Source organism: Tursiops truncatus, chromosome 14 (assembly GCF_011762595.2).
Source record: "Tursiops truncatus isolate mTurTru1 chromosome 14, mTurTru1.mat.Y, whole genome shotgun sequence".
NCBI lineage: Eukaryota > Metazoa > Chordata > Mammalia > Artiodactyla > Delphinidae > Tursiops > Tursiops truncatus.
In genome coordinates, this window is record NC_047047.1 from 44,421,201 (window position 1) to 44,543,096 (window position 121,896).

The window sequence follows — 121,896 nt, forward strand, 5'->3', positions numbered from 1 at the left end:
AACACAAAATGCTGGCAAGGATGTGGAGCAACAGAAACCTCTTTCATTGCTGTTGGGAATGCAAGATGATCTCTCCATTTTGGAAGACTATTTGGTAGTTTCTTACAAAACTAAGCATACTCTTATTATATGATCCAGCAGTCATACTTGGTATTAGTATTTACCCAAAGGAGTTGAAAGCTTTATGTTCACACAAAAACCTGTACACAGATGTTTAGAGCAACTTTATTCATAATTACCAAAACTTGAAAGCAAGCAGGATATCCTTCAGTAGGTGAATGTATAAACAAACTATGGTCCGGTCAATGGAATATTATTCAGCACTAAAACTAAATGTTATTAAGCCATGAAAAGACATATAGGTATCTTAAATGCATAAAACTAAGTGAAAGAAGCACATCTAAAAAGGGTACATATTGTATGATTCCAACTATGACATTCTGGAAGAGGCAAAACTACAGAGACAACTAAAAGATCAATGGTTGCTGGGAGTTAGGGAGAAGAAAGGAAAGAATAGGCAGAGCACGGAGGATTTTTAGAGACGTGAAACAATTCTGTATGATACTATAATGGTGGATAAACCTATACAATGTACAACACTCAAAAGTGAACCCTAAGGTAAACTACGGACTTTGGGTGGGAATGAAGTGTCAGCATGAGTTCATGCATTATAACGAATGTATCACTCTGGTGTAGGATGTTGACAGTGGGGCAAGTTGTGCGTGTGTGGGGTTAGGGGGTATATGGTAACTCTCTGTACTTTCCACTCAATTTTTCTGTAAACTTAAAACTACTCCAAAAATAAAATCTATTAAAAGCACCTATGCTAGGAAGAAGGTTTCCTTGCCTAACAGAGGGTATTTTTTAAAATTCTTAGGCTTCATTCCAAATCTACTGAACCATTTCTGCAGGAATAGGACATAGGAATCAGTATTTTTAATAACTATACCCAGTTATTAAATAATTATAAGCACCCAGGTGATTATTTTGGTCAGACAAGTTTGGGAAACATTGGTTTAAACTATTCTATAGTTGGAAGCAGTCACAGCAACTGATGGCCAAGGACTTAACTTTTCGGCTCACAAGGAGTATTAGTAAACCGAGTTCACTCTCAATGTGGCAATGAAGGGGCAAGAACTTGGAGTTCAAAGGCAAGATTATCCTTCCATGTTCCAATATGCTTTGGCCAATGATATGTGAATGGAAGACTGAGTCAGAAAGATGTGTGCTACTTCTGGGCAGGAATTTTAAGAGCCAGGGAACAACGATTTGTCACATTTCCTTGTCCCTGTTCTGGAGATCATGGAAAAACTTGTGGCGATTGTGTCATCCTAGTCCCTTAAGTGAATACAATGTGAACAGAACTCCCTGCCAATTCATGATGGACACATAGTATGAGTGAAAAATAAACTGTTGTCTCAAGCCACTAAAATTTTGAGCTTCTTTGTCATTGCAGCATAATCCAGCCTATCATGACTAATACAGTCTTCAAGCTATACAAATTCCTAAGCTTCACAAGAAGACAACAATATCAATCTCAAATATTACTCTCTGAAAGAAGAGTTAATATGGATAGCAAATTATCCCCCTAGAAATGGAAAATTCCAAGTGTCAAATTTAACATCTCCAAATTCAGTTTATGTTCACAGGACATGGATTCCAGAAACTTATATCAGATCAACCATCTTGGTAAAGCTAAAAGTCAGAATTTCTCTTCCTCTCATCCTTGACCCCTCTGACCTGGTATTTGACAACACTGAGGCTTTGGGAATACAAATTTGCCTGGAATAACTACACCAGAGACTGAGGAATAGCTCTTTTTAAATTTGATGGGTGTTGGGCCTGTGCTGTAATAATTTTGTGTCTCACTGACTTTTTTGACTCTCTGGAAACTCAGTGTAAGACAATGTTAAACTAATACAATTTCTGTACAAGCTACAACTGCTTACAAAAAATTCCAAACCTGTTTAAGCCTTAAGTACTCTTCTAATTAAGACTGAGTAAAATATGAAGTGAAAAGAATGAATTCTGGACATTAATTTCTTTGAAGTTTAAATCTCAAAGGCAAGAGAATTTGACTTCTGGCATTAATTTCTTCGGGCTTTAATGTGTAAGGAATTTTCATCTTCAGACTTTAATTTTTCCTGGACATTTGATAATGGGAGAGAATTTATGATCAAATTTGGAGGGTTGCTGTGATGACTGCATTTTATTATTGAAGTATCTTAATGGTACCATGTATCTCATTGCAAGCCCTCTTATATGTAAGACTGGATAATATTACTGAATATAATTGGTATGGAAATAGATGAAGGGATGAATTTTCAGATTTGGAGTTTCTATAATTAATACTATTTGTGGTAGTTATAAAATGTGGCCTGTTTTAAGTCCTGTCCTAGCAGCTTCTCTCTCATGCAGGTCTTGGTCCTGGAAGGAAGCTCAGTTTGGTTTTGAGTGTGTATAGCCTAGACCATTCTCGTACCATCCCATAGGGCCTAGACCATTCTAGCACCATCTGATCTTCTCATGGTTCCCTTTGTCACCTGAGAAATGGAGTCCACAAAGCTTCTCATCAATTTTGACTTCTACCCTCAAATGAACTCTCTAAGCTTTATACACCAAGTGGGACTCCTTCTTTCAGGGCATCTTTTGGTAATTTGATGTTTTGTTTCGTTTTGGCTCCTTCTGCTTCCTCCCTCATGTAAATCTTGTTGCTATCATGACGTGTATATGCGGGAGCTTATAGCTTTTTGCTACATAAACTTGTTATTGATGTTTGTGGGGTTTAAGTTTTGCTACCCAACTTGGCCTGTTTTTGTAGGAAGATATGGGGATATTAAAAAGCTATGCCATTTCCAACTTCCCAGAATTCCATTTGCTTTTTTCTTGATCCCTTCATGTAGCAAAGATAATTATATGCCCACCAAATCTCTTTTCATATTTCTTCTACATTCCCGCCCGCCCCCCCGCCCCGCCGGCCCCCAGCATTACGTGTGACCATGCGACTAGTTCCGGCTAGTGAAACATGAGTAGAAGTAACAGGTGTCACTTCGCAGTAGTGGTAGCGAGATTCCTCTGTATCACTCTCTTGCCTTTCTCTTCTCCTCTGGTCATGGGCATGCAGCCCAAAGATTGAAGCAACCTGGATCAGTGGGTCTCGGCATAGAGGACAGCAACCTACAGTAGAGTTTGCATTAGCAAGCAATAAACTTTTATGTTTTGAGTAACTATTCTTTTGGGACTACTGCCACAGCATAAACCCAGACTACCAAGACACTTCCCCACCTACTTGCTCTAATATTTATTCCCTTTTCACCTCTTCCTCTGTAGATATGCTCAAGTATCTCCTATCCCTTTCAAAAACACCTTCCCCTGATCCTCCTGTCCCTCAAATTATCATAGATCTCCCTTCTCATTCGCTGATATATTTCTGTAAGGAAAAGCTATGTATGCTACCTCCACTTGCTCACCACTCACTCACTCCTTAATTCCAGGGAATCTGGCTTTTGCCTTCTTCACTCTTTAGAAACTTTTTTTTAAGATTACCAATGATCTACTTGCCAAATCACACTCAATCCTGTTTGACCTCTCTCCTACCATGGCCCCAAACCCTAGTCAAGTGGTTTTAAATCTTTTCATGACCCCTTTGAAAATCAAATCAGATAAAAGCTGTGGATCCTACTCCCAGAAAAGTTACATACACATGTATACAAATTTTTATAAATTTCAGAGTTTTTGATCAGCAAGCTCCCCCAAAGCCCTTCCACAATAGCCTAAAGATCTCTGTATCTTGGGTAAAGAATTCTGCCCCGGTTTATACCTAAGAAAGAGGGTCCTCCATTCCCACAAAACAGTCACACAGAGTATTCTTTCACTTGCCAGTGTATTTTTCTATATCACTCTAAAGTTCTGTCTCACCTCTATTGTTCGCATTTCTGTAGTGGCTTCTTACCATTTATCTATATTCCCTCATTCGTCTCTCTCTTCATTCAATCACGAACTACTTGCAGAGTAGAAAACAACATTATGCTCCTCTTATCCCAAAGGAAATGACAATATAGGTGGAAAGAGACATACTAACATTAAAACATAAGTAATAAAATAAGGAAGAATATGAATAAGTGGGAGACATATTGAACTGTTTCCAAGGAAGGGTCAGACACTGCTTTCTGTTGGACAGGAGGTGTAAACTGGGCCTTGAAAGATGAGCTGGGTTTTGATAGGCAGATAGAAGGGAGAATGGTGTGTCAAATGTAATAGAAAGTATTATGTGAGCAACAAGAAATATGTAAATATAAGTGAAATTCTGGGGAGATCACAAGTAGGCTCCACATGGAATGACTAGAGAGGACACAAAGTTAGATAAAAACAGAATGGTAGGTTGGGGCCAATCCTGTGTTAGCCTTGAGTACCAGGCTAAAGAGTCTGGGCTTAGTTTTGTTAAAAATAGAGAGACACTGAATATTTTTGAGCAAAAGACTGATAGGATAAAAATGGTCTCTTAGGAAGATTAATCTGCTAAGAGTGCTTAATTGAGAGATGAGGGACTGGCCAAAAGGAGGAGAGTTGGAGACTGTGCAACAACCCATGATCTGAGCTTTTGAACTACAGAACTGAACTGTCTGAGGAGAGCAACATTAGCAAAAGGGGTGCAGCTGGTGTAGCAGGCATGAAGATGCATTGCTTGGATCTCTCTTCAGCTGGAAGAAAGCAGTTAGCTAATAGCTTTCAGCTGCAGCACCTTTGGGACCTACCACAGCAACATTCAAGCTGAGGTCATAATCTTCTCAGTGCAGCAACCCACCAATGACTGAGCACAGCAGTGTTACTAGACCTCGCCATTTCTACCAAGTGCAGAACTTCTCTAACAGGCGATCTTTGCTCTGGAGCTCCCCATTGGGTTGACTGAGACTTTGCTAGATCTGCATCAAAGTCTGTTGCTCTCCCTGTCCAACGCTGTTTCCTCCCCACTTTTCTTTCAAAAGTGTCAGATCAGCATCCAGCTCTGATGGCTTTCCCTACTCAATTCTCCTTCCCCCTTTATCTCTCAAAGTGTTACACCCCACTCCCCAATTAATATAAAAATACTTTGGAAATAAATGCAGAGTTACACATTATAAAATTCATACAAGTAAAAATTATAGCCCTGAATTAATTGTGTCTAGGAAAGGCAGATTCTGAGTTTAATTATTTTATGAGCTATAAAAATGAGAAACATGATAATAATGATTTATGTATTGAGAAAAATACCAAGGTCACTGCAGGCTTAAATGAGTTTTTTACATACTGAAATCTTTTTTCTGATTTAACCTGAGATTAAATGAGTGACTAAAGTAGCTATTTGGACATTTCTTTATTTAGAGAAGCCAATTTATTTTAAAGAGAAAATTTTCATCTCACAGCTGTAAGTAACAATAGGATAAATGGGAGGAGCAGAGTAGTTCTCTGAGACAAGTGCAGCAGCTGGGGTTCAGCAAATATGAGAGTCAGTATATGCACTATAACATGTCCTTAAAAGGACATATTATAGCAAAGATTCTTGAAACTTCTTTTTTTTAATTTTTATCGGAGTATAGTTGATTTACAACGTTGTGTTAGTTTCTGCTCTACAGCAAAGTAAATCAGTTATACATATACATATATCCACTCTCTTTTAGATTCTATTCCCATATAGGTCATTACAGAGTACAGAGTAGAGTTCCCTGTGCTATGCAGTAGATTCTTATTAGTTATCTATTTTATATATAGTAGTGTGTATATGTCAATCCTCTTGAAGCTTCTTATGAATATACTTTATGTCTTGTGTTCATGACACACTTCTGTGAAAGTGAAAAGACACTCCTGTAATGGCAGTGTTGAAAAATACATATATATATATATATATATATATATATATATAAATAACTTCCACATAATTCACCAACTTGATATTCAGAATGTAATGGAAACTCTACATGACAGACCATCTAACACTATCAGCTAAACATAACCATTCTTCCTGTTTTGTTTGATAGGGGAAGTCATAGAGCATTATGTTAGAGGTATACTTTGTGTGAGCCTGGGGGAGATTAGTTAGTTATTGAGTTTTAGTTGTTCACTGGTAATTTAGGAATGAAACTTACACTAAAGTAGTTTTAGCCTAATAAATAAGAACTATTTGGTTGAAGGCCTGATCATTTCATTCTTATTTTTAACTGCCACCTAATACAATAGTTTCCTTTTGAAGTAGATCTTGGTAGAGATTGAAACATTTCAGTGATATAAATTCAATTTATTGCTTTTCATTAATAAAACATTTAAAATATAATTCTAGAGTCCTCCTTAACCCCTAGCATGACCTCTCTCCTGCCAGATTTCCAACTTCTACATTCTTTCCCAAATTGTTTCCTCCTTCCTCTACAAATCCCCAACTTTCTACTTTAACCTCACACCTTTCATATCTTTTCCACAAGCCTGTACTTTCAAATGAGGACATTGCCTCATACTTCTCTGAGAAAATAGAAGCCATCAGAAGCTGCTCATCTTCTGATTCTCAATCTATTATTCTACCTGCACCTGTATAAAATTTTCTCCTGCTTCCCTCCCGTTTCACTGAAGGATGTCCTCCCATCATTTCACTCCTGCTCTGGACCTAATCTCTCTCCATATCATCATCTCTCCCTTTCTAATGAATTATTTTGATCCCAAACAAACATGTACGAGTACCTTTTTTTTTGCGGACTTGGTCCTCTCATTGTTGTGGCCTCTCCCGTTGCTGAGCACAGGCTCCAGACGCGCAGGCTCAGCGGCCATGGCTCATGGGCCTAACAGCTCCGTGGCATGTGGGATTTTCACGGATCGGGGCACGAACACGCATTCCCTGCATCGGCAGGCGGACTCTCAACCACTGCGCCACCAGGGAAGCCCAACTTGTGTCTTCTTTAAGCTAGCTTTCTTTCTTTTGCTTCCCCTCACGGAAAACTTTTTGAAATATCTCGTCTCTACATGCTGTTTCCGCTCCTTCACCAAAGTCACTCTTGAATCCTCCCCCCTCCAGCTTCCCTGTCCTAGCATGCCTCCGAAATTGTGTGTGTCAAGGTCAAAAATGACCTCTATATTGCCAGCGCCACTGGCCACTTTGGTCCTTATCTTACTGGAGTCTTTAGCAGCATCTCTCCCTAGAAACATTCTCCTCTCTTAGCTTCTATGATGCCGTTCTGTACAGAAAAAAGTTAACATAGCAGCTCTGAGACTGCTAGCTTTTGAACAGGCTTGCAAGGTTGGCCCTTTGCTAGCAATTGGGAGCTTCATTTTGAGGAGTGTTCCCATTGTTCTCTAAGTGAAAAATGATGGCTCACTGTGCCTACACTGTATAAACAACGTGGTTTATGCTGAACACCTGCTTTCTTTCTGGGAATCTGGAGTAGAGGGTGCCTATATGACCAGACCCCAATAAAAATCTTGGATACTGACTCTCTAATGGGCTTTCCTGGGCAGAAATATCACACATGGGTTTTTCCTTTTCTCAGGCTCAACTGGTTTCTCTTGCTTTTTCCCACTTGGAGCCACAAGGTTTTACTCTCTTTTCTATCTATACTATTTTCTAGGTGATCTTATTTGGTCTCTTAACATTAAATATAATATCATGTATATGCTAACTACTTCCAAATTTATATCTCCAGCCTAGTTCCTGCCACTAACTCTAGAAACTGATATCCAAAAGCCTGCTTGAATCTTCATATAGGATCTTGGAGGCAAACTTAAATGGCCAGCATGGAACTCATGATTGATTTTTCTCAAACCTGGTCCTATCCTCTGTTTTTCCCATCTTAATGAATGACCCTACCACACATGCTATTACCAAAGGCAGAAATTTTGGAGTCATCTGTGACTCTTTCCTTTCTCTCACACCACATTCTATCACCAAATCTCATTAGTTCTACCTCCAAAATATTGATATTTCTCAAATCTGACCATTTCTCATTTTCTCTCCCTGATACAAGCCATCATCATCTCTCACTGGACTGCTGAAATAGGCTCCTAATTCATCTCCTTATTCCCATTCTTATCTGTGAATAATCTGACTCTATTCAGAGTCAGAGACATCCTTGGAAAGTTTAAATCAAATGATGTTATTTTCCTGATTAAAAACTTGTCTATTGATTTCTACTGCACTTAGAGTAAATCTAAATTCTTGGCCCACTTATTAGATTAGAAGAAAGAGTAGGTACTCTTGCATTGTGAAAAAGCTTGGCTTGATCAAGGAACTGAGAGAAGGACAGAGAACCTGGAGCAGAATGAGGGGGGAAGAGGGGATCAAGATATGAGATAAAATATTAAGAGAGGAAGGGGTCTTTTCTTTCAGGGCCTTGTTTTTGAGTATTTGTTACACAAATCTGTGCTGGTATATGGAAGCAAAAGTCATATAACACTAAAATGTTCTCTAATGAACTTGATCATTTATAAAATGAGCCCCTACTTAAATATTTTCCCATACAAAACACTAGTGCTTATTTTCCCCACTCTGTCTCATTCAGTGGCCCTTCAGTTGACATCCTCATTGGTTTGAACTTTGAGATTATGGTAAACATCCAAAAATATCTACCAAACAAATCCAAATCATATGAATCAAAAAGAATTTAACCACAGATTTTGCAACAGGTACAAGATTTCATGAAGTTTATGAAAGTGATATTAGAGAATTCTTCAAACCACATACAATGCTGTTGGCAACTGAGGCTCTGTAATCATACTAGTTAACAGTAGAAGCAGAGAAAATAGAAAAGGAATGTGTTTCCAGAAGGAATCATTTGAATATCAAACAGTTAAGGGAGGTCATTAGGAAAATTGATGAGGTTGTTGATAATTTTTGCAAAAATGACTCTCTGCCTATGAAGAGAATGAAGGATAAAAAGGGCCACAGACTGGAAGAAAAGATTTGCAAATCACATATATGGTACAGGATTTATCCGCAGAATATATAGAGAACTCTCAAAACTCAATAATGAGAAAACAAGGCCCCCAAAAGGGGACAAAATATTTTAATAGATGCTTCACCAAAAAAGATATATGGATGCTAAATTAGCACTCAGAAAGATGCTCATCATTATTAGTCATTAGGAAAATGCAAACTGGAAGCACAATGAGACATTATTACATACCTACTAGAAAGGCTAAAGTTAAAAAGACTGATCATACACTGTTGGCAAAAATGTAAAATGGCATAACTACATTGGAAAAAAGCTTGCAGTTTCTTAAAAAGTTATACATATACCTTCCATATGATCTAGCCATTCAACTCCCAGGTATTTACCCCAAAGGAAAGGAAATATATGTCCATACAAAGACTTGTATATTAACATTCACAGCAGCTTTATTTGTAATAGCCAGAAACTGGAAATAACTTAAATGTCCATCATCAGATGAATGGATAAGAACATTGCAGTATATTCAAACAATGAAACACTAATCAGCAGGTGTTTGAGAGAAAAATAAAATCACACCAAACTTGATGAAGATTGTGTGGTCATTTGACCATCAGCATCATCTGGGAATTTGTTAGAGTGCAAATTCTCAGGCCCCACTTTACACCTACTGAATCAGAAATTCTGGGGGTGGGAGACCACTGCCTTAGTCTCATTTGCTAAAAGTATCAGTGAGGGTTCTTTATTGTCAGTGACCATCTCTGGCTAACTTAAATTGAAGGTAAATTTATTGGAAAGTATCAAGTAACTCACAGACTTGATGAGAAATGATAAGAAACATTATCAGACAAGAGGTTAGAATCAAGGGAGTCAGGGTAGCGAAACAGTCTGATTAAGATGCTGCTGCCACCACCAATGTATGCCGTATCTTCTATTTGACACAGTAGTCACTGTAGGAAACCACTGCTCCTGATAACACAGCCACGAATGCCAGACTGCCTATGCCATAGCTACCACAGATCCAATATCATCCATCATCCCCTCATCTTGGCACTACTTGCTCAAGATTCAAAGTACCTAGTGACCAAAACTGGATCACAAGATTGTCAGGGAAGTGATTGGAGGGTGACTCCTTAGGCTTCTGAAGTTAGAGGTAGGAGCTTACTTCTTACCCAGACCTACACAATGGGGGATTTCCCAAATCTAGCAACTGGGTTCAGATGCTGAGCAGTCAAAGACAATTACAAATGCCCACTACTTGAAGTGCTCTGAATAAAGTAAATTCGGTGTATTTTTAGCAGGACCATATGCTAGCAGAATTAGTCAAACGTATTCTTTGTATTACTAATTATGGACTTAAGAACTGTCCATATTTCCCTGGTGGCACAGTGGTTAAGAATCCACCTGCCAATACAGGTGACACGGGTTCGAGCCCTGGTCTGGGAAGATCCCACGTGCTGCGGAGCAACTAAGCCCGCGAGGCACAACTACTGAGTCTGCATGCCACAACTACTGAGCCTGTGCTCTAGAGCCCATGAGTGACAACTACTGAGCCCAAGTGCCACAACTACTGAAGCCCGCATGCCTAGAGCCCGTGCTCCACAAGAAGAGAAGCCACTGCAATGAGAAGTCTGTGCACCGCAACGAAGAGTAGCCCCCGCTCGCTGCAACTAGAGAAAGCCCGTGCGCAGCAACAAAGACCCAACGCAGACAAAAATAAATTTAAAAAAAAAAAAAGAACTGTCCATAAAATTTTCTCTTTTTTCTTGAGAGATATGTCTTTTCATACAAGTATTGGCTCACAGTGGATCACAAGAGTGGATGGTGCCAGTATGTGCCTTTCCACAGCATGTTTGAGTAAAGACTATGAAATGAAATGACTGGGTTCTTGGTGGCCTTCAAGTGGTGTTATTTAAAACTGAATTAATTGGACATTCATAGGCAAAAATATTAACTTTGACCTAAATGTCACACCTCACACAAAAGTTAATTCAAAATGGATCATGGACTTAAATGCAAAACATAAAACTATAAAACTTTTAGAAAAAATATCTTTGACTCTACAACTAGGCAGAGTTCTTAGATTTGACACCAGAAGTTTGACCCATGACAGGAAAAATTGACAAATTGGACCTCATCAAAATTAAAAACTTTTACTCTGCAAAAGACCCTATTAAGAGGATGAAAAGACAAGCTACAAACAAGGAGAAAATATTTGCCAGCCACATATCTTACGAAGGAGTAGCAACTGGAATTCATAAAGAATGCTCAAAACTCAACAGTAAAAAACCAAGCAATCCAATTAGAAAGCAGGCAAAAAACATGAGCAGAGATTTCACTAAAGAAGGCATGCAGGTAGCTCATAAGCACATGAGCACATGAAAACATGATTAACAACATTAGCCATAAGGAAAATGCAAACTAAATCCACAATGAGATATCATTCACACTAATCAGAATGGTTAAAATAAACAGTAACACCACCAAATGTTGGAAAGGATGCAGAGAAACTGGTTTACTCATATATTGCTGGTGAGAATGTAATATGGTACAGCCATTCTGGAAAACAGTTGGGTAGTTTTTTAGTTTTAAAACTAAACATGCAACACAGCATGACCTAGCAATTGCACTCCTGGGCATTTATCCCAGAGAAATTTAAACTTATGTTCACACAAAAACATGTAGATGAAAGTTCATAGCAGCTTTATTTGGAATAAGCAAAAACAACCCAGATGTCCTTCAACGGTGAATGGCTAAACAAACTATTGTACATCTATACCATGGAATGCTATTCAGCAATAAAAGGGAACAAACTATTGGTACACGCAACAACTTGGATGAATCTTTATGGAATTATGGTGAGAGAAAAAAGCCAATCCCACAAAGTTACATCCTGTATGACTCCATTTATATAACCGTCTTGAAATGATAAAATTATATAAAGAACAGATTAGTAATTTTCCAGGTATTAGGGACATGGGAGGGGTCAGGAAAGTGAATGTGACCATAAAGGGCAACAGGAGGGACCCTTGTGGTGATGGAAATGTTCTTATCTTGCTTGACTGTATCAATGTAAATGTCCTGATTGTGATATTGGACTACAAATAATACCAATTTTGGGTAACTGGGTAAAGAGTATAAGGGATCTCTCTGTATTATTTCTACAACTACATGTGAATCTACAATTATCTCAAAATAAAAAGATTAATTTACAGGAATTCCAGGGCAGACCAGTGGTTAGGACTCAGCGTTCTCACTGCCAGGGGCCAGGGTTCCATCCTTGGTCGGGGAACTAAGATCCTGCAAGCCGCACTGTGCACCAAAAAAAAAAAAAAAAAAAAGATTAATTTACAAAACAAAGCAACAACTGAAAAAATGAACTAGGTTCTGAGTCCAGAAAGGCAGCCCACTCTCTATGGGTAGGTACGAGCTAACACTACTACCATCAATACCACCATACATAGATACATGACTATTTGTTACCTATTCTCTGTCTTGCCTCTTCTCTTGCCATTATCCACACTTTCTGTGCTCCTACCTCATTGTACTGAATGCTCCCTGGCCTAACTGGGCCCACTGAAAACTCCACAGCTTTCCACATACTGATGTTTCTGCCTGGGGTATACCTATCCAGTTGACTTCAAGACCCTAATAGCACCCCTTCAGCTCCCCCAAGTATTTGGTTACTGCCTGCAGCACTGTATTTGTATATCTGAAATAGCTTTTAGGATAAACTCCAGAATTCTTAACCCAGCTTACAAGGCACTACATGATCTAACTCTGCTTGCCTTCTCAGCCACATCTGCCACTCTTACTTTCTCTCCCTGAGCACACTGGTCTTTTCTGAGCTTCACAAGCCAAGTTCTTCCCCCACCTCAAGCCTCCATTCATACTGTTTTCCTAGCCAGATCATTTCAATTATCCTTCTCCCCAACTCTTCGTTCATCTAATACTACTTCCTCAAAGTAATCTTTCTAGGCCTCCCAGTCTAGGCTAGGTCCCTCTGTTTTATACAATCAGAGCATCCTTTATTCTACTAAAGCATCTAAGAAAAGTATAATTAAATACCTACAGAATGAGTTGTTTAATGTCTGACTGCCCCATTAGATAGTGAGCTCGATAATGTCATGGACCACACAGAAATAGATCTAGGGAAATATTTTATGTTAAATTTTAAGTTGTTTGTATTTGTAGCATATAAATCCCTTGGTCTCCTGGAACCTATTTCCATTTTATTGACACAAACAACACACACACACACACACACACACACACACACACACACACACAAAGCCTTGTGTGAATGGTTTATTTTATGGAAATGGTGGAAAGTAAGGAAAAAAGCCAGGTTCCATGTTTGGGTTAAAGTGGTACTGGAACAGGGACAACAGAAGCCTTGTAAACAGAACTAGTTTAGCAGAAGGAAAGTTTAGAGCTGGAAGTGACCATAAAAACATAAGCCCCCATCCTCCAAAATTGACAGAACTACTGGATGAGGCATTGGACTTCTCACAGTCTATGGAAAGAAGTTTAAATTACTTTTTTCTAGAGATCTTAAGATGTAGAAAGACCACAGACGACATTTGGTTACAATTTTATCTGTTTACTTGTCTGTCACCCTACTAGACAGTGAACCCCTTAAGGACAAGTACTGCGTCATCCATCTTATGATCTCACACTTGGCACTCAGGAGGCACTCAATAAATATTTGTTGAATTAATGAATATATAATTCACTATGGAGAATTAGGGATCTGATATATTATCCCTCTTATGAGTGTGTAAATTTCAAAAGTGATTCTCCTTAGTACAAAGTAAAAGACTGAAAAGGGTAGCATTTCAAGTACCTGATAACATGTGAGTGTCTTGCTGGTATTCATATTATTCATGCAGACAATTCCATTCTCTGCCTATGAACAAGGCCTGTTCTATTTATACATATAAAAACTGAGGGTAGGTGGAAACAGTGTACATCCCCTTTGTTCATCAGTTATTATCTCTCCAATGACTCTATTGTTAATTTCTTCAACTACTGCTAAAAAATACATCTCTTTACTATATTTGATTATGAGGGAAGCTGTGACCTCCTACATTATTCACAGCTTGTCAAAAAGAGTGAGCTTCAGTTGTGTTGAAAAATCCCTTCTGCTTTTAAATATCAAATAGGTGTTTTACAAATAATAAAAAGTAAATTATTTTTTAATCATCATCAATCATTTTTACAGCTTGATGAATAGACATCATCAATGGCCACTTATGTGATATGAGGATTCTAAAAAAGCTCTTAATTACCCATAATCACTCCCTTTTGCTCCCATGATGTCTAATATTTTAGAGTTAGAAGTTTATTCCTTAAAGGTCTCCAGTTCCAGTAGCATGGCAGACTGAGTTAATGCAGAAACCCTTTTACATAGGAATGCTACATTAAACATGAAAGCAAGAGATAACCATAGATGAGCTCACACACAGAAAAGGAATATCTCCTAGAAACAAAGAGGAAAGGAAAGCCAGAGTGATAAGCGTGTTAGTTAATTCTGCATCAGCTTTGTGGTAGTGTTATTTGATCTGGAAACAGCAAGTAAATTGGGCTTTAATATCTACTCCAGGATAGAAGTTGAAACCCTGGACCTAAGGGAGTTGGAAGTATTGATAAAATATTGCATAAAAACACAACTCTCCATAGGTTGAATTCCCAGGCCTGTAACTTGCATAGGATAGAAATCCAAGTTTACACTAGCTGAAAAATGAACATAAATATTGGTTAGTACTATACCTATGATCTTTCTGTGGATCTGGTGCAAGCAAACAAAGACATTGCTCTGGGTCACATGGGATGCCCACAGGGAAAAAAAAGCCATGTGAACATGATCTCACAATATAAAAAGTTATAAAACACAATGATCCATCATGAACAAAAGTCAACAAACACACAGCACATTATTTGAAATAATAGAACATGATCGTCTAAAATAATTAAATAAGCATGTCTAAAATGATTAAAGAAGTCATTGGGACCGTAAAGAAAAAAACTCAATGAAAAATAGAATAGGGATATTTGAAAAAAACTTAGTAGAACTTCCAAACTTAAAAACATAATCATTGGAATTAGAAGCTCAATGGACAAGTTAAACAGCAGATCAATACAAATGAACTAAGAATTCTAAGAATTAGAAATAGATATGGTGAAGTTATCTGGAATGAGGTAGAGAGACAAACACTTGCAAAATATCAAGAAATATCTAGACTAGAATGAGAAAGTACAACATATGTCTAATGGGAATTCTACAAGGAGAGAAGAGGAATAAAAAAAATTGTGAAAATAGTTGAAAATTTTGCATGACTGATGAATGATATGAATCTTCGATTTAAGAAACACAAATCCACTGCAAGATAAATAAAAACAAGCCTACACCTGGCTGCATTGTACTGAAATGGCAAAATGCCCAAGAAAGGGAAAAAGTGTAAAATAATCACAGAAAAATTCATTCCATTAGCTGTGATTTCCTTCTTATTAAAAATTGAGCTCTAAATATACTCCAGTTTAATTGGTGAAGTGGATACTACGGCTGGATGAGAAGGGTTTTTGGCTGAAAATTCAAAACTTAAAAATCATACAGGGGGCTTCCCTGGTGGCGCAGTGGTTAAGAATCTGCCTGCCAGTGCAGGGGACATGGGTTCGAGCGCTGGTCCGGGAAGGTCCCACATGCCGCGGAGCAACTAAGCCCGTGCACCACAACTACTGAGCCTGCGCTCTAGAGCCTGCGAGCCACAACTACTGAAACCTGTATGCCTAAAGCCCATGCTCCGCAACAAGAGAAGCCACCGCAATGAGAAGCCCATATACCGCAACGAAGAATAGGCCCCTGCCCCGCTCACGGCAACTAGAGAAAGCCCGCGCACAGCAACGAAGACCGAACGCGAACAAAAATAAATAAACAAATTTATTTTTTAAAAAATCATATAGGAACTAGGGGAAAAAATCCTCATTTCTCAGATCCAATATTCTTGTGATTTCAATAACTGCAGCACAACAGGAATTTAGATATTTGATTATATTAGAGTCATTCTAATATAATTCAAATACTTCCAAATATTATGCTCTGACAACAGAGATTCATCTACTTGTCAATATACCTCCCTGCTCCCCCACCCCATCCTGCCCCCATCCCAAATACATCATATACAGAAAAAACTAAGGCAGAGGAAGGCACGAAACTAACAACCTGTCATTTTTGTTCACTGCTAGTAAGTGGTTTATCAAGTAGTGGGCCAATAAGTATATCAATGACATAAATATTTGATTGATAATTATCTCTGCCAATGCCTCCAGCTTGAGGAGAAACCTCTCTCTTCAGAACATTTTCCATGAAGGGCTACTGCACTTTCTGGGGCTTCCAAGAAAAGTGATTATAGGCTGTTTCCTAGAGGAGTCTGATAAGAAGTCAATGTCTCCCTCAGGGTCTGACCGAAAGCATACTGGGTTGTTATTCTTTGGCAGAGTATCCTGAGCACTAAGAGATTAAAAAAATGCTTGGGAGTTGGTCTGAGAAAATTAACCCCAGACTTTGGGTACTGTCTCTAATGATAAGTAGCCTAGGTCTTCCAGAGAAATTTAAGGTCTCCCACCTTTCTCCCCTGAAGAGGTATGAATAGTGTTTGCTATTAAACTTCATATAGAATAACAGAAAGAGACTTCATCCCTTTTGCTCCAACAATTCTTTCGATTTTTCCAGTTCGGACATCCATTCACAGGGAAACTGAGATCACCTGGAACTGCTTTGAAATCTTAAATCTAAACATTCCTGTTGTTCCATATCCTTTGCTTAGGCTAATCCTTTCATGTTGTTCTTGTACCTCATCAGGATCTGAGTCCCCTGACCTCTCTACTCTCTATCAGCCCTCTTCTCTCTTCTTAGACTTCAACCAATTTAGATGTTAACCATTCTCTTTCAAATACTCTCAACTCCACGATCTCTACTTGTTCAATGAGATAATGTAGATAAAGCACAGGCCGAGAGAAGTGCTCAAGAAATGGCAGCTAAAACCACTACCATCACTACCACTAACATACATAACATTCTCTTGCTTATTTGTCAGTCTATCATATCAGCCTGTACATCATACAGTCCTGGGCTGGTAAACATTACTGGAGAAAGTCACTAAGTTGTACAGACAGATGGTGGTAAATTCATGCTTCTGGCCTTAACTGCCAACCAATTCTGTTTCTCTAATCAGTTTTCTGAATTTTGAGACTATTCTAAACCTTCTCCAATCTCCTCAAATCTCCTATCCACCATGTCCTCGCACCATTCTCATTTTCTTGCTTCACAGGAAAAGAAGAAACCAGGAGAAAGAACTTCAACTTCCAGGCACTTAATCTGCAAACCTTTGTGCTTTTTTTTTTTTTTTTTTGCGGTATGCGGGCCTCTCACTGTTGCGGCCTCTCCCGCTGCGGAGCACAGGCTCCGGACGCGCAGGCTGAGTGGCCATGGCTCATGGGCCCAGCCACTCCGCGTAATGTGGAACCTTCCCGGACAGGGTCACGAACCCGTGTCCCCTGCATCGGCAGGCGGACTCTCAACCACTGCGCCACCAGGGAAGCCCAAACCTTTGTGCTTTTGCATCTCTTCTCCCCTGCTTTCCTCCTCTGACAACGGAAGGAGAGTACGGTTTACTGCTAAGGGCCAATGACTCCATATTCTCTCCTACTCTGTCATCTTCATCCACGTATCTTCAACCTGTCTCTCCACTGGTGCCTTCTCATCAATATTTAAACATATCCCAGCTTCACACAACTACTGAAGCCCGTGCGCCTAGAGCCCGTGCTCCACAACAAGAGAAGCCACCACAATGAGAAGCCCGTGCACCACATGAAGAGGAGCCCCCACTCACCGCAACTACAGAAAGCCCGTGCGCAGCAAAGACCCAAAACAGCCATAAATAAATAAATAAATAAATAACATATCCCACCTTCAAAAATTCCTCTTTTCATTTCAGCTAACATTTTTCTCTTGTTCTTCCCACTCAAACTATCAAAAAATGTTGTCCACCTTCGCTGTCTCTATTTATTTCCCACTCATCCTTTGTCACTGTACTCTGGTTTCCATCCCTACACTCCACTGAAACTGTTCTTATCTGCTTTATCAATAACTCCAATAAACCATTCTTAGGTCTTATCTCATTTGACCGCTCAGTCACCTTTGGTATAGTTAATCAATTCCTCCATCTGAAAACTCTTTTTTAAAAGGCCCACTTTTCTAGAACGCCTACCTCTCAGACTGCTTCTTGTGAGTATTCTTTGTGGTCTCTCTCTTTCTTTATCCATCCCTAAATATGGAGTTCTTTTAGAGTTTGGTTCAGGGCCCTATTCTTTTCATACAGTTAAACTAATTAAACAAGGAGGCCATTAGACTAAGGTGGCTCTAATGCTTTGGTGGCCTACTTAAGCAAACCAAAGTCTAAGTGTGTAAATGCCTCAAGATTATGAAATCTAAACACTAAGGACAACCAATCACAAACAGCTAACTAGGCTTTAAGCTGTAGCCAATTAAATAATTTCCTTTCTTTGCTTCTGCACCTTCTTTAAGTCTTTCCCTGCCTCCTATTGGTGCTCCTAACCACTTCTGGTTTGGTGCTGCCCAATTCCAATCAATTTTTGCTCAGACTCTTAAAATTTTTGCTCAAACTCTTAAAATTTTTAATATGCCTCCATTTATCTTTTAATGATACTCTATATCTCATTCCCTCCAATCCATCTATATGCTAATCCGTATCCATTTTTAGATGGCCCTCCTGATCCATACAAGAAAATATTTTCCCATCCCTTAGGCATTCTGCCTCCATAGCTGTTTCTGCTGTGTTCTCTCTCTGTTTCCCAAGCCAGAAATCTGACATCCTGACTTCTCTGTTTCACACTTCACATCCAATCAACTACCAAGCTCAGGCCATTCTTGCTGAAACAGCTCTCGAATCATTTCAACTGACATGCAGCCCACCATTATGTCACATCTCCTTAAGGGGTCTGCCAGTTTCCAATTCTGTCTGTTCTAATCCATTCTAATCCATTCTCCACACAAAGCCAGAGTGATTCTTCAGAAATGTAAATTATATCATGCCACTGCTATGCTTAATTTTTCCGCTTCCTGTTGCCTTTAAGATAAAGCTCTAAAAACTTCCTAGCATGTCCTTCTCAGTCTCAATTCTTCACTCCCCTCTCTGCAAGCAATCTTCAGTCATTATAAACTTTGAATTCCTAGAGTGCATGCTTGCAGCCTGAGCTCTCCCCCAGCTGAAATATACCTTCCCCTCTCTTGTTTTCCTAACAAAATTTGCACTCAATCCTTAAGCTCAACTTTATGCATCATTTCTAGGAAACTACCTGACACCCCTCCAGTTTGAAGTCCTCTTTAGGTGTTCCCAAAGCATCCTGTACTTATCTAGCAATTAAGAGCAGTATTGTCTTGTAATTGCTTATTCCCTAGTCAATAGCTCCATGTGGCTGTTAAGTCCAAGGAGGTCAGAAACCAGGTGCTCTTAAATTTTCCATCTCAAGGGCCTAAAAGGAGTGTCTGACAGACAGTAGTTCAATTAATATTTGTTGAATGAATTTGTTGAATCCCTTTCTTTGGAATGAGGGCGGCCAGGAGAATGCCAGAAAGACGGGGGCTTAAAGGGCACACAGTAAAAAATCTATCAGCAACAAGTGGGATGGACAGAGTACCTAGGTTTTTCCATGAACGTGGCATGGGGGACTACGTGGAGCGCCTGGTCCGAGGCCACAGCGACCACACGCTCCCGAGGGCAGACGCAGGTAGCGCGCGACCCCACGCGAGGAAGGACAATAGCTTGGAATTCGGCCTCGAGTTTCCGGTGGGACAGCCTCGAGCTCGACCCGTGGGACCTGGGTATGGGGGCTCCGACCCGGCCCACAGCAGGAAGGCGCTGCACCTACGGTCGCTGTCGCCGTCGCCGTCTCCTCCGACGTCGTCGCCCCGCCCCGCCCCGGAAGTGACTTGAGGCTCGTCCGGAACCTCCGGGCCCGGCGGCTGCAGCGTCACCAGCCGAGCTGGTGCGGGGCGGGCGGAGCGGCCGCTGCAGCCGCCAACGAACCGGGAACCGCGCGGGGCAAGCAGCGCGCCGGCCAGGGGAGGGGGCCCAGCGATAGGGCCGAGGGCGACGACGACGCGGAGGAGGCGGAGCCCGGAGAGGGGTGGGGGCCGGGGAGGGTTAGGGTGGGAGGGGGTTGGGGGGGGTGTCCTGGTCTCATGGAGCCGGCCGAAAGGGCGGGCGGCGGGGACCCCTTGGAGCCGGGCGGGCGCCCCGGTCCAGACCCGCGAGGCTTCGTCCCGCAGAAGGAGATCGTCTACAACAAGCTGCTGCCCTACGCCGAGCGGCTGGACGCCGAGTCCGACTTGCAGCTGGCCCAGATCAAAAGCAACCTGGGCCGGGCAGTGCAGCTCCAAGAGCTGTGGCCCGGGGGCCTCTTCTGGACCAGGAAACTCTCCACGTAAGTGTGCCGGGGCCTGCAGGATGGGCCGGAGGCAAAGGCTTGGGTGTGAAGGCGTCCGCGGGGGGTGGGGGGGAGGCTCTTTGTCCGCACCGAACCGCTGGACCCTCAACTCTGCCCCGGTTCGGGCGGATCGTTTCTGTGCAGTCATCCCAGGGTCGCGAGCGAAGCCTGGGAAGCACTCAAGCTTCCTCCCTGCCACTTTCTTACGGGATCTCCCTGGTTCTCACCAGCCCTCTATGTCCTTCGCAGCTGCTTGTCCCCAAGGTTTCGGGTTGTTGTCTTCCGACATTCGGGGCCCGGGGGAGCGTGAGGGCACTGGACCCGCAGGGAAAGAGAGGAGCGGTCCCCCAGGGGTCCTCCTTGGACCTTTGCCGGTGGCGGGAGGGAGCAGAGAGGATTCGTCTTTGGGCGAACAACTCGACTTTTCCTGGTGTTTACTCCAGTTTTTTCTTACCTTACGGTCCCTTGCCTCTTCCTATCCCTCAGTTCGCGTCTAGTAACTTTCTGAATGGGAAGGAGGCCGTAGGGAACTTCTAGGTTCTGCTTTTTTTTGGGGCCCTCTCAGTCTTTGTGGGTTTGATTGAAAAGTCTGTTTTAAAATCAGCCCTCAGCGCATTCTTGGGCTGTGTACTAGACGTTAATGTTGAGAATGTTGAGTCTTACAACCTCGGGAAAGTGTATGTTGCTCCTTTTATGACATTTCCTTTGGAAATGTGCCATACTAAGGAAAATAGAGATGGAAGCTGTCAAGTTGTCCTGGGCGTTATTAGTATCGGGCTGGTGTTAATTTTTGAGCTGCTCAGATGAATATAGATTACCTAAATCAATCTCAGTTGTTCTATTCTTCTTTTGTTACCTTTTTTTTTTTTTTTTTTGGTATGAACTGGCTGCAAACTACAGTGCCACTGAAATTAGGGGAAACTGAGTACAGTTGGGGGAAAGGTTAGAGACATATTTGCTAGATGGGCATCTTCACTGTGTCAGAAGAACTTTTTTAAAAGAGAATTTTGCTGTATCTTGTTTGGTTGGCTATACATAAAATCTGGTAACATTGTATGTTCATGCATGTCGGTATGGGTGGCTGAACACACAAGACATAAATCACTTATCTAATGTTTACCCAAATCTGCTGAGTGAACTGGGTGATGACTCAGGGTTTTGTAATGCAGTCGTCTTTTCTACATTTCCTCACAGGATGATTCTTATCTGCCAATTATTAGGGAGCCTCTAACAAATTTCTCATCTCCAGTTGTCGCTGGTGGTAGCACTAATTACCTTTTTAATTAAAGAGCAAAACTCAAATGCTTAATTTGCCCTTTTCAAAGAGTGACCAAATTTATGTCAAGGTTAACAGCTCCCCTCTCGATTAGAGCTTGAAGAAGTTTGTGGTGTTAGGATCCATAGGAGACTTGGGAAAAAAGAAGTGCAACAGGGAGAAGAACCACTTTTGGTTAAAACAGAAGAATGTTTTATAAATTATTAAAATTCACAGTTTTTTCAGGTGAGCCTCCTCGGTTTTTATGTTACTTGGGCACAGTAAAAATAAAGTTACTTTGTCAGTTCCAGTAATTCCTCATTTTAATCACCGAGATCAGATTTTTCAGAAAATAACCTTTTTGGGGGACACAAACAGCTCCTTTTAGATGCACAGTGTATAAATAAACCAGTGTGTGAATGCATATGTGGTTTGGATTTATTAATGGAGAATCTACACAGGCATAGTTAAGCACTGTTTTCTGACATTTTTATTGTAACTAAGCTTGGCAAATTAACACCTGGAGGTTTATTTATTATTTTTGGCTTTTAGGTATAAGTATCTGTACCTAGAAAGGACTAAAAATACAGTGGAGACAGTCCTTGGTGTTTAGGGCAATATTGCAGCTACACAGCTTTATAACCTACGAACGTCAAACCATTTATATCTAAGTAACCAGCAAGAAATGCTATCAGATAGAATTTTATTTTGGAACGGTGGTTAAATGCTGCAAGCTGATTCTTGGGATTACGCTATGAGACATTTTGAACTTGGTGGGACATGTTGTGATCTTGGGTGTATTTTTTCTCCTAAGTCATGCTAAGGTGACCTGTTTATAGTTGTGCTTGTTGTTTTTAAGCCTTGTGTGTGTTGCACAAGTTTACATCTAAATGATGCCAAAACATGTGATGATAGCTCTCAGTTACCTTAGTAGTGATAATACTTAGTGCTTTGTAGAAGAATGGAAAGTAGTAATGAAAATAAAATCTAATTTCTCCCACTAGCTCTGTGACTGTGGGCAAGTTACTTTAATCATGTGTTTCAGTATACTTGTGAGAGAAATGAGGGAGTTGGAGTAAATAATTCCTGAGAAACACTCCTGCTCTGGTATTTTATGATTTTATTTTTTATCCTGTAGAGCCTCAAATAAGCCAGTGTGTATCTTTCTCCAACGACTGTTTGATAAGTTTGTAAACTACTGGAAATAGTTGCACAGATCCAGTGCATTCCTAAAGAAGACCAGAGTGTAAATGCTGTTCAGAGACACTGGGACTGGATCCCCGACCAGAAGTATATACATCCCTAATCTGGGTGTCAAAGGACTGGGTAGAGTTCTGGTTTAGGAGATACTCAAGAAACCACCCCCCCTTTTTTTTTTAACTTTTTATCTCATTTTGATGGTTATACTTATCTTTTAATCTATCTCAAGACTTGCAGGTCTGTTTAGCAGATCTCTGTGAAGAAGGGTTATTTCTGTGTACTTTAAAAATTGGCCCTGTGATATAATACAAGCTCTCTTGTACAGAGAGCTTAAAGTATTAGTACTGCCTGTTGAAGTGAGATTTTGTGACATCATACGTCACGAAACTAGTTTTTAAGAAGCAAGGAAACAAATTAGAGAAGAGAGGCACAAACTAAATGGTCTTTGAAAAACAGCAGTTAAGACAGCTCTTGGACCCTGAGTGAAAGGCATCTGTAAGTAACTGGTATGGCCTCTGTAGAGAATGAAAGGAGTTGAAGAAAGGTAATCTTGAAGCTCGCTTTTTCTCCCTTGTCCTTCTGGGCCTTTAATGAGAGGCAGTGAGGTCTAGTCAGAAGAAGTTTATCTGTACCTGGTGTTGCCACTCTTATCATCTTGGTCTTGCTTAACCTCTCTTAGCTTTAGAGTCCTCTTTTGGAGAGTGGGAGTGTAGACTACGCATGGTTTTTCAAACCTAAAACTTAGCAGCGAATTGTTTCATAAAAGCAAAATCTTAAACACAAAATTAGATCATTTCTTTCTTTTGTGTTTTTTTTTTTAAAGCAGAATTTTGATTTTAGTGAAGTGTGTGAGTTTGGATTATTATGAAGCAAATTTAGATGCTTTGTTTCAGTGAAAATGTTATATTTTCTGCTGTGAATGAAATGATTGTATTATAATGTATAATGAAATGATTGTGTTATACTGAGGAATCATTTGCTAATGATTAATTTGCTAATTAAACTGTAGCTCCCTTGTTTAATTATTATTAAGAATATTACGTGGCCTTACTTGATAGGAATTGGATTAAACCACATAATGTATTTAATTAGATTATACAACCACTGGAAACTTGTTTAGTCAAAATATACATTATCAAATACACTAACCTCCTTTGTGGAGAGCAATATGTGACCACAGGAGCACCCAAATCCATATCATTTCTATGTTAGAGAAGAAAGAAGAAAATGCTAACCACTAAATCTCAGTGTTAATATTGTCTATTAACATGATGTACTTAATAGAGTAATATTTGAGTATTAAAATTGTGAAGTACACAATAAAGATAAGCTTTTTATTTGTAAAAGAATCTCAAAATCTTGACAAATTGCCACATTCATCAGTGAGAGCCAGTTGGAGAAAGTAGTAGAAAAGGTTTGTCTCTGTTATTTAAGTGGCCACACTCAAAACAGGACCCAAAATTTTGTAGGGAGAAAGTTGATTTTCCATAGGAAAAAACAAAATGCATGAATTGATTGATTTTGGAGAGACAAATTTTCTGATAAAGTTGTATAACAGCACAGTAAGTTATCTTTCACTCTTTTTTCTGTTTTTTTTTTTTTTTTAACTAACATACTAATTTTTAGAGTAGGTTTAGGTTCAGAGCAAAATTGAGCAAAAAGTACAAAGAGTTCTCATATACCCCCTGCCCCTACACATACACACGTTTGATTTTTCATAGCAATGTCAAACATATATTTTTTTAAATATTTGAGGCTCTTCCCATTTTCCAGGGATGTCTCTTTCTCTTTCTTTTAAAACACCTTGTCAGTTTTCTCTTTACTAGTTAACTGGCTATTTCTGCCTGAGTCTCATTTGTCATTGACTATATGTGTGATTCTGATATGAATAGTTTTCTAACTTTTTTTCTTTGCTTTAAATATTTTTTTATTATGGAAAATGTCAAACATATACAGGAGAGGAAAGAATAATATAATGAACCTGGGTGTACCCATCACCCATGTTCAACAGTTACCAACTCATGGCCAATTAGGTGTCTCCTACCACCACCCCCTTCAACCATTTTTTTTTTTGAAGCATATTCTTCATTCATAAATATTTCCAGTATATATCTTTAAGGGAAAAGGAATTAAACAAAAAGTCAATACCAATATCATTATCAAACCTAAAAGAGTAACACTTACTTTGATCAACCTCATGAAGTTGGCTTCTTTGCAGAATTTGTAATTTTACTCCTGAGTTTCCATTTCATTTGCATTGTTTTGTCTGAGGTTCACTATAAACAGACCTCATGGACAGAGATAAAAGAAATAGCTCATTAATGAATATTTTCATATTATGACATCTTTTTCTTCCCCTCTTAACTTTGGAAACATAGAATCAATCCTGGGATAACGAGGACTCCCTTGAATTATCTCTATTTTAAAAATGAAGACACTGAGGTTCATAGGTTAATACATAGCTTGATGCAAAGTAGTAGAGACAGGAGTCTTCTTTGAACAAATTATTTTGTGAGTGCCTTGTATGGGATGGGCACTGTTTGTGTCACTTGGGATATGTCAGTGAAAGAATTCCGCCCTCCAGGGAAGTTCCAGCGTGTTCTTTTTCTCTTAGTGCACATTTTTGTTCATTTAGGACAGAGCAAGCAAGACGTAACTCCATCAAGAAATTTGGGGGAAGGAAATATGAATGCTAAGCGCATTACTTAAAAAAAATTCTCAATCTGACTGGTGTGTTTTAATGCCATAGATTGAGGCACCGAGAAAGGCAGTTAGAAAACAGTAAAACAGTACCATGTGTTTTTCTTTTGAGATCTGAATGTATTACTTAAAAACAATTTCTTGATGAAGTGTTTATAAAATCAAATTGTCTTTGAAGTGTGTGTTCTTAATTGAAGTGAAACAGAGGCAAATCACTAATGTTTTTTAAGGGACCTTTATTAGTAAATAAGTACACAACTTCTAAACCAGTTGCTCTCATTGTAGAACCTGGGAGTTATCTTTATTTATCTATTAAGTGAGACTCATTTCTAGTGAATCTCCCTCCCCACCTCCCACATTTTTTAATATAAAATTCAAATATGTGTTTCCTCTAACATTTGTAGAGAATTTAGACCAACAAACATCTCATTTGTACTGTGTGAAAAGCAAGCTGAGACATTGTAATAAAAGCAACAGCAAGCAAAAAAACAACAAAAATAAAAATCCTCTGTATTCATTGATACTGGCCACTGGAATGTTAAAAGCAGCACATACTATAAATATTCCCCTTTGGAATCCTGAAGTTGCCTACTTCCATATTCGGCCCTTGCTTAGCATTTCTTCCCTTTTAGTGCACTTTCTTGATCCCTTATTCATGCTTTTGTATTCTTTGTGTACCTATCTTCTCTCTACTGTGAGCTTTCTTGGGGTCAGAGTCTTCCATATTTACTTCTCCTTCCCTGCACCCACAGCATTTAGTGCAGCAGTATATACATTCATAGGTACTCAGTAATATTAGAATTAACTTTTTTGTTCCTTGTAAACTAAAGCATTATGCAGTTTCTGATGAATTGTTACTTTTACAGTCAAAATGGAGAAAACGAATTTGGGGTGAGATCTGTTTTAATACTGGGTTCAAAAGAAAGTGTATATTTAACCAAAGAAGAGGGAAGGAGCAACTTGGTTGAGGAAGAGAATGGTGTGTTTCATAACCCAAAGAGAGAGGGTATGGGGAGTGGGGTTTAACAAAGTTAATTAGAGAAAAGAGCAGATTATTTGGGTTGCATCAGGGAGTTTGAAATTTTCATTTAAAAATAAATCTGTCATTGTTATTGTTAAATATTTAGTGTTTAAAAATGTAGAGTATCATTACTACAATTTTCTGATAGACGAACCATAAAATTTTGGTAGTGGTCATTACCTTTTTATGCTAATTTGGCTTTATTCATAGCACCCAGACCCTAAATTTTAGAGTTAAAAAATATAATAAAGGCTTTTTCCCTTTCTAAGAAAAAACTTAACACCATTGCAGCTGTGAAATGAGTTTGAGAGTAGTATTTTAGTTCAAGTAAGTTGGAGGTTGCTTAAAATATTATTAAAAATGCTTTATAATCTTTTTTTCCAACACATAGACTTTCTTAATTTATTTTTTTATACAGCAGGTTGTTATTAGTTATCCATTTTATACACAACAGTGTATACATGTCAATCCCAATCGCCCAATTCATCACACCCCCACCCCCACACCCCCGGCCACTTCCCCCCCCTTGGTGTCCATATGTTTATTCTCTACGTCTGTGTCTCTACTTCTGCCCTGCAAACCAGTACATCTGTACCATTTTTCTAGGTTCCACATATATGCGTTAATATACGCTATTTGTTTTTCCCTTTCTGACTTACTTCACTCCGTATGACAGTCTCTAGATCCATCCACATCTCTACAAATGACCCAATTTCGTTCCTTTTTATGGCTGAGTAATATTCCATTGTATATATGTACCACATCTTCTTTATCCATTCGTCTATCGATGGGCATTTAGGTTGCTTCCATGACTTGGCTATTGTAAATAGTGCTGCAAAGAACATTGGGGTGCATGTGTATTTTTTTTTTTTTTTTTTTTTTTTTTTTGCGGTACGCGGGCCTCTCACCGCTGTGGCCTCTCCCGTCGTGGAGCACAGGCTCCGGACGCGCAGGCTCAGCGGCCATGGCTCACAGGCGCAGCCGCTCCGCGGCATGTGGGATCTTCCCGGACCGGGGCACGAACCCGCGTCCCCTGCATTGGCAGGCGGACTCTCAACCACTGCGCCACCAGGGAAGCCTGCATGTGTCTTTTTGAATTATGGTTTTCTCTGGGTATATGCCCAGTAGTGGGATTGCTGGGTCATATGGTAATTCTATTTTTACTTTTTTAAGGAACCTCCATACTGTACTCCATAGTGGCTGTATCAATTTACATTCCCACCAACAGTGCAGGAGGGTTCCCTTTTCTCCACACCCTCTCCAGCATTTGTTGTTTGTAGATTTTCTGACAATGCCCATCCTAACTGGTGTGAGGTGATACCTCATTGTAGTTTTGATTTGTATTTCTGTAATAATTAGTGACGTTGACCAGCTTTTCATGTGCTTCTTGGCCATCTGTATGTCTGCTTTGGAGAAATGTCTATTTAGGTCTTGTGCCCATTTTTTAATTGGGTTGTTTGTTTTTTTAATATTGAGCTGCATGAGCTGTTTATATATTTTAGAGATTAATCCTTTTTCCATTGCTTCATTTGCAAATATTTTCTCCCATTCTAAGGGTTGTCTTTTCATCTTGTTTGTAGTTTCCTTTGCTTTGCAAAAGCTTTTAAGTTTCATTATGTCCCATTTGTTTATTATTGTTTTTATTTCCATTACTCTAGGAGGTGGGTCAAAAAAGATCTTGCTGTGATTTATGTCAAAAAGTGTTCTTCCTGTGTTTTCCTCTAAGAGTTTTATAGTGTCCAGTCTTACATTTAGGTCTCTAATCCATTTTGAGTTTATTTTTGTGTATGGGGCTAGGGAGTGTTCTAATTTCATTCTTTTACATGTAGCTGTCCAGTTTTCCCAGCACTGCTTATTGAAGAGACTTTCTTTCCTCCATTGTATATCCTTGCCTCCTTTGTCATAGATTAGTTGACCTTAGGTGCGTGGGTTTATCTCTGGGCTTTCTGTCCTGTTCCATTGATTTATATTTCTGTTTTTGTGCCACTACCATAGTGTCTTGATTACTGTAGCTTTGTAGTATAGTCTGAAGTCAGGGAGCCTGATTCCTCCAGCTCTGTTTTTCTTTCTCAAGATTGCTTTGGCTATTCAGAGTCTTTTGTGTTTCCATACGAATTGTCAAATTTTTTGTTCTAGTTCTGTGAAAAATGCCATTGGTAGTTTGATAGGGATTGCACTGAATCTGTAGATTGCTTTGGGTAGTATAGTCATTTTCACAATATTGATTCTTCCAATCTAAGAAAGTGGTATATCTTTCCATCTGTTTGTGTCCCCTTTGATTTCGTTCATCAGTGTCTTATAGTTTTCTGCATACAGGTCTTTTATCTCCCTTGGTAGGTTTCTTTCAGATTTTTCATCATTAGTGTATAGGAATGCAAGAGATTTCTGTGCATTAATTTTGTATCCTGCAACTTTACCAGATGCATTGATTAGCTCTAGTAGTTTTCTGGTGGCATCTTTAGGATTCTCTATGTATAGTATTATGTCATCTGCAAACAGTGACAGTTTTACTTCTTCTTTTCCAATTTGTATTCCTTTTATTTCTTTTTCTTCTCTGATTGCCGTGGCTAGGACTTCCAAAACTTTGTTGAATGATAGTGGCGAGAGTGGACATCCTTGTCTTGCTCCTAATCTTAGAGGAAATGCTTCCAGTTTTTCACCATTGAGAATGATGTTTGCTGTGGGTTTGTCGTATATGGCCTTTATTATGTTGAGGTAGTTTCCCTCTATGCCCACTTTCTGGAGAGTTTTTATCATAAATGGGTGTTGAATTTTGTCAAAAGCTTTTTTTGCATCTATTGAGATGATCACATGGCTTTTATTCTTCGATTTGTTAATACGGTGTATCGCATTGATTGATTTGCATATATTGAAGAATCCTTGCATCCCTGGGATAAATCCCACTTGATCATGGTGTATGATCCTTTTCATGTGTTGTTGGATTCTGTTTGCTAGTATTTCATTGAGGATTTTTGCATCTATATTCATCAGTGATATTGGTCTGTAATTTTCTTTTTTTGTAGTATCTTTGTCTGGTTTTTGGTATCAGTGTGATGGTGGCCTCATAGAATGAATTTGGGAGTGTTCCTTCCTCTGCAATTTTTGGAAGAGTTTGAGAAGGATGGGTGTTAGCTCTTCTCTAAGTGTTTGATAGAATTCACCTGTGAAGCAATCTGGTCCTGGATTTTTGTGTGTTGGAAGATTTTTAATCACAGTTTCAATTTCATTACTTGTGATTGGTCTGTTCATCTTTTCTATTTCTTCCTGGTTCAGTCTTGGAAGGTTTTACCTTTCTAAGAATTTGTCCATTTCTTCCAGGTTGTCCATTTTATTGGCATAGAGTTGCTTGTAGTAGTCTCTTAGGATGCTTTGTATTTCTGTGGTGTTTGTTGTAACTTCTCCTTTTTCATTTCTAATTTTATTTATTTATATCCCCTCCCTCTTGATGAGTCTGGCTGATGGTTTATCAATTTTTTTTATCTTCTCAAAGAACCAGCTTTTAGTTTTATTGATCTTTGCTGTTGTTTTCTTTGTTTCTATTTCAAAATATGCTTTATAATCTTCTAATGGTAGGCAGGCTAAATAGAATGTGTTAGTAATCTTTGGACTGTTAAGTGTGGGTGTTTCATTTCATTTTCTGACGATTTTTTTTTAATTTAATTTATTTTTTATACAGCAGGTCTTTATTAGTTATCCATTTTATACATATTAATGTATATATGTCAATCCCAATCTCCGAATTCAACCCAACCCCCCCCACCCCCCGGCCACTTTCTGCCCTTGGTGTCCATGCGTTTGTTCTCTACATCAGTGTCTCTTATTTCTGCCCTCCAAAGCGGTTCATCTGTACCATTTTTCTAGGTTCCACGTATATGCATTAATATACGATATTTGTTTTTCTTTCTGACTTCACACTGTATGAAAGTCTGTGGATCCATCCACGTCTCTACAAATGACCCAATTTCGTTCCCTTTTATGGCTGAGTAATATTCCATTGTATATATGTACCATATCTTCTTTATCCATTCATCTGTCAATGCTGACAATTTTCTTTTTTCCTTTTTCATTTATTTTTTTAAATTGAAGAATAGTTGATGTATGATATATGTTCAGGTGTACAAGATAATGATTCACAATTTTTAAAGGTTGTGCTCCATTTATAGTTATTATAAAATGTTGGCTGTATTCCCTGTGTTGTTCAATATGTCCTTGTAGCCTACTTTATAAATAATAGTTTGTGCCTGTTAATCTCCTCCTACCTGTATGTTGCCCTTCCCCCTTCCCTTTCCCCACTGGTAACCACTACTTTGTTCTCTATATGACAGTTTTCTTTTTTAAGCCAAGGATGAAGTAGAAGCTTTTAGAGCAAGAAATTTTATGAATGCATGTGAGTGCTTATATTTTGGACAGATTCCTGAAGAGCTTAGTTGGCATAGCTTGTGTTCTAAGGGAAGGTAGGTTACTTCCAGAGATGCTAGTTAATAAAATGTTGTCAAATTTCTGTCAACATATAACAAACAGAGGTCCCTAATTTGTGAATGGCAGGAGAAAAGTTGGTATTTAACAGTTTGGTAATGCTTTAGAAGTGTGATTTAGGGACTTTGCTGGCAATCCAGTGGTTAAGACTTCACCTCCAATGCACGGGGTACAGTTTTGCTCCTTGGAGGGGGAGCTAAGATCCTATATGCCTTGCAGCCAAAAAACCAAAATATAATAAAACAAGCAATATTGTAACAAATTCAATAAAGACTTAAAAAAAAAGTGTGATTTAAAAAAAAAAAGCACTCAAAATTTAACCGACAAATATCCAAGACCTTTTCACTTTGTGTTTTGTTTGTTTTTGTTTGTCTGGAGTGTCTCATAATATTTTATCTGTATGTTCATTTATAAGTGTTTATAGAGAATTTTCCAAGTTTTCAGTTATGACCAAAGTGTTGTGAAATCAGTTTAGTAGGTCTTGACCAGTTTGGGTGTGGTTTTGTTTGGTTTGATTTGTTGAATGAGACTAACATTATTAGAGTGAATTTGGAAGTAATAAGGGTGAACGATCATGACCTTTGTTTCAGTTATACATATGTGTTTGTGTATAGTGTATTATGTATTTATTACTGTGGGTTGTGGCCAAAAAAATTTGAAAGCTACTGATTTTACAGGTTTCTTTCAGTACTACAGATATATAATCCACATCTACTTATTGAGCTATAAAGATACAAGAGATGGAAACAAAAAGTTGCAACAGTTTAAAAATATCAGTAACCAGAGGGATTTTACAAGAGAGCATTCATAGATTGTTAAATGAGTGGTATAGATACTACCTACCATTTGTTGAGGGCTCAGAATGTGCCAGCACTATGCGAAGGGCTTTATATTCATTATTTCATTTGATTTTCACAAACATTTAACTGTAGGTACGTTTATTATCCCAATTTTACCATTGAAGAAATGAGTCTTAGTGAGGTTATGTAACAGCCTATTTCCCTGCTGAACACAGGGGCTGTTGCTCTTAACCATGTGTCCAAAATGAGGAAAGCTCCTTGGGCTGTGTTACCTGGGAAGACTACCAGTGAAGGAGAAACGGCAGCTGAGCTTTGAGATAGGATTTGGTTAGGTACGGAGGAATTTGGAGAAAGCCATTTAATGTGTGGGAACAGAGATGGAGCAAATTGAGCACAAGTGTTAAAAGTCTCTACTCAGACTTTAACTTATTGAAATAATCAGTTGTCTGTCTCCGTTTCTAGGCTGCATGCTCTAGGGCCATTTGTTACTTATTTTATGTTTCCATTGCCTGTTGCCATGTCTGGCCCTTAATTGATACTCAGTAAAGCATTTCAAGAAATGAATGCCCCTTATCCATGCCTCAGCAGAGAAGCAAGTGGGAAAAGAACAGAGGCATCATTAGGTGTTAATATTGAATGACTTTATTACTCTAGAAATTGTCCTGTCAATTTTAGTAAGTCATAAAGGATATAACTGACATAGAATATGCTGGAACTCTTGTGTTGTTCAGCCTGTGGTGGATGGGGGTAAAGAGAAGCATAGACCTCAGATCTCTGTGTTTAGTGCCTTCCATCAGAAGTAACTACACTTGGTAAAGATGATACATCTGGTTTTCAGTGTTTTGGAAACCTCTCAATGTTTTAAAGTCAATTTGTTTAATTTGGTCAAATATTTATTGTTAGTTTGGAGAGTTTTGTTTTGTTTTGTTTTGTTTTTTAAATAGAACTAGCCCTGATGAGCTGTTTGTAATTACTTACATCACTGTATTTCTCAACATTCAATCAGTTGAGAAAATGTTTCTCAGTGTTCACCTTGTTTCATCTCTGGTTAGAGCCAAAGGTTAAATAGGTACAGAGGCATGGTCCCTGCCACCATGTAGATTTCAGTCACCTAAAGAAATAGAATAATGTATTACATACATAACTATAGTATGAGATAGAATGTGAAAAATACTCAAGTTTGGTATGAGCTATAAGGGGCAGAGAGGACAAAGATAGCACTTTTGATTGGGACATCAAGAGTATTTTCCTCTCAGGCAGGCAAAAATACCATTCCAATTCCATTTTATACTCAGTGCTTCAGGATGAGATTAATTTCTGTAATGAATTTTAACATAAGTCTTATTTTCTGTTTTTTATATTCCCCACCAATATGTCAAACAATTTGAGCTAGGAATTCATTGTTCAGTATGCTTGTACACTTGTGTAAACATGTAAATACAAAGATACCTACTAAATATTATTTGTAATTTTAAAAAATAACAGGAATAACATAAATGCCTAAAAAGAGAAGATTGAGGAAATCATTATTTTTATAATGGAATATTAGATAGCTATTAAAAAGAATATGGCCAATCCATATTTATAGGCATTGAACAGCATCTTGACTTTTCTATTAAGTGAAAAAACTAAGTGGTAAATAATATCTATAGTATCGTTGAATTTATGGTTTTTTTTTCTTTTTTTTTTTAAAGAAGATGTTGGGGGTAGGAGTTAATTAATTAATTTATTTTTGCTGTGTTGAGTTTTCATTTCTGTGCGAGGGCTTTCTCTAGTTGTGCCAAGTGGGGGCCACTCTTCATCGCAGTGCATGGGCCTCTCACTATCGCGGCCTCTCTTGTTGCGGAGCACAGGCTCCAGATGCGCAGGCTCAGTAGTTGTGGCTCACGGGCCTAGTTGCTCCGCGGCATGTGGGATCCTCCCAGACCAGGGCTCGAACCTGTGTCCCCTGCATTAGCAGGCAGATTCTCAACCACTGCGCCACCAGGGAAGCCCCGCATTTATGTTTTTATAAAGTATATACATATGTACATTTGTATATAAATAAAGTCTAGAAGGATACTATGCAGGCTGTTAACAGTTGTAGACAACAGTTTCAAATTTGTATGCTTGGTGTACTGTTTGAACCATTTAAATAAGTATATATTGCTTTCCTGATAAAATAATAATAATCTCCCCCCCCAATAATATTTTCCTCTCAAGTCTCAAGGATGCAACTTATAGTTGGTTTAAAAAAAATAAAAAAGAAAATGTATAGGTTTATGGGACCATCCACAGATTTCCAGCATGGCTAGATACAGATACTGAAGGAACATTGTCTTATTATCCATCACTTAACTCATTGTTTATCCTCTGGGTTGACCATTTTTTTAAATATTTTTTTAAAGGCAAATATCTTAAGGTGTATTTAGCCTCATATGTAATTGAAGAACATAAATTGAAACAGACTGTATTAGTATTATATTTTTAATGATTTTAACAGAGTTTAAAAAGCATATATTGTGCTCTAGTCAGTCTGCTAAGGTGCAGTGGTTCTCAAACATAGTGAGACATCTGGGAAAGTTATAAAAAACAACTGGTACGTGGAAGCCCATTCTAGAACAATTAAATCAGAATGTCTTTCATGCACATTCATCAATTATCCATCACCATAGCCTTGTGAGAAAACCCAGGTTTTACAAATGCCTGGGAGGTTAAATGACTTGCCCAAGGGACTGACATAGAGCAGTTTGAATTCTCAGCAAACTTGTAGAACCATGCTGTTCCTGCTTGCTTGGCTACTGTGTTGAAATCCATAAATATTCTGTCTATCCAGAGTTGATTATAATGTTGGGAATTGCAAAACAAGTTAGCATGGAAACATAAGACATCCTCCACTTTATATAACACCTTTGTTCCCATCGTTCCAACCAGCAGCCATGTTTGTTTGTTTGTTGTTGTTTTGGCCCCACTGTGCGGCAAGTGGGATCTTAGTTCCCGGACCAGGGATCCAACCCCCACATATTGGAAGGGCGGAGTCTTAACCACTGGACCGCCAGGGAAATCCCATTGTGTTGGTCTATCCCCTTTTTTCATCCTCAGTTTGACTTTTTAGAGGGGAAATAGAACAAGCAGTGTTCTTTTGGCTGTGTCTTCTTGTCACAGAAGTTTGCTGTTCTCTCTGTGTTCCTCTACCTAGAGCTGTTTTTTGTGCCTCTTGCCGCCTCTTTCCCCAAATGCTCAGATTATCTTAACCTTGAGTTTCCTATTTAGAGTCATGATACCTCTCTATTCTTTCAAGATTCGGTTCAATAATCACTTAGGTATGATGAAACTTTGGTTAAAAAAAAAAATCACAAAACTCTGATAAAACTGCATTTATTCCCCTCCTTCAGTATATTACCTAGTTTTCTGAGTACATGTCTCCTCACATCTGATTGTGAGTTCTCAGCCTAAAGGAACTATTTGGATCATACTCTTGTGCTGTACATGTCATTTGCTCTAGAAATGCTTTTTGAATCAATAGGTAATTGAGTGAAAAGAGGAGAGGTGGGCTTATGAGAAAACCCTGCATTTAATCTGTTCACTTACTGTTTCTAGCAGTGAGAAGCTGTATTGGCATTTTTTTTTTTTAATTAAAAAAACTTTTTTTGGCTGCGTTGGGTCTTTGTTGCTGCGTGAGGGCTTTCTCTAGTTGCGGCGAGCGGGGGCTACTCTTCGTTGTGGTGCTCGGGCTTCTCATTGCGGTGGCTTCTCTTGTGGAGCACTAGGCGTGTGGGCTTCAGTAGTTGTGGCACTCAGGCTCAGTAGTTGTGGCTTGCAGGCTCTAGAGCTTAGGCTCTGTAGTTGTGATGCACAGGCTTTGTTACTCTGCGGCATGTGGGATCTTCGTGGACCAGGGCTGGAACCCGTGTCCCCTGAATTGGCAGGCGGATTCTTAACCACTGCGCCACCAGGGAAATCCCCATATGCATGCTTTTAAATGATTTGGTTTCTTTTTATTATACTTGTTTAATATTTTCTAATTTACATTTTATTATAATCAGACTACTTGGCTAGTATAATATTCACATGTTAGAATTAAGTAAGGTTTTCTTTGTGGCCTATTTTACAACCAGTTTTTATAGGTGTCCCACAAAAAATTCAAAAGAGGGCATAGTTTCTGTAAGCTCACAATTTTTATTTGTATCTTCTAAAGTCAGCTTTATTAATTACATAATTCTAATTACCTTTAGTGGAAGTCAGATTGAAGTGGTAAAGACACAGTAATTGATTTTGTTGCTGCTATACAGGACATAAAGTTTCATTTTCTTTTTCAAGACTATATAATAGTATTGTATAATTTTATCAGGAGATGCGTAATCCCTGATTTTCTCTTTTTGTGATGTTAGTAACTGTCCTACATCTGTTAGATATTGCAAAATGGTGATACCTTTTATTCTTCATGAACTTAGTGAATTTAAACATACATTGTAGTTAATTATCGTGATTCATGGTTTCATTTTTGGCTGGTGAGACCTATACAACTTGACTCCTATGCTCTTTATTTTTTATTTTTTTTGGCCACTGCACAGCTTGTGGAATCTTAGTTCCCCCACCAGGAATTGAACCCGGGTCACAGCAGTGAAAGCACCAGAGTCCTAGCCACTGCACTGCCAGGGGATCCCTTCTGTGCTCTTTTAAGTAGGAGTTTAGTAGATTTTTAAATTAAGATAATAGTAGAAATGCAGAAATATTGATTACTTGATTTTAAACATACAACAGAGGTTGATATGAAATGTTTTTACATGTTAATTTTAATTATAATAAATTATGCCTGTTTACTTTAGAAGAGTTTGAATGAACAGAGGTATATAGAAGAACATGAAGTAGTTTGACCATCAAGAGGTAACACTTTAGCGCCGTGCATCCTGGGTCGGCGTAGCCATTGTGGCTCGTGTCCTTTGCGCCTGTGTCCTTCGACTGCCTGCGGCCTTCGCGCCGCTGCCCAGGCTCCCCACGCTGGCCGCGGCCCTGCCGCTCAGCACCACCCTGTTCCCCTCGGGGGCCCGGACGAGGCCTGGGGCTCCGCAGCCGGCCTTTGTACTTGCACAGGTTCCAGGTGAAGTTACATAGCTGTGCCACCAGTATAGGGACGCACCCCCTTTGACATTAGAGGGAATCAAGGACCATGTTCTTTAGGTCTTGAAACTCTATGACAAGACTGACCCAGAAAAGCTCTTAGTAAATTCCCATTTTATAAAGGACCTCGGCTTAGACAGTTTGGACCAAGTGGAGATTATCATGACCATGGAAGACGAATTTGGGTTTGAAATTCCTGATCTAGATGTGGGGAAGTTAATGTGCTCAAAAGAAATTGTAGATTACATTGCAGATAAGGAGGAGGTATATGAATAAAATATCAGACCCTTTTTCTTCACTGAGAGAAGACTCAGAAGATGCTGGCGAGTGTCTGAAAGTGAGAATGCATTTCTGCATCATTGCTGACTGACAGAGTAACTCTGTTTAGACTTGTACTTAAATTATCTTGTGTTTTTTTGCTCTTTGAAAATAAATCTGTAAAACCAAAAACAAAGAAAAAAGGTAACACTTTATAGTGTTTATTTTTATTTATTTTTTGCGGTACGCGGGCCTCTCACTGTTGTGGCCTCTCCTGTTGCGGAGCACAGGCTCCAGACGCACAGGCTCAGCGGGCATGACTTACAGGCCCAGCCGCTCCACGGCATGTGGATCTTCCCGGACCGGGGCACGAACCCGTGTCCCCTGCATCGGCAGGCGGACTCTCAACCACTGCGCCACCAGGGAAGCCCCTATTTTTTAATTTTAATGCATGATTGTTTCTTTTTTATTTAGTTACATATTGTGAATGTTTTGTATCCTGATTTTTTATATATTACATTTCACATCCATAAAAATTCTTTGAAAACAATTTTAAATGACTACATTGTAGTCTAAAGGCATAAACCACAATTTAACAAACCATTCTCTTATATCAGACTTCTAGGGTTTTTTCAGGAAATTTTTATTAATTGCAAATGTGCACTTGAAAAGCTTTTTGGTATTTTGATTTTGATATTCTGAATTTTTATTTAAGACATATTGCTAGATGTGACATTGAAGGAAAAAATCATCCATAAATACTTTTAAGTACTTTCAATGACAATATTTAAATTCTGGTTTTTAAAATTTCAAGCTAAAGTTTCATTTTTTTGCCTTGTAAGTAGGACTACTCAAAATAAAACACTTAAGGTTAAATTTCATTGCAAATGTTGTATATGTTTTATAATAACAAATAGTCTTAATGTTGCTCTGAAATGATGTTAATTTTACTTTACTGATGGATATAGAACCTTAGAAACCCAGTGACTGCCTTGAAGAAAACTAACTGATGAATGACAGAACTTGTATTGAAAACCAATATTTTTAGCCTCTAGCCAAGATCCAATTCTTAGTTCATTTCAATAGTGCTGTATAATTTTATACTTTACTTAAATTTCCTTCGATATATAATAAACTTGTCTTCAGGATATATAGTAGAAAGAACCTTGACAGCATTGTACATTTCGTTAACTAATTGCTGTTCCTGGCATGCCACTGTCTTTCTTTACTTGCAATTAAAAGTTAAAGTATTTGGGACTTCCCTGGTGGCGTAGTGGTTAAGAATCCGCCTGCCAATGCAGGGGACACGGGTTCGAGCCCCGGGAAGATCCCACATGCTGCGGAGCAACTAAGTCTGTGCGCCACAACTACTGAGCCCACGTGCCACAACTACTGAAGCCCTCACACCTAGAGCCCGTGCTTCACAACAAGAGAAGCCCGTGCACCGCAACGAAGAGTAGCCCCCGCTCACCACAACTAGAGAAAAGCCCGCGCACAGCAATGAAGACCTGATGCAGCCAAAAATAAATAAATAAATAAAATTTTTTAAAAAAATTAAAGCATTTGATTAATACACTTGATTAATTCACTGTAGGGTTGTGAGGAGGAAGCAGTTGAAAAATGCTTTTGTATTATCTTTTACTGTTTTTTTTACCCCTACGGGAGGATGGAACATAATGACTTGTCATCTATATATTCTGGATAGTTTAAGAAAATATCCTATTCAGAAGTTCAATCCTGACTGTTACCGAGGTTTTCAAGTATTTTAATAGAAATTTTTAGTCGTAAAATGTAATGTGCAAATTAATTGGAAAAAGAGAATGGACTGTCTCTAAATATGGTGTAAAGTAGAATTCTTGAGCATAAATATATAGAAAAAACTGGAGTCGTTTTTGTAAAATGGAGACTCTCAGCCTCCATTCTCAATATTTTTTAAAATTTCCTTTTTTTTTAAAGAAACAACTTTGCTGCATTTAACACTCCCAGTATTTTCGATGGACTAGATTTAAGATGGAGCCTAGGAATGTGCATTTTAAACAGTCTAATGTCTAATAGACATTTACTAGGTAATGTCAAGCAGTTTTTCCACAGTGGTTATACCACTTTATACACACATCAGTAGCCTATGAAAGGTCTGGTTCCTCCATGTTCTCACCAAAACTGGGTATTGTTGGGCTTTTTAATTTTAGCCAGTCTGGTGGTATGAAGTGGTACCCTATTGTGGTTAGTTTTTTCTTTTTTTTTCCTTTTAAATTTTTAAATTTAATTCAATTTTTTTTATATACAGCAGGTTCTTATTACTCATCAATTTTATACACATCAGTATATACAAGTCAATCCTAATCGCCCAATTCATCACACCACCATCCCCACCCCCGCATGGCTTTCCCCCCTTGGTGTCCGTACATTTGTTCTCTGCATCTGTGTCTCAACTTCTGCCCTGCATACTGGTTCATCTGTACCATTGTTCTAGTTTCCACATACATGCCTTAATATATGATATTTGTTTTTTTCTTTCTGACTTACTTAACTCTGTATGACAGTCTCTAGATCCATCCACGTCTCAACAAATGACCCCATTTCGTTCCTTTTTATGGCTGAGTAATATTCCATTGTATATATGTACCACATCTTCTTTATCCATTTGTCTGTCAGTGGGCATTTAGGTTGCTTCCATGACCTGGCTATTGAAAATAGTGCTGTAATGAACATTGGGGTGCATGTGTCTTTTTGAATTATGGTTTTCTCTGGGTATATGCCCAGTAGTGGGATTGCTGGATCATATGGTAATTCTATTTTTAGTTTTTTTTTTTAATCTTTAAAACACATACGTTTATTTTTCATTCACCTGATGTTGGCGCTGGGTCTGGGAGACTCTTCCAAGGGTTGGCTCAATGGTAAAGGCTGCTTCGACCTATTTTTAGTTTTTTAAGGAACCCCCATACTGTTCTCCATACTGACTGTATCAATTTACATTCCCACCAACAGTGCAAGAGGGTTCCCTTTTCTCCACACCCTCTCCAGCATTTGTTGTTTGTACATTTTCTGACGATGCCCATTCTAACTGGTGTGAGGTGATACCTCATTGTAGTTTCGATTTGCATTTCTCTAATAATTAGTGATGTTGAGCAGCTTTTGATGTGCTTCTTGGCCATCTGTATGTCTGCTTTGGAGAAATGTCTATTTAGGTCTTGTGCCCATTTTTGGATTGGGTTGTTTTTTTAAAATTGAGCTGCATGAGCTGTTTATATATTTTGGAGATTAATCCTTTGTCCGTTGATTCGCTTGCAAATATATTCTCTCATTCTGAGGGTTGTCTTTTCATCTTGCTCATGGTTACCTTTGCTGTGCAAAAGCTTTTAAGTTTCATTAGGTCCCATTTGTTTATTTTTGTTTTTATTTCCATTACTCTAGGAGGTGGATCAAAAAAGATCTTGCTGTGATTTATGTCAAAGAGTGTTCTTCCTATGTTTTCCTCTAAGACTTTTATAGTGTCTGGTCTTACATTTAGGTCTCTAATCCATTTTGAATTTATTTTTGTGTATGGTGTTAGGGAGTGTTCTAATTTCATTCTATTAAATGTAGCTGTCCAGTTTAACCAGCACCACTTATTGAAGAGACTGTCTTTTCTCCATTGTATATCTTTGCCTCCTTTGTCCTAGATTAGTTAACGATAGGTACATGGGTTTATCTCTGGGCTTTCTATCTTGTTCCATTGATCTATGTTACTGTTTTTGTGCCAGTACCATATTGTCTTGATTACTGTAGCTTTGTAGTATAGTCTGAAGTCAGGGAGTCTGATTCCTTCAGCTCCTTTTTTTCCCTCAAGACTGCTTTGGCTATTCGGGTTCTTTGTGTCTCCATACAAATTTTAAGATTTTTTGTTCTAGTTCTGTAAAAAATGCCATTGGTAATTTGATAGGGATTGCATTGAATCTGTAGATTGCTTTGGGTAGTATAGTCATTTTCACAATATTGATTCTTCCAATCCAAGAACATGGAATATCTCTCCATCTGTTGGTATCATCTTTAATTTTTTCATCACTTATAGTTTTCTGCATACAGGTCTTTTGTCTCCCTTGGTAGGTTTATTCCTAGGTATTTTATTCTTTTTGTTGCAATGGCAAATGGGAGTGTTTCCTTAATTTCTCTTTCACATTTTTCATCATTAGTTTATAAGAATGCAAGAGATTTCTGTGCATTAATTTTGTATCCTGCAAGTTTACCACATTCAAAGATTAGCTCTAGTAGTTTCCTGGTGGCATCTTTAGGATTCTCTATGTATAGTATCATGTCATCTGTAAACAGTGACAGTTTTACTTCTTCTTTTCCAATTTGTATTCCTTTTATTTCTTTTTCTTCTCTGATTGCCGTGGCTAGGACTTCCAAAACTATGTTGAATAATAGTGGTGAGAGTGGACATCCTTGTCCGTTCCTGATCTTAGAGGAAATGCTTTCAGTTTTTCACCATTGAGAATGATGTTTGCTGTGGGTTTGTCGTATACTACCTTTATTACATTGAGGTAGTTTCCCTCTATGCCCACTTTCTGGAGAGTTTTTTATCATAATTGGGTGTTGAATTTTGTCAAAAGCTTTTTCTCCATCTGTTGAGATGATCATATGGTTTTTATTCTTCAGTTTGTTACATGGTGTATCCCATTGATTGATTTGCGTATATTGAAGAATCCTTGCATCCCTGGGAAAAATCCCACTTGATCATGGTGTATGATCCTTTTCATGTGTTGTTGGATTCTGTTTGCTAGTATTTTATTGAGGATTTTTGCATCTATATTCATCAGTGATATTGGTCTGTAATTTTCTTTTTTTGTAGGATCTTTGTCTGGTTTTGGTATCAGGGTGATGGTGGCCTCAGAGAATGAGTTTGGGAGTGTTCCTTCCTCTGCAGTTTTTTGGAAGAGTTTGAGAAGGATGGTGTTAGCTCTTCTCTAAAAGTTTGATAGAATTCACCTGTGAAGCAATCTGGTCCTGGACTTTTGTTCATTGGAAGATTTTTAATCACAGTTTCAATTTCATTACTTGTGATTGGTCTGTTCATATTTTCTATTACTTTCTGATTCAGTCTTGGAAGGTTATACCTTTCTAAGAGTTTGTCCATTTCTTCTAGGTTGTCCATTTTATTGGCATAGAGTTGCTTGTAGTAGTCTCTTAGGATGCTTTGTATTTCTGCAGTGTCTGTTGTAACTTCTCCTTTTTCATTTCTAATTTTATGGATTTGAGTCCTCTCCCTATTTTCTTGATGAGTATGGCTAATGGTTTATCAATTTTGTTTATCTTCTCAAAGAACCAGCTTTTAGTTTTATTGATATTTGCTATTGTTTTCTTTGTTTCTATTTCATTTATTTCTGCTCTGATCTTTATGATTTCTTTCCTTCTGCTTACTTTGGGTTTTGTTTGTTCTTCTTTCTCTGGTTCCTTTAGGTGTAAGGTTAGATTGTTTATTTGAGATGTTTCTTGTTTCTTGAGGTAGGCTTGTATAGCTATAAACTTCCCTCTTAGAACTGCTTTTGCTGCATCCGATAGGTTTTGGATCATCATGTATTCATTGTCATTTTTCTCTAGGTATTTTTTGATTTCTTCAGTGATCTCTTGGTTATTTAGTAACGTATTGTTTAGCCTCCATGTGTTTGTTGCTTTTTACGTTTTTTCCCCTGTAATTGATTTCTAATCTCATAGCATTGTGGACAGAAAAGATGCTTGACATGGTTTCAGTTTTCTTAACTTTACTGAGGCTTGGTTTGTGACCCATGATGTGATCTATCCTGGAGAATGTTCCATGCGCACTTGAGAAGAAAGTGTAATCTGCTGTTTTTGGGTGGAATGTCCTATAAATATCAATTAAATCTATCTGGTCTATTGTGTCATTTAAAGCTTCTGTTTCTTTCTTTATTTTCATTTTGGATGATCTGTCCATTAGTGTAAGTGAGGTGTTAAAATCCCCCACTATTATTGTGTTACTGTCGATTTCCTCTTTTATAGCTGTTAGCAGTTGTCTTATGTATTGAGGTGCTCCTGTGTTGGGTGCATATATATTTATAATTGTTATATCTTCTTTTTGGATTGATCCCTTGATCATTATGTAGTGTCCTTCCTTGTCTGTTGTAACATTCTTTATTTTAAAGTCTACTTTATCTGATATGAGTATTGCTACTCTTTTGATTTCCATTTGCATGGAATATCTTTTTCCATCCCCTCACTTTCAGTCTGTATGTGTCCCTAGGTCTGAAGTGGGTCTCTTGTAGACAGCATATATATCGGTCTTGCTTTTGTATCCATTCAGCGAGCCTGTGTCTTTTGGTTGGAGCATTTAATCCATTCACGTTTAAGGTAATTATCGGTATGTATGTTCCTATTACCATTTTCTTAATCGTTTTGGGTTTGTTTTTGTAAGTCCTTTTCTTCTCTTGTGTTTCTCACTTAGAGAAGTTCCTTTAGCATTTGTTGTAGAGCTGGTTTGGTGGCGCTGAATTCTCTTACCTTTTGCTTCTCTGTAGCGCTCTTGATTTCTCCATCGAATCTGAATGAGGTCCTTGCCAGATAGAGTAATCTTGGTTGTAGGTTCTTCCCTTTCATCACTTTAAGTATATCAATCCACTCCCTCCTGGCTTGTAGTGTGTCTGCTGAGAAATCATCTGTTAACCTTATGGGAGTTCCCTTGTATGTTATTTGTCATTTTTCCATTGCTGCTTTCAGTAATTTTTCTTTGTCTTTAATTTTTGCCAATTTGATCACTATGTGTCTTGGCGTGTTTCTCCTTGGGTTTATCCTGTATGGGAATCTCTGCGCTTCCTGGACTTTGGTGGCTGTTTCCTTTCCCATGCTAGTAAAGTTTTTGACTATAATCTCTTCAAATATTTTCTCTGGTCCTTTCGCTCTCTCTTTTCCTTCTGGGACCCCTATAATACCAATGTTCTTGCATTTAATGTTGTCCCAGAGGTCTCTTAGGCTGTCTTCATTTCTTTTCATTCTTTATTTTTTATTCTGTTCCACAGCAGTGAATTCCACCATTCTGTCTTCCAGGTCACTTATCCGTTCTTCTGCCTCAGTTATTCTGCTATTGATTCCTTCTAGTGTAGTTTTCATTTCAGTTATTGTATTGTTCATCTCTGTTTGTTTCTTCTTTAATTCTTCTAGGTCTTTGTTAAATGTTTCTTGCATCTTCTCCATCTTTGCCTCCACTCTTTTTCCGAGGTCCTGGATCGTCTTCACTATCATTATTCTAAATTGTTTTTCTGGAAGGTTGCCTATCTCCACTTCATTTAGTTGTTTTTCTGGGGTTTTATCTTGTTCCTTCATCTGGTGCATAGCCCTCTGCCTTTTCATCTTGTCTATCTTTCTGTGAATGTGGTTTCTGTTCCACAGGCTGCAGGACTCTAGTTCTTCTTGCTACTGCTGTCTGCCCTCTGGTGGATCCGTGTGGATCTGTGTGGAGATCCACAGATCTGTGGATCTGTGTGGAGGCTATCTATGTGGCTTGTGTAAGTTTCCTGATGGGAGGGACTGGTGGTGGGTAGAGCTGACTGTTGCTCTGGTGGGCAGAGCTCAGTAAAACTTTAATCCGCTTGACTGCTGATGGGTGGGGCTGGGTTCCCTCCCTGTTGGTTGTTTGGCCTGAGGGAACCCAACACTGGAGCCTTCCTGGGCTCTTTGGTGGGGCTAATGACAGACTCTGGGAGGGCTCGTGCCAAGGAGTACTTCCCAGAACTTCTGCCACCAGTGTCCTTGTCCCCATGGTGAGCCACAGCCACCCCCTGCTTCTGCAGGTGACCCTCTAACACTATCAGGTAGGTCTGCTTCAGTCTCCCCTGGGGTCACTTTTCCTTCTCCTGGGTCCTTTTGCGCACACTACTTTGTGTGTGTCCTCCAAGAGTGGAGTCTCTGTTTCCCCCAGTCCTGTCGAAGTCCTGCAATCAAATCCCACTAGCCTTCAAAGTCTGATTCTCTAGGAATTCCTCCTCCCATTGCTGGACCCCCAGGTTGTGAAGCCTGACGTGGGGCTCAGAACCTTCACTCCAGTGGCTGGACTTCTGTGGTATAAGTGTTCTCCAGTCTGTGAGTCACCCACCCAGCAGTTATGGGACTTGATTTTACTGTGATTGTGCCCCTCCTACCATCTCATTGTGGCTGCTCCCTTGTCTTTGGATATGGGGTATCTTTTTTGGTGAGTTTTGGTGTCGATGATTGTCCAGCAGCTAGTTGTGATTCTGGTGTTCTCACAAGAGGGAGTGAGGGCACGTCCTTCTACTCCGCCATCTTGGTTCCCGTCCCCTATTGTGGTTTTAATTTGATTTTAGTGATGAACAATGATGTTGAGTATCTTTTCATATGCTTATCAGTCATGTGGATGTTGTCTTTTGAGAAGTGCCTTCCTGAGTCTTTTGCCCATTGTTTATTTGGTTGTGTTTATTATTGATTTGAAGGAGTTCTTAAGTAGTTTGGGGGAGTACTTTGTCAGATGGTGATATGTATTCCAAATATCTGACTGGGCTTTTTTATTTTCAGTGGTGTTTTATTGTGAATAGAAGTTCCTGATTTTAATGAAGACCAGTTATTAATTTTCTTCTTTTAGTACTTTTTGTGTTCTTCAGAAGAAGTCTTGGCCTTTTTTTTTTTTTTTTTTTTTTGCGGTACGCGGGCCTCTCACTGTTGTGGCCTCTCCTGTTGCGGACGCGCAGGCTCAGCGGCCATGGCTCACAGGCCTAGCTGCTCCGCAGCATGTGGGATCTTCCCGGACCGGGGCACGAACCCATGTCCCCTGCATCAGCAGGCGAACTCTCAACCACTGCGCCACCAGGGAAGCCCTTGGTCTGTGTTTTGAGAAATGCTGAGGCAGGAATCACTTTCTGCTTGGCAAGAACTATTTGCTGTTGACAGGGCAAATAGGTTTCTGAGTAATCCCCCTAAAATCTCTAGTTTTGTCAGCAGTTCTAGCTCCTCTAAGAATCCCTGGGTTTGTCTCTTCTTTTCGTAGTATTAAATTTTGGACTCTATGAATTTTATGTCCCTAATGTTTACACAATTTATACTATAGTAAAAAGGCTTGTAGGTAAATTATTTCAGTTGCTTAGAGCAGTGTTTCTTCAATTTTTCCACAGAAGTCTTTTAGCCACAAGGGAGAGTAAGTGCATAACCGCAGGGGCACTTGTACCCTGTCAAGGCCTGAGGTAGCCACTGGGAACAAGAAATGTTTCATTGGACTCTTCTGTTTTATCTTTAAAATATGTGCTGTTTCTTAGGGGATATGGTTTGTTTTCACTTGAAAGTAGCGTTTAAATGATTTTAGCTTTTACTCCTAAATTTAGAGTGCAATTGAGGGAGGCTTCAGGAGTCTGTACCATGTTCATTCAGCAGCCTGAAGTATCTCTGGCAGCCCTGGGCTTAGGGTCTCTATGTATTGTCTTCATTAGCCCATTTCCTTTATCAGGCCTAGGTGGTTAAGAAACTTTCACGGTAATTACTGACAGAGGCAAAACAATATCTCAGGTCTCATTGCTGTCTCCCCTCACCGCCCCCACCCCCGCCCCAATACTGTTTGATCGCCTAGTACTAAGGTGAAGAAATCATGAGATTATACCTTGAAAGTTCAGACAGACAAGAGCTGAATAAATATGCAGCAGCCTGAGAAAATTAAAAAAAGAGTGCTCTTATTGGACCAAGAATATTGAGGATTTTCTGGAAAAAGAAAAACAGGTATTCTAATTTTAGAAGTTAAACGCAAGTTTAATTTGATCTTAGTTGTTGGGGAAGTGCTAAAGATCATATAAGGAATGTTAATGCTGTGTCTTCTGTTGAATTATGTATTTGTCTATAAAATGGTCTTCCTCAAACTCCTCAAAGGAGTTTATGATTTTAAGTATCCAGTAATTTGTTCTAAGTAAGTTTTTGTTCCTTAAGTTTTAGTTACTTCTGAATCCTTAACTATGCCATGCTTAGTCATTCTTGCTTTTTGGGACACCTTTTCCTTAAATTGCTTATAGTTGACGCTTTTGTTTACATTGAGTCCCTAAAGTTAAAAAATTGAAAACATATAATTCTGAGATAAAATACTGTGCTTTTTTGGTAGCAACATAATTTTATTATAGTTATGAGTTAATGCCTAGAAACAAATAGTACAAGTTAGGTAACGCTGTATTGTTTCAGGATTCTCAGTAAGCGTTCATCAAAGATTCTTGTGGTTAAAACAGTAAACTTCTATGTCTGTACTCTTTTGTTCTGTTTTATAATGTTGTGATATGATGTTTTTAAGTAGTTTCAGCAAGTCATTAGGTAGATTGTTATTCTGAATGAGCACTTGCTTAATAAAGGAAAGGGTGCAGAGGGATTCTTTTCAGGTTACCGTGTCCAAAGGCCAGTTAAAACCATGCAAAAAGAAAAGAGCAGTGTTATAATTGGTCATTAAATGTTGATGTGAATTCAGTTATTATAACTGAATTATAAGTTTTTTGTCAATAAAGTACTTATTTGGTAATCTCTTAATTAAAATATAGAGTAAGTCTTTCCTGCACAGTGATGAGTGTGCAGTGTGATAAAATGTTTGACATCAAAGACTTTTGAAATTAAAGTGTAACAATACATATTTTTTTTTATTGTGGCAAACTCTTAAATTTACCCTCTTAACAATTTTTAAGTGTACAGTATGGTATTGTTAACTGTGTGTACATTGTTATACAACAGATCTCTAGAATTTTTCATCTTGTATGACTGAAACCCTATACCCATTGTACAGTAGCTCCCTGTCTGCCTTCCTAACCCCTGGCAACCACCATTCTGTTTCTATGAGTTTGATTACCTTAGATACTGCATATAAGTGGAATCATGCAGGATTTGACTTTTTTTGATTGTCTTATTTCACTTAGCATAATGTCCTCAAGGTCCATCTGTGTTTTAGCATATGACAGCTTTCTTCTTAAAGGCTGAATAATATTCCATTGTGTATATATGTGTGTGTGTGTGTGTGTGTGTGTGTATATGTATATAAAAAACATTTTCTTTATCCATTTGTCTGTTGGTGGACATTTATGTTACTTCCACACTTTGGCTATGTGAATAATGCTGCAATGAACATGAATGTATCACGATATCTATCTTTAAAGGCTGTATTGATTTTTCTCTTGCAGATATATTCGACTTTATGGGAGAAAATTTAGCAAAGAAGATCATGTTCTTTTTATCAAATTATTATATGAGCTGGTATCAATTCCAAAACTGGAAATCAGCATGATGCAGGGATTTGCACGTCTCTTAATCAACTTGTTAAAGTAAGTCAATGTCCTGTGATTTCTGCTAAGATTTTTTTTTTTTTCTTCAAGGTTTTAGGGAATGAGGAGAGCTAAGTGTTCTTTGGTAAGAAGACCAAGTCCCAAATTACCATTTTGGAAAAAGATTGCAGAAAACTTTATCATAAGTTTAAACCCCATGTGTTAATTAACCTTTTAATTAAGATTCCTTTTTCTCCATGAAGTCTTCTCTTCTCTAGCATATACTGAACTATATGTTGTCTATTTGTTTCATTTATACTAATTACCTTCCCTTATGTAGACTGTAAGATCCTTGTGAAGACAGGGATCATTTATTCTTTTGCTTATCCCAGGCACCCAGCACAATTCGGGAAACACTTAAGTACTCCATAGATAGTGTGGGAAAGTATGAAACTCATCTACAATAATGGTGGCACAAATTTTAATGCCTCTTTTTACCTGGTGCCCCTTGAGGTTTGGACAGCAGCAAAAGTCCTGGTGCACTGTTCTTCCTCCTACCATGTTTTGCCAGTGAGTGGCTGAGGATGGGGAAAAGCAAAACCCACTGTGATGACAGCAGCATTTAACAACTGTTCTCCCAGTGTAGTATGTGTAGTATACACACCCTGAGCAAGCATATACACATGTATTTACTCTTTCTTTAATTAGGAAAAAGGAACTTCTTTCAAGAGATGACTTGGAGTTACCTTGGAGACCACTTTATGACATGGTGGAAAGAATATTATATTCCAAGACAGAGCACCTGGGATTAAATTGGTTTCCTAAGTAAGTATTTCCATTTAAAGTACTTTTGGGGAGCACTTTTGGGGACTCTTAGGGGTTTGATCATAATAGAGAAATGTTGGGTTACTTGAGATAAGCAAGCAAATACACATTTTAATGTGCTCATTTTTATGTATTTTGACTCCTAAAACAATTTATTGCCCTCTTTAAGCTATATCTGAAGCTGCACTTAAGAATTTCCCACCACCATATCTCTAACAGCTAACATCACCATACTGGCCAAAGAAAACAAGAGATTTTTGTTTGAAATATAATATTTTGTCATGCACATTTGGCATTCTTCATAGTATATCCACATATGTTTTAATTCTTCAACTAAAATGAATGCTTCAAAAGGAGGAGCTTTGCGTATTCCAGGGGGCACCCACATCCCAGAGCACACACACTCCCAGTTAAAGGAGCATCAGTTTCAGTGATTGACTGTGTTATAGTACAAATTATTCAAATGCACGGTCTTTGGTTTATGTTATTTTCTAGTAATGTTTAGACATAATAAGACTATAAATCTCTGGCTGTTTATGGCTTCTTGTACACACATCCTGACTCTTCCAGATCTCTAATTTTGGTACATTTTGTATTTAATTCTGAACCTTTACAGAGTACAGTATAATCATCTGTCCTTTTTGATTAATAGTGATTTCAGGCTTGACTGCAAAGTGTCATTTTTCCCTGTTAACAAGGGTTTGTCCAGTTGTGATCTAGCTCTTAATTTTCTCAGTCTTAGCGTGTTTGGCTTAAAATACTCTTAAATTTGTGATTGAGGTTTATTTTTAGGAAATCTTTTTTTAAACTTTTAATAGCTGTTTCCTCTTATTATCTAGAGTTGTTTCTCATATACATATGCACTCATTTTCTGAAGAACACCATTTTATATGCCTGTATTATTTTCCTTTTTCTCTTTTATAAATGAAGTCTTTGAACATTTATTTCTGTGGTTTTTCTCTCAATCCTAGACATGTTTACATATCTACCCAGTTTAGTTCATTTAATCCATGATTAATCCTCAGGCCTCACTTAAGTCAGCAGTCGTAAGTGAATTTTTTTGAAAATGACTGCTGATGACAGACTTTAAAGACTTTTAGGTCATAGGTAAAGAGTGAAATGATGTAAATGGAAAGAGTAAAAAAAAAAAAAAAAACTATAGGTAATTGTGAACTTAGGCCCTAATTGTTTTTTGGACAGTAGTCACAAATACTCTCAGAAGGTATTTCAGTCAGTCACATGGTCAGAAGGTATTTATTTCTTGAAGATTTCATGTGTTAAAACAAGGAAACCCATTTCAACCATAAAAGTGGCAGAATTCATCATGAAACTAAAGGGTGCAATGTTCAAGTGTGTTTTTACTAATATTTATTATGAAAACCCCAAATTTAACATGAAAGATTACTTTTGAGTTTTATTTCTGTCGGAGGGAGCATGGAACAGACTGGATTGACTAGACCTCAAGATCTGAGCCTATTGAACTTTTTTTTTTTACAGCTGTTTATTTTATTTTATTATTATTTTTTTTGGCTGTGTTGGGTCTTTGTTGCTGTGCGCGGGCTTTCTCGAGTTGCGGTGAGCGGGGGCTACTCTTTGTTGAGGTACGCGGGCTTCTCATTGCGGTGGCTTCTCTTGTTTTGGAGCACAGGCTCTAGGTGCACAGGCTTCAGTAGTTGCAGCATGCAGGCTCAGTAGTTGTGGCTCGCGGGCTCTAGAGCGCAAGCTCAGTAGTTGTGGTGCACAGACTTAGTTGCTCCGCGGCATGTGGGATCTTCCTGGACCAGGGATTGAACCCGTGTACCCTGCATGGGCAGACGGATTCTCAACCACTGGGCCACCAGGGAAGTCCTGAGCCCATTGAACTTTTGACTAGAATCACCATTTCATATATTTCAGGGACCTTTAAATGGAGTTCAAAATCAGTTATCTTTCTAAAATTTTCCTGGCTCATTTTTTGACTGCCTTTGAAAGTCTTTGGTAAATCATGGGAGAGGGAAAGCTATTCCTTCAGTAATTTCTCCTTCTTCAGCATTTCTTTTACTTCTCTATAACCAAGTGTCACACTTCCTGCCCTGACAGGTGTAACTTTGCAAAAGCAGCCACTTTTTTTTTTAAGTACTATGTCGTTATTAATAAATATCTATGGCTTTCCTCTTCAGCGATGCCATTGTTTTCCAGGAAATTTTGTTAACGCTTATTACTGTTAGTGTCAATCATTGTTTATAGTTCCCTCCCTGCATCTTGATACTAATTACCATGTCATTTCCTGAAGCTTCACATCATCCTTGCTGTTATGGAAACCTTCCTTAAAAGTTTCACCTTGGCTGTTCTTGGTCTTTTGAAGAGACATCAAGTCTTTGATGAAATCTTTACTTGGTTTACAGTGTGACTCTTAACTCTAATAGACTTTTGTATTCTGTAGATAACTATTCCAAAATGAAATTCATAAATAGCATGACCTTTCTACACTCAAAAATAAATATAAATAATGTTTTAACCGTAAAAGAAATAATGGGAAAGTAGTTTATTATAAAGCAATATATATTTCAAACATGCATGCACTATTATACTAAAAAACGCAGTATAGGAGACTTCTCTGGTGGTCCAGTGGTTAAGAATCCACCTTTCAGTGCAGGGGACGTGGGTTTGATTCCTGGTCGGGGAGCTAAGATCCCACATGCCATGGGGCAACTAAGCCCGCACGCCATAACTACTGAACCCACGTGCCACAACTAGAGAGAAGCCTGTGCACCACAAGGAAAGATTCCGCTTGCCACAAGACCTGACGCAGCCAAAAATAAATAAATAAATATTTAAAAAACAAAACAGTATGGTATTCAGATTTTGCATCTACTTTTAATGAGTAAGTTTGGATTTAAGAGTAAAAAGATCAAAACACATTCTGTATCAGAAGTACAAGAAAATGTAAGATAAACAGCATAGCAGCATTGTTAGTGGACATTGAAATAAAAACTAGTGCTAGGATACAGAATAACAGGCCACACTTACTTAAATATGATGAGAGAGAGAGAGAAATAACTTTAATTTCAGACTACTGACTGGGAAAAAAAAGAAGTAAGATACTATTGCAGGTGAGCTGGCCTTATTTATAACATAGTCTCACAATGATTCTTTATGTAATTATGTGGGATGGTGTAGTTACTTAGTATTACAAAACATTATTTTTAAACATTATCACATGTGAAACAAATAGGCAAAGGATGAATTAGGAAAAGAAACATTAATATATGAAGCCATAGAGAATTTGTGCAGCAGACTTTTGCCAAAATAAACAATGTCAGTGTGTAATTTTCACAACATAAATTGTCTTTTGTGTCCTACCAAAATAAGGATGACATTCCAGAAAAACATGAAACATTTTAACAACAAAATTATTAATGAAATTCTCTGACATCCTCATTCTTTGTGTATCTGATAATTGCAAGTGTAGTGACACTTGGTTCTAAGACTGTTAAAGCAATCTTCAATCTTAGTTACATATTTGTATGAAAACTACACATGCACAGGGATTTAGTTTTGGCAAATCAAGTGGGGCAACTGGAATTGCCATTATGCTGTAATTTTTTTTTCTTTCAGGAATCATTAATAACCGTAGGTAAAATTTTCAGCCAAAGTACAGCCTTCCTTCAATTTACATGTTAGTTGTATTCCTAGAGATTCGATGTCTATTAAAACTGTGTGAAAAATAGTTAATGTTTAAAGCAGTTAACTTTTAGTTCAAGAATTTTTAACCTGTATAACCGTGCATTGGGACATTTGAAAGTCTTGAAGTAATAATTTTTTGTTGAGTCTGGATAGTCCATGAATTGCAGGATATCTAATATACCTGGCTTTTAATCACTAAAGGTCCAGTGAGTCCTCCCCACAATTGTGGTAGTTAAAAATGTCCCTTACATTTCCAGAATGCGCCCTGCATGTGGTTAGAGGCTTATGGATTTGCTGTCCTCTTAGCCTGCATCCATGCAAGTTAAAGTTTGCTGCCTCATTAATCAGTCTCTCCTGTTTTCTTACCATTGGTCCAGCACTTTTTGCTTTCTTTTTTTCTGTTTTTAATTCTGTAAGATCCAGGTCTTTTAGTTTCCAAACCAGTATTCTTTTTCCTGTTCCAGTGCTTCTCAGATTGTCCATTTAATACCTCCTTCCCCTTCCCCAAAGATGTTTCTTAAGAGGTGTGGTGTGAGAAATTTCTTGGAATTTTTACATTTTATCTTAAACATTCGTATCTTTATTAGGCATATTAAGTAATGCTTTCATAAGTAAAAATTTCTTCCATATGTATCTCTTGACTAAAGTTGATGCTCCAAGAAGATGAACTCTATTGGCCTAGTGGCTTGGAGCACTTACACACAGGGCTGTGTGTGTCCACTAAAAGGAGCACACATTGTGAAGTGCAGCTCTGTTGATGCATCCTGTTTTTAAAAATGATGATGTGTTGTTCCAGTTTGAAGTGATCAGAAAGAATACTGGGCATCTGGAACTACTTTTGAGGGGGCACTTTCTTACTGAGAGGCAGCACTGTAGGACAAAATTTGAAACTTAATGTCTCTTCTGTTAAAAAAAAAAAAGCAGTTTTTCAGAATTGTAATTAATTATTTATTCATTTTTTCCAATTTGCTTTAATCTTTTTACTGTTATTATCATATTTTACCTCTCCTTTTTTTTTTTTTTTTTGCGGTATGCGGGCCTCTCACTGTAGTGGCCTCCCCCGCTGTGGAGCACAGGCTTCGGACGTGCAGGCCCAGCGGCCACGGCTCACGGGCCCAGCTGCTCCACGGCATGTGGGATCTTCCCGGACCGGGGCACGAACCCGTGTCCCCTGCATCGGCAGGTGGACTCTCAACCACTGTGCCACCACGGAAGCCCTACCTCTCCTTTTGAAAGGAGTACCTGTACCATATTTCCATTCAGGTCACACTGTATATAGTTACAACAATTAACTTTGAAAGATTTTCAGATTCTTTGGTTCTTGGACTGTTTCATCACACTTGCCTTGATTTTAATATTGGAGGAATCTGATGTGTTAGAGACACTAGTTGGAGAGCCATACAACAGTACTTTCACTTTTTGTTCCTCACAGCTAGTCTCTGTCCAGTGAATTTCTAAGATGGGATCATTTAAAACATTTTAAAATTTACTTTTCTACTTAAGATACTATTGGGGCTTCCCTGGTGGCGCGGTGGTTGGGAGTCCGCCTGCCGATGCAGGGGACACGGGTTCGTGCCACGGTCCGGGAAGATCCCACATGCTGCAGAGCGCTAGGCCCGTGAACCATGGCCGCTGAGCCTGCGCATCTGGAGCCTGTGCTCTGCAACGGGAGAGGCCACAACAGTGAGAGGCCCGCGTACCGCAAAAAAAAAAAAAAAAGATACTATTTAGTACACTAGTATAGCAAGTGTTTATAGCCCAGGGATAGAAGTGTGACTTTTTACAAACATTTTATTTCAGAAAATTCCTTAAGGAGCCCTTTAATATGGCATGCTTTGGGAGTTAGTATTTTGTTTTGAGTATTTTCATCTTAAATGTATTCTGAGACATTTTGAAACAGTTTTGCCAGCTGACTGCATGTATTCATAACTATTTTTAGAATACCATTTTTATAATCAAAAGTGAAAGCTTTTTTCATTTGTTAACTGTTTGTCTTTCAAGTCTTAAACTCATGTGCCTTATGTGTTTGTCTTTATTGAAACCACTGCTTAGAATGCCATGCATTTCAACATGATTTTAAAAGCTGATTCCATTGTTTGAAGCAAGGATTATTAAACTTCCTTCTCCTTTCCCCTATTTTCTTCTCTGTCCCCTCCTCCTCCTTCTTTTTTACTTCCTCTCCTCCTTCCCTCCTCCTTTCTGTCTTTTTGCCTCAGTGGCAAAAGACCCTTTTTACTTTCATCTGTTTTTACTTTCTACTGGAGAAACAATTTGTAGGGGTTTTTTATTCAAAAGAAAAATTAAAATTGGAAAAAACCTAGGTAGTTGTGAACTCGATACTAGCAACTTAAGAGCTGCTTATTGTTTACTTTGTAAAAGAAGCATCTGAATCTTTTGGGCATGATTTTATGTCATAAAACAGTGTCCCACACACTTAATTGGAATAACATATTACAGGTTACAAATGTAGGCAGCACGGTAAAGAAAGGTATTGCTACTAACAAAATGTGGGGGAATTATGCATAGATCAGTTTTTACAAATGAACATAGATAATTCATGTTTGAATTGCTATGTGTATATATAGAGATTTATTTAGTCTTATTACTATCAGTTCAGTTTTTGTGGGTTGTTTGGTGTTTTGAAGGTTTACATATTTGCATCATGAGTAGCTTGGGCCTAGATAACTCATTTACATTTTAAAAAATATTTAAATATCTATTTTTCTTTTATATATATTCTAAGGTGGATCATACAGTATTAAACTATTTCATTTTTCATATTAATCTGCCTCTGGAGAAATTTGATATTTCCCTTTTCTGGTACTTGTTCTTGATTTCTTCTTTCTCTGTTAAATCTAAAAGGACCATTTGAATTGGTACTCTTATCCTTAAGATACAGTTAAATCCTTTGTTCCCCCATCAACACATGAAAATGACATTTCTTAACCTCTGTTGGGGTTTCTTGATATGTGTAGCCACATTTCTAAGCTTAAGTTACTACCAGCAACTCAAGAATGATCTTTAGCTACAGAATTTAACATGATAATGAAATATGAAAGTAATTTGTCTGAGAACCTGTTGAAATTTAAAATAGTTTACAGTTATTTTGTTAATAAACAATGATTATTAATATGGCATTTGCAGTGATTTTTTTAACATGGTATTTGAGGAACATTCTATTTGCTTTTTAAAAAATTCTATTTTTATTTGGAAATTAGAGAATAATTGGTTGATTTTATTAATTTTTATTAATGACTTTGATAGTGCTTCTTTCCAAAGTTGTGCTACAATGATCTTTCTCTAGAAACTGCTCTTTTTAAAGCAATTTAAAAAATACTCAGTTCACATTGATCAGGCTTGTCGTCACTTGTAGCAATTATACACACTCTTTTTACATGAGTGGTCAGAATTATTACAATTTCTTAACATTTACTTGCCGTAGAGGCATACTTTTTTCTTGAAGTAATTGTATTGAAAAACCCATGTTAATGCTACATCAGTGATGAAGATGTTATATATTTAGACTGTCCTCAGGTAAAATTATCTTGAACCTAATTTTGTGTGAAGTGGCTGTGAAAAATGACTGCTGATTTAACTAAGCAGTATTAGATTTTGTAAGATTAGATATGCGGTGGATAGTGTTTGACTAACTGATGGTGGATTTGTTTGGATTTAGGAAAAGCAGGAAAAAACTGATATATTAAGTTACAAGGAGGTTGAGGCAGAGGTATGTAGAATATACCAGGGTTATAGTTTCCCAGTTCATTTATAAAAAAGCAAATATGATTACTCTGAAGTTAAATTTTAGTTCAAGAATTGTGAAGTGAAGCTGAACGTAGTTCTGGCCGTGGGCAGTCCACACTACTCTCATCTTGAATTTGTTATTTGCTGTACATTTCTCTGGTTTAGAAGTGAATATTGTCCTGACAGTTAGGTAAGGCTAAGGAGGTAGGAATCGTAAACCTCGAGGTTTATATAAGTCCACTGTCTCAGTAACTGGAGGCTAAGCTTTTGGCTTTACTCAGGCTTCTCTGCTACATATTTGGCATTTATTAACTTAAGGCATACTTAAGTACTTAAGTATTTATTTGGCATACTTTATTAACATAAGCAATCATAAAGTACGTCATCATAAGGAAATTGCATCCCAGAGAGGAAAATTCACACAGAGTCATTTGTTGAAACTGGGACAAGAGCTCAAGAACTGGGACAAGAACTTACTTTCTGCCCTGATAAATAGGGTGGCAGTTGGGGAAGGACTTTCCTATTTTGATGCAATTTCCTAAATGTAAATTAATAGCTTCTTAGAGGCAGTAGAATAAATGTAAAAGCAAAATGAGTACAAATTTTCATTCTTAAGGAGGTTGAAAATATAATTTATTTTGGCCAGATATGAAATAATAATTGTAGGTAACATTTATTGTGCTTAATTCTGGGCTAGATAACTGCATTCTTTACATTATCTTATTTAATTTTTGTAACAGCTCTTATATAGATATGAGGCTATAATACTGCGCTACTAGTAAGTAGCAGGACAGGTATTCAAATTCAGATCTGTCTGACTCTAAGCCCAGGCTGTGAACCATTTATTACATGATATACTGTGGCTTTCTTTTCAAGCTAACATGCGTTTACTAAGAGGAAATAGGGTATGAGAAAACCCACCCAAAACTTTGTCCCTCTGTAGATCCCTTTTGATTAAAAAAAAAAAAAAAAAAAAAAGTGTTTTGAATTGTTGTCACTTTAGTTATTAGAATTCCAACAATTGGAAAAGTTTTTAGTGATTATTCACTCCCTCTAAAAATTAGTGAAATATAATCTAGTAGCATCTAGCCATAACCTTTTATTTTATTTTTAAACAGAAACATTGTTCCCTTCATCTTGAGAGATTACAAGAATCACAAAAGGTCACTATACAGATATCACAGGTTAGAGAGATTGTACCCTTTTCTGGCTAAAGAGTATAAATCCAATGGCACAGGCCTTATTAAGGAGGGGTTAAAACAGACTTTATTTAGATGAACTAAATCACATTCCCACACACCCTATTCCTCTAATGAGTGAAGTGACAGCTATCAAGTCTTACAATTAACCTTCTATTCTGAAGAGTGAAGGGAACTGGAGAAAACATGTAGCTATGCAGCCTTTTATGACTTGCTTTCTAGAATCATTTTTGACATTATAGGAAGTTTGTTGGTAGAATAGAAAAATTACCAGTGAAAATAGCAGGTTTTCTGTGTTGTACTCTCAAACCAGCTGCCACAGAAACAGTTAAAAGTAAATGTAAAGTTAACATGAACACAAACATTAGGAACTGGTAGAATTATAGATCTTCTGCTTATTTCCTTGGACCATAAGTTTACCATTTTAGAATTATCTTTTTTAAAATCTGCATTTAAGTTAATCTCTTATTTCATTTGGAACTAGATGAACCTTCAGATCTTACCTATGAATTCTAAAATTTGTTTCTAAGTTGGTTCTTTGGTCCAAACTAAAAGAAGATCCAGAGATCGATGTTCTTTGTTGTCCTGATAGAAAATGTTTATAGAGCATTGTAAATAAATAAATATATTTATAATATATGTATATATGTAAATGAACACAACCTTGTTATAAGCACTTTGGAAATGCCCAGAAGTAAAAAATCATAGTCGTGGTCTTCAGGGAGTTGTAAATGTAGTTGGAGAGAAGTTTGCTCCCCTCCCCCTCCTTTTTTTTTTTTTAACTAGGCAAACTTAGATGTTCCCTCAATTAAACTCTGTTTCTGAATTGATGAATTTTTTTTGTGAGAGAAGGTAACATCTCTCTTTGATAATCAGAGAAAATGCTCCATGATGGCTCTCTGGCCATATGGTCATCTTTTTTATTTTAGAATTATCTCATGAGTTGTAGCCCGGTTTCCTCTTCAGTTAATTTTTTTCTGAGTACTTTTGAAATTAAAGAGGATTCTTACTGGGGCTTCCCTGGTGGCGCAGTGGTTGAGAGTCGGCCTGCCGATGCAGGGGACACGGGTTCGTGCCCCAGCCCGGGAAGATCCCACATGCCGCGGAGCAGCTGGGCCCGTGAGCCATGGCCGCTGAGCCTGCGTGTCCGGAGCCTGTGCTCCCCAATGGGAGAGGCCACAACAGTGAGAGGCCCGCATACTGCAGAAAAAAAAAAAAAAAAAAAAGAGGATTCTTCCTGCTTCAAGTAATTAAATTATAGTTTTCTCTCTTGGTTATATACATTGATTACTTGTGTTGAGTTTGGTTTGTGTTATTCCTTGGAATTTCTTTGCAAATTAGTTCTTAAGCTTTCAGAGAAGTTGGATAGACTTCTGGACTTAAGAATTTCAAGCAGCTTAATGAGAAAGTGTCAGGTAGAAGCACTGCCTGAACGTTACCCCTTTCCCCCACAATTTTTTCTCTTGAGATTTGGGGACTTGTTTTATTTTTTACTTTTATACATTGTATTGTAAGTAGTCACACATTTATTTTAAAATTCCAGTTCAAAATTACCCTTTGTTTTGTTAATTTGCATTTGACCTCTTTTGACTGTGGTCTACTTAGAATTTTAAACATCCATTCTGGTGATGTGTGTTTAAACCAGTACACACTAGCCTTTTCATTAAAGTAGAAGTGTTTATTATAAGTTCATATACAAATATTTATGTTGTTTTCCTAAATTCACTTGAACCACCTACAAGTTGGAAAATAAGTTACAGCTTTTAATGTTCCTCAGCTAACTTTTTAAGTAGCTGGTCAGAAAGGTGGCAGTTGCTTATTATTTTGATGATCGTTGCTGGCAATAAAGTGCCTTGGAGGGTTATAAAACTCTCATCAGTAGGTTACAGAAAACTGGTTTCTGGTAGTTGCTGACAGAGGCACACCGGACTTTACTGTTTGTTTTTTGATGTAAAAGCACTTTAATAAAAATTTAAAATTAGTATTTGAAGCCACTGAACATACTTCTTGATATATTGATAGGTATATGGTCATTGCTGCCCACTTTGTAAAGATCGAAGATGATTTGCCCTTTTTCTAGTTTTCTTCCCTTTTTTTCACTGCATAGAATGAGCAAAATGAAGGCAAAGGGAAGAGTAGATTACAGAGTTTAGGTAGTTAATTGTTAGAGTTTTGTCTGTATGAAAGAGAAGGATTAGTCATTCCATATACACAGATAATATCTAAATGTATGAGTGTATCTTAGAGATATTTATTAAAAATGTGTTCTTAAAATACACCAACCTAATTTATCAAATGGCTTTTTCCCCCCAGTTCTGTAGAAAATGTTCTCAAAACACTCGTGAAAAGCTGCCGACCGTAAGTAGCTTCTCAATTTATAAAGCCTCTTATTGTTTCTGTGGGCTTTTCCCCATATTTAGTATGCTTTGAAGAGGAATTTAGAGGTATAACTAGTCTCTGATATTGTGATGTTAGTCACTGAGCACAACATATCATCTCCAGCTCTTCAACTGAACTTTTCAGATTTCATTTATAAATTTAGAAATTTTTAACTGGTGTGGGTGTCAGTCACCCATTATAAAGTAAGAATGCAATAATGTACGTATAACTGGCTTCATCTGAAAGATTTTCCTAGAGTATTGTTACTCAGATCAAAAATATTTTCCAAAATGAGCCTTGTAGGTCTTATATTAAAATGAATAATAATAAGATGGCGCATAAGTTTTTTTCTACTGTGGTCTGTTTCAATAGAATATTTGACTTTGAACATCCCATATTCTTATGTTTAAAGATGAATATGGATAGAATTTAGTTTAATTAAAGTCCAGTTGTGTGGACTTGAACTATTTTTTCATTCTTGTTTATCAGGCTGTTCTAAGACATACTTCTGCTATGAATGCAGTGAATTCTTTTCAATGGAAATTCGTATATTTATCATATGCTTGTAATATGAGTTAAAGTTATTTTATAGATCAGATATTTGTTGCTGACCTCCTATACTACTCAGTCTCAGGCAAATGTATTTTCAATATATAAAATGTCTTCTTTTAAGAGGCTTAAGATCTAACCTGAGTCATTCAATAAGCCACCAAGGAGCAGTGTCATTTTGTGAAACTTGATCATCACTGAGGTACTTACTGGTTTTTAGGTTCTTAGATAATTCATAGAATGCCCAAGCTTCTGTTTTGGATTACTAGGCTAACAGTTGATTCTGAAAAATTAGGAAGGGGAATCAATGTATGAGATCTTTGAAGGTAGAATATATGAAAATATTCGGCCTTTAAAAATTTTTTAAATTCTAACCTGTTGCACAACGATCTGGTACATAAATGCTTGATGAACTCAACAGAAGAATAACTAGAAATGTAATTGTATTTTTCACATAAAGGAATGAAGTGTGATTCTAATAACACAGATGTATAAAGATATAATAAGATTAATAATATGATGTATAGGCCAAACCTCCAAGTGTATTTGAAAGGGTTTACTAACTTTTTGGGCCATACCCAAATCATAAATTTTCATATGCTTTTCATTATTTTAAACCTCAGTTGCCTACCCATTTGGGTATCCATTCCATACCCAAATGGATAGTGGGTCCTCCTTATCCATTTACCTTCATTTTGTGTGTGTCTGCACACTTCAGATTTTATTTTTCTAAATCTTTTCTACCCCAGGGATGCTCCTGCCCATTTCATAGAATTTTACAATGTTAGAGCCTATAGGACTCGATCATCTAGCCCAGTCCTCTCTTGTATATAGGAAGAAATGTATAATCAGCAAAGTGAGAAAGAGAACATCAACCTAGGAACCTCTGGTCCAGTGAGGGTAAATGGTTTGTTCCTAAGGTGCCTAGAGGTTCCTGGGCTGATGTTCTCTTTCTCACTTTGCTGACTATACATTTCTTATATAGACTGGATTCTCTATGACAAGATTTTTTTTTTCTATTGCTATTGCACAGCACATAGGATGAAAAAATACAACAATCATGTTTAAGTTTGTAGGTGATTTGAATGACTTTTTATTTTATCTGAGGTTTATCAACTTTATGTTGGGTTGGCCAGAAAGTTTGTTCAGCCATCTTACAGAAAAACCCAAACAAACTCTTTGACCAACTCAATAACATTTTCCCAAGTCCACAGACAAGAAAATTTATCTTATCTAAGTGTGATAGGCTGTTTATTTTAGAGTTGTAAAAATGTGTGTTTCTTGTAGGTAATATCACACACATTGATAGTGTGTGATATTATCTCATGAGTATCTTCACCTTCTCCTCCTTTTTTGTCAGTCATATAATGATGTAGAGCATTTAGCCAATGATCAGATACATGAAAACCTTCTTTATTAGTTATTTTCCAGCAGATGCCACAGCTGAGATGCTAGAAGAATGGCGGCCATTAATGTGCCCTTTTGATGTAACGATGCAAAAGGCCATCACTTATTTTGAAATATTTCTTCCTACCTCCCTTTCTCCAGAACTTCATCATAAAGGTTTTAAGTAAGTATATATGTATATCTTGACAAATTCTAGAATATAGTAGGGAATACATACATATATATATACACATATATATGGATGTATGTATATACATTACAAACTATTAAAGCAATAATAGGTAAAAAATTTACCAACTCAGCCATTACGTTTCTTATACTTGAAGTGTGTATGTGAAGGCTAAAACAGTTAAATATAGGATTGCAAATAAAGAGAAAATAACACTTGTATGTCAAGCCAAGTAAGATGTGGGCTTTAAGATATTGGGAGAGAAAGAATAATAAGTACAAAAAGGGGTTGAAAATTTCAATAAATAGGCAGTGGTGGAAATGTTAAATTGCATAGAGTTTAGGGAAGGGAAAAGTGCTTTTCTAAACCTTGGTTTTAACCCTCATCATGTGTAGCATAGTTTTTCTTTGGTCTTTTTTTTTTTTTTTAACTTGTTCTAGTCTTTTCACTGTTTTTAAGAACTGTTTTTTTCTTGGATGACTACAGGTATATCATAAACCCAAGAATGAAAATATTTAGGTTGTACTTTTATGAAAAAAGTAAAAGGTATGAGGAAAAGACTGGAAGGATCATAGTAATTATCAGTATATTATGGGTTCATGCTTAGCCCTCCCACTCCCCTAGCATGTTTTCTGTAGCTAGATGTCAAATCTTTTATTTCAGTCAAATCAGAAATTTTGTATCTAGCTGTATGTTTGTGAAATTTTAATTTTAATTAAAAACTTGTAATTTCTTTGATATTTGTAAAGATTGGTTAATAATATTCAGATGTTTTCTTGCCCCTATAGTCGCTTCTGTTGGATTGGCCAAAAAGTTCATTCGGGTTTTTCTGTAAGATGTTACTTTTTGGCCAATCCAATGTTTCTTTAATTTGAGAGTTTCCACCACTATAATTTAATTACTCCTAACACTTTGTGGCTCATTTCTTTTATGGAGCATTTACCATAGTGCTAGTTAATGGTGTAATTACTAGTTGGCATGTTAAAAGAGAGTAAGGGAGAGTTGCAGGAACAGGTAGTAACGGGAAAGCATTAAAGCAAAAGGGTAGGGAGAGGAAGGAGAAACTTGTAAACAGTGTTAGATAGGGGTAGACAATTATTTAACAATGAAGTAGAAATTTGATGAGATTATTCTTTTTAGCATAAATAAATTGAAAGGGGAATATTCAGACAAAAGTAGTTCTTTTTCCATTAAGTTTGTAACTTTCAGTGTTTTTTTCCTAGGTTGTGTAGTTATCAGTAAGAATAATAGATTAAAAAAATACAAAGGATACCTGGCTTTGAACCACTTGCTATAAATCACTTGCTATTCCTAACAACATTTTTCTTCTTCAGACTTTGGTTTGATGAATTAATTGGCCTTTGGGTTTCAGTGCAAAATCTCCCACAGTGGGAGGGGGTGAGTATCCCATTTTTTCTTAATATACTTTTTAGTTTGGAAGTAACTATATTGGATCATTTGATAAGTAACTTCAGTTCCTTAGAATTGGCTATTAGCAGTGTTGTAGTCAGTTTTTTAGAATTTTATTTGCTGTATTCTAAGAGAACTAGGATATTCATTTTGGTTATATTCTTTATTTTCAAAATATTCTTTATTTTGGTTTTATCAATATCTGAAAGTATATACATGTACTGTGAAATGCATGAAGAGTAAAACCCTGTTGTTTATTTCCTTTTGTACCCTTACTTGCATGGCGCTGGACACCTGGTGGATGTTTTCTACATGTGTGTTTGATTAAAACTTATTTTTCTCTTTGCATTGTGGATGATGCTTTGTCATTTCCCTTTTTTAATAAGCATTTCAAGTGCAATTGATTTTTAAATGGGTGACGAGAATCAGAACTTAAATTTGGAGATTTGAAAAAACTGAGTCATAAATCAAATTCAGTTGTGCCCATAGTGATTGTTCTGAAAAGAATAAATGGATAAGGGGTGTGACTGTGACCCTTAGAAACAACAAATGTATTAACTGTCTTTTTTCTGTTTACTTTCAGCAACTAGTAAATCTCTTTGCTCGATTGGCTACAGATAATATAGGGTACATAGATTGGGATCCTTATGTACCAAAGGTAATTAAGAACATTTGAACATATACAATAGTACTGACATCATCTTTATGTCTTTAAGAAGTGTGTTTTGTATTCTTATTTCTAGCACCACATAAAATATTTTTTGACTGTTAGTAAAAACATAAGTAATTTAAAGGATAGATCGTTTATTTTCAAAAAGTAATTGGATCATATCAAGTTATCATAAATGTTTGATTATTTTGTCTTACCTATGCAGGACATGAACTATAAGTTTCAGAGTAAGTAATTTAGAAAGTACTAAAACTATTATTCAGGGTGTCATACATTCATCCCTTCCAACGAATTTTGTGTATTGTATTTGATTGTTCTTCTAGAGTGTTCCCCACTTTTAAAATCACATTGTATACTTTCCTAGAGTAAGTAAAGCTAGAAAATGTCTCTAGGTGCATTATTGCATATTTGGTATTGTTTCACCTGCTGTAGAATCATCGAGCTTCAAGAAGGCTGTTACGGGGCATCCGGGTGGTTCTGATGTGCACACTGACAGTAGAGCAGAGCTGGGGAGCAGCAGAAGGCGTATGCTCTGATTGCCTTTGCTTGTGCTGTCTTTCTCTGTTGCTGGCCAATAGAAACTAAGAAGGAAAAGTAAATTTCCCCAGTCTTTAGCCCTGCCATATCTGACATATTTAATGACAGATTTAAAAAATAAATCTAATTGTATTAAAATACAGTTATTAAATGACAGATTAAAATGCAGATTCTTAGGGGATAAAGTCAATGGTAAAATTTTGAGAGGGAGGGTAATCGGCCAGAAGATATTTGTGTTTTGTGCATCCTTGGCTTGGAATGAGAGCATGGGAAAAATAATTTTATGTGCATTTAGGGAGGCAGAAAGTAGTCAAAATATTTCACATTGAACTACAGTTATCTACATTTTGCCTTTTTATGTTTAACTAAGTCTCATTTGCCAATTTTGGAGTACATGGATATGGGTGCTTCATTGTCACATGCCTGTGACCTCAGAGTGTCATTAAAGAAAGTGTACAGATACTTATATGAAATTCCTAAGGAATAAAGCAAATTACTAAACAGTATGTCATTTTGCTTAAAAACCAATCAAATGAGAATATATATTCAATATAGTAACACTAATGTGTAACACTTAGGTTAATGAGTTATTTGATATCTGTAAATATTTATTAATTCTTCTTTTTTTCTTTTAAAAGATATTTACAAGAATTCTGAGAAGCCTGAACCTCCCAGTGGGAAGCAGTCAAGTGTTAGTCCCAAGATTTTTAACAAATGCTTATGATATAGGACATGCTGTAATATGGATCACCGCCATGATGGTTTGTAATACATTATCTTTGGTTTATATAGTTTATGTAAATTTTGTGTTAACCACATAAAAATTCTACATAATCACATAATTCTAGATTAGTGGCTTATTTGGTCACTTGATTCTTGGATATTTCTGATGGAGTAAGCTTATGTTTCTCAGACTCAGAATGTAGTCATAATGTACCATTTATAAATCTCCTTAAGTAATGGACCTTGAAAGTAAGGGTCAAAAGTTCAGAGTTTTGATTATTGTGATCATTTTGTAATATATAGAAATATGGAACCACTATGTAATACACTGGAACTAACAGTGCTATAGGTCAATTATAGTTTAATTTGGGGGGGTGGGGAAGCAGTTAGAGTTTTAAGAGATTCAGAATGTCTGTAATAGTTTTACAGACCAAGAGCCAGAGTCATGGGTAAAAGAACTTTCCCAAGTCAAATTGATAATGATAAAGGTAGATTTGAACTCAGGGTTCTGCATATGCTCAATATTAATGCATTTATTGTCAGTGTTCACATAAAACATCATATTGAACACAAAGCTTATTGACCAAGTAATCTTAGTGAAGGGAGAAGTATGAAGGATTATTTTACTGACTGTCATCTTCCAAATATATACTGTAATTTTCTGAATTGTCATTCATATTGCTTCTACAGTTATCTCCTTTTTGAATTATTCTGCATTTGATATTTGATATTGTTCTGTGTTTGCTATTTTCTCCCAGGTTATACTGCTCGGTTGGCTGTTTCTGTCAAAAAGACAGAATGGTTGTGAGAAGTTTAGCTCTTAAATTTCATTGTAAGATTAAAAGAAAAAATCTCAACCTCCTCTTTTTTTTTTTTTTTGTTATTTTATTAAACAGAGGGAAAATCCCATTTTCTTTCTGATATTCAACAACAGCAAAAACATACAGATATTTAGTATTTTACGTAAGCAATGAGTTAGAACTTGTTTTTTAGGAGCCACAGAATTAGATCGTGATTGGTATCAGCCTTATTTTAATGTTGCTGTTTCTCACACAGTTGTTCTCATTGGCAGTTTCATTTTGTGTTAAATATGAATATTTAATATAATTTAAAAATCAACAGTGCTAATTATTATGTTAGAATTTTGAAAATTTTATTGGTATTTTGCTATGGAATTACGGTCTCATTAGTTGCCCTGTACTAAATTGGGAAACGTGAATGTGGATTTTATTTCAGCAGAAAGACATGTTCCTTATGTAACTCGATATTCTGCCTTAGGTTTGTGCTGATTCTTTTTTTACTTGAAATATAATTGACATATAATACTATGTTAGTTTTGGGTATACGACACAGTGATTTGACATTTGCATGCATTATAAATCTGTGCTGTTTCTTGAAAGAAGATCATCTTGAGACAGATAGGAGGTTTCAAGGCCAAGTTGTAGTCCTTTATTCCCAGGGTGGTTCAACTTGATAAGATGATTGCCAGCCTTTTCCTCATTGCCGCCGCCCCCCTCCCCTGGCCCCCCCTCCCCCGCCACCCCCTTCCCCACCCCCATCCTGCAGCCCAGGTTCTGTGGTTGTTTGGTTGGCTGTTTTGGTAACAGATTAAGGGAAAAATTTTTTTTTCTTTTTTGAATCACAATATAGTCACATATAACAGGTCTAATCACTTGAAACATTTAGAAGTAATAATAAAATATTTGAATGCACTTATGTAACTCTCACCTCCTTATTTCCTGCTGTGAGAACTTCTTCACTTCTTGAATCTTTTAAGGAATGCTTTTTATGCTTACTGTTGCCACAGTTGGTTATTTTAAGATGGTAATCTTAGTGAGAAAAATTATTTAACTGCAAAGAGTAAAAGATATTGTTATTCTAAATTGAAAGGTACCTTTTCCATTTTCTGATTTGGTTTCAGTAAGTTGCCCTTATTTTAATTTAATTAATTAATTAATTTATTTGCCCTTATTTTTAGTAGACTGTCTTGGATTGATTTGTATGAAGTTCATCCGGGAATTGTTTTTGACTTTTATTTAGAGGTAGAATTGATTTTTGCCAGCAGGATGAATATAAGCCACGTTAAGAGATCTGTATATAGGCCTGGGCCTGTTAACCCCTTCAGTTTTACAGATAACGTGGGTACTGATATTTTTGCTCTTTTATCTGAACAGGGTGGACCAAGTAAGCTAGTGCAAAAACATTTGGCTGGTTTGTTTAACAGCATCACATCTTTTTACCATCCTTCAAATAATGGCCGCTGGCTGGTGAGTAATATTCATTTTTTTACTCTTAGGGTTTGGAATTTTTTAAGATATGGTCACATGTAACTATTGCCTATTGTTTAACCTATGATACATTTTCTGTCCTTTGTCTAAGATTTGGCTATATGTCAATGATCAAGTTTACATTAAGTTACCGTGTTCACAGAACATATAGAAATAAAGATAATACTAGTGTGGTAACTGGTATGTTACCACAAACCCATGGAATCATCTCTTCAGTTTTATCATGTTAGTGTTTTTTGTTTGTTTATTTGTTTGTTTTTAAGTTGCCTGGTTAAAATGGCTTTTCACGTAATGGAAGATTCATGTGGTGCTAGAAATTAAAACTGAAATTTGAACACATCTTTATTAATTATTATCAATGATTAATTGATAAGAGTATTTTATTCTATCTAGTTAGGCCATACAGGTCTTTGTAATAAGATTATACAAGCTGTTAAACAGCAAGGTCCTACTGTATAGCACAGGGAACTATATTCAATGTCCTGTGAAAACCACAATGTATGTGAAAAGAATGTGAAAAAGAATATGTATATGTATAACTGAGTCACTTTGCTATACAGCAGAAATTAACACACCACACTGTGTTGTAAATCAACACAGTATAGTTGTAAATCAACTATACTTCAATAAAATTTTAAAAATAAAAAGGTTGTAGTCAAAAAAAGAATGATTATACAAGCTGTTATTTTAAAAAATCTTTACTTGGGAGGGTAGAGAGGAACTATGAATATCTATAGGGGAACTAGAACCTACCTAGGACCTTCTGCTTCTGTGTCCCCAGAACAAGTTAATGAAACTACTTCAGCGGTTGCCAAACAGTGTTGTTAGAAGATTACATCGTGAAAGATACAAGAAGCCTTCTTGGTTAACTCCTGTGCCTGATAGCCATAAGCTTACTGATCAAGATGTTACAGACTTTGTACAATGCATTATTCAACCTGTCCTCTTGGCTATGTTTAGCAAAACTGGTAGTTTAGAAGCAGCCCAGGCTCTGCAGAATCTTGCACTCATGAGACCGGAGTTAGTAATACCCCCTGTACTTGAAAGGTAAGTATAGCTTTACTTGTTTCATTGAAGCCTCAGCTGTGGCTACTGTTATTCTCTATACTCTTGTGCTTGGCTTTCTTTTCTTTTCTGTGGCTTCTGTTTTGCTATCTTTGTGCTTATTCCTGTTCCTAGAGGAGACAAGACATTTTAACCTAATGATTGGTAACTTGATAAAGGTTTATTGGAGAGAAAAGAAAATTGATATGAAACGGATAAAATAAAATATTTTGAATTATTTGCACATTTTAGCTACTCAAGTTTTTGCTCATAAATAAAGCTCTGGCTGTTCTTTCACAAAATGTGAGTGTCACTAAATATTGAGAACATGGCGGTGAATGTGATTTTGCATTTCTATTTCTCAGGCTCAACGATAGACAAGAAAATTTGGTTGCCTGTATTATTTTCATATATTGTATAACCTTGTGTGTATTTCCACAGTGTTGATTTTACTGCATTCGTTGTTTTGTATGTTGAAATAGTAACAAAAGTAGTTCTCCATTTGCCTCATCACTGTCACAGCGTAGACCTGGTGTGCTTCGTAGGAGAGAGCCACTCTCAGTTGTCTTGAGTGTTCAGGAGCAGATTGCTTAAGCTGTCTGTTATTCATTCCTTTGCTCCCTGAACTTCAGCTTTATGATTCCTCTCTAAATGGCTTTGTCAAAAGTAGAAGAAGAATGTTAGATTTTGGAGCCCAGAAGGATCTAACAGTTTGAGTTTCTTAAAACTCAGATTTGCCCAAGGTCCTTACTGGCAGAATACAGATGACAGCTTATTTTCTAACTGTTGAGACAAGAAAATTGGTGACATTTACTTGGCAAAGGGTATCCTGTTAAAGATCTTCACCAAAATGGGGCTCCATTATTTATAATTTGAGTTGCTTGTACTATCTTGCCCTGTCTCTTTGCCATAACTATTTAAGTTGTACTTCACTTTCCCAGCCTTCCCTGTTTTTTTATGTATACATCTTGGGGCCTTGAAACTTCCAGCATGTACAACTTAATTAGGAAATGGAATGGGGAAGTTAGGCAGTTTCTACTCTGTCTTCAGCCTTCAGTGTTCTTTGCTACTTGACCTCCACATGGTAGCAGAAGCTATCAGTCAGTGGCAAGTCCCTTGATGCTCTTTGGAGAGGAGAGACTTGCCTCTAAGGGGGGACTTCAGTTGTTTGCATAGTCAAAATTTTGAACTCTGAGGTGTTGGTGTTTCTTTACTTTCCCTTTGTTTTGCCTTATTTTAATGTTTTCCAGCTGATGAATTATGACTGGTGAGATAAGTATTTAGTAGAACGAACAAAGCTTATAAATACAAATACAATTATCCATCACATTTTTCTTCAGTTCTCAAATTTTGGACAAATTTAATACCAGCATATTCTGTTTGTATGCTTGGCCAAGATAAATATTTAATTAACAAAAATGTCAATACAATGACATTTTTTGAGACTCATTTGTAATTTTGTCCTGTTTAGAAGTGGCATTGCTACCTTTTTTTTGACGGGTTTTTGTTTTTTGTTTTCTTTTTCTTCTTCTCTTTTTTTTTTTTTATTTGGCCGCAGTGCACGGCTTGCAGGATCTTAGTTCCCCGATCGGGGATTGAACCTGGGTCATGGCAGTGAAAGTGCCGAGTCCTAACCATTGGACTGCCAGGGAATTTCCAAGCAAAAGTCTTTTTTAAAAAATATATATTTATTTGGCCACGTGGGGTCTTTTTAGTTGCAGCACACGGTATCTTCGTTGCGGCATGCGGACTCTTAGTTGAGACATGCAGGATCTAGTTCCCTGACCAGGGATCAAAGCCGGGCCCTCTGCATTGGGAGCGCAGAGTCTTAATTGCTGGACCACCAGGGAAGTCCCCAAGCAAAAGTCTCTTAAAAGTAAAAACGTAGAAAAAAAATTTTAGGCACTTAGTTTTGCATCTCCTGAAGACAGCCTCTGCTGGAGTTTTTGGTTTGTTTCATTCATCTTTTAAAATAAGCATAGGTTTGATTTTTTTTTTTTAATCCTAGTTAGAAATCCTTCTTTTTTCCTACTTATTTATAATTAAATTTCCTTATTACTTATCTTTTCTGTATAAGAGGAATTTAAACTGACTGTATTTTGGATTTTTTTCCCCCTATAGGATAGATTCTCAAAAGTGAAATCACTGAGCCATAGAGTGAGTGTTCTTGGCTCGTGATCAAAGATTGCGTTTGTCTTATTCCCCCTGTTTTATTCACTCTAGTCTCAGGCATATTCTCTTATGTTTCTGATAGCTGATTTCCAACTTTAAAATACAGTCTTTTTAAAAGTATAAAATAGACCCTTCAGCATTTTAGTAAGATTATTTTTTCCCGTAAAAGGGAAGAGTGGAGTAGTTGTAACTTGTTATTCCTGAATTCTAATAATCACTGACTGTTAGATTAGATGCAGTCCTATTGGAATGTGGAAATGGATTAAGATGCTGAAAGAATGCAAAAATCTACCAGCTAATATTACTTTTCAGTGTGGAATTGGCATGGAGGAAGGTGGTAAGGTGGCAGGGAGTTGGGGAAACATGTACCTTTCCTTTATTTGTGTGATTCTGTTCACTTTGAGAGCAAATATTCACTCAAAATACTGTGCCAGCTACAACCTTTAATCCAAAATGCAGTTTATGAATTTAGTATGTTTAATGTGTATGTATGTTTATCTGTGATGGAAAATTTTTTAAATTCTGTTTTCAAACTATAGAACATATCCTGCACTAGAGACTTTAACAGAACCTCACCAGCTCACAGCTACATTAAGTTGTGTAATTGGAGTAGCCCGCAGTTTGGTATCAGGGGGCAAGTGGTTTCCTGAAGGTCCAACACACATGCTACCTCTGTTGATGAGAGCATTGCCTGGGGTGGATCCAAATGACTTTAGTAAATGCATGGTGAGCATGTTTATGATTCTGTTTTGTATCTAAGTTACAATTATGTAAATGGATATCTTATTACTTTTTCTTCAAATATTCTTTAGAACATAGTAAAGTGTAAAATTTGTTAATGGTAGCAGAGTTATATCTGTAGATGCTTAAGTTTAGGTCTGTGGACAGTTAGTTGATCTATGTAAGGTCTTCCTTAGTAATTTCCCATAACGTGTGCATTTATGATCATATGGTGTTTTAAAGCTCATTACGTATCTCCTGTCTTCCTTAAGCAGATACATTAAAAATGATAGCATATGATCACTTGTGCTTCCGTTTGTCTGCACTTGTCACAAGGAACATAATAAAAATTACTGGGTGTGAAATGCCAGATTCCCCTTATACACACACCTTCTGACTTACAATATCGTTCACTTTCCCTCTTCCCTGGTCTCTAGCTTCTGCATTAGCATTTTCTATTTACTCTTAGCTAATGTTATATTTTTGGTGGGAGGCACAGTAACTTCTCAATGACAAAAGATTGTAGAACTTTGTGCTTAAACCAAATAAACTTTCAGAAAAATTGTTGTGGAATTTCCCTCAGAATAATTTATTTGGTACTTTATTGTAGCTTATGGTATACATGTATTTTGGAACTAGAGTTATGTAATTAATATTAGATCTTTTGTATCTTCCCATAGATCACATTCCAATTTATAGCAACATTTTCCACCCTGGTGCCTTTAGTAGATTGTTCATCTGTACTACAAGAAAGAAATGACCTCACAGAAGTAAGGATCCTTTCTGGTTGTAAAAGGATTGGTTAGCTGAGTTCTGATTCTTACTGTATAGGCATAGTAATATTTGATAGTTTAAAAGCAACTTTGCAGAGGTGCTCATAAGTTAAAATTACTGTTTTGTGACCACTGTTTTGTGACCAGAACGATATAAATGGAGGTCATCATTGATAAAATAATCTGCAGAGCACCCACCAAAGGGGGTGGTCAAAAATAGGCTATTTTAGTAAACAAGTGACATGTAAAGGTGTATTTCAGTGTTTTGTCACTTTTTAATGTTTTGTTAAGCAAAGGTGGTGGCATTTTGTTTTTCCATCTTATGTTAGGAATAAATCTGTTAAGGGGATTGGCATTTAATGAAGAGAAGTTTTCTTCATTACTGTCTGGATTTTTCTCAGAACAATTTTCTTTATTACAAGTATTTTACTACCTGACTTTTGGCATTTAGATGTTTAAGTAGTGAGAGATAATCCTTTACACATACACCAGCAGTTTGAAAACTGTTATTGATTTTTTAAAAAATGGCTGCCTGACTTCTGTTTTGGGCCCTTACAAAATATGTTAATTACTTCTTATTTTGGTTCCTGGAAAGTAGATGAGTTATTCTAAATTGATACGGGATTATGGTGCTGTTTCTCAGTGCTCAATGTAATAATGAAGTGTTAGAAACATTTTGTAGACTACAATTGAGTTTTGTTCAGAGAAAAAAATCAAAGACTATTTTAAAATTTTCTCCACATTGACATGTTACAGGTGGAGCGAGAACTTTGTTCTGCCACAGCTGAATTTGAGGATTTCGTCTTACAGTTTATGGACAGGTGAGCAAGTACCCCAGATATCTCCTTTATCTGACATTCAAAAATAGTGATGTCCTGTCCCAGCAACTTTAGCCTCGTTTTGCATTGCAACCTGTATTTAATTATTGGGTTGGCCAAAAGGTTCGTTTGTTTATTTCCATAAGATGGCTCTAGTAATACTTAGTTGTCTTTAACTTCATTCGAAACAATTTTGTTAGATTGTATGTGACAGCTGTCATATTGGGGTGCATTTAGAAAAAGACTTATCAAAAATTGGTGAATTTTTGTGTAGCCATTTTCATATTGAAGGTGGAAGAAAAAAGCAACATTTTTGGCATATTATGCTTTATTATTTCAAGAAAGGTAAAAACGCAACTGAAATGCAAAAAAAAGATTTGTGCAGTGTATGGAGAAGGTGCTGTGACTGATCGAACATGTCAAAAGTAGTTTGCAAAGACAAAAAGACAGCCCTCAGAATGGGAGAAAATCTTTGCAAACGAAGGAACAGACAAAGGATTAATCTCCAAAATATATAAACAGCTCATAGAGCTCAATATCAAAAAAACAATTACAACCCAATCAGAAAATGGGTGGAAGACCTAAATAGACACCTTTCCAAGGAGGACATACAGATGGCCAAGGGGCACATGAAAGGAAGCTCAACATCTCCAATTATTAGAGAAATGCAAATCAAAACTATAATGAGGTATCACCTCACACCAGTCAGAATGGCCATCATCAAACAATAAATGCTGGAGAGGGTGTGGAGAAAGTGGAACCCTCTTGCACTGTTGGTGGGAATGTAAATAGTTACAGCCACTGTGGAGAACTGTATGGCGGTTCCTTAAAAAACTAAAAATAGAACTACCTTATGACCCAGCAATCCCACTACTGGGCATGTACCCTGAGAAAACTATAATTCAAAGGGACACATGTTCCCCAATGTTCATTGCAGCACTATTTGCAATAGCTAGGACATGGAAACAACCTAAATGTCCAATGACAGATGAATGGATAAAGAAGATGTGGCACATATATACAGTGGAATATTACTCAGCCATAAAAAGGAACGAAATTGGGTCATTTGTAGAGGTGTGGATGGACCTAGAGTCTAGAGTGAAGTAAGCCAGAAAGAGAAAAACAAATATTGTATGCTAACGCATATATGTGAAATCTAGAAAAATGGTACAGATGAACTTATTTGCAGGGCAGGAATAGAGACGCAGATGTAGAGAACGAACAGGTGGACACAGGGCAGGAAGGGGACGGTGGGACGAATTGGGAGATTAGGATTGACATATATACATTACCACAGGAAAATAGATAGCTAGTGGGAACATGCTGAGCTCAGCTTGGTGCTCTGTGACGACCTAGATGGGTGGGATGTGGGCTGGGGGGAGGCCCAAAAGGGAGGGGATATGAGGATATAATAGCTGATTCACTTCATTGTACAGCAGAAACTAACACAACATTGTAAAGCAATTATACTCCAATTTAAAAAAATTTTTGAAAAAAAGTGGTTTGCGAAGTTGCTGGAGATTTCTCTCTGGACAGTGCTCCATGGTTGGGTAGACCAGTTGAAGTTGATAGCAGTCAAATCAAAACATTAATTGAGAACAGTCAACGTTATACCACGCGGGGGACAGCCGACATACTCAAAATATCCAAATCAAGTGTTGAAAATCATTTGCATTAGCTCGGTTGTGTTCATCACTTTGATGTTTGGGTTCCACATAAGTTAAGCGAAAAAAACCTTCTTGACCATATTTCCACATGCAATTCTCTACTTAAATGTAATGAAAACGTTCCACTTTTATTTATTTTATTTATTTTTTTTTTCGCGGGCCTCTCACTGTTGTGGCCTCTCCCGTTGTGGAGCACAGGCTCCTGACGCGCAGGCTCAGCGGCCATGGCTCACGGGCCCAGCCGCTCCGCGGCATGTGGGATCTTCCCGGACTGGGCACGAACCCGCGTACCCTGCCTTGGCAGGCGGACTCTCAACCACTGTGCCACCAGGGAAGCCCAAAACGTTCCACTTTTAAAACAAATTGTGATGGACGATGAAAGGATACTGTACAATAATGTGGAACAAAAGAGATTGTGGGGCAAGTGAAATGAACCACCACCAACCACACCAAAGGCTGGTCTTCATCCAGAGAAGGTGATGTTGTGTATATGGTGGGATTGGAAGAGAGTCCTCTATTATGAGCTCCTTCCAGAAAACGAAATGATTAATTCCAACAAGTACTGCTCCCAATTAGACCAACTGAAAGCAGCACTCGACAAAAAGTATCCAGAAATAGTCAAAAGAAAATGCATAATCTTCCAACAGGATAACACAAGACTTCATGTTTCTTTGATGGCCAGGCAAAAACTGTTACAGGGACTTCCCTGGTGGCGCAGTGATTAAGAATCTGCCTGCCAATGCAGGGGACACGGGTTTGAGCCCTGGTCCAGGAGGATCCCACATGCCACAGAGCAGCTAAGCCCGTGCACCACAACTGCTGAGCCTGAGCTCTAGAGCCCGCGGGTCACAACTACTGAAGCCCGTGCACCTGGAGCCCGTGCTCTGCAACAAGAGAAGCCACCACGATGAGAAGCCCGCGCACCGCAACGAAGGGTAGCCCCCGCTTGCCACAACTAGAGAAAACCCGCACGCAGCAATGAAGACCCAATGCAGCCAAAAATTAAAAAAATAAACCAACAAACAAAAAAACTGTTACAGCTTGGCTGGGAAGTTCTTTTTTAAAAAAATATTTATTTATTTATTTGTCTGCACTGGGTCTTAGTTGTGGCGTGCGGGATCTTTAGTTGTGGCATGTGAACTCTTAGTTGCTGCATGCAAACTCTTAGTTGTGGCATGTGGGATCTAGTTCCCTGACCAGGGATTGAACCTGAGCTCCCTGCATTGGGAGCGCAGAGTCTTAGCCACTGGACCACCAGGGAAGTCCCTGGCTGGGAAGTCCTGATTCATCCGCTGTATTCACTAGACATAGTACCTTTGGATTTCCATTTATTTCGGTCTTTACAAAATTCTCTTCGTGGAAAAAAATTTCAATTCCCTGGAAGACTGTAAAAGGCATCTGGAACAGTTCTTTGCTCAAAAAGATAAAAAGTTTTGGGAGGATGGAATTATGAATTTGCCTGAAAAATGGCAGCAGGTAGTGGAACAAAAGGGTGAATACGTTGTTCAGTAAAGTTCTTGGTGAAAATGAAAAATGTGTCTTTTATTTTTACTTAAAAACCGAAGGCACTTTTTGGCCAACCCAGTACTGTGCAAGGCTGGTGCGTCTTCTCAAGTTACAAAAGGACAGTTGGTTTGTGATCCATGTACAAATTAAGTAGCTATCACTTGCATAGTCATGACAATGGATTTATCTAATCAGCAACAAAAAATGTTAAGCCACTTTTTAGTTGCTAAAATTTTACTTTCTTTGGGTTATTTAGATGCTTTGGACTTATAGAAAGTAGCACATTGGAGCAAACAAGAGAAGAGACAGAAACTGAGAAAATGACTCACTTGGAGAGTTTGGTCGAATTAGGTCTGTCTTCTACGTTTAGTACAATCCTCACACAATGTTCCAAAGAAATATTTATGGTAAGAGTGCATTGCTGCAAAGAATTAAATTCCAACTTGTAGTTTTATTTGATGTTTTAAAAATTGAACTTCAAGTTACTTTGTATGCATATCATGCCAGCTTATCCTTTCTTTCCATACTAAAATTTGAAAGAGATGGGGAATTCTTTTGCAGTCCAGTAATTAGTACTCCGCGCTTCCACTGCAGGAGGAACGAGTTCAATCCCTGGTGGGGAGCTAAGATCCTGCGTGCCTCATGGCGTGGCGAGGCCAAAAAAAATGATAATAAAATAAAATTTGGAAAAGATACACAGTTGATCCTCATTATTTGCAGATTCTGTATTTGCAAATTCAACATAGTGTACTTGCTAAAACTTATTTGTAACCGCAAAATTGGTACTCGCAGTGCTTTTGTGCAGACTTTTGAAAGTGGCAAAAATTTTTGAGTTGTGCGTGTTTACAGCTGAAATTGAATAAGGTGACACTCTGCCATCTTGTTTTAGCTCTTATACTGTAATGTAAACAGGTGTCCTTTTTTCATCTATTTAAGGACAGATCGTTCACATTTTTGTGCTTTTTGGTGATTTTGCATTTTAAAATGGCCCCCAAGAGTAATGCTGATGCACTCACTGTCTAGTGTTCTAAGCAAAAGATAGTTGTGATGGACCTAACATAGAAAATATTAACATGTTTTAGGTAAGCTTCGTTCAGAAATGAGTTATAGTGCTTTTGGCTATGAGTTCAAGGTTAATGAATCAACAATGTATTAAAGTGTCAACAGTGCAATTGTTGCAAAAATGCAAAAATCAACAGTGTATTAAAGACATTAAAGTGTCTTCAAAGAGAACCACACATAAACAAAATTATATATCCATATATCCATCAGTTGATGAAAATGTAACCAGAGGTTTATGGGAACTTAATCCTGTATTTCCCCTAAGAACTGTGATTCAGTATTTGCTAATTCAGTGCCCACAGTGATTTTACAGAGCATAACTACTGCAAATAACAAGAATTGACTGTATGTTTAAAATTTACAGTAAAATACTGCTTGGGAGAAAAGTTTTGAAAATTGTTTATGCCATCACATAATAGAAATTAAATCCCAAATATAAAGATCTGGCAAACTATGATGAATGAGAAATAGTTTGTCCTCATAAGGCATTCTGTGAACATTCACTTATTCAGTATTAGTCGATACCTATTATATACAATATGGTATTTATTTCATATTTTCTATTCCACTACTCTCTTTCCATTTCTGTTTCTTCTTTCGCTATCTGAGATTATCATTGTTCAGTGTTTATCCTGGTTAAAAGCTAAACTGCCTTACACCTGCATGAAATATTTACTAAGATTATGTTAGTATAAAGAAATTAACATAAATAATCTCTTATTTAACCAAAATCTTTTGAAAGGAGTTGTTTATAATTTGCAGCATTGTCAATCCATGTCTAGAGCTAATTCTTTAATTCAGAAATGAAATTAAAATTCTGTGACTTGATTGTAAAATTAAATAGAATGCTTCAAGTCTTTTAGAGGAGAGAAAAATATAGTTTGTAGTTGTCAGAATGACAAACTGTAAATATTAGATATTACCCCAAATTCCCTCTGTTATATTGGATTGGCCAGCAAGATAATTAAATTGCATTTGCTTCCAGCAGCTCTGGTTTTGTGCTTAGCATTTCTGCAGCAAATAAAATCTTGTGCCGCAAATGTTTTGTTCACATTAGGGTTTTGTGCAAAGGTTATTCATAAACCTGAATGTAGCATTATTAAGCAAATCTTTATGTATTCAGATGGTTAAATTTTTCCTACTTGGTTATTTTTAGTATAGTCTGAGTATCATTTTCTTTGGTGTTTCAAAAGATGTTTAATTTTCTTAAACGTGCTGGTTAGACATTTTCATTTGTTACATTATCTTTTAATAGGTGGCCCTTCAGAAGGTTTTTAATTTTTCAATTTCACATATATTTGAAACAAGAGTTGCAGGCCGCATGGTGGCAGACATGTGCCGTGCTGCAGTGAAGGTGAGTTGGGGTTTTCTGGACTGATGAATTAATGAATCAATAGCCATGAGTTTTATGTGGTTAATTATTTTAGACATGCTTGTCATTCTTAAAATACACATTTCTTTCAGTAGCTGCTTATAGCCCTTATTTGCCACTGAAAATAGAGCTAGTGTATACTTTGTGACTGTTCAATACTTGTGCCTTTCAAAAAAACTTATTTATACAAATATGTTTTCAGTGCTGCCCGGAGGAATCTTTGAAGCTATTTGTTCCCCACTGCTGCAGTGTTATAACTCAGCTTACAATGAGTAAGTCTTAAGGTTATTATTCTGTATTTGTAACTTTAGCAAATTTTTTTCTTGGTTTCTACAACTCTGTTGATGGAAACAGATTCTCTAAGCCATGCAGTATTTTAATTTTACAGTTTGGGGTAAAATTGCTCAAAACAAGGTATCATCCAGGGTTGACAGGTAGCTTAGAAATTTTAACTCTATTACATTAATGTTTTCATACATACAAGAAGCATTCAGCTGTTGCTATAATATCTGTTATTTTGTGAGATGTGTAGGGGCAGGCATCCTGGTTGGTGTGTTTATTTTCTTGAAAATTGAGCTTCTACCTCCTCTGGAGCAAGTCCAGCTTAACGAAGAAAGAAAGAAAAAGTCCTAAAAGAGACTTTTCTCAGCTATTAGAAATATTAAATATAAATACTTTTAAATGATGCATTTAGTTGGATATTTGTTTTTTTCTTCTGATACTATTTTGCTATTTTTAGATGATGATGTATTAAATGAAGAAGAGCTAGATAAGGAGTTACTATGGAATCTTCAACTTTTGTCTGAGGTATTGTAAATCTTTGGAATAAGAAAATATTTCTGTGAAAATGTTGACTTGCTCTGAAGATTTATCCTGTTTTGAAAAGTTAACTTTAAAACATGTAAAGTCGGGCTTCCCTGGTGGCGCAGTGGTTGAGAGTCCGCCTGCCGATGCAGGGGACACGGGTTCATGCCCCGGTCCGGGAAGATCCCACATGCCGCGGAGTGGCTGGGCCTGTGAGGCATGGCCACTGAGCCTACATGTCCGGAGCCTGTGCTCCGCAACGGGAGAGGCCACAACAGTGAGAGACCCGCGTACCGCAAAAAAAAAAAAGAAACAAAACATGTAAAGTCATAAGTTTGAAAAATGTCTTTATGGGACAACAAAAAGTCAGATAATCTCATTTTCTTATTATAAAAGGAGTATGGTAACTGTTGACTACTTCGCGGTCAATGCTCTACCTGACTTTTTACTGATTAATTCTACTGTGGGTAACTCTGACTGAAAAGTGTATCAGATTTGGCATCTTCCCCCCCCACCCCCACCTCATGCCAAATTTGGCCATCAGTCAAACTTCATTTCCTATAGGGGTTAGTTCAGAAACCAAAGAACAGAGAAATCCATTTAAATAAGTTTTGTCTCTTTAAGGAGACAGCCTCTTGAAGGATGTTACTATGACACTTCAGAGCCTAAACTCAGAAAATGTGTTTTGATCTTAAGGAAGAATTCATTGTTAGAATATAATTAAAATGATAATCCTAAAATGAATTAAAGTCATTTTAAGAAACACTATTACGGGCTTCTCTGGTGGCGCAGTAGTTGAGAGTCCACCTGCCGATGCAGGGGACACGGGTTCGTGCCCCGGTCCGGGAAGATCCCACATGCTGCGGAGTGGCTGGGCCCGTGAGCCACGGCCGCTGGGCTGCGCATCCGGAGCCTGTGCTCCGCAACGGGAGAGGCCACAACAGTGAGAGGCCCGCCTACCGAAAAAAAAAAAAAAAAAAAAAGAAACACACTGTTACTATTTTAGACTACTTTAATGGCCAAACATAGTTAACTTTAATTGTAATGGCCAAACATAGTTAACTTTAATTGTTGATTCTTGATCTTTTAACCAAAATATCTTTAACTGTTTTCTTTTTAGATTACTCGAGTGGATGGGAAGAAGTTGCTTCTTTATAGGGAGCACCTTGTAAAGATTCTCCAAAGAACCCTACATTTAACCTGTAAGCAGGGTTACACTCTGTCTTGTAACCTTTTGCATCACCTTCTTCGTTCTACTACACTTATCTACCCTACAGAATACTGCAGTGTGCCAGGCGGCTTTGACAAGCCTCCTTCTGAATACTTTCCTATCAAGGCAAGCATTTTCAATAATTTAGGATTCCAGGATATATTGGGTTATTTTTCTAAGGGATTCAAATTGCGGGTTTTTTCTTTGTTGTGTATTAAGGTGTCACTTCTTTATTTTTAACATAGATTACTAAAACTATTATTGGAATGTTTTAAAGTTGGGAAGTATGATGTAGCTCTCATCTAGCTCTAGTTTTCTTCTTTTCTGTTTGTATGTGAAATGACTTTTTAATGCCATATTTAACCTCCATAGTTCCATATAGCTTGGGGGTGGAATGCAATAGCCTTACATAAACTTACTGTTACTCTTATAGTAAACTGATATTTGAGTGGCTCTTCAGGGAGACCCTTTTCAGGGGTGATAATGAAAGACTCCTATGATGTCTTCATACCTTTATTTTGTGCACTTGCTGCCTTAGGTTTGGATTACCTATACAGTTTCTTTTAAGCCTTTTAAAATATGTTTGTATGTTGTTTTTTTCCCTAACTTCTCAACTTGCTAATTAAATGCTATTTTCTAGGACTGGGGTAAACCAGGGGACTTGTGGAATTTGGGGATCCAGTGGCATGTTCCTTCTTCTGAAGAAGTGGCTTTTGCCTTCTATCTGTTGGACTCTTTTCTTCAGCCTGAGCTTATCAAACTCCAGCATTGTGGGGATGGAGAACTTGAAATGTCTAGGTTAGTTTTCTTTTATAATCAGTTAGTGTTATATGGTTGTAGACTAAAAAATTCTTTTTGTGCCTCTCCCTCTCTCGATGGCATATCTGATGTACTCATTTTCTTTTTTTTAAAAACTAATTTATTTTTGGCTGTGTTGGGTCTTCGTTGCTGAACGTGGGCTTTCTCCAGTTGCAGTGCACGGACTTCTCACCGTGGTGGCTTCTCTTGTTGTGGAGCACGGGCTGTAGGCACACGGGCTTCTGTAGTGGCTCGCGGGCTCTGGAGTGCAGGCTCAGTAGTTGTGGTGCATGAGCTTAGTTGCTCCCCGACATGTGGGATCTTCCTGGACCAGGGCTCGAACCCATCTCCCCTGCACTGGCAGGTGGATTCTTAACCACTGCGCCACCAGGGAGGTCCCTGATGTATTCATTTTCAATGTGTGTTTTGAATATCTGCCATAAATGTGATCAGAAAACCATTTAATACATTTAAGTGTTTTTTTAATCACATTACTATAATATAAAACTATATAATATAAAAACATTTTATAGTTTAATAACAGAAATTTTGTCATAATATTTAAACATCTTAAATAGAAAAACTCAGTTTTTTTCTAGTTTTTCTAGTTTGCTTTTAGTGACAGTGTCACTTGTGCATCTTTTGGGAAGTGTGTGTAAATATGCCCCCTTTGTAAGGAAGTGCCTGTTTTTCTAGATTCGCCTTAGATTTTATTGGCTTGTTTCTTTTCAGTAATTCATACTATTGATATTAATATTACTGAGAGAAATATCTCTAAGATATTGTTTCTCCCCCAAAGAGCTTTAGCACGAAACAATTATTTGAGACCACTAGACTTTTATAGTTTGAATCTTTGAAAGTTCCTAAAATCATAGTAAGAAAATTACTATGTGTCAAATAACAGGAAATTCTGATAAACAAACCCAGTAGGAATGGGCTTGGAGGAGGAAGAAGTATGATTGACTTACGTTGGCTGTGTGGTACTCTGAACTGCTTTTTGGAGTAAATGTTTAGCTAGTCTTTTTTTTTTTTTTGGCCACGCTGCATGGCTGGTGGGATCTTAGTTCCCCAACCAGGGATTGAACCTGGGCCCTTGGCGGTGAAAGCGCTGCATCCTAACCACTGGACCGCCAGGGAAGTCCCTAGCTAGCGCATTGTAAAAGACAGACTGTAGTGGAGAATCTTCTGTAATACTGTTTTCCCTTTTTGTTAGTGGTTGTGATCTTTGGGTAAATAGGGAATTAAATTCAGAATTGCTTCACAAAGGGCAATCAGTTGTTGTTACTTGTGATTATTTAGAGCCTGTTTAAATGTAAGCAGGTCTAATATTATCAGTAAATATCTGTTTAATTACCTTGTACTATTAAGAGGGTAAACTGAAAACATTCATCATTTCTATGCCTTAATTTTGTATATTCTCACTTGATAAAGTTTTTTACTTCACCTTAAACTCTACAAGGCTTTTTCTTAAATAGGGATTTGGAGTCTTCTCAAATATGAAAATGCTTTTTATTTTTTCTAGAGATGATGTTCTACAGAGTCTGACTATAGTACACAACTGTTTAATTGGCTCAGGAAACCTCCTACCTCCCTTGAAAGGAGAGCCAGTTACTAACTTGTAAGTAAAAATAACTACTTTACATATTTTGCTGTTTTGCCATTTGGCATATATTTTAAGACTTAGTCACATAATGAGTCACTGGTTTTGTTATTGGTGTTGTTTCTGTATCACTTTAACCTTTTTGTCATTGTTAGGCCAAAAACACCTGAGGCACAGTTTAGATCTATAAATTTTAGGGCTTTATTCAGATTTTTCATATGGTACCAGGATAGAATAACTTTCAATGCTAATCAGTTTTAAAATATCAACTTAGAGATATTAAGTTCATCTGTTAGTTTACTGAGTTAATTAAGATAAATTCTTTAAAAAAAGAAAGGAAAACACCTTTTTTTTTGGTCTGCAATCAATGGTAAGGATTTTCTAGCAAAAAACCTGGGGTGTTTTTTAATAAAAATTTGTTCTATGTTATTCATTATGATTTTGAACTTTTGAGATCCACCAAGTTGCTTTTACAAATTTAAGTGCTTTTCAGAGTATTATTATTTCGAATGAATGTCTTGATTTAGTCCATTGTCAGTGTTACCATTTAAGTTGAAAACAATTGAATTTAAATGAAATCAGCTGTATATAACTTTAGCTCACTTATCAAGTACATAGATGCTAGTTTCAGTATACCATGTTAGATTATTTTCTCTGAACACCAACATCTCATTGCTGAATAAGTTAATGAAAATCACACAAAAATGAGTAAGGAAACCTTGCCCCTCAGAAAAGCAGAAGGGGAGAATTATTTGTTGATTTTGCAACAAAAATCTTAAAATGTTTCAAGGAATGGTTTTAAAATGTGGCTTGCTTGTCTTTCCATATTCTGCATAATCAGTTGTTTGGGGTCATACATTTTCATAATTCCCACTTATTTCACTTATCTAAAAACTGTTTCTAGGCATTGAACTTTTTAGATTACTCATTAGATTTAAGAGGGAGAAGTAGGGTCGTTTCAGGTAAGGAAATCTGTTTTAAGTTTGCCTAGGAATTTACTGAATTCTTTTAAAGAACTTTTGTTTTTCATCAGTTTTATAGTTTGATATAAGAGCAATTTTACCAAAATTCATTTTTGTCAAGAGAGATGTTAAACAATATTTTTAAATGAGAGACCTACAGAAATGGTTTTGATTTCCCTAATGATCTTTAACAGTATGTAATTAGTAAGAACTTAACTCTTACGGCATGCCAAAAAGCTATTTCATACGTAACAAATTGATTATATCAGTAAACTTAGTTCTGCTTGAATGTGTTGAAGTGTGGTCCTTTAATCCAATAATTTATCTAAGAGCAAAAGCATTTATCTTCTGTGTATATAATTAGATTATTTTAGTATTGAGTGATGATTACAATACACTCAGGAGGCTTAGAGGTTTCCGTTGCAGTTCATTTCAGCATGGAGCCATTGAAGCAAAGTCTTTATCCTTTGAAATAAATGTGCATTAGGACAAATGTTCCATTTGGTTATTATAAAGCCAGTTAGATATGTATATAATGAAATGCATTTTCAGTAAGGAAAACAATACCATATTATTAAAACCTTATTAATGCCACAAAAGATAATTAAGCAGATTGTTAGCCCATTTTACTATACATTATAAGCTATAAAATTGAAATGAATATCCCTTTATAGGTTTTTTTTCAGAAAAGTTGAAAAGGAAAGATGATTTAGATTTAAAAGTGTTGTGTTTAGAATTTTCACTTAATGAAAATTTCACATAATAAAACCTAACAAAGTAATACAAAATTATGTTTAATATAAATGTGTTTATATATTTTAATTATAAAATATATTTTCTTGTATATATAATAGTACATAATGAAATAAAATATACAACGAGGAAAACTTCAATCATTTTAATCACTGAACAGTACACATTTTTAGGATTTTTCATAGTTATGTACATCTACTCAGTGTAATGATTATACAAAGTACAGTTAGAGATGAATGGGCATCACTTTGCCTTTGAATTGTCAAAAGAGAGAGTTTGTAAAGTCTTCCCTGGGCTTTTAATTAGTTCTTAACAGAATCCTTCTTTAAAAAACCAATTTCTAACTGGTATCACCTTCGCCTGAAATTTTAATTTATTTTGGCAATATGTGACTTTTTACATTGACTTTATATAACATGACTTTTTTTTGCAGATAGCAAGTTAGTTTTCACTAAAGTAAAATAAAATAAAGTTAGCCTTTTAAATTTCTAAAATGCTTATTCTAATATAGGTCAATAATTATTAAAATCTTCTAAGTGTAAATTGATTTGAAAGAACTAATCAAATAATTTCAATTGATGGTGCCATTGTTCTGTAATAGTGAATCATACTGCCTAGTTTGAAGAAAGAAGATCTGTAGCATAATTCTTGGAGATTATCAGTAGCAGGTCAATTTGAAACTAGAAGATGAAAAGAACTCTTTTATTTTGGACATGAGTTATTCCAAAGGAGATAGAGTAAAATGTGCCAAGTTGGGGAGAAAAGGAAACGCATAATGGTGACCAATGCTTTAGTGTAATGCCTAAGATATCCGGTGGAGTTTGGCTGTGGTATTGTGGGACATTTTGCATTTTCTGAAATACCAGACCAGTTTTTGGAAGCACCTAGCAGCTCAATTCTTTTTTTAAATTTAAACTTACATTTTTCTTATATAAATCTCAATTAGGGAAAATATTCTAGCTGCTTTAATTATTTTTTGTCGAATCACTTATTATTAAGTTTGCCTTGTGCATGTATTAGTAGTATTAGTCTTCTGGCAAATTGCAGCAGTAAAAAACCAGAAGCTTATTTCAGTTCTGAATTTTCCTGTAAGAAAATCTTAATTGCTAATAGAGTATATGGGATCCCATTGTTCAGGGAAATGGCTACCACATGTGAAAAACAATTTTCTATGCTATGTGATTAGAGACTGACAAAAAATAAAAAGCTTAGATGAGATGAGTTGATTGTCCTAAGTATAAAGTAAATTATATATCTAATGATATCTACATTGTACTTTTTGGCCTTTAGCAATGTAGGGTTACTAAGTATCTTGTACATATTTTAAATTTTACTGTTTCAAAGGATGGATGAAATAAGGTCCCTTGAGGGTTTAATTTACCCTTAATTGGGTAAACTTTTTTAGTTTAGTTCAGTTTGAAATTTAACAGTTTTGTCAGATACCAAGGTTACTGAATTAATCTTAAACCTCTCTATTTTGCTCTTGGAACCTTTAGTTAATGATTTCATAGAAACATTTGTGCTATAATTTATACTCATAGTTCTACCTTTATAGATGTGGAAGTTGGATTATGTCTTTCCAGGGTCATGTAGGAATTTTGGACACTTGCCTTTAATCCTCAAATTGTCATTAATTTCTCCTTTTGCAGTCCATTTCTTTAGAATCTTTTAGGTCTAACCAGCTATCACAGGATGCAAAAAACTAACATCTATAAAAACAGGGTTACTCAAGGTAGAGGAGTCATCATTTTTCATCTCAAATATTTCTTCTTTACTTTGTGCCCCCTTTCCTCCAATAGATCTGTTAAGTCATTCTTAGTTAAATCATTCTTAGGAGCTCAGCTTTTACTAACTTTTCACTCAAAAAAAAAAAAAAATTCATACTTAAGGTCTAAGAGTTGAGACCATTTCATGAATATGTGAAAGGATGTGTTGTTATGCGATGAGGGGCAGGGCTAGCTAACCTCTCTTGGCACCTCCAGGAAACTACCCAGCTCTGCTGGGGGAGCTGCACACAGAAAAGGAAACAGTTACTACTCCACGGTGAGTAACCCTGTTTTCTCCTTATTTCACCTTCTGACTGTTTTCATTGATTTTTTAAAAAACTTGTGTGTCAGACATGGAAATAGTTCTTATGCTCCGAGTTAATTTTAAACCTAGCGGTATGTAAGATTCTCTTTACTTGGCAACCTTTTGTTCACATGGTAGAGTCAGAGCCAGCCTTTAATTTGTGTTTATAGCTATTGTTTATGCCCAGGATTCAACTGGATAACAGAACACAGAAATAGGCCAGTTGTCTGTTGTGAAACACTTGTTACCTTGAGGGAAAACAAAATCTGTTAGTGGCTTGGTTTTTATACCTTTTATGTTTGTTTTCATTTGGGAGGGGAGGGATTTGGAGCAGGGTAGGTTGTTCTTCCACTTACAGAAAGGGAGAATTATTGTTTGCAGTTGTTCCATGACAGTTCACCTAGCCTTCATTTGCATATTTGATTTGTATTGTATATTTTGTTTTTATGTTACTGGTCATTTCTTCCTTTTTCACCATCCTTTCTTTCCCACCAGTGATTATTTTCATCGTTCTACTCTAATCAAATCTAAAGAAGATTGCCATCTAGTGGTACAAATAGCATAGATGTAGAAAACGTACAAGTTTTTTGTTTTGTTTTGTTTTTAAAGTGGTACAGATATTAAACACATTTTGTTATAAATTAGGTGGCTTGGTGGTCCTATGTAGTTGCTATGAACCTGATTTAACTTGATTATTATTGTATACATGGTATTATTTGTAATATGTTGTGTTGAAATTATTTGTCATACTTTTATTTTTATATTACTGTTTGTAAAATGAACCAGTGATGAGTAGAATGAATTTCACTCGGGGTGGGGGAGTGATGATATTTTGTTTAAATTGTATATATTGCTACTATAGTGTTTAATCAGAATGCAGATCTATAATTGTTGATAGCACTTTAAGTCTACTCAGCTAAGATTATGTACATAACTAAAAGTTACAAGAGCAGATTTAAGTATCAGAGAGTACAGCCCAGCACACGTAGACTTAAAATGTGACCACAAAGAGATACAATCATAAAGTCTTACTTGGGTAATGGATAGACATTTCTTTTAGAAAATTATTCTTCTAAAGATCAGAAGAAATATTTAGTTATAAATATGTATTTATACTCAATGAGAAGCATTTGGTGTAAAAGGTGTCAATACAATCAGAGTTTAATTAATTTGTTAGATAAGAAGAGATCAATTAAAGCTGAATCTTAGATAAATAAGCATAAAAGAAACTTGAGATGGATAAGAACAAATAAAGTAAAGCTGAACTATATGTCTAAACAGATGCCTTCTATACTCTTGAGATGTGTAAGATGTGTTTTAGTTCAGGTTTTAAAAGTAAAAGCCTAAGCCATTTTAATTTAAATCTATTACTTAATATTTTAAAAGCCCACACAGGTTGATATGTTTCTAAATAATTGTAATAAGTGATAGTACTTCATCAACTTTTCTGATAGGGAAACAATTCAGAGTGACACATGGATTTTTAGAATTAGCATCATGGTTCTTAGATGAGATTTGTTATTAAATGTAGTTATAGTGTGATTGGTGTTATTAGAGTCAGAAAGGCATATAAGAAAAACATTTCAAATTCCCAGCTGATAGCCTTTTGTTTGCTTGTTGGTTTGTTTGATATAGTAAAAAAATTTTCGGGATAGCTTACTATAGTGATTGCTTTTTAAAATGTCATTTGTTAAGAGTAATTTTGTGACAATAATTAAAATGCATGCTTGGTTCAGTACTGTGTGGTACTAGGTATGGACGGGGTGAGGTACAGTTGTATTCCTACTTTAGGAAACAACTTATGTTTATAGCAGCAGTGAGGGGACATGTACTCTCATGTGATAGCTTGTGGCCAAGTACTTCCCCATGCTTTACCAGGGAAGGTGGAGGGGGGTGGGTAACAGTCTTTCGCCTAACGCTTGTTACTATGTGAGCACAGCCTTTTCTCTTTCTTGGTCAAATCTAATTTCAGTAAAGTTATTGGACTTCCCTTGAAATTCAGTGTGAAAGAATCTGATTTTATTTTTTAATGACTGGACTCTGGATACATACATATTTTTCAATCATACATAATTTTACAGAATGTTCAAGTTTGCAAGCTGTTGCCGAAAGTTGAAACTTTATGGAATGAAAACCAGATTTTAAGAAGAATTTGAATTTGAAATTCTTGAAATTCTCTGAAAAGCAAATTAGCATTTTATATTATGAAATATTACCATTCTTTGTTTATATTCTGTAGGCTTGGTTTTGAAACTTGGGACAGTACTGTTGCCATCCACATTATGGCAAGGAACATAGTTAAATAATTGGCATTTTAGTCATCTTAATGTTATTACCCATTTAGATAAATTCCAGAATTCATAACAACCAAATATTAGGGTAGAGATAACTTAATTAATTCAACTTAAAAAAATACAGTACGGGGGAGGGGTATGTTGATTTCAAAATAGTGTTTTCTTCATTACAAGTGTTGTGTAGGTCATGAATTATGAGCAATAATTATAAATTTTCTATTTATTACTAATTAGCCTTGTATAGGATACGCTTACCCCATGTTTCCTTGGCATTTGTGCCTGTCTTCCTTTTCTTAGAAAGTATTATCGCTTTGTTTGTAAAAAGTTATTGAATTGAATCTCATATTTTGAAATAAAGTCTATTTATTTTTCATTAAAGAAAATTTAGATTTCAGATATAAAGGTTCATATTCCCCAGCAGAATCTGTCCATACATACCTAAAAAATGACTTTTAATGTAGTATTTTTACATCTGAACATCTTCAAAAGTAGTGGCATTTTACTGCAGATGTCAGGAGAGATCAGTTTAGCTGGTTTTAAGAGGAGGGGTAATGATTATCTAAAGAAGCGTGTCTGCTGTATATTCTACAGTAAAATTTGATGGTGATTTTTTTTGGTGTCTAGTTTTAACCTTTATTATAACATTGTAAAGCTGACTTTTCCTTGTATAAATGTTTAACATCAGATTTAAGCTTTTACATTTGAGTATTGAATATCAGTGTTATGTTCATTTGGGCAGTAAATTTCCCCCCCCAAAGTCATTACATTTAATTAACATTTTTTTTAAAGATGAATAACACTGTCCTTACTGAAACAGATAGAGCATTAATCTTCAGAAAGCTAGAGTAAAGAATTGAAGTACTGAAGATGAGAGATCTGTGTTTGTTAAAGATCATCATTTAAACATTCTAGCAATGACACTTTTCCCTTTAAGCCTCCTTATTGGTATTATTAATAAATACAAGCATTCTTGTTTTTATACAGGGTACCGAGTATGGTGTCCTTGGAAGAGACAAAGTTGTATACTGGACTTGAATATGGTATGTGAATCCTAATCTGAGTAAATCTGTATGGACTGTTTTCATCAGTTACTGTACAAGGGTTAAAATGGGATAATTTTGTAGTTACAGTTTTTCTAGTCTCTTTTTTATATGTAGAATGAATATTAATTACTTAATATTATCTTTGATTTTTCTGGAGAAAGTGTGTAATTATTATATAAAGAATAGCCAGTAAAAGATAGATGCTTTCTATGTGCAAAGGCAGACTTTTCATATATTGTAATGCTCATTTATGGTTAGAATTGTTATAGAACTGTTGTATTATACTTGATGTAAACCCTTACATATTCTAACTATCTTTATAGTATCTTTCTATCATAGTGAGTTAAATTTTATATAAATACTTATGTAAAACATTTTGTGTTAATTTAATGTTCTGAATCTAACATTAATAGAAATTTAGCACACTTCTTTATTGCTGGATTAACATCGGAGTTCATTGCATACATTAATTAGGTGTAGTTTGTTTGTTTGTTTGATTTGGGTCACCACAACTAATTAGAGAATCCTATGCATTTATGGCCTCTAATTAGAGGATAGAGCCTTTGAAATATTGGCAGAGATAGTTTTATCTCTCTCCTCCTTGCCTGCCTAATAAAGTTTTGTAAGCAGATTCTTATAAATGTGAAGGTTTTAAAAGTTATTCTGTATCATGCCAAGCTACTAACCAACTATGATAAAGACAGACCCATTTGGTTTTTCTTTGTTTTTTTTTTGTTTGTTTATTTATTTTGTTTTAATTTTTATTGGGGGTATAGTTGATTTACAATGTTGTGTTAGTTTCAGGTGTACAGCAAAGTGAATCTGTTATACATATAAATATATCTCCACTCTTTTTTAGATTCTTTTCCCATATACAGACCCATTTGTTTTTTTCCTGGATACGTTATCTCTTCTTGATATAACTGTTTTGATATAAACTTCAAAGCTCTGGTCAGCATTCAGTGTGTAAAATGCTTTCTCTCATTTTTTTAAAAATAGATCTATCCAGAGAGAACCACCGAGAAACAATTGCTAGGGTCATAAGGAAACTTCTTAGTAAGTACAAATATGTATTTAATTTATGTTTATTAATAAATATTTAGAAATTTTATTTTATAGCATGTGTGCTTTTACTTAACCATTTTAAAATTCTAAATGGTGAGAATATCAGGCAGTGGTTTTTTTTGGTTCGTTTGTTTTTTGCTCTTCTTCCTTAACTAGTATATCAGGAGTCCTATAGTAATTTAAAATATTTTAACCAAAATTCTTTTCCTCCTATTATAGACCACATACTTAATAATTCAGAAGATGATACCAAGTCCTTGTTTCTTATCATAAAGGTACAGTTGTCATTTAACAGTTGCATAATTGTTAATATGACCGGGTTTGACTTGACGACTCATAAATATAAAATTTGCAATTCTTTGATGCAGATTACTGGAGACCTTTTGCAATTCCAAGGATCTCACAAGCATGAATTTGACTCTCGTTGGAAAAGCTTTAACCTAGTAAAGAAATCAATGGAAAATCGGGTCAGTATTTTCACCTAAAGCTGAATTTTTTTTTAAAGGTGTATAATATTGATATAACCACCTGATTTAGCAATTATTTACCATACAGAGGAAGTTCCCTATAAGTAAAAATAGTAGATTTTCAAATATTATATGATGGTATAATCAAAAGGATCCTAGAAAAAATGTACTTCCCTGAGACAAACTCTTCTGTCGATTTCCATGGTAGTCTCTGGACTCTCAATGGCAATTTCAAGTCTGATAACTTGGCAACAGCTTTCTTACCATGTAAGAAACTGAAGGAGTAAAAATAGGTTGTCCACAGGCATGACTTTAAAGCATTGCATTTTATGTAATCTTATGTTATATTTGGTCTCCAAGAGAAGTCAATACAAGCTTCCCTGGGAGCCTGGAAGAAAGTATACTTAAGTCAGCCATTTGATGTTCATAGCAGTGTTCTTCTATAGGAGGCTTTTGTTGAAATTGAGTCTGAAAAGGTTATATGAGTTCATTGTTTAGGCACAGGGTGCTACATATTTTAGACAAAGGGAATGGCATGTGACAGGGCAGGGAGATGTACAAACATGGCATGCTTTAGCAAACAGTGTTTGCAGGGAAGAGTGGCAGGAGGTAAACTAGGTCATTTCTAGTTTTGCCCAAGAAAATGCTTCAGTTTTACATTCAGCAACGGGGGAGTCATTAGAAGTTCTTAAGTAGATCTGATGTAAATGTTGGAAAGATCAGTATTCAATTCAGTGAATTTTGAAAAGCTCTGCCATCGCTGTGAACAATAAGCAGTAGGCGATTGAGACTGGAAGCCAGGAGGCTTTAGTTAAACTATTATAATAGTTCAGATGGGAGAGCACAGCCTGAATCCAGTCACTGGCATTGGGGTGGAGATAAGGTGTTTTTAAAAGAAGATGGAATTGTGGGGACTTGATGACTAATGAGATACAGGTGTGAAAGAGGAACAGTCTGAGTTCCAGACATCTGCCTTTAGTGACTGGGTAGAACATTGGGGGTGGGGGAGAGCTTAAAAGATAATTTTTACAAAAATAAAAAATGTTATTTTCTGTAGTAAACATACACAACTACCCAGAAAGGCTGTTTATAAATTTAATAGAGTAAAGCAGTTTTCTTAGTGGGCTGTTTTTGTATTTTTAGTATTTGACTGAATAAAAGTCTGATGATTTTAGAATAAATGAAATACCTTCAGTACCCATCAGCCCATCCTGTACCTTCTTTGAACTAATTTTTTGTTAAGGGGTTCAGGGGAACCATTGTTGAAGTCATTTAGGGAAAATGTTGAAGTGTTTGCTACTGTTTTTCAGCTCCATGGGAAAAAGCAACACATCAGAGCGCTATTGATTGACAGAGTAATGTTGCAGCATGAGGTAAATAGCTTTTTAAAATCATGATGCCTTTTTTTTTGTCTTGCTGTGCTGCACAGCTTGCGGGATCTCAGGTCCCCAACCAGGGATTAAACCCAGGCCACAGCAGTGAAAGCCCGGAATCCTAACCACTAGCCACCAGGGAACTCCCCACAGTGACTTTTTTAAATGACAGTTTTTCAAATAAATATTTAATTATTGGTGTTACTTCATAATTAAATGAACTTTTAGTAAAAAACTTTGAGATTTGATTTACACTGTTTTTTTTTTTTTTTTTGTAGCTACGAACACTAACTGTTGAGGGTTGTGAATACAAAAAGGTACATCAGGATATGATTAGAGATCTTCTTCGTTTATCTACAAGTTCATACAGTCAGGTAAGGCTAGTCCAAACAGTCTGGGCATGCCCCCTCTCACCCATTTTGTAACACGCAATCTAAAGTATCCCCATTTTAACAAGGGAATTTAAATAATTTATTGGCAAAGAAAATTTACATTTTAAATGACATATATTCAAACTAATCTTGCTTCTCTTTTTAAAATAATGTTTATTTTTGCTGTTTGTAATTGCTTCTCAAATTTTTTTTAAAAATATATAACTAACGTTGGTAGATAGTGCTAGTGTAATGTTGATGCCACTTAAATTAAATCACATTATGAAGGCCTGTCTGTGACGGCCATATAATTCTTCCTAGGCATTCTGCTTGAGTTCAGGAAGCTGATACCATGTGAATTGTGGGGTCCCTCCTTTCAGGTAGCATAAGACCAAAAATTTATCTCTAAACACAGAGAACTGGGAAAAGTAAAGAGATTCATGTACAGCCAATGATTCCGTCTTTATAAAATAGTGTAAATTAGGAAATCAATCTAACCCAGAGATTTTGCCTAAAGTATTATTTTAAAAAGTTTGAAATATGTACAGTGTATTGCTTTTATTCATTACTATTTAACTAGTTCATGGATTATAAATTTATACTGAATCTTTTGCTTGGGTTAAAAATATGTGGCCTAGGGCTTCCCTGGTGGCGCAGTGGTTGAGAGTCCACCTGCCGATGCAGGGGACACGGGTTCGTGCCCTGGTCCGGGAAGATCCCACATGCCGCGGAGCGGCTGGGCCCGTGAGCCATGGCCGCTGAACCTGCACGTCCGGAGCCTGTACTCCGCAACAGGAGAGGCCACAACAGTGAGAGGCCCTCGTGCTGCAAAAAAAAAAATATGTGGCCTATACTTGAGGCTTGCATTGAAAAGGTTAAGTTGTTCTGTGTTTTGGAAAGTCTTTGATTTTCCTTGTGTAGACACAAGAGAAAATCTGACCCTTCTCATTAAGAGTAACTCAGAATAAAAAGTTTAAGTCTGCTGATTATGTTACTAAACAAATGCATATCAGTTCCATTCAGTCTCTCCTTTATCAAAAGGATATTTGAACCAGTGTAACTTTTTTTTTTTTTTTTTTTGGCTTTGTTGTTGCTCGCGGGCTTTCTCTAGTTGCAGCGAGTGGGGGCTACTCTTTGTTGGGGTGTGTGGGCTTCTCGTTGCAGTGGCTCTTGTTGCAGAGCATGGGCTCTAGATGTGCAGGCCTCAGTAGTTGTGGCACGCGGGTTCAGTAGTTGTGGCACATGGGTTTAGTTGCTCCACGGCATGTGGCATTTTCCCAGACCAGGGATCGAACTCGTGTCCCCTGCATTGGCAGGAGGATTCTTAACCACTGCGCCACTAGGGAAGTCCCTGAACCAGTGTAACTTAAACCATGGATATGGTTGGTGGTAATTTGCTTTCCTTCTGATAAAAAGATTATCATTTACTCATTTTTGTTAAGTTATGTGCTTTGTTATATTTTTCTGTTATTACGAAAACATTTAAATTACCACTGCTTTGTTTTAATGATTCATTTAGAAATTTTTTTGTAGTTTGTCTACCATTTAATAAAAGTCATCTGTTAATAACTGTTTCTTTAGGTCAGAAATAAGGCCCAGCAAACATTTTTTGCTGCCTTGGGAGCATATAACTTCTGTTGCAGAGATATCATTCCCCTGGTTTTGGAGTTCTTACGGCCTGATAGGCAAGATGTCACGCAACAGCAGTTCAAGGTATAGGGTTTTTTGTTTTGTTTTACTACGAAATTTTTCAAACGTAGAGAAAAGTTGAAAGAATTTCGCAGTAATGGAATTGCTGACCCCCAAGGCAGATATGTAATTCAAGAATGTTGTAGAGGATCTAACTCATTGGGTGATATGTTGTCGACCTTGTGGAGAGCAGTTTAAATGGACAAAATCAGACAAGTCAAGTAAGCTTAAAATTGGAAACTGTCTATTAGGTCAGTAAAATTGAAGTTACAGTGATCTTATAAGAACTGTAAAGAGGATTAGAGCCCAGGGTGGTTAGGAAGTCAGATTGGAATTGTTCAGGTGAATGTTCAGGAAATAAAATGTTTTGGTACTAATAGCTCTTTTCATTAAAATGGGGTACCTTAGAAGAGGTACCTACTGTCATCAGAATCATTCTGATTGATTGAGCTCCTGTGAGTAAAAAGTACACAGTATAATTAAGTAACCTAGTTTTTATATACTTAGAGAAATACTTGGCAACCAGATTTAACCACAATTTTTTAAATTATTTTGTATGTTATACCCTAAAATGCTAAGAGTGACACATTTCACAGCCTTTATAAATGTAGTAGAGGAGAATCAGAATGGAAGCTATGTCCGTAAAAGCAATATCTTCACATTTCTATATTACCTCATTAATAGCCATTCTTTGAGCTAACCCTCTGTTAAATGACTTAGAGAAAATATTACTGGATTGCACTTAAGTGTCAAATTCAGGTTTCTGAAAGTAACGTGTTGAATGTGGGGACCTATTTTATAACCAGTACCAGGCATTTAAATAATCAGTGTTTAGTAAATTTGAAAACAACATGTAAGTGAGTTGGCTACAACTAAACAGTGCCTCTTGTTTCCCATATTGATCATTTTTTCCTGCAGGGTGCCTTGTATTGTCTCCTTGGAAATCACAGCGGTGTATGCTTGGCAAACCTTCATGATTGGGACTGTATTGTACAGACTTGGCCAGCAATTGTTTCTTCTGGGCTTAGCAAAGCAATGTCCCTGGAAAAGCCATCAATAGTGAGGCTGTTTGATGATCTTGCAGAAAAGATTCATCGGCAATATGAAACAATTGGTTTGGACTTCACAGTAAGCAAAATCATTTTTTTAATTCAAATTTTAGTGCAAACACTGCCTTGTCAAAATGCTATTATTTTCTTGTGTTTTTTTAGTAATCATATTCTTGGCATTTGATTCTAATTTTTTTTTAAAGCATTTGTATTCTGTTTCCTTTTACTGCTTTAGTGATCATTACTATAGATGGCAGGGTAGAGTAGGAAGCTGGAGCATGGCCAGGAGAGAACTAGGTGGTTTTCTACCAAGAGGCCACAAAGTGTTATTACATTGTTGCATTTACCATTATCCCCTGTATGTCTGCAGCCTCATTTTTCAAAGAGTTGGTTATATTTTAGGAGGTCAGTTCTACTAGTCAAAGTCACAGAAGATTGACCACAGGGTTCCATAATTTATAGTGAAGATTAAAATTGGATGATTTGACAAATGAAAAGGTAAATATCAGGTTCAGTGGAGCTCAAATGGGGAGAGATAGCAGATCATCATCCAAGAATTTTCAAACTCCTATTTACACACCCATCAGAATTGGAGATGGGTAGAAGACGTGTGAGTGTGGTTGAATCCCCCTCTTTTCTGCAGTATTATTTTTGACGTTCATACTCAGTTGTTTTTTTTTGTTGTTGTTTTTTGTTTTTTTGCGGTACGCGGGCCTCTCACCACCGTGGCCCCTCCCGTTGTGGAGCACAGGCTCCGAACTCGCAGGCCCAGCAGCCATGGCCCACGGGCCCAGCCGCTCCGAGGCATGTGGGATCCTCCCGGACCAGGGCATGAACCCGTGTCCCCTGCATCGGCAGGCGGACTCTCAACCACTGCGCCACCAGGGAATCCCCATACTCAGTTTTAAAAACCACTGCGCCACCAGGGAAGCCCCATACTCAGTTTTAAAAACCACTGCTCTAAATGTATTCCTTTTCTGCAAAACATACTCTTGCTATTTGTAACTGTTGTTAGATTATGCTTTCTTCTTTAAAATTTTTTAAAAATTGACATGTAATTCACATACCAAAAAATTCACCTTTTTAACACAACAGTTGTGTGCTGTTATATACTATTGTGAATATATATATATATATATTCACAATAGTATATTCTCAGGGTTGTACAACCATCACTACTCTAATTCTAAAACATTGTAATTACTCAGAAAAAGAAACCCTGTACCCAATAATTTTTTTAAATTAGTTTCTATTGGAGTATAATTGCTTTACCTATCCAATAATATCCAATAATAATTGCTTCCCATCCAATAATAATTGCTTCCCATTCATTCCCCCATACCCCTAGCCCCTGGAAACCACTAATCTACCTTTTTTCTCTGTGAATTTGCCTATTATGGACATTTCATCTAAATGGAATTATACAGTTTGTGGCCTTTGGTATCTGGCTTCTGTCACTCAGTATATTGTTGTGAAGATTCATCCGTGGTATTTCAGTACTTCATTTTCCTCCCTGGCTTTTCTTTTTAATAAGATTCCAAAGTCATGTGTCGGAATAGCAGAATTACTTCAACAATCAAAAAACCCGTCTATCAAACAGATAATGCTTAGCTCAGAAGAAATTAAAGAAGGACTTAAACGCCAACAAGAAAGGAATGCTGATGCCCTAAGGTAATTATGAATGCCTACTTATCGTGACATATAACTTTATAGATAGTAGGTTTTAAATATCTCTAAAATATAGATGCACTGTAACTACCTAATGAAATTTACACATTGATTCTGAAGAGATACCAAAATGTTAAGAGGTAATTATTGTGAAGATCTCTGATTGTCACTTTCAGCTATGGAGGTAGAAAACACCATCTCACAATAAAGTTATCTTTTTTATTTATTTATTTATTTTATTTGGTTGCACTGGGTCTTAGTTGTGGCAGGTGGGCTCCTTAGTTGCAGCTCAAGGGCCCCTTAGTTGCAGCACACGGGCTCCTTAGTTGTGGCATGCGAACTCTTAGTCGCAGTATGCATGTGGGATCTAGTTCCCTGACCAGGGATCAAACCTGGGCCCCCTGCATTGGGAGCGCGGAGTCTTATCCACTGCACCACCAGAGAAGTCCCTAAAGTTATCTTAATATCATATGTTTTTTTCAACATGAATTGATTTTTCTTGTAGTACACATATCCCACTCATTAAATCTTAAATTCAAGTTCAACACGTTTGTCTCTTCATATCTCTTATAATAACTTATTGATCGATAACATTTATACAAATTTGTTACTAGGATATTAGTAAACTGCCTTTAGATTTTTGGGACCAAAACACTTCAATGGTAACACTGAAGCAGGAGCCTTCCTAACTTTATTTTTTTCTTTGCCTTATGAATATGCTTATTAATTTTTTTCTAACAGTTCTATATAAATAATAAACTTTATAGCCTACCTCATGTATACCTGGGTTGTTATATAGGTAGACCACTCCTAACCAGTTGATTACTACTCACAAATTTACTTTTGAATGTCCACTCAGGAATGGTTGAGTTGCTCAGTGTACTTAGCACTTTTTTTTTTTTTCCTGTGCCTTTCATTTTCTTTTCCCAGGGTTACGCATCTGCTTTCACTCTGGCTTTCTTCTCATCAGACCCTTTATAGTCTGGTGATGAGAAGAGGAGGGTGAATTTGGCCGGAATTTGAATTTATATTACATTATTTGATGTTCATCTTAGTTTTGTTTTGTTTTGTTTTGTTTTTGTGGTGCGCGGGCCTCTCACTCTTGGGGCTTCTCCCGTTGCGGAGCACAGGCTCCGGACGCGCAGGCTCAGCGGCTATGGTTCATGGGCCTAGCCGCTCCACGGCATGTGGGATCTTCCCAGACCGGGGCACGAATCCGTGTCCCCTGCATCGACAGGTGGACTCTCAACCACTGTGCCACAAGGGGAGCCCCATCTTAGTATTGTATTAAAACAATACCTTACCTGAATTTTTTTTTTTTTTAAGGAACTATGAAAATTTGATAAACACTTTGCTAGATGGTGTGGAGCAGAGAAATTTGTAAGTGCAAAAATATATTTTTTTAATTCTCAAACTTTTATCTTCAGTACTATAGGAGGTTTCTACCCTGAAGGCCATGAATGACTGTCAGAAAAAGTTGTAGTCTGATTCATGAGTTTAGAAAGTATGGGGCTGATGATAGGAGCAGTATTTTTCAATATACCTATTTTGATTCTTGGGAAACTTAAAATTATAATGTTTCAAATACAGGGTTGTTTTTTTAAAGTGATTTTATGAATGATGTGTTTTGTGATTTCCCCCCTCCGCCCCTTTTCAGGCCCTGGAAATTTGAACATATAGGCATTGGGCTTTTGTCTCTACTTTTGAGAGATGACCGAGTGTTACCGCTTCGTGCCATACGTTTTTTTGTTGAGAATCTCAACCACGATGCAATTGTAGTTCGAAAGGTAGATACTTTATTTTAGCTATAATCTTGGGTTTGAAAATTCTTGCCTCACCTGATATCTTGAAGTGTATTGATTTGAAATCTACCTCTATTGGTTCCAAGATGATAGTAATTCATCCAACAAATATATGAGGAGGTGTTCAGGTACTGTGCATTTCAACACTGGAGATGTAGCGGGGAACATGTTTATAGGTTAATTGGAAAGATTGACTTTAAAAAATCAATTACAGTTATAACATGTTACAGGAAGGGAAAGGTATCTGAGTGATACAACTAGTTGGTTTTAACTTGAAAACTGTTAGAGGTAGGGTACAAGATGGGGCTGACCTGACCTGGCACATTGAGAAAAGACCCTTAGGAAGAAATGTTTAGGCTGAGATAGGAAGAATGAGCAGGAATTGGTTTAACAAAGAAATGATAAAAATGTTTTAGGTAGAGACTAGCATGGATGAAGGTTTAAGAGTAAGAACTGCAACTGACTCAGTCCAAGTCAGAGTTAGCCCTCATGTGGCTGTGCTGGCAGATGTCAGTGGGTGAGGTATTTCTCTGCTTTGGAAAGAAACAGAACCCAGCTTCTGCTTTTGATCAAGGGAGCAACCATTTGAGACGTTTAAAATTTTGATATATGTACCTTACCTGCTTCTTTTTTAGATGGCAATATCAGCTGTTGCTGGTATTCTTAAGCAGCTAAAAAGAACCCACAAAAAGCTGATCATCAATCCGTATGAAATCAGTAAGTGCTATCAAACGTAATGAGCGGTGCTTCTCAGTCAAACTTGGAAAGTTTCTTTGAAGTGTATAAATTACAGTTCTTGATGTCAAGTATTTTTCTATACAAAGTATAGAAGTATAGGAAGATTTTAATACGAAGTGTGAAATAATATTATAAAGGGAAAACAGTTGACTTAGTAAAAACTAGTGATAGCAAGTATTTATAAAAATAGATGGCTGTTTATGTCTTTATAATACATAAAATGTGTAGCTTTATGTCTTTATAATACATAAAATGTGTAGTTTTTACACACTCTGGGTACACATGTCATCTACTTACTTATCTCATCAGCTAAGCAATTATACTAGTTATTTATCAAACTGTATTTCAAAGGCTTAAAATACCATTACCATTTAATTCATCAATATATTAAGTGTTTCTTCCTCAGTAGTAGGATTAGGGGCAAGATTAATTTGATTTTGGAGGGAGAAAAACATCATTTTTATTACTTTGGCTATCATGTTTTTTAATCTCTGATAACTCCTGAGATATTCAAACAGCTGTCTTCAGTTTACCCGCAGCCCCATTTTGGGAGGGAGTGTAGCTGTGCACCAACTACCACCTTTATTTTGGAACACTATAAAATGGTGTTAACTAAATGTGGGAAAGACTTTCATTTCATTATACTCTCTACTACTAATCTTGTTTTACCCTCACTTGAAACACGTTTGTAGGTCTCATATTAAATGAATATTTAATGGTCCCAAAAAACAAGTGTGTGTAGGTGCATGTGTACGTGTGTGTGAGTGTGTGTGTGTGTGTGTGTGTGTGTGTGTGTGTGTGTAAAGAGAGAGAATGTCAAAGTGTACACATGGTGAAATGTTAAAATTGGGGGCATCTGGTTGAAGAGAGTATATGGGAATTTGTTGAGTTCTGTAATTAATTAATTCAAACCTCAAAAGTTTGAACAAAATTAATCCTTTTAATTTTGGTAAAAGGGATGAAGTATGGCTCAAACTTGACTCTCTCCCCTCAAATAACTATCCCAACACCATTTAGTGGATAATCCCATCTTTCCTTCTCTGATGTGAAATGCCTCATATGTATGTGCTTTTGCCTTGAGCGAATTTTAACAGAGTCTTGTTATGAAGATAAACTCACACTAGCACTATTTGAGAATAATTATTGCACAGTTATTTTGAAATTCATGGAATGTAATTGTCTTTTCCTTAGGTGGATATCCTAAACCCACCCAAATTGTTGCTGGTGATAGACCCGATAATCATTGGTTGCATTATGATAGCAAAAGTATACCAAGAACTAAAAAAGAATGGGAGTCAAGTTGCTTTGTGGAAAAAACTCACTGGGGATACTACACCTGGCCACAGTAAGTTGCAACTTGCCATGCACCTTATTATTAAACAACTTATCTTTGATATAATTTGTTTTATCATCTGGATTTCTAGGGAGGTTCTGAGGCAGTTGAAGCAGTTAGAGGTACTTTGTCACCAGAGATACACAATCTCTAGCTTTTTCCGTCTTCCCTCTTCCTCTTTTTCTTTGTTCTTGCCAGTGCTATGCCTCATCCTGCCTCTTTCCTTGTCTTTCCACTGAAACCCTTAGACTTCCTTAGTCCACCATTATACATCTAAGGAGTTTGTTAATAGTTGCTCTAAGTTATATTCCTACCTATTAATACTACACATGTCTAAACCAGCCCCAAGAAATACTTATTTGTCTCTTATTGACACCAATAATGTATGTCATTAGGATGCAATGACCTAAGATTTTTAAGGTGGAAGACTGAATGATATGCTCGTAACCCACAACTTAGCATCTCATTAGAGTTCATTAGAAGTGCCTTCTAATGCTTTCTATCCAAGAAGCTCTAATGTTGTTTCCTATGTGTATTACAAATATAAACTCTTACTGTGTAGGAATATGGTTGTTTATGCTGGTGTGGAAGAGCAGCCTAAGCTGGGCAGAAGCAGGGAGGATTTGACAGAGGTAAGCATTTAATTTCACCACGTGTAAACACTTACCTGGTTCAGATGCATCTTACTTTTGGCCCCTGATTTATATTTCAAACTAAGTTCATGGTTTTTTTTCCCCCAATTTGTGTATTGCAGCATAATAAGTATTGGTAAATGTGCGCTCCCTTATTCCCCCCAACCGTCCCGCCTTCTGTTAGGACCAGTTAGCACAAGTCTTCTATATCTAAGGTCACTCCCAAGTTACTACCTACTTAGCACTCGGGTACTGGCTTTAATTTTTTTATTGCGTATAAATGATGGATACTCAGTAAATAGATGTTTGTAAATTTAAATTGGAACTTCTTAGTCTTTGTAGAACTTCTTTATCATTTTGAAAGTTGATGAAGGGCTTTTAGGTTTATGTCTTCCTTAATTAAGTTAATGTTGTAGCTTTTATTTTCTAATTCTGAGCAAAGTTTACCTTTTAACTGCTGATATTTTATAAATATGGAAATAATTTGCTGGGGTTTGGTTTGCAGTTTGGAGGATTTTCCTAATTTGCACAAAAATTGGCACAATAGCATTAAGTCTTCATTTCTCAAGCAGAACATTTTTGGTTTTATTTCTCAGTTTGAGAAGTGGAATCCAAACTTGAAGAGCTGAAGGAAAACTTTTAGCTATTCTTAGGATTTAGCATTTTTAGGAGGCAATATTATTTTGGTTCCAGAAAGGCTCTATGAGAACTAAAAATTCTTTAGAATAGAACAAAAATAAAAACTTACTGTTGAGTTTCAAATCTTTATGGTTGAATTTTAATGTTTTCAGAATCATGTTTTTAAATAGATTTTAATCCCTGAATGTTGTTCTTTTTTTTAACTTTACAGGCAGAACAGATTATATATGATCATTTTTCTGATCCTAAATTTGTGGAACAGTTAATTACTTTTCTATCTTTAGAAGACAGAAAAGGAAAAGATAAATTTAATCCTCGACGGTTTTGCCTCTTTAAGGTAACTATGTTATTTACATACCCTTTTCATAAAGCTTAGTGACTGTCAATTTGTAGGTTCATAAGTTTTAAAGTATTTGTTCAAAGTTTGAGTTTAGTCATCTGTTATCTTTATCTAAAATGACTCTGGAAGTAATGCCTATCATATTCATCTTGGCTTAAGGTCTAGGACTCAAAAAACAAGCTTTTTAGTATTTATCTCTAATATTTGTAATTACCAGTAGAAGCAAAAGACCAAAACCCACAAGACTATGTGCATTTCATGTTTATTTGATTTTTTTTGAGATGTGTGTGATATTTTTAAGGTTAGAAATTAATTTTTCTTTCACTGATCATATTTTAATATAATGTGGCAAATGACAGTGTTTTTACCATTTTAACTTACAGATATTGTTAAAACAGTTAAGTTCTATAGGGGAGAATATGGAGTTTTTTAAGCACAGTAGTAATAACAGCAAACAAATATAAGCATGTGATACTGGAGATGCTATTCGTTTGAGTACTAAAGAACTTTCTTATTTTTATTTGCGTAGGGTATATTCAGAAATTTTGATGATGCCTTCCTGCCAGTTCTGAAGCCCCATTTAGAACGTTTGGTTTCAGATTCACATGAGAGCACGCAGCGATGTGTTGCAGAAATTATAGCTGGTTTAATCAGAGGCTCTAAACATTGGACATTTGAAAAGGTGATGTAATTTGTATAGTGCATTCCCTCTTAAAGCTGCATTATCCATTTATGCAACAATTCCCAACGCGTTAGGTATTAACACCTAGCTCAGTCCCTCAGCCTCCGCCACCACTGTCCCTCTGCCAGCATTCCGGTGCCACCTCGGGCTGGCGGTCCTCAGGAGGGAGCAAGGCGACAGGTGGCCGGGCGGGCGGCTGATGGGGGCAGCGGCGGGGCGGACAGTGTTCCTATCTGCTTGTCTCGTCTCCATGGGGTTAGCCCGTGGTGCTGTGAGCTCTAAGGTAGACAGCAGGTTGTGTGTTTATCAGAACATATTCACGGCTGCGTCGAGGGCACACACATCTTTTAAAAAAAGAAAAAGATGTTAACACCTAAAATATGAAATGTTTAACTTTATATTGCTTTTGAGTATAGGTCACAAAGTCGTGGTCTGTAGGTGGCATTGAATGTCTTTTAAAATCTGAATTATTTTCTATCCTGTAAAAAGGATTTTAGTTTCTCTTGAGAAATGGGAAGATTGTGGAATACTGGCCCCGCATTGCTGCACTGTATCAGTTGGCTGGGGCTGTGCGTGGGTTTCTCCCTTCCTGAGGCACTCTCTAGCCTCTCATTAAATCTTTTCTCTTAGCCTCTGTGCTAATTTACATTACTCATTTGGTCTCGTAGATGGTTTGAGTTTGATAGCCTTGTTTTGAGTATCCATGTTTTTAATTGTAAGATTAAATTTTACATATCCACCCTAAGGTTAGTTTCTTAGCAAGATGCACTAGACTGAAAATAACCTGGTAAAATGTCCAGAATGCCTGAGTAAAAGGTAGGCTGCCATTTTTCAAAGAAAAGATGCAAATATTGTTTCTGGTAAACTTAATTACACATACTTTTTAGGAGGATTATCAACACTTTTTAATATATTAATTTAGTTATACATATTCGAATCATGTATTAAAGTATTCGTTAGTTTGTAATATTGCCATTTTCCTGCTCACATATGAAACAATTTTATTTAAACGTGTCCATACATATCCTTGTCATCCTGTCTCTGTCATTTTTGAGTTACCTCATTTCTAGAACACGTCTCCTTTCCGTATAAGTTATTTAAGATATAGCTTGTCTTTTTCTTTGTATTCAGTGCCTAGTGCTACCACTGGAAATTTTATCCCAAGCCCTCTCTCCCCATTTGTCCTACATAGGTCCTTTTGACTAAAGTATAGTCCATGGACTTGCAGCTTGGGCATCACTTGGGAGCTTATTAGAAAAGTAGGATCCCAGGTCCCACCCTGATCTAATGAATCAGAATCTGCGTTTTATCAGGATCTCAAGGTGATTTGTGTTCTCACTAAACTGTGAGAAGCAGTTTAGTGTTTAGACACATATATATATATTCACAGTCTCTGTATAACTGAACACTTTTAAAATGCTATTTATAGTCATCCAAACTTGGAATTTAAAGGTTATACTTCAGGCTAATACTAAATTATATTGAAAAGTCATTGCTTCCTATATTAGGATTCAATCAAGTGACCTCCATAAGCATGCAAAATACAGAGATGATTGAGGTTTTGTTTCAGCCCAGTGTACTATGTCAGTCCAACATTTAAAGAGAGAACTTTTTAACAGTATGAGAGATTTTGTAAGAAACCATATAAAGTGTCTCCTCTTTTCTGATTTTTGTTTTATTTTTTTGGAAAAAGATGGCCTTATTACCTGGATATGTATCATGGTAACATGGTGAAGTTACTTTCTTGGATTATTTGGGTCTTCTAAGAAATAAAGGAAGTATCAGGTTGTGTATTTGTATGTGTGTGTTTGCAGAAAAGGATAGTTGAAGAAAAATGTTCTGAGTATCATTAACTTTTTCCTGTGTATTTTGTTTTGAGTAGGTGGAGAAGCTTTCAGAGCTTTTGTGTCCTCTGCTTCGAACAGCATTGTCCAACATTACAGTAGAAACTTACAATGACTGGGGAACTTGTATAGCAACGTCCTGTGTAAGTTCATTTTTGTGTCTCACTGATCTATTCAAACTGTTTCATACCATGTCTCAAAATGTGTAAAATCTCATTATACCTCTTGAATCCTGAAATTTTATCATCTTACATGACTGGAGATGGTTCTGTTTAGCTTTTTACATAAGCCTTGAGTGATAACTCTTAAGTGATTGTTATACCCTCTCTGCCATGGTAATTGCATTTTTAGATTAAATGACAAGTCAAATCCTATATCTAGAAGTGTAACTTACATACAGTAAAAGCCAGATGAAACAAGGTTATAGGTATTATTTTTGACACCTTTTATGTCCAGGGCAGTTATACTTTGATTTAAGAGAGTCCATTTAGCTAACAATTTTCTCACTGTTAGTCTTTCTAACATGAGCTATAAGAATACATTTGGATTTGACTTGCCTATGAGTTTTAGTTTGATTTTCTTCCTCTATACTTATATTTATTTATATTTCTAAAATAATGATGTCTGATTTATTTGAAAAATTGTATGACCTCTGTTTTAATTGCTGCTGCTTTATCTTTTCAACACAGGAAAGCAGAGATCCCCGGAAACTTCACTGGCTTTTTGAGCTACTGTTGGAATCACCACTGAGTGGTGAAGGAGGATCCTTTGTAGATGCATGGTAAATAAGAAGGAAGCTTATGAGGTTAACAAAAGATTTTACAACAAAAGATAACATCTTTGTTCTTTATGTATAAGTAGAAGTGAAATGTCTGTACTCCTAAAGGCTACATAATGTAACACTGTCTTCTGGGAGATGACCATAGTTCAATTCAATACAACATATGAGTCTAAATACAGTTATTTCTCAATTGAGAACAAGTAGGAGAATTGGAGGCAGCCTGAGCAATTCAAACATAAAGTAGGTCCAGCCTACTCTGCTGTCACATCTTTTATATCAGGACTGCTTTTTTGTACCATGACAGTATTACTAACTTCTTTATCACATGTTCTAATTTTTCACTGTTTCCTATTAGGAAAGAAGATAGTAATCCTTTTAAGGAAAAATATACTTGGGCATAAGGAGCTACAAAAATTACTGAACAAGAGAACAAAATCTAGATAATCCTGTAACAAGAAGAATCATTTTTTTATTATTATTATTAATTAGTGAGGAAACTTCTGATGCTTAGAAATTAACTCAATGAGTATTCTAAAGTCAGTGTTTCCTTTGATTTTATAGCAGTGGATATGAAATGAGATACAGAGAAAATGATGTAGAAAAATTAATAAAATCTTCCTAAAGGTGCTATTCTAGATTGTTAGTTTGGAAATGAAACAATTTTAAGTGGAATACAAACATCATTAATCTATACTGTCAACATGTAAAAGCAGGACTTCCCTGGCGGTCCAGTGGTTAAGACTGCACTTCCACTGCAGGGGACACAGGTTTGATCCCTTGTCAGGGAACTAAGATCCCACATGCCACAGAAAAAAAAAAAAAAAAACATGTAAAGGCAGAGAGGGGCACTAACACAACTCTACTGTGCTTTACTTTTAGTCGACTCTATGTCTTACAAGGTGGCCTTGCCCAGCAGGAGTGGAGAGTACCTGAGCTATTGCATAGACTACTGAAGTACTTGGAACCCAAACTCACCCAGGTTTACAAAAATGTCAGGGAAAGAATAGGGAGGTAGGTATTATTTTCTCTGTGGTGTGGTATACCTCTTGAGTTCTTTTTATCAAATTTTAATGTCTAGTAATACATACTGGTTATGTTACTGTTGAGTTTCATGATAACCTCTTCTTCAGATTTTGTTTTATATTGTATTGTGGGACATTAGACAAGAGTCTCTGAATGTAAAATAGAATGGTAGTGTGCTCACAAGCCAGTGGGGAGTAGTCGCCACACTGTAGTTTTTAATACCTCAGAATTGTGTGCACAGGCACAAGACCCTCTCTAGGGATTGTCTTGGGAAAATTTACTTTGGTTGGGTTATACTTTTGAACCTTAGTTTTATTGATAATGTGGGATCTCTTCTTATTATATGTATTTTATTTTTACAGTGTGCTGACCTATATATTCATGATAGATGTTTCTTTGCCAAACACTGCACCAACAGCATCCCCTCGTGTCCCTGAGTTTACTGCTCGAATTCTAGATAAATTGAAACCCCTCATGGATGTAGATGAAGAAATTCAGAACCATGTTATGGAAGAAAATGGAATTGGTGAAGAAGATGAACGAACCCAGGGCATTAAACTCTTAAAAACTAGTGAGTGGCTAAACTTAGTAGAAACTCCCTCTAAAAACAGATATTTTAGATTATCCTATTGACTTCTCCCCCCTCCCCTTTTTATTATGGTAAAATGTACATAATATAAAATTTATAGCTGAGTGGCATCAAATATATTTACATTGTTATACAGCCATCACTTTCATCCATCTTTATACTCTTTTCATCTTGCAAAATGGAAATTCTGTACCTTAAACAATAACTCCTCATTCTCCCCTCCCTCAGCCCCTGGCAACCACCATTCTACTTTGTCTCTGTAATTTGTCTATTCTAGGTATCTCATATAAGGAGAATCATACAATATTTGTCCTTTTATGTCTGGCTTTTTTCACTTTGTGTAATGCTTTCAGTGTTTATCCATTCATCTGTTCATGGACATTCAGGTTGTTTACACCTTTTGACTATTGTGAATAATATTTCTATGAGTATTAATGTAGAAGTATGTTTGAGTCTCTGCTTTCAATTCTTTTGGGTATTGAAAGCAGAATTGCTAGACCATGCGGTAATTCTATGTTTAATTTTTTGAGGAGCCACCAAGCTATTTTCCACAGTGGCCGCACCATTTTACATTCCAACCAGCAGTGCAGAGGGGTTCCAACTTTTCCACATTTTTGCCAACACCTTTTATGACTATAGCTCTCCTTATAGGTGTGAAGAAGGTATCTTGCGGTTTTAATTTGCACTTCCCTTATGACTAGTGGTTGAATATCTTTTCATTGGCTTATTTTCCATTTTTGTTTCTTCTCTGGAGAAATGTCAAGTTCTTTGCCCATTTTGAATTAGGTTGTTTTGTTGTCGTTGAGTTGTAGTTCTTTCTATATTCTGGATATCAGTCCCTTATCTGAAAATGATTTGCAAATATTTTCTCCCATTTTGACTCTCTTGATAGTGTCCTTTGATGCACAAAAGTTTTAATTTTAATGAAGTCTGATTTACCTCTTCTTTCTTTTGTTGCCTTTGCTTTTGGTGTCGTGTCTAAGAAATTGTTGACAAATCCAGTGTCATGAAGTTTGTCTCTTAAGTTTTCTTCTAAGAGTTTTATAGTTTTAGCACTTACATTTCAGTCTTCAGTCTACTTTGAGGTAATTTTTGTCTATGATATAAGATAAGGATCCAGCTTCTTTCTTTTGCTTGTGATACCCAGTTTCCCAGCATCGTTGGTTAAAAAGACTGTCGTTTTTTTCATTGAATAGTCTTGGCACTCTTGTTGAAAATTGACTGGCCATATGTGTGAGCATTTATTTCTGTGCTCTCTGGCCTATTCAGTTGGTCTCTATGTCTGTTCTTATGTCAGTACCACACTGTTTTGATTAATATAGCTTTGTATTAAGTTTTGAAATCTGCAATTGTGAGTCCTCCAACTTTTCTTTTTCAAAATTGTCTTGATTATTGGGGGTTCCCTGTTGTTTGTATATCTAAAACTTTTTCAAGGATTCTAAGTATAAACAACTAACTTAGTCATCAGTTTTGCTTTGTTAGGATTTTTGAAGGCTAGTTTTAATTTTTACTTTGTGTGAGTGTTTGTAGACCATTAATAATTTGCTGATTCATTCTTTGAGGGTGGCTTCAGTCCCCTAGATTAGTTGATACCATTTGTTATGGATCCTGTCACACTGCTGATCTAATTTGTGAAGTAACACAGACCTCTTTCTTTACATTGAAGAGCTATCAGAGTGGCTGACACTAGCATAGAATCACTCTACTTTGTAGTCTCTAACTGGATAGCAAAGACTGACTCTTTGTGTTTGTTTCCATAAAGTATTGAAATGGCTGATGGCAAGTGCGGGAAGATCCTTCTCTACAGCAGTCACTGAACAACTTCAGCTTCTACCTTTGTTTTTTAAGGTAAGTTTATGTCTGAAATTAAAAATGCATCCCCTTTTGACCTTCAAAAGGAATTTATAATTATCATCAGATGGTTGATAGGTTTTCAGACTGTGTATGATTTGTTTTCATCTCTGAAAGGTAGAATAGTCACAGGAAAATCATTAGGTGTTAGTGGTTAAATATTTGTTGAAATAATCTTTCTAATATTAGGTAAGAGTAGGTTCTTGACAGTTACATGAAAAGTCTAAAGACAGAACATTGTTTCAGTGAGAGCCAGTTTTCAAGTAATAGTTTAGGAAAATATTGATAGCTTTAAAAATAAAAAGCCACAATGACATTTTTGAATATAGCTATTTCTGACTTTCTAATTCAATGTATAATAAATTTGAAAATCAAAATATTCAGTATATTGTATTTATTTTACATTGCTAAATGGCACTATATATAGTTGGTTCTAACAAATATTTGCAGGAAATAACTTGTGTCTGGTAATCATATTGAAGTATTATTTGATGCAGGATATAACCTGAGGTGGTTTTAATTATTCATCTCTCCAGCCAGTGGATAAAGCTAGTAAACTAAGATTATATAGTAGTTTCCAAAATTATAGTTGGTAGTGATGGCTGTGGTTGGTTGTGGTTAGGAAAACAGTCTGGTCTTATTGCAAATTGGGAAGGCTTGGCACAAACTTCACCACTACTTGACAATTATTGGTCAATACAGTTATTATTTAAGATAGAGGGCCCTTGTTACTGTTTATTTGCAAATGGCATGCTAAACTTTTCATCTGCCATGGTGTATTTTGTCTTTAGGAAATTTCAAAAAGATAACACTTATGGAAATTTTCAAAGGATTCACTACTAAAATACTTTTTAAAGTGCTCTGTAGGGCCTGATACCCATGGATACCTTTGGGATCTTTTGGGATATAAAAGGGGACAGTAGCCATTAGTGTATAGATAGGTCTTTGTTACTTGTAGGTCCTTGGTGTAGATATGGTTTGTCTTTAGGGCAGTGGTGCTTAAACTTTTTTCCACTACCACATACACAGTGGTATGGAACATGGTCTCATATGTTCGTAAATGGGTAATGTGCAATGAATGTTGGGATAGCTGGAGTTCCACCCTTTTTCTTCACTCAGAAAAAAGTCAGAAAGCAAATAGTATATGAGAATGAGGTTGATAGGATGATTTATTTGAATCCACTTGAAATTTGCAGAAAAATGTGTATCATTAGATTGCTGTACTGCATAATTTGCTAGTGACGGGCCTAACAGTTAACCTGAATATACAAATATTGAGGTTGAGAATCTCCTTTAGGCCTTCATGGTAAGTGGGATCTGGTATATGCAGGCATCAAATAGTTGGGGAAATGTGAGCACTACTGAATATATTTTAACTGTAATGAATTTTTATGTATGATGTCATTACAGGTTTTTAAAATAAGAGACTTTATCTTTCAGAGATAAAAATAACTTTTTTGGGGGTGGGGCATGCTGTGTGGCTTGTGGGATCTTAGTTCCCTGACCAGGGGCTGAACCTGTGCCCCCTACACTGGAAGCACAGAGCCCTAACAACTGGACTGCCAGGGAATTCCCGAAAATAAAATATTTATGGATGAAATATGTCTGGGATTTGCTTCAAATAATTTAATTGGGAGATGGGGAACTACAGGGGAGCAAAAAAATGAAAGGATTAGCCATGAATTTGTCATTGTTGAAGAAGTGATTGATTCATGGGGATTCATTATACTATTCTCTAGTTTTATGTATGTTTGGATTTTTCTGTAGAAGTTGTTAAAATTAAAAATGTAATTTCTTTTATGTAAGGATGCCTTTGTACTTATTGGCTGTTTTTCACTTTATGTCTGGTTTTTTTTTGTTGTTCTCTAGATTGCCCCAGTGGAAAATGACAATAGCTATGATGAACTGAAAAGAGATGCAAAGTTATGTTTATCACTAATGTCTCAGGGGTTGCTTTACCCTCATCAAGTGCCTTTGGTACTTCGGGTGCTAAAACAAGTAAGAGTGTATATCAAACACTTATATCTTTGGTTTACAATTCTAAGAATTTCACAAAGTCAGCTGAGGTACACACAACACCTGCATTCATTTTGAATCTTCTTTTAGTTTGAGAGGAGACATATGTTGACCAAAGAAACAGATTTAGAATCTGTACCTGGCTCTGCCACCGACTTCTTTGACACTGGGCAGGTCACTCAACCCTAAATTTTCTATATACGTAAAGAGCTAATTATTGAAGCACCTTGGATACAAAGTGCTTATGAGGGAGGGGGTGGGCATTCTCTTTTACCATTTCCCCTTTATTTTATTCACTTGTATTTTCTGATCTGTGGTAGAAAGACCTAAGTGAGTATATACTTTCTGGCTGCATTTTTATTTATTTATTTAATTTATTTTTGGCCGTGCCACAAAGCATGTGGGATCTGTGGGATCTTAGTTCCTCGACCAAGGATTGAATCTGTGCCCCCTGCAGTGGAAGCATGGAGTCTTAACCACTGGACCACCAGGGAAGTCCTGTGGCTGCATTTTTAGTGTACTATGTGCTCAGCTTTATGTAGGTTACACATGTGTTATATAATATAAAAAATGGACATGTTCCCATGGTTTCCCCTGAAAGATATTTTTTAACAGCCTCAAATGGTATTTTTTTGCAGTAGAATTTAGTAGTTCTCAATTTTGTTTGCTTTCATTACCCTACCAGCTACTATCAAAAGTAAAATAAAATAATGTGCAAGCATTGGAGGATTTAAGAGTAATTAATTATAAATAATTCTTCTAAAATTGACTTTTATCTGTGTTCCTTTCCCTTTACTCTCAACCATTCATTCATACATTCAGAATAACTAACTTTTACCTGAAATAGCTTGTGCAACCTTTTGTTTAGAAGGAAGTATAAGATGAGCTTGCTCTAGCTATACCTGTAAAAGTAGAGTTATATTGGAAGTCTATATTATTTGTCATTTCACTGTCATCTCATGTTCTTGTCAGCACTGTTTTCATTATTTCTACTAATTTCTCATCCACAGACAGCAAGAAGCAGTTCTTGGCATGCTAGATATACAGTACTGACCTACCTCCAGACCATGGTATTTTATAACCTCTTTATTTTCCTAAACAATGAAGATGCAGTTAAAGACATCAGGTGGCTGGTTATAAGTCTTTTGGAGGATGAACAGCTAGAGGTAAAATTTAGGCTATAGCAAACCGAAATTTAATAAATTTAAAGAAAGCATTATGGCACCTCTTTTAAGAAGTATTTACACACTGATATGTAAAGTAAAAGTAACTTTAATTTTAACATAGCCCTATGTGATTAGTTTTGATACCCTAATCATTTCCTGTAGTACAGATGGAAACAAACATTGGACACGTTCTTGTTCTGGCTTCTCTTTGCAATTGGGCAGATAACATTTATGAACCAAAATTTTCTTAATCTATGAAATTGCAGGTGATAATACTCTACTTACCTTACTGATTTTTAAAGGGCTAATAGGAATGTGTATGAGAGCAGTTTCAAGAGAATGAAAATCTACACATAGGTGCTATTATTCAGTAGATTTAAGATAAGATTGTTGTCCCTTTTTATTTTCCTTGGTAGAGAAATTAAAGTCAGCTTTTTTGCTGAAGTAGCATTAAATAAGATATAACTGTCTAAATTGGCCTTAGGTAAAGAAAATGTAATTGAAAATTTTGTGAAATGTTTGCTTATTTTATTTTATGGACTTTATGGGTTTTCCATATAGTGGAGCACTCCCAGTAATTATCTGTATTTTATTTGAGAGCACTGAAAATAGATTTGTATCCCTAGGAAACTGAGAATGGAAATTTCTCCACCTCCCTTATGAATCTATGCATTCTGCATTCCAGCTTTCTTGTGTTCTGGGAGCAGATATGTCCAGTTCCTAGGGTACTCACCCAGTGGTTATAACTCTGACAGCCTTTGATTAAAATATTTGCAGCTATCTGTAAATTTTTTTAGACTATTCTTATTTTTTCTTCATTAAACTTAAAGGAATGGAAATGGAAAGGTGGAAATCTCAAAAGTCAGTGTTTCCTACCTTTAAATATTATAGCTAAACGGACTGTTTTCTGGACCTTGTTTTAGAACATTTTTATAGATTATTCTTGTATTTTATTCCATGTAGTAGGCTTAAACTTAGCTGTTACTATAAACATAAGCATGACATTTATTAAAACTATCCGTTTTAAAACATGTGGTACTGAATATCAGTAATAATTAGCCAGAAGTATTCATGATAATATTGGGGAAAAAAACTTTGTGGTAATCTAAATGAGAAATGTTTAAAGAAAACTTTATTAGATTTAAAGGAAAATTTTTAGAAATGTTGGGAAATTTTTTATAGATAAAAAGCTAAATACCTTTTCTGCTTACCTTGTAAAGTTAATTATTATAGACATGTACAGACTGACCCTTGGAACAAAATATCACAAAAGTAGATGCCACTACTGGGAAAGAGAACAATTCAGTTAGAGGTGTTTGGGTAATTTGATAGCAGTTTGGAGGAAAAAAAATAGATTAGAACATCTCACACTGAAGTGTATTCCAGATATAGTATAGATACACCCCCACCCCCACCCCAGCACATACTTTTTACTTAGAGAAAGTAGGAGAAATGAATTTGGATATTTATGTGAACTGTGAGCCGAAAATGACATCCTAAGTATTTAAGTCAATAGATTTCACAGATCCAGAGATGGACAGATCTGACCACAAGAATATTAGAAACTCATCAGTTTAATTGGTCAAGCATCAAACTAGAGAAAAACATAAGACCATTAAGACCTTGAGGAGTAGATGGCGGTGGTGGTATCATACATGTATGGGTGAAAACAATATAAGCAGTAAACAAAAGTCAAACCTCTCTTAATGACCAGAGAAATACAAACTTAAAACAATGAGACTCTTAGTTTCATGTCCTCCACCCACCAAAGACAAAAATGTGTAATAATAATAACCAGTGTTGGTAAGTTAAAACCTAGTATTCCCATTAGTTTTGTATCATAGTATATGTTAGCACTGGCTTTTTGAAAAGCAACCAGTAGCCACAAAATTAATAGTACTAAATTGGAGATACATTGAAATTTAGTAATCCCAATTCTTAGAATTAGCCATGTCCTAAGAAAATACATTGCAATATGGAAAAATTATATAAATTAAGTGTTTTGTAGCATAGTAGTGAGAAGTTGAAAGCATTCTAGTCAATAGTTGAGTATAAAAATAAATCATGGTATGAAAGGAAATAATGCAACCAAGTATGAAGTAATAAAACATTTTATAATGTATTTCATATAATAATGTAATAAAAGTAGCAAAGAATATGTTAAGAACCCCCAAACTGTCACATTGAAAAATTTAAGAAAAAGTCTTTTGAGTGAATAAGTAGCAAAGCATTTGAGTGTTTTTTTTCGAATTATTATTGCCTTTCCTTACGACTATTTAGCAGAAATTTTTGTGATATATTTGAGATAACTTTTTACAGCTTTTTTGTCTTCCCAAAACTTGAGTTCCCATTTCAATTTGAAATGGACTGTTAATCACTCTTCATTTAGTACTTCTATAAACTGTATTTATAGTCTGACAACAGCCTGTGAAATTCATGAGTTAAAATGGATATAAATCTCTACTATGTATGCCAATTATAGAAATTATCCTGTATCTTTATTACCAGTGAAAACAACAACAGCAGTTGTTTTAAGAGATGTAGAGTCTAGGAAAATTGTATTTTAATGTTAGGCTCTGGCACTGCTTTTACAGTTACACCCCAGATAAGAACTATCAGTCGGTGAGAAAATAATTAATGTATGGAGAAATTTAATTTTGTATAGCATGGTTAACCATTAAACTTTCTGTGAACCTGGTGTAGTGACTCATCCATCTTGAGGCCACAGACCCTTTGAGAATCTGATGAAATCTCTATTAAGAAACTGCAAAAGAGCATTTACACAATTTGTATACAAATATCAGGGAAAATCCCCACCCCAGTTCCCTTACCACTCTCTTCACCTCCCCAGGCCTAGGATCTTGGCTCTAATGGAAGTGATTGTCTTATATAGGTTCGAGAAATGGCTGCTACCACCTTAAGTGGTCTGTTACAGTGTAACTTCCTTACCATGGACAGTCCTATGCAGATTCATTTTGAGCAACTTTGCAAAACAAAACTACCGAAGAAAAGGAAACGAGACCCTGGTTTTGTAGGAGATCCGAATACGATTCCTTCTGCAGGTAACAAGACTGATGGAAAACACCTTTTGGGAATTAACCAGGCTTAACTCAACAAATATTTATCGAATGCTTGTATGTGCCTAGGTCTATGCTAGGTACCGGGAATAGCTGACCCTGCTTTTGAGAAGCTTTGCATATAGAAGGCAAGACCTGGGGTGTAAAAGCTGAAATTGAGAGAGGTACAAAGGAATGTGTACATGGCTGCATACAACTATTGTAGTAAATCAAGCCTGTACCCACCCACCTGAAATCTCTTTATAAAGAGAGGTATCCAGAATTATTTTGGAGGATCTAAAATATTTGTTTTTAGAATTTATAACTTATGTGTAAATGTACTAAGAGAAAAAAAATAAGTAAACAAAACAAGCCTTGCTTTCATTTGGAGAGAGGAAAATCATTACTTCCCTAGGCGTTTGATAGAGGGTGAGAGCACTCATTATTCTACAGGAGCTTCCACTCTAATTGAGCATGAAGGTAAACAAGAGAATGAGATCTGATGACTGTGTCATGTTTAAAGAGAAATTTAAATGTGATTGCAAAGAAGCATCCGATCTTGCCACTGTTATCTACAAATAGTCACAAGAATGGAAAACATAGACTATTAGTAAGTGGGAAGCTGACTGAATTTGCAGAAAATGCTTGGAATATGAAGCTCTTAAGTACTGATTATAGCAAGGTTTTAATTTTGTTTTTAATTTCATTGAAGTATAGTTGATTTACAGTGTTGTGTTAATTTCTGTACGGCATAGTGACTGTTATACATGTATACATTCTTTTTCATGTTCTTTCCCATTCTGGTTTGTCACAGGGTACAGAGTATAGTTCCCTGTGCTCTACGGTAGGACCTTGCTGTTTATCCATCTTGTATTTAATAGTTTGCCTCTGCTGACCCCACACTCCCAGTCCTTCCCGCCTACCCCTCCGCCCCGCAACCACAAGTCTGTTCTCTGTGTCTACCAGGGTTTTGATTTTTGCTATTACCTAATAGCAATTTCCAATAAAATACCAGTATATATTCTAGTTTTTTTGCTTGAAAACTGTGTTTTCAATAATGAAGTACCAAAGTATTTTTAGGTTTTTGTTATAACCAAATGGCATTGTTTATAACTACTCCAAATTCCCTTTTTTCTTAATTTCAACTCCCTATCCACGGCGTTTCATGTATACACATATAATAGACTTACAAACACATACATGCACACATCTTTATTAAAAAACAATGAGAATTTGAAAGCACTTTAATGTAACTTCTGTCACTAAAAAGGAAGAATAGAGGCCCTGTAGAATACAGACACATAGCAGTTCTGTTTTGCGGAATACAGACATTCCACATTCACGGTGTGTTTACCTAATGAATTGATGCAGTCTGTAGGAGGTGGTCACATCCAGAAAAGTGGGATCTAATTTTGACTGGCGATTTTTTTAGGATCAGGGATTGCACTTTCACGTATGATATGAATTGCTCAGAAAAAGCCATTACTATGTTAGTTTTACCAAATACATGACACATTTCTGGACCTAAATATAATTATGCTGTCATTGAGGGATGGCTATAGGATGTTTTTAGTTTAGCCTTAAAATCATGTTTTTGATATGTGTGCATACAGAGTCATTTTTAAATGCAGAAATTCAAACATTGGAAACAACTAGTATGATCGAAAACTAATTTATTTCACTGTAGCAAGTGCAATAGAGTCCTGTAAATATTTGCACATATATTGCTGTTTTCTTTGCAGAGTTGGTCAAACGCCATGCCGGGGTGCTGGGACTTGGTGCATGTGTTCTTTCTAGTCCTTACGATGTTCCCACCTGGATGCCCCAGCTCCTTATGAATCTCAGTGCACACCTGAATGATCCTCAGCCTATTGAGGTAAAATTCTCCCTTGTTAGTTTCTTTGCACATATATTATCAGTGATATTTTGTAAGAAACCATTTATACTAATCTCTATACTCTGGATCTTCTGCTTTGATAAAGCTACTACTCCTACCTCTGCCAGATCCAAGTTACTCATCAATAATTATTAAAATCTTGCAGAGACCCTGCTGCCTGTATATTTGAGATATTTTGGTAACAAGGAAATTACCATAGCTTCTGTCCCTCCAAGTCCAGTGGAAGTAAGATGTTGTCAGAATAAATTTTACGCTTCTATTTCACTAGCATTTTATATCTAGGAAGTATATAACTGGGAGCTCATATTAAACAGGAAAATGTGATGGTATTATTTAGTGAACACCTGTGTTCCTACATTAAACAACTTGGAAGACCAATGACCTTGTTCTTTTCACTTTGATAAATAGATGTAAGTATATATTGAAACTGGTTTAATAATGTGGTACGAGTTCTGGTCGCTTGTCCTGAATTGCAGCTAGTACTAATTCTAAAGAAGTAAGCTTGGTGGCTCTTTGACGTAAGATTGGTTTATTGGTTTTGTAGCTCTTGGTGAAGTGTAAGATCTGAAGTCTAGAAGGATTGTTATTTAGCTAAAGGTATCCTAAATATAACCCTGGCGAGGTTAAAATAAAATGTATGTGGGTTGCCTACTCTACAGATGACTGTAAAAAAGACCTTATCCAATTTCCGAAGGACGCACCATGACAACTGGCAAGAACACAAACAGCAATTCACTGATGACCAGCTGCTTGTTCTCACCGATCTCCTCGTGTCACCCTGCTATTATGCATAGAAAGGTGAGGCAGCAAAGTTTAAAGAAGTCTGACATCCTCAAATGTCATTGGTTTGATAACTGAGAAGCGGGTATTCCTAAGTTTTTTCTTTCATGACTTTTACTATGGCCAGTGGAAGTTAAGTTCCCAGAGCATTTTATCCTTTCTTCTCTGCTTTAGGTATTAAGCAGAGAATTGATGTGACTGCTTTTGGGCCTATATACATGAGTGGGCTTATGGTTAGATAAAAGAAAAGAGATTTTACTCTTAATTGCCTCCTGAGTGGGGCCTGGCCATTTTGGGTTGTCGTAGGGATTCTAGGTTCTACAGTTGTGAAAACATTTCATCTGGATTCTTAAGTATTTATCATCCATTCTGTATTAAAAAGGGAGGACCCAGAAACCTTTCTACTGAGATAGGATGAATGAAGATTTCATTTACTGGGCTCTTAGAGTTGGATGTCCTGTTGTCTAACTGAAATTTTTTTCCTCCTTGATACAGATGAGTAGTCCTCACTTCGAGCTCTTTTCATCAAAAATTCCAGATCCTCAGGTACCATCTGTGGTGGCTTTCTGCAGGTTTTAAAACCCTGCCTCTGTTGAGCTCTCATCATTTTGGTGGTTTCTGTGTTTGGTCTCATTAGTCTGCGTTCCACAGGTTCTCAGCTGCCATTTGATTTCCTAACTTGTCCAGAAGTATTTCCGGAATATTAATCACTTTTTCTTTGAGGCATCAGACAAAGCCATAATGTCTCAGACTAGAGATAATTACCCAGTATGATCATGGCATCCAAGACCAGACAGAGTCTAGGAACTCATTACGTAACAGTTTACTTGGAATGGAGAAGGCCCATCTGTAATAACAGATCCTGTCATTTCATTCATCTCAAATTATTTTGAATTCTTTCCAAATGGCCGTGGGTTTAGATGGTAGTAGGCCTGTGGGCCATAAATCTGAAGCCTTGAGAGGCTTGGGTCTGGAGAGCCATGAAGAGGGAAGGAAAAGAGGGCAAGTCTTGAACCCAGCCAAGGACTTGATGGATTGCTCGACCAAGACACAGAAGTGAAGTCTGTGTCCACGTGTTTCCCACAGACTGGAGTTTTTGGTGCTGAATAGAAGAGCAGTTGCTGAAAAACTAGGGGTTTGGTGAATAAATTTTTGATTGATATATATGTATACAATGTGTGATTTTGCAAATAAACAGCAACAACAATAAAAACCCTGACTGGTTGATTTTTACCTGTATGCTTTGCAAATATTGTTTGACCCTCTTTGAAAACTGTTACACTTGACTAATGGAAGTCTGCTGTGTTTGTGGAAATTCTGTAATTTTTTTTCTCTTTTTAATTTTTTTCCTTTTCCTTTTTTTTCTTTTTTTTTGCCTGCAGAATCATTGAGACTAATAAGTCTTAATATTTATTTGACTTGTTTAATAAGTGTTACATAGATGTAAAAGACTGTATAAACTGTAGAGATAGCATTGGCAAGACTTTGTACAGATGCAACCTCTTACACAACACCATTGTGTAATTAATTTGTAAAGATACACATATAGCTCTTTATTATAGTGATTTTTTTGGCTTTTGTACCAATTGAATGCCATTTTTTTTGTGTTTTAAAATTATTTTCTTTATCTTTTCATGTTACAAAAGCTGAGGTGTGGGTTTTTTGAGTTTATTTATCGTTAGAATGTCTGAACTTTTATGTAACTTTTTGTGCGCATCTCTAAATGCGAACACCACATGTTTGCCTATGACCAGTTTATAGAACTCAAGGTATCTTCTAGGTTCAAGTAATTCACAAGTTGGTGAATGTCATCTTGCAGCCCGCCCTGTACAGTCTTCCTTAAAGGAACACTACGGTATATTTTTTAGTATCTACTTGCTGAATGACTCGATACAGACCTAAGCACAGCAGAGGTCCTGGTACAGTATTTAAGTGTCAGCATACACAGGCGTAATCCCTGTATAGTGTAGTGCCAAACTGATTATTCCAATTGTGTAACTAGTTTAAAACCCAATAAATGGATTGTTTTTAACACCTGGCTTTTGTCTTCATTACAAGGAGAAGACAGTTCTGTAGCCAGTGACCCTCATGGATTCCTTTTGCATTCATAGATCTGGATCCGTAAATTCATGCCCTCCGACCAGAGTGAATTATCTAGATCAGACCTGTCCAGCACAATAGGTCATAGCCATGTGTGACTATTTACATTTAAATTAAATAAAAAATTTCTCAGTCTCAATAGCCACATTTCAAGTTCTCATTAGCTACTTTTGGCTAGTGGTTACCCTGTTAAATAGGCAGGTGAATGTTTTCATCATCACAGAAAGTTCTGTTGGACAACACTGGTCTAAATGATTGATTCTCAAATTGATGG

At 36.7% G+C, this 121,896-nt stretch overlaps 1 protein-coding gene and 1 pseudogene across 1 annotated transcript; both read left to right on the top strand.

The window, feature by feature from the left end:
* Positions 1-20,154: 20,154 nt before the first annotated feature.
* On the top strand, positions 20,155-121,556 carry PSME4 (proteasome activator subunit 4). Its single transcript, XM_019942853.3, has 47 exons — positions 20,155-20,408; positions 48,357-48,497; positions 49,146-49,262; positions 60,185-60,229; positions 62,220-62,369; positions 63,710-63,773; positions 64,369-64,443; positions 65,631-65,753; positions 67,890-67,982; positions 68,785-69,050; positions 71,759-71,945; positions 72,620-72,709; positions 73,469-73,533; positions 76,960-77,110; positions 79,021-79,119; positions 79,340-79,409; positions 79,877-79,944; positions 81,062-81,277; positions 81,792-81,949; positions 83,472-83,567; positions 90,613-90,668; positions 91,671-91,727; positions 91,956-92,011; positions 92,105-92,203; positions 93,514-93,576; positions 93,855-93,950; positions 95,529-95,660; positions 96,555-96,764; positions 98,220-98,356; positions 99,680-99,733; positions 100,011-100,140; positions 100,791-100,872; positions 102,085-102,238; positions 102,789-102,858; positions 103,709-103,834; positions 104,367-104,519; positions 106,402-106,506; positions 107,053-107,144; positions 108,024-108,155; positions 108,530-108,738; positions 110,519-110,604; positions 112,477-112,605; positions 113,634-113,789; positions 116,683-116,851; positions 118,588-118,721; positions 119,402-119,540; positions 120,018-121,556. Exons 1-46 carry the CDS (start codon positions 20,167-20,169, stop codon positions 119,534-119,536), a joined length of 5,538 nt encoding a protein of 1,845 aa, XP_019798412.1. The 5' UTR covers positions 20,155-20,166; the 3' UTR covers positions 119,537-119,540; positions 120,018-121,556.
* Positions 21,477-37,647, top strand: LOC101328641 (acyl carrier protein, mitochondrial pseudogene; annotated as a pseudogene).
* Positions 121,557-121,896: the final 340 nt, after the last annotated feature.

Bases quoted from the DNA above. Each gene is read 5' to 3' on its own strand.
- PSME4 (XM_019942853.3), top strand. From the start codon at position 20,167: ATGGAGCCGGCCGAAAGGGCGGGCGGCGGGGACCCCTTGGAGCCGGGC. The intron at 67,983-68,784 runs GTGAGTAATATT...CTGTGTCCCCAG, and splicing joins CAAATAATGGCCGCTGGCTG to AACAAGTTAATGAAACTACT. The intron at 81,278-81,791 runs GCAAGCATTTTC...GCTATTTTCTAG, and splicing joins CTGAATACTTTCCTATCAAG to GACTGGGGTAAACCAGGGGA.